We start from the raw sequence: 144179 nt of genomic DNA, 5'->3' as shown, positions 1-144179 counted from the left end.
GGCACGAGGTCACCCAGCTCTGCAGATCAACAACTCAGAGCCTCAGAGTTTTGATATAGCTCATGACTCAGTTCTGGGCCAGGATGCCCTGAACACCTGGCTTCCTAAGAAGCCTAATCAGATGACCAGGAAAGAGTGGAAAAAGGAAGGGCAGTAAACCTGAAATTATGAAGAAAAAGAATTAAGAAACACAGATTTCCTGTATCTGACCCAGTCCAGCTCTGCCCAACCCATGGCAGCTTCCTGCATGAAATACATATTCATATAATCATTCATTCTATCCTGCCTTGATTACTGTATCAGCCTCTTTGCTGACCTCCCTGCCTCCTGTCTTTCCCCACTAGAGTCCATATTTCACTCTGCTGTCCGGATCATTTTTCTACAAAAACATTCAGAACATGTTTCTCCACTCCTCAAGAACATCTGGTGGTTGCCCATCCACCTCCACATCAAACAGAAACTCCTCACAGTTGACTTTAAAGGACTCAATCACCTTGCTCCGTCCTACCTCACCTCGCTACTCTCCTACTACTACTAATAATAATGATGGCATGTATTAAGCGCTTACTATGTGCAAAGCACTGTTCTAAGCACTGGGGAGGTTACAAGGTGATCAGGTTGTCCCACAGGGGGCTCATAGTCTTCATCCCCATTTTACAGATGAGGTAACTGAGGCACAGAGAAGTTAAGTGACTTGCCCGAAGTCACACAGCTGACAATTGGTGGAGCTGGGATTTGAACCCATGACCTCTGACTCCAAAGCCCATGCTCTTTCCACTGAGCCATGCTGCTTCTCCACTATAATCCAGTCCACACACTTTGCTCCTCTATTGCCAACCGTCTCACTGTACTTCCATCTCCTGTATCTCGCTACCAAACCCTCGCCCACATCCTGCCTCTGGCCTGGGTTGCCCTCCCTCCTCAAACCCAACAGACAATTACTCTCCCCCACTTCAAGCCTTATTGAAGGCACATCTCCTCCAAGAGGCCCGCTCTGTCTAAGCCCTACTTTCCTCTTCTACCACTCCCTTCTGCATTGCCCTGACTTGTTCCCTTTATTCATCTCCCCTCCCAACCCCACAGAACTTATGTATATATCTGTAGTTTATTTATGTATATTAATGTCGGTCTCCCCCTCTAGAATAAAGCTCACTGTGGGCAGGGAGTATGTCTGTTTATTGTTATATTGGCTCTCCAAAGTGCTTAGTACAATGCTCTGCATACAGGAAAAGTGTTCAATTAATACAATTGAATAAATGAATGTAGAATGATTCAAACAGGGCTGGAGTGGTTTAGTTTTACATGAGTCCCATGGTGGTAAATAGATTCCCAATCAAACAGGAATGCTTTGAGTTAACAACCTCTTCCCCAAGTCCTAAATATCAACCCATTTCCTCAAAAATTCACAAGCATAAAACACCCATGAGCCTCTCTGTTTTGACCCTCTACTCTCTCTCTCTCCCGAACCTGGTGGTTACCATCTTGGTCATTTGCATTCCCTAGGCTCAGTTCCTTCATCCCAAGTAAGGCCCAAGAGTTCCAACATTCCCAGAATTTTCATTATGTAGAATAGATTTCCTCTTGCTTGGCCAATTCTGCTGCCATACTGCTTAGAGAAGCAGCGTGGCTCAGTGGAAAGAGCACAGGCTTTGGAGTCAGACGTCATGGGTTCAAATTCCAGCTCCACCAAATGTTAGCTGTGTGACTTTGGGCAAGTCACCGAACTTCTCTGTGCCTCAGTTACCTCATCTGTAAAATGGGGATGAAGACTATGAGCCCCCTGTGGGACAACCTGATCACCTTGTAACCTCCCCAGAGCTTAGAACAGTGCTTTGCACATAGTAAGTGCTTAATAAATGCCATTATTATTATTATTATTATTATTATTATTATTAATTACTGTTATTATTATGCCTTCAGGCACACTAGGCAGAAAGCAACCTCCTTCCCACCAGGCTGAAGCCCTGGGTAATCCATCCCAAAGCTTGTCTTCCTGTCCTCACATTTAATGCTAGAATGGAGTCTCACTCCTCTTTGATGGCTCACCTGACGTGGGCCCTATATCACAAATGCCCAGAGTACATACCTGTAGTGTACCAGAAACTTCCTTCAAGTAAGGGGCTCAACTCTGTGATGACTCACCAGGAAAATTATGATTCAATGAAATTAAGAGCTCTTCTCCAGGTTAGTTGACTGACTGACGGATTAGGTCAACCCTGCCGAGTGGGGCATCTGCTTTCTTCCCATCCTCTACCTCCTGTGCCTCACTGTACCAGGTGTTGGGTGCAGAGCAGCAGGCTTGACAGAATACTGCATCAGATGCAGGGGACACCTGATGCAATGCCCCCATTTCAGGGCCATGCAAGGGGGTTCCTTTTTTTGAAGCGAGTGGAGCCCTTCCTATTTTCCTCTTGTCTGAGCCATGTAGGTTCAAGCCAGCAGGATTTTGTTTTTGCTTTTGGTATTTGTTAAGCACTTACTATGTGCTAGACACTATACTAAGTGAGGTAGACACAAGAGATTCAGGTTGGACACAATGCTGTGTCCCATATGGGGCTAATAATCTGCATCCCTGATTTACAGATGAGGTAACTGAGGCACAGAGAAGTTAAGGGACTTGCCCAAGATCACACTGCAGAGAAGTGGTGGAGTTGGGATCAGAACCTAGGTCCTTCTGACTCCTAGCCCCATACTTTTTTTACTAGGCCTCACTGCTTATTAATTTGTTTCCAGGTTACCAAACAAAAGTGGGGTGAAATAACGAGACCTGGAGCTTGGTTCCAAATCAATCAATCAATCAATCGTATTTCCTGAGTGCTTACTGTGTTCAGGGCAGTGTACCAAGGCCTTGGAAGACTGCAATATAACAGAGTTGGTAGATACGTTCCCTGCCCATAACGAGCTCACAGTCCAGAGGGGGAAAGAAACATTAATATGAATAGATAAATCACAGATATGTACATAAGTGCTGTGGGGCTGAGGGAGAGGTGAATACGAGAAACAAATCAGAGTGACGTAGAAGGGAGTGGGAAAAGAGGAATTGAGGTATTAGTCAGGGAATGCTTCACATTAATGACTATCTCCCCCTCCGGACTGTTAGCTCTTTATGGGCTGGGAATGTGCCTGCTAATTCTGTGCTTGTACTCTCCCAAGCCCTCAGAACATAGTTAGTGCTCAAAAAATACCATTGATTGATTGCCTGATTGATTAATGAGGGCTTAGTCAGGGCAGACCCCTTGGAGATGTGCCTTCAACAAGGCTTTGAAGGTGGGGAGAGTACTTATCTGTGAGATATGAAGAGGGTGGATGTTCCAGGCCAGAGGCAGGTTGTGGAAGAGAGGTCAGTGGCAAGATAGACAAGATTGAGGCACAGCGAGTAGGTCGGCATTAGAAGAGAGAAATATGTGGACTTTGTTGTTTTTAGGAGAGTAGTGAGGTGAGGTAGGAGGGGGCAAGGTGATTGAGTGCTGCAAAGCCAATGGTAAGGAGCTTGGGTTTGATGCAGAAGTTGATGGGCAACCAAGCATTGGAGGTTCTTGAGGACTGGAAAAAAAATGGACTGAATGTTTACATAGAAAAATGATCTGGGCAGCAGAGTGAAGTATGGACTGGAGTAGGGAGAGACAGGAGGCAGGGAGGTCAGCAAGGAGGCTGATGCAATAATTTAAGAGGGATAGGATAAGTGCTTGGATTAATGTGGTAGCAGTTTGGATACAGAGGAAAGGGCAGATTTTAGTAATGCTGTGAAGGTGGAACCTACAGGATTTAGTGATGTGTTGAATATGTGGGTTGAATGAGAGTGATGAGTCAATAATAGCGCCAAAGTTACATGCTTGTGAGACAGGAAAAATGGTGGTACTGTTTTCCCAAACAAGGTTTGCGGAGCCTTTTCCTGGAACCCCCCAGGTTACTTGGGGCTGCTAGCCTTTCAAACAAGGACTTAGGGATAAAGGCAGTTAGCCCAGAGTCATTAGAGAAGCAGCGTGGCTCAGTGGAAAGCATGCGGGCTTGGGAGTCAGAGGTCATGGGTTCAAATCCCAGCTCCGCCAATTGTCATCTGTGTGACTTTGGGCAAGTTACTCAATTTCTTTGTGCCTCAGTTACCTCATCTGTAAAATGGGGATTAAGATTGTGAGCCCCACATGGGACAACCTGATCACCTTGTATCCTCCCCAGTGCTTAGAACAGTGCTTTGCACATAGTAAGTGCTTAACAAATACCAAAATTATTATTATTATTATTAAGTGCTCTGGCAGATAGATCTCTCATAAGGCTCTGGAGGGCATGTTGGAAGCAATGGGGGAGACATAGGAGAAGTCCTGATGGGCCTCAATCAATCAATTAATCATATTAATTATTATTATTATTATTATTATTTATTATTAATCTCCCAAGCGCTTAGTACAGTGCTCTGCACACAGTAAGCACTTGATAAATGTGATTGAATGAATGAATATTAATTGAGCACTTACTATGTGCAGAGCATTGGACTAAGCGCTTGGGAGAGCACAATATAACAGTTGGCAGACACGTTCCCTGCCCATTAACAAGGGCATCAACAATGTGTGGATTGTGGAACAATTGTGATCCCACACTATAGAAAGAATAAAATCTTTCCTCTGCATTGTGGGAGGAAATCTGTAAGGAAGAGGGAGTTTACTCTTTGTCCAGCACATGCCTTTTTTTCATTATTTTGTCCTGAACACAGAGTCAAGAGTTGGGAAGGTTAGGAGAACATGATATACTGGGAACTCTCTCTGAACTCCTGTATCTTGGCTTCCTGTCATCTGTCTGGGAATCAGTTAATCAATTGATAGATGAAGCAGCATGGCCTAGAGGAAAAGAGCTTGGGCCTGAGAGTCAGAGGACCTGGGTCCCAGCTCTACCACTTGTCTTTTGTGTGACCTTGGGCAAGTCACTTAACTTCTCTGGCCTCAGTTGCCTCATCTGTTAAATGGGGATTAAGACTGTGAGCTCATTGTGAAATATGGACTATGTTGAGCCTTATTAGCTTGTACCTACCTCAGTGATTAATACAGTGTCTGGCACTTAAAGTAAATGCTTAACAAATACCAAAAGACAGTATTTATTTAGTGCTTACTATGTGCACAGCACTGTACTAACTGTACTAAGTGCACTAACTAGAGTTGGTACACATGATCTCTTTCCAAAATGGAAATTCAAAGCTGAAAAATTGGGAGAAGGGTCATAGGCTCCCCTGGGAAATAAACGTTCATGGCAATGAATCCTTGGTCTCTAGAATGGAAGGCTCAAACTGAATCCAGAGAAATAGAGCCCCCTCACCAAAGGAAGCTAGCGCTGAACAAGATTCCTGGGCCCAGAGAATGCTGACGCAAACTGAATGAAAGGGCCCAAATCCCAACAGGCCTCAAAGAACAGTCTTAATGCTCTGCTCCCCATAATCATGGATCACCTCCTTCTCAACCCCTCCACAAGGGAAGTTCCGGCCTATCCAGTTCAAGCCAATTCTTGGAGGTTTGAACTAAAGTACCATGACCTAGTGGGAAATGTATGGGCCTAGGAGTCAGAGGATCTGGGTTTTAATCCCAGTCTTGACACTAGCCTGCTCTGTGACCTTGGGAAAGGTCACTTAACTTCTCTGTGCCTCAATTTTCTCATCTATAAAATGGGGATTCAATACCTAATCTCCCCCTTAGGCTGTGAGCTCCATTTGGGACAGGGACTGTGTCCAACCAGAGTATCATGTATCTACTCCAACACAGTTGGTTGTAACTTCATAATGTATCTAAAATCTCCCCTCTCCTCTAATAATAATAGTATTAGTTAAGTGCTTACTACATGCTAGGCATTGTACTAAGTGCTGGGGCGATTACAAGCAAATTGAGTTGGACACAGTCTCTGTCTCATTTGGGACTCACAGTCTCAATCCTCATTTTACAGATGAGGTAACTGAAGCACAGATAAGTTAAGTGACCAACCCAAGGTCACACAGCAGGCAAGTGGTGGAGCCAGTATTAGAATCCATGACCTTCTGACTTTCAGGTCCATGCTCTATCCATTAAAAATGCTGCTTCAAGGACTTACAACCTCCTGCCTTGACAACTGAAACAACCTTGTCACTAACCTCCCTGCCTCCTTGTCTCTCCCCATTCCAGTCCATAGTTCTCGCTGCTGCCCAAGTCGTTTTTCTAAACAATATTCAATTCATGTTTCTCCATTCCTCAAGAACCTCCAGTTGTTGTCCATCCACCTCTGCATCAAACAGAAACTCCTTACCATCATCATTAAGGCACTCAATCACCTTTCTCCCTCTTACTTTACCTTGCTGACTTCCTATAACCCAGAATGCTCACTTTGCTCCTGTAAAGATAACCTGCTCATTCTATCTCAATCTCATTTGTCTCATAATCAACCCTTGCCCAAATCCTTCCTGTGGCCTGGAACTCCCTCCCACTTCTGGACTGTGAGCCCATCGGTGGGTAGGGACCATCTCTATATGTTGCCAACTTATACTTCCCAAGCACTTAGTACAGTGCTCTGAACACAGTAAGCGCTCAATAAATACGATTGAATGAATGAATGAATGAATATGACAAACTAACTTTCTTCCCACCTCCAAAGCCTTAAATAAAATCATATCCCCTCCAAGAGGCCTTCCCCAATGAATCCTTCATTTCCTCTTCTCCTTTACTCCCTTCTGTGTCACCTTTGCACTTAGATTTGCACCCTTTATTCACCCCACTCTCAGCCCCACAGCACTTATGAACTGATCCATAATTTATTTATTTATATCAATGGCTACCTCCTGCTCTAGATTGCAAGCTCATTGTAGTCAGGGAACGTGTCTACCAACTCTGTTATATTGTACTCTCCCAAGTGCTTGATACAGTGGCCTGCATACAAAAAGACCTCAATAAACAGGATTGATTAATTGATTGAGCCTGTGAAAGAACCTGAGAAGTGATAGCAAGAGAGATAGCAAGAGAACCAGGAGAGGTCAGTGTCACTGAAGCTAAGGTTAGGTAATGTTTCCAGGAGAAGGGGTAGTCTGCAGTGTTGAAGGCAACTGAGAGGTCGAGGAGGATTAAGATAGAGGTCTTTGGATTTGGCAAGAAGGAGCACATTTGTGTTCTTAGAGAAAGCAGTTTCTGCTTCAAATATGTTTCTTTCCTGTCATGATGTCCCCAGTCTCATCTCTCCCTTCTGCCCTGTGTTAACAAAGCCTTAGTTATCTCACTAAGTGCAAGGCCCCACAAATACCAATTTAATCCTGATCCATGATTTAAACTTTGACTGGTGAGGCATGGATCTTTAAATCCTTATGAGAAAAAGGCACCCTAGAGGTTGGTTGAATCAGTCAGTCAATCGTATTTATTGAGTGCTTACTGTGTGCAGAGCACTGTATTAAGCACTAGGGAGAGTATAACAATAAGCAGTCACAGTCCTTTCCCACAAGGAGTTTACAGTCTAGAGAGGTTAAACTGTCAGAAGACTCCATGACTGGTCCCATATCCACCCCTTCCTTACTGGGATTTAGTATTCCCTTTGTGGATGTCAGTTTATGAGACTGGTTAAATAAAACCTGTAATGGGCTGTGACAATCATGAATGAAAGGAGCCCATGAGTCATAGTCTTCCAGTCCTTGGGGGTAAAATTCCAGTCGTTGGTGTTTTGGGTCAATTTATTCCACATGTTGCGACACACATGATTGCTCCCCCAAAGAAAACAGAACCATCCCCACGACCCCAGTGAATGTCCATTGGCCCAACCTTCTCCTCAATCACTACCAAACACGCAAAAGATCTCAAACCTCCCCGGAAACCAGCTGGACAGTCCCTGTCACTTGCTCAGTGAGACAGATGCTCAGAGGGTCAGCTGGAGGGAATGCTGGGCCCTGGGAGAAACTGGTCAATGCAGCTCTTTTTCTCACAGAGGGAGATTCCAGGTGACCCCGGTTAGTGTCCCTGCCAATCAAAGCCAGCAACAACCCGAGACAGGCCTCCTTCTCCCACCAGGCCAATCCAACCCTGCCTAATATTATTTGTCCTGCTCCCTGCCTCGGGGTCTCCTGGGCTTTTGGGGTCTCCTGGATCTTGAGATCTCCAACAAATCCAGTCTCTTGGTATGCCCAAGAGTCCAGCATCAAGAGTTAGATTCACTCGGAAAATCAGATTTCTGCATGCCAGAGTGGGAGATTTGTCAGGATGAAGTCCATTTTTCTGAGATTTCCTGAGACTGTTTAAGCTTCTTAGAGCAGATGATAACAAGTGGACCCTTTCTGTTGATTCCTGCTGTTTGTCCTCTCTTGATCCATTCCAATTTCTCAGCTCTTGCTTTGTGGGGACTGGCTCTTAGTTTATTTTTCCTCCCCTCCCCTTGTAACCTTACTAATTGTTAATCATGAATGCTCAATAGGTGAATGAATGAATGAATGAATGAATGAATGAATGAATGTGAGTGAACAGCAACTGGGAAGAGCCAAGCCAGGGGTTATGCATGTCTCCTTTTTCCTGGACACGGGAAAGGACAGGATGTTGAATCTGTTACAAAATCATGATAAAAGCTGGATTCTACCCATCTAGGAGAATGAAAGAAATAATTTCCTGGGACCCACCCCCACCCCCACCCCCTGGTGAGACTGGACTCTGAGACTTATTGGAAGCAGCAAGATATGCAGTCCTGTGGCTGAGGAGATGGAGCCTGAACCAGACTCTCCCCGTCCCCTCGGAGGCATAAGCAGAAAGCCAGAGGAGATTCTGAAGGAAGGTCAGCCAGGAAAGGGTTAGGAATGCTTGTTATTCCTGGTGGGACTGCATTTCTTTGGAAGCTTTGACAATGATGTTTCTGAACAGAGAGGATGCTGGGAGGGACACTGGCTCAGGGGATCATGTTCCACCACTTGAAGGAGAAGGGCTTCCGGCGGACGTTGGTGCCGCAGTGGACTTCCCCGTGCAGTACATGGTAGGAGGTGAAGTCGTCGATGAAGGTGCAGTTGAGTCCCAGTGGCTCCAGCAAGGTCCGGACCTTTTGTTCCAGACAGCAACGACCATTGATGATGGGTCCAAAGGGCTTGGGGATCCCCAGGTATTTTCCCAGGACAACCATGTTCACCTGAAACCAGAGGAGAGGAGGATTTAACTGAGAGAAGACAGGATAAAGGTGAAGAACACCTGACCGTTACAGCCAACCACTACCTGCTTGATTTTCCCTCACACCATCATCATCATCATCATCATCATCATCAGTTCTGTAAGCAGAACACTGTACTGGGGGTTTGAGAACCCACAACTGAAATAAAAGATGAGATACCTGCCTGAAATAAGTTTACAATTTAATGGGGAAGATAAACAAAGAAGTATGGCCTAGTGGAAAAAGTACAGGATTGGCAGTCAGGAGATCTGGTTCTAATCCCAACTCCATCAGGAACCTCAACATCATGATATCAGGAACCTCAACATCATCATCATGATCATCATCATAATTGTTATTTATTACGTGCTTACTGTGCAGAGCAGTGCTATGAGACCTAGAGCAAGTCACAAAATTTCTCTCTGCCTCCATTTCCTCATTTGTAAAATGGGGATGAAATACCTGTTTACCCTCCCAGTGTTGGGTAGAGGTTGCATCTGAGCTGGTTGTATTGTATCTACCCCAATGCTTAGTATTGCTTGGCATTGAGTAGTGATCAATAAATACCATAGTATTATCATCATAATTATTATTAATATAAGCTGCCAAATATGCAATAGGTAAAAGAGAAAGAGCATAGATACAAAAAGAGAGAACAATTAAATAAACAAAAGATATAAGTGAGTGGTAAAGTGACTGATGAGATGGCAAGACTAGGAAGGCAGGCTATTTGTCACCACTTAACTTCTGGGTTGTGAGAATCAAAGCCCTGGGACTGTGTCTCCTTGTTCTATGCAAATAGTACTCACTTTGTGGTGATTAAGGATTTAACCCATGTGAGTACCTTCTGCAGGGACAGTGGTCTAATAACATTTTTTTTTCAGGCTGGTACATTTTTATGCTTATTTGCAAGTTTGCTTTAAACTTGCAAATAAACTTGCTTTAAACTGAAACTCCTATTTCAACCCAGCACACTCATTTTGCTCCTCTAATACCTTCTCTAATAATACTTTCTCTTCTAATACCTTCTCTAGTACCTTCTCACTGTACCTCGATCTCGTCTATCTCACTGCTGACCTCTCACCCACATCCTGCCTCTGGCATGGAACAACTTCCCTCTTCATATCCAACAGACAATTACTCTCCCTACCTTCGAAGTCTTATTGAAGGCACATCTTCTCCAAGAGACCTTCCCTGACTAAGCCCTCATTTCCCCTTCTCCCACTCCCTCCTGCGGCACCATTGCACTTCCTCCCTTTTTGCACACCCCCCGTTCAGCCCCACAGTACCTTCGTACGTATCTGTACTTTTATTTATTTATATTAATGTCTGTCTCCACCTCTAGACTGTAAGCTCGTTGTGGGCAGAGAATGTGTCTATTAAATTGCTATACTGTTCTCTCCCAAGTGATTAGTACAGTAAGCGCTTAATAAATATGATTGACTGACATTGACTGACTAGTCACTCAAATGTGAAAAAGAGGCTTGGGGCTTTTGTGGGGGTGAAGTAACAAGTGAGAAACATTGTACAAGTAAAGAAGTCAAAAGGAAAATGGAAATAAAGTAAGGAAATGATGATACAAGGGTACAAAGAATAGAATTCCCTTATAACAGTCCATAAGTCATGCCTTCAGCCTCTTACTATTTGGGATAAATTAAGTTCTTCTTCAAAGTGGACAAATGGGAAGCTATATACAGAGCAGAAAGAGGGATGGAAGGGTGAATTAGGAGTTGTAAGTCCCGGATTCCAATCTATCAATTGTATTTATTGTGCGCTTACTGTCTGCAGAGCACTGTACAAAGCACTTGGGAGAGTACAATATAACAGAGTTGGTAGACACATTCCCTGCCCACAACAAGCTTACAGACTTACATTAATATAAATACATAAATTATGGATATGTACATAACTGCTGTGGGGCTGAGGGAGGGGTGAATAAAGGGAGTAGATCAGGGTGACAAAGAAGGGAATGAGAGATGAGAAAATGACTGCTTAGGTAAGGCCTTGGAGCAGACATGCCTTCATTGAGGCTTGAATGAGGTTCAGGACTCAGCTGGGTCACTAATTCATTGTATGGTCTTGGGCAAGACACTTCCCCTACTCTGTGCCTCAGTTTCCCCTTATGTAACCGTTAACTCTAACATTCTTCGCTCTTCTGCCCATAGTAGTAGTAGTAGTAGCAGCAGCAGCAGCAGCATTTTTTGAGCGGTGCACCCTACTAGGTACTTGGGAAGTACAAAACAAAGAAGTGACATGTTCCTTGCCCACAAGGAGTTTACGTTCTAAAGGGGGAGACAAACGTAAAAATATTGACAAATTGAGTGGTCAAAATGAATAACTGAATACACATATATCCATGAGTGCCAAGGAAGGAGGCAGAGCACTCCATAAACCAGCATGCATCCAGGCCCCAACGTAGGTTCATAGATAGACAGACTAGCTATGGAATTTTAAGATTTGACTTTCTGCAATTTTACATCATCATCATCACGATCATCATTATCATCACCATAATAATAATAATAATGGTATTTGTTAAGCGCTTACTATGTGCAGAGCACCGTTCCAAGCGCTGGGATAGATGCAAGGTTATCAGATTGTCCCACGTGGGGCTCACAGTCTTAATCCCTATTTTACAGATGAGGTGACTGAGGCACAGAGAAGTTAAGTGACTTGCCCAAAGTCACACAGCTGATAAGTGGCGGGACCAGGATTAGAACCCATGACCACTGACTCCCAAGCCCAGGCTCTTTCCACTAAGCCACTCCTGATCCTGCTCATCATCAACATTACCATCCTAATATAATGGTTTTCATTGAGCACTTGCTATGTGCCAAGCACTGTACTAGTGCCAAGCAGGTGGGAGTGTCTCCATTGGACTACGTAAAGTGTGATAGGGGTCTTAGAGAGAGAACCCTAAAGGGTTAGAAAGAGCTAAGCCCAGTTCCTTAAATGAGCTGTGTTCTCCCAAGGCCAGCCCCTCTACCTGCTCACCAGATCTGGGAAAAATGCCACAGCTTTCCTTTTTTCCGACTGGAAGAGCTGCGGGACGTCAATGATGTCTCGCTCTGCTAAACCCAGCTCCCGCTTCAGGACTTCTCGGTTCCAGTCGATGCAGCTCTGAGGATAGAGGAAAAAAGGCAGTTTGTCTGCATCAGAGGGTTCCTGGGAAATTTTTCTTCCCTTCTGCCTACTCAACTTCTCTGTGTCTCAGTTATCTCATCGGTAAAATGGGGATTAAAAGTGTGAGCCCCATGTAGGACAACCTGATTACCCTGTATCTACCCCAGCAGTTAGAACAGTGCTCTGTACATAGTAAGTGCTTAATAAATACCATTATTATTATTATTATTATTATTATCATTATTATTATTCCTGTAACCTTGGCATTATGCTCAATTCATCTCATTCAACCCACGTATTTAATCTGTCACCGACTCCTTCTTTCACAACAACGCCTCCTCCTCTCCAAAATGCTATCATACTGCTCCAAGTACTTATCATTTCCCACCTTGACTAACTCCTGTGTCAGTCTCCTTGTTGACCTCCCTGCCTCTTGTCTCTCCCCTCTCCAGGACATTCTTCACTCTGCTGATCAGATCACCGTTCTAAAACAAGTTCAGTCTACGTCACTCCATTCCTCAAAATCTCCAATGAGGCACAGAGAAGGTAACTGACTTGGCCAAGATCACACAGCTGACAAGTGGTGGGGTTGGGATTAGAACCCATGACCTCTGACACTCAAGCCCATGCTCTGTCCACTAAGCCACTTCAAGAGGCCTTCCCCAGCTAAGCCCTCATTTCTCCTATAGACCCTCCCTTCTGTGTCATCTCTGCACTTGGACCTGTCCCCATTAAGCACTTTGATTGCCATTGCTCTTAGCTGGCATATCCATCTATAATTTATTTTAATGTCCATTCCTCCTCTAGTCTGTAAGATACTTGTGGACAGGGATCATATATGCCTATTCTAGTGTCTCATACTCTCCTAAGCACTTAATACAGTGTTCTGTACACAGTAAGCACTCAATAATTATCAATGATTGATTTATTAATTGATTGATCTTTTAAAAAAGAAGAAGCTCCCTTCCCATCTTGCATGATTTAGTCATTAGTCATTCAATGGCCTGGAAGCATGGGGCTGGAGCCGGTGACCTCTATATTTCTTTCCCCACCCTATGATTAAATTTTTAGAATGATAAGAAGGTTACTCCCATGACTGCAGCTGGGGCTTCTAGATTGTGAGCTCCATGTGGGACAACCTGATTACCTTGTATTCCCCCCAGCGCTTAGAACAGTGCATGGCACATAGTAAGCGCTTAACAAATGCCATCATTATTATAATTATTATTATTCATCTGAGCCACTGAGCCTGCAATCCAGCTTCTCCTTTCAAGTTCATCACCTTCCTCGTGATTTATATTTTTGTTTGCCTTTCCATATTTGTCTGTCACCATCCCCCTCCTCTCTTTATTCCTATATTGTGAGTTCCAATGAGAGCCGGGAACCACTTTGTCATGTCCTTTTATCCCAGCATTTAGTGCAGTGCTTTAGCAAGCCCTTTGGTGGGGAATGAAAAGGTAAGTATGGGGTTGCCCCTCCACGGTAGGGAGATTGGCCTGAAGATAGCCGCAGTAAAGCGGATTGTGTGCACAGTACTGAAGATGCCTCCAGGCAGTGCAGAGATGGAAAAACTTGTGCCAGTTGGAAACTGCTGAGAAATGAAGTCGAGATACATTTGAACCTGACTAGCTAAAAGCTGACCTGTGAACTCACCTAATATTATTACTACTACTATTGAAGGTTTGCACAATACTCTGGTTGGCCATGAGAGCTGGGAAGGTGTCAGAGGTTCCAGGACAGAGGTTCCAGAGGTTAGGGCTGGAAGGGATCTTAGGACACCCTTATTCATTAATCTCGGGCTTTTCACTGATGCCCCACTGACTCTCCAAGATGTCTTTCTTGGGCCTCCCCATACCTGGACAAACTTGTTGAAACTGATCAGGTTTTCATTAGACAGAATTTGGTTGATGGATATAGTCTTCACATTTCTATTTCCTGGAAGGAAGAGAGAAGATTGGGTTAAGAAAGAATGGAAAAGGAAATTATCACATTCTATTGCAGAAATTTTGGTATAAGGAGGTGAAGAGGTCCTGAAATTTAAATCGGGGTCAGAAAGTGCAGAGGAGGAAAAGGATGACTCACCTGCTTCCTACTGAGAATTCACTTCACTTCTCGAACTTCAGAAGGCAATTCTGCATTATCTTCTTTTTATGGCATTTGTTAAGTCCTTTCTATGCGTCAGACATTGTACTAATCACTAGGGTAGATGCAAGCTAATCAGATTGGACACAGTCAATGTCCCACATGGAGCTCACAGTCTTAATCCCCATTTTACAGAAGAGGTAACTGAGGCACAGAGAAGTTTAGTGACGTGCCCAGTAGCAGGCAAATGAAGGAGTCAGAATTAGAATCCAGGTCCTTCTGACTCTCACTATCTTGGTGTCTGCAGAGTGAGTGGTTTAATATTGAGATGAATCCACACTCTGTGACCTTTTTTGTATTTTGGCAATTTGCAATTTTTGACCATTCATTCATTCGATTGTATTTATTGAGTGCTTACTGTGTGCAGAATACTGTGCTAAGCGCTTGGAAAGTACAAATCTTCAACAGAGATGGTCCCTTCCCAACAACGGGCTCACAGTCTACAAGGGGGAGACAGACAACAAAACAAACCAAGCAGGTGTAAATCGCTGGGTAAATAGAGAAAACAGGAGTCTGAGAGACTCTGGGGGAGACAGAAGACTTCGTGGCTCTGTGGGAAATGCCATGACTCAATATTCTGAGTGTTCTAACACCCACTCCTGTCCCTGCACTTGGGTCTTGTCTTATGCTGTCGAGTCATGTCCAATCCATAGCGACTCCATGGATACAACCCTTCCAGAATGCCCCACCTCGATCTGCAATCATTCTGGTGGTTTATCCGTAGAGATTTCTTGCTAAAAATACAGAAGTGGTTTGGCATTGCCTTCTTCAGAGCAGTACACTTGAGTCTCCATCTTCGACTCTCTCCCATGCTGCTGCTGCCCAGCCCAGGTGAGTTTGACTTGTAGCAGATTGCCTTCCAGTCTCTAGTCACTGCCCAAGTTAGGAAGGGAATAGGCCTCTGCCTGACCCTCCCTTCCATAGTCAAGACTGGTAGAGTACTGGAAACTCACCAGGCGTAATCCTAAGAGGTGAGCACTTGGGTACATAACTTTAAACCCCGTTGCTTCTCCCTTCCTATAATTTATTTTAAATATCTGTCTCCTGCTAGATTGTAAGATTCCTGAGGACAAAGATCAAGTCACTAACTCCATTGTAATCTCCCAAGCGCTTAGTAAAATGACCTGCCCAGAGAGAGCACTCAATAAATCCTATTGATTCATTCATGCTAATCTTGACTCTGGCACCATGGGAATTTGTTGCCTTAGTTTTTCTCACTTTTGAAATGGGCTAATTCCAGAGAGATCTAGTTCAGTAAATGGTGACCATTAGCATTCCCTGAACCCAGTACAGACAGGCCAGATCCTCTTTAGGGAAGGAGCCAAAAAACGAAGAGATTCCCAGACATGAGATTGGGTACAGCTGATGCCATCTCAATCCATCAATCAATCAGTGGTGTTTATGGAGTGCTTATTATGGATAGAACACTGTACCAAATGCTTGGGAAAGTGTAATACAATACAGTTGGTAGAAGCAATCCCTGCCCACAAGGCACTTACAGTCTGCCAAGCTGATTAACTTGTATCTACTATGTGCTTGGCACATAGTAATCATTCAACAAATACCATAAAAATAAAACAGGAGAAGCAACATGGCCAAATGGATACAGCACAGGGATGGGAGTCAGAAGGACCTGGGCTCTAATGCACTTGTCTCCTAGGTGACCTTGGGCAAGTCACTGCACTTTTCTGTGCCTCAGTTACCTCATCTGTAAAATGGGGATTAAGACTGTAAGCCCCATGTGGGCTAAGGATTGTGTCCAAACTAATTAGCTCATACCTACTCCAGAGCTTAGTACAGTGCCTGGCACACAGTAAACTCTTAGCAAATACCATTAAAAAATTAGCAAACAAATAAGCATAAGACCATAAGCAAGGGAGTTATTAGAACAGACCACCGATCCTCCTCACCTAGTAACCTACTACCTTCATCAGCAGCAGCAGCAACCCTGGAGGAACACTCAAGTGCTGAGTATAGGGCTCTGCCCAGAGGAAGCACTCAATAAATGTGGTAGATTGATTGATTACCCTCCTCGACATCCATCCCAATTGCCGATGGAGCATTACGGGGTATCAGATCATAATAATAAATGCATTTATTAAGTGCTTACTATGTGCAAAGCACTTTTCTAAGTGCTGGGGAGGTTACAAGGAGATCAGGTTGTCCCACGGGGGGCTCACAGTCTTAATCCCCATTTTACAGATGAGGGAACTGAGGCACAGAGAAGTTAAGTGACTTGCCCAAAGTCACACAGCTGACAATTGGCAGAGCTGGGATTCGAACCCATGACCCCTGACTCCAAAGCCCGTTCTCTTTCCATGCTGCTTCTCTAAGATAAGCCTCGGTCCCAAGACTTGATCAGCCAGTGGTTAGCATAGCACTACTCTCCCTCTCTCATCCCTGTCAGTCACGTTCCTACAGGGGCAGGAAGTGCAAGAAGACAGTAGGCAGGCAGGGGGACAGCACAATGTCTAGTGTGTGTGTGTATATTTCACCCACAATAGCCAGCTCCAGGCCAAACTGGGATGAGAATCCAGGTCTACTGATTTTCAGAGCAATGCCTAGCCCCTGGAGCACGGCAAAAAAATGGTTAGGACCAGCTAACATTTTTCCCTTTGCACTCCTGTCTTTTCTTCTGGTTATCTGTTGTCCATGAATGTATCCAAATCTCTTGGAAAATTACCAATGTTTCCAGCCTGCAGAACTTCTTTCCTCTTCATAGCCGACAAAAAATTACTCTACCTGGTTTCAAAGCCTTGCTGAAGACACATCTCCTCCAAGAGGTCTTCCCTAACTAAGCCCTCCTTTCCTTTTCTCCCAACCCCCTCTGCGTCACCTTGACTTGCTCCCTTTATTCATCCCCCCAGCCCCACAGCACTTATGTATATATCTTTAATTTATATTTATATTAATGTCTGTCTCCCCCTCAAGACCGTAAGTTTGTTATGGGCAGGGAATGTGTCTGTTTATTTTTATAGTGTACTCTTCTAAGTGCTTAGTTCAGTGGTCTGCACACATTAAGTGCTCAATAAATGCCACTGAATGAATGAATGGGATCAAGGTCCATTTCGCCATTTCCTGTGTGAAGAAGTTCTTCTTTTGGTTTGTTTTTACCTGAGCATGCCTAAACCCACAAGACCACTCTAGGGAGGAATTGTGTCTACCAACTCTGTTGTAGTGTACTCTACAAAGTGCTTGGTACAGTGTTCAGCACACAGTGAGCACTCAATAAATATCACTCATAGACTGAGGCCAGAGCAACAATTTCCTATGAAATGCCCTGGAGCCAGGCCCCAGGAACAAGTATTTCATGTGTCCCTGACCTTCCCAGCTGCCCCTGCCCAGATGTCCTGAAAGATCCAACAAACACAGAAACCAAATGGGAAGAGATGGATTTGGCACTGAACCTGTGGTTGGAGGCGAAGGGCAAAGACAGTGAGCAGCAATGAAATAATGAAGAAGGGAGAAGAAGAAAATTTGACCACCCACCTATCACACCTTCAAACATCAGCGCTCTCCCATGGCCCCATTTCTGTTTCTCTTGGAAGAGCTTGAAGCAGGCACTTGGACTGGCCAGAAGCAAACGGAAACCCTGCCCAGGAAAAGAGGAGGTTCACATCAGTCCGGGGGCACTCAAAGCCCTCCCTTCCTACCTTTCAGTTCCTCAATTTCCCCTTCCCTCACCACCAAGGAATCTGCATTTACCCCTTTTGCGTGTTAAGATCTTATTCATTCATTTTTTTACTGCAGGCTGAATTTCTTTACGTCCATGCCATGCTACCACAGGGTAAAGCTAACAGGGGCAGACTGGAAATGCCAGCCTCCCCAGGGTGGGCTGGAGGGTCCCGAGGGAGATGTACCTTTTTATCTGGGGCTGGGACGAAGCTGAGGAACTCATCCACATGGCCCACTGACAGCCAATCCACAAAGAGCTCGATCGGGGGCTGAACTTTCTGGGCATAGAGGAAGTCTCGGACTACCTGGGTGACCCTCCGGCCACTGGACCTGGAATCCAAAGGGTTGAAAGAAAAACCACTTAAAAATTACCCCAAAATGATATTATTGAACACATTAGAAGGCAGAGGCTTTACTGTTTGCTTTGACTGTGGACGCCCAAACGCCTGCCACAGTGCCCTGGACCCAGTAGGGACTCAGTAAATTCCATGATAAATGAGGACAATGATGATGATCAATCAATCAGTCAATCATATTTATTGAAAACTTATTGTAAACACTTGGGAAAGTACAATATACCAGAGTTGGTAAACACATTCCTTGCCCACAATGAGCTTACAGTCTAGAGGGGATGATGATGAATATTTAATACAATTAATTTAAGTCATCAGCTTTCTGGCCAGGCACCGTATTTAAATCTAAATCATTGCTGACTCTCAATTAATTTAGAGAGGTAGGAGGGACCTCCAGAGTAAGTGCTCAATAAATACGATTGAATCTAAGGCTCCCTCAATTATTATTATTATTATTATTGCTATTATTAATTATTACTACAGTATTGGTTCATAGTCTAGGTAGGAGGGAGAACAGATATTTAATCCCCATTTTACAGATGAGAAAACTGAAGCACAGAGAATGTACTGATTAATTCCCAACACCCCATGTCATATCAACTAAAAAACCCACTTCTAGAACATCAATCAATCAATGGTATTTACTGAGCGTTTACTGTATGCAGGGCACTGTACTAAGTGCTTGGGAGAGTACAAAATAACAAAGTTTGTAGACATGCTCCTTGCACTCAACAAGCACGCAAATATTTATGTCCATCCTCTGCACTATATGTATATTCAATTTCACACTCAAGTATTTATTCTGATTCAACGTTTTGTAAATATTTTGCCTGTCTGTCTCCCCCATTAGAGTATAAGCTCCTTGTGGGTGGGGGAACGTGTCTTTTGCTTTTCCTGTGCTTCCCAATAGCTTGGAACCGTGCACTGTACTGTGGGACGGGGTGGGGTTTTTTTCGTTTTGTTTTGCTTTTTATGGTATTTATTGAGTGCTTACTATATGCCAGTCACTGTTCTAAGCACAGGGGCTAGGTACAAAATAATCAGGTTGGACCCACTCCATGTCCCACACGGGGCTCACAGTCTTAAACCCCATTTTGTGGAAAGATCACGGGCTTGGGAGTCAGAGATCGTGGGTTATAATCCTGGCTCCACCACTTATTGGTTGTGTGACTTTAGGCAAGTCACTTAACTTCTCTGTGCCTCAGTTACCTCATCTGTAAAATGGGGCTTAAAACTGTGAGCCCCACGTGGGACAACATGATTATCCTATATCTACCCCAGCGCTTAGAACATTCCTTGGCACATTGTAAGCGCTTAACAAATGCCATCATTATTATTTTACAGAGAGGTAACTGAGGCAAAGAGAAGTTAAGTGACTTGCCTAAGGTCACACAGCAGACAAATGGCAGAGCCGGGATTAGAACCCAGGTCCTTCTGACTTCTAGGCCCTTGCTCTATCCACTAGGCAGTGCTGCCTCTCTAAGAAGATACTATGATAACTTTTATTCCTTAACCCAGATCTTGCCTCCAGAAAGGATTTACCTTGAACCATTTAAGACAATAGATGCCTGGTACATTCTTTAAGATATCCAAGGGCAGGGGCTCCACAGCTTTCTGGCAGCCCTCTGGACTGTAAACTCACTGTGGGCAGGGTATGTGTCTGTCAACTCTGCTATACTCTACTCTTTCAAGTGCTTAGTACAGCATTCTGCACATAGTAAGCATTCAATAAATTTGATTGATTCCAATATTTACACACCCTAAGACATTTTTTTCTTATTCTAACCAGATTCTCTCTGGTGGCAATTTAATCCTGTTTCCTTTTAGTCAAAATCTTCTCCCATAATGTACACACAAAAAGTTATTGCATTTGAAATTCACATATATGATGATCTACTAACTCTCCTGGCAGATTTCCCTTGTCTAAGCAACCACAGAGAGTTACTGTGGGGTAAATTCCCTTATATGTTCTCCCTCACCCCAGACTGAGTTCCACATGGGAAGGGATTGGGTCCAAAATGATTATCTTGTATCTACCCCAGTGCTTATTTCAGTACTTGGCACATAGCCCTTAACAAGTACCGCAGTTATTTTAATTATATTACTATTTAGTGCAGTGGCCCTCTAAAGAACTGATCACACAGCAGTTATTTTAATTATATTAGTATTTAGTGCAGTGGCCCTCTAAAAAACTGATGTTAATTACAACCAGGCAAGATGGTCACTGTAACTTGGCTGTAAGCAAGGAATGTGACTATCAGCTCAGTTGTACTGTACTCTCCCACGCACTTAGTACAGTGCTCTGCGCTCAGTAAGTGCTCAACAAATACCAATGCTTGATTTATTTGTTGTGAATTAAGAGGTGGGGTGCCCATTTGGTATGGAATCAAGCCTCCAGCCTAGACCAAGACACATCTTACAAAATATTCTTCCAGCAGCTGACCGGGAGGCTAAAAGTGAAGCCTAAAAGTGAGCCAAGTGATGAACCTCTCTTTAATTTTTAATCTCCTGAAAGAGATCACAGTACTTCAAAATGGCCATTTTACAAATAAAGAAAAGGACCTCTACTGGAATGAGAGCTCATTGTGGTTGGGGAATGCGTCTGCCAACTCTGTTGTATTGTACTCTCCCAAGTGCATAGCACAGAGCTCTGCACATAATAAGCACTAAATAAATACCATTGATTGATTGATTGATTGAATGAATGGTTGGTTTGGTGCTGGAGAGCAAAACTTTTCCAGACACCAGTGGGAGTATTTTAACTATTAACTCCATTTCAGAGCCATAGAATCAAGGATTTTTTAAATGGTATTTGTTAAGTACTTACCATGTACCAGGCACTGTCCTTTGCGCTGGGGTAAATGAAAGATAATAAGGTTGGACACAACCCATGTCCCACATGGGGCTCACAATCTTAATCATATTGCAGTGAGGCACAGAGAAGTTAAGTGACTTGCCCAAGATCCCACAGCAGAGAAATGGCAGGATTAGAAGCCAGGTCCTCTAACTCCCAGGACCATGCTCTTTCCACTAGTCTGTGCTGCTTCTCTGCTGCATTATGCTTGATTATGCTTCTTTCTAACGTTATCAATCACTCAGCAGGTGTTTACCAGAAATCAAGACGGACTTTCGATTATGAATATCTCAATATTTCTGTCCAGTTTATTTTTGAGATTTTATAAAACCATGCCCAGAGTTTCTCTGATTTCACCAAGTGCTGAAAATAATTCCATACTTTTTTTTATATAGACTATGTGCATTGCTCAAAGGAATACCCCTGAGGTGACCAAGATTTTTTTTTTGTTTTTCAATTTCTAAATTCTTCTAGTAATGCCCAAATCCCTTTAGAGGGGCCCATGATAGGCAGACTGGGTCAAGTACGGAGAGGAATGTGGCCTAGTGGAAAGAGCAAGGGGCTAGGAATCAGAGGACCTGGGTTCTAATACTGCTCCACCACAAGTCACTTCACTTCTCTGTGCTTGTTACCTCATTTCTAAAATGGGGATAGGGACTGTGCCCAACCTGATGGGCTGAAAACCTGATTGTCCATCTTAAAAACCAGATTAATGACCGCCCAGAGCTCTAGTAAATCAGTGGTTTCAGAATATTATTTTAGTGGGGTGCATTAATGTGGGGTATGAGGAAAAGTGCATGAATATGGGGGTTCAAAAATACTATTGATTGATTGGCTAGGGAAGGGTGAAGTTACAGAACGTCAGGGGCTACAGTGACAAGCTAAAATGGGTCTGGATGATTGTACTCTCCCAAGTGTTGAGTACAGTGCTCTGCACACAGTAAGCACTCAATAAATATCACTGATCGATTGGATGATGACTTATGTAATTTTGTGCGCTTCATTCATTCATTCATTCAGTTGTATTTACTGAGCAGTTACTGTGTGCAGAGCACTTTACTAAGCATTAGGGAGAGTACAATTCAACAATAAACAGACATACTGCCTGCCCACAATAAGCTTTCAGTATGGAGACAGAGAGGCCGACATTAATATAAATAAATAAATTACAGATATCTACATAAGTGTTGTGGGGCTGGGCTGGGGTATGAACACAGGGAGCAAGTCAGGGCAACACAGAAGGGAATGGGAGAAGAAGAAAGAGGGGCTTAGTCAGGGAAGGCCTCTTGGAGAAGATGTGTCCTCAATAAAAGTTTGAAGGGGTGGAGCGTAATTGTCTGTCTGATTTAAGGAGGAGAGGCATTCCAGGACAGAGGCAGGATGCGGGCGAGGTATCAGAGTTGAGGTAGATTAGATCAAGGTGCCGTGAGGAGGCAAGCATTACAAAAGTGAAGTGTGCACACTGCGTTGGAGTAGGAGAATAGTGAGGTGAGGTAGGAGTGGGCAAGGTTAGTGAGTGTTTTAAAGCTAATGATGAGAAGCATTTGTTGGTTGTGGAGGTGGATGGGCAACCACTAGAGTTTCTTGAGGAGCAGGAAAACATGGCTTGAGCATTTCTGTAGAAAAATGATCCAAGCAGCAGAGTGAAGTATGGACTGGAGAGGGGAGAGACTGGAGGCTGGGAGTTCAGCAAAGAGGCTGGTACAGTAATCAAGGCGGGAGAGGTTTAAGTGATAGAATTACTGTGGTAGCAGTTTGAATGGAGAGGAAAGGACAGATTTTAGCGAAGTTATGAAGGTGGGACCAACAGGATTTAGTGATGTACTGAATATGTGGGTTGGAGGCTTTCCCAGACTGAGCCCCCTCCTTCCTCTCCCCCTCGCCCCCCTCTCCATCCCCCCGTCTTGCCTCCTTCCCTTCCCCACAGCACCTGTGTGTGTGTATGTATGTTTGTACATATTTGTTACTCTATTTATTTATTTTACTTGTACATATCTGTTCTATTTGTTTTGTTTTGTTAATATGTTTGGTTTTGTTCTCTGTCTCTCCTTCTAGACTGTGCGCCCGCTGTTGGGTGGGGACTGTCTCTACGTGTTGCCAACTTGTACTTCCCAGGCACTTGGTACAGTGCTCTGCACACAGTAAGCACTCAATAAATACGATTGATTGATTGATTGATTCTCTGGGCCTCAGTTACCTCATCTGTAAAATGAAGATGAAGACTGTGAGCCCCCCATGGGACAACCTGATCACCTTGTAACCACCCTAGAGCTTAGAACAGTGCTTTGCACATAGTAAGTGCTTAATAAATGCATTATTATTATTATTATTGAATGAGAGAGAGGAATCAAGGATAATGCCACGGGCTATTGATTATTGATTATGAATGTCTCAGTACTTCTGTCCAGTTTATTTTTGAGATTTTAAAAAAGGGTAATGTCAAGGTTATGGGCTCCTGAGACAGGAAGGATGGTGGTGTCATCTTCAGTGATGGGAAGAGAGGGGAAGGGCAGGGTTTGGGTGGGAAGGTAAGGAGCTCTGTTTTGGACATGTGAAGCTTGAGTTGATGGGAGCACATCCAAGCAGAAATGTCCTGAAGTCAGGAGGAAATATGAGACTGCAGAGAGGGAGAGAGATCAGGGCTGGAGATGTAGATTTGGGTATCATCCGCAAAGAGGTGGTAGTTGAAGCCATGGGGGCATATGAGTTCTTAAAGAGGGTGAGTTTAGATGGAGAATAGAAGGGGACCCAGAACTGAACCTTGAGGGACACCCACAGTTTAGGGGTGGGAGGCAGAGGAGGAGTCCACAAAGGAAATTGAGAATGAGCGGCCAGAGAGATAAGACGAGAACCAGCAGAGGACAGTGTCAGTGAAGCTAAGTTTGGATAATGTTTCCAGGAGAGGGGGGTGGTCAACAGTGTCAAAGGAAGATGAGAGGTCGAGGAGGATTAGGATTGATTTGTCAAGGAGGAGATCATTGGTGACCTTTGAGAGGGCAGTTTCTGTGGAGTGAAGGGGAGGGAAACCAGATTGGAGGTGTTCAAGGAGAGAATTGGAGGGGAGGAATTTGAAACAGCGGGTGTAGACAACTCACTTAAGGAGTTTGGAGAGGAATGGTAGGAGGGAGATTGGGTGGTAACTGGAGGGAGCCGTGGGGTCAAGGGAGGGTTTCTTTAGGATGGGGGAGACATGGGCATGGGCACTATGCCAAAACTGTGGCCATTAAACACTCAAGCCCATTATTAACTTCTCATGGGCAGAGATCTGGTCTCCTTCATTTGTGTGTAATAATAATAATAATAATGGCATTTATTAAGTGCTTACTATGTGCAAAGCACTGTTCTGTCCTCTCTCCAGAGCTCAGTACAGTGCTCTACACACAGCAGGTGCTCAATAAATGGCACTGATTGACTGATGGATTAATAGGTTGGGAAGGAAGTGGGATGCTCTTCACCCCCCCCGACCCCATACACCACCCTCCCTCACTTTACCTGGGCTCCTCCAGGGGTAGTCCCGCCCACCCTCTTGTTTCCTCTCACCCGGGCAAGTTGCCGCCAATGAGGATTCTCCCCAGGGGATACTCCTTCCCCTTGGCCACCACAGGAGGGCTGACTTCCAGGTTCCCAAAGGAGTCCAGGCCACTGACCAACTTGTTTCTTGGTTCTCGGGTTACATAGCCAAAATCTGGGCCCTGCGGGGGGAAAAAGCCACATGGGCCAGCGGCCAGTGAGATGAGGCCACAAACTCACCTGGATCCTCTATACATCACCTGACCAGCCAGCGAAGGCAACGGTTCATTCATTTATTCATTCATTCATTCATTCATTCAATGATCTCTCAGGACAGTCAGCCCTTGACATACCTGATCTCCCTCACTGTGTCCCCTGTGAGGGGGAGAAGGGGACAGCAGTTCTTGTACCCATTTTACAGGTGGGAAAAAACTGAGACCCAATGAAAGAATGCATGCCAAGTGGCAAAAGTCAGGATTAAACCCCTCAAGTGCTCAACAAATACTATTATTATTATTATTATCTTCATGATGTAGAGCCAAGAGTTTCCAGAAGGGGACTTGGGGGTGGCATCCGGGTCAGTGGTGGAAGCAGTAGAGACTGAGCTGATGGGAAAGAGTGGACTGTAGACTGTAGCAGCAGGGGTATTATATAATTATATTAATGTCTGTCTCCCCCTCTAGATTGTAAACTTGTGGGCAGGGAACATGTCTACTAACTCTGTTGCAATGTACTCTCCCAAGTGCTTAGTACAGTGCTCCACAGTAAGTGCTCACTAAATACCATGGATGATGATGATAATGACCCAGGGTGGGGTGGTGGGGAGGGGGGATTGGTGAGATGCTGGTTCTTGCTCAGGGGGCAGGGAATCCAGCTGAGCTAGGCCCTGAGCAAGTGGGAAGGAGCCAGAAGGAGTCAGGTTAGTCCTGGCAGATAAGAGAGAGCAGGCAGCCCTATGCCCACCCTTCTCCATCCTGATCTTGGTGCAACAGGTTGGAGGGAGGCTGTGACCTACTTTGGTTCAGGGCTGGGGGTGTATATCAAATCCTTACGAACAAATACTTTTTTATGGTACTTGTTAAGTGCTTACTATGTTCCAGGCACCATACTAAGCAAGAGGATAGATACCAGCTAAACAGGTTGAACCAAGTACATGACCTCCAATGGGGTTCACAGTATTAATCCCTATTTTACAGATGAGGAAACTGAGGCCCAGCCCCCAACTCCATCCCCCCATCTTACCTCCTTCCCTTCCCCACAGCACCTGTATATATGTATATATGTTTGTACATATTTATTACTCTATTTATTTATTTATTTTACTTGTACATATCTATTCTATTTATTTTATTTTGTTAGTATGTTTGGTTTTGTTCTCTGTCTCCCCCTTTTAGACTGTGAGCCCACTGTTGGGTAGGGACTGTATATGTTGCCAACTTGTACTTCCCAAGCGCTTAGTACAGTGCTCTGCACGCAGTAAGCACTCAATAAATACGATTGATTGATTGATTGATGATTGATTGATTGATTGAGTGACTTGCCCAAGATCACACAGCAGTGAAGTGGCGGAGCCTGGATTCCTTCTGATTCCCAGGTCCATGCTCTATCCACTAGACCATGCTGCTTCTTAAGTATTTAAGTGCTTAAGTACTTAAGCCCCTTTTTATTACTTCATCATCTGCTCTTCTGAATGGTACAGATCATTAAAAATCATAATCCTCAACAACAGTGATGTTTATTGAGCGCCTCCTGGATGCTTGGAGAGGGCAGTAGAAACACAAGACATGATCCCTACCCTCCAGGAGCTTACAATCTGATAGGGAGAAAGGCAGACATAAATGATTTACAAGGAGTGGGAACAGGATCTGCAGAGAAGCAGCATGGCTTTGTGGAAAGAGCACAGGCTTGGGAGTCAGAGGACATGGGTTCTAATCCCTGCTGTGTGACCTTGGGCAAGTCACTTAACTTATCTCTACCTCAGCTACCTCATCTGTAAAATGGGGATTAAGACTGTGAGCCTCACATGGGACAACCTGATTACCTTGTATCAACTCCAGCGCTTTAGAACAGTGCTTGGCACATAGTAACCGTTTAATGAGTACCATAATTATTATTATTATTTTTTATGTTGTTGTTTCAGGAAGTTCTGGCTCCTCAAAGCTCCACTCCAAGACTACCCTGCCTTCCAATTGGAAATTAGTACCTATAGAGAAGCAGCTTGGATGAGTGGAAAGATTCTGGGCCTGGGGATCAGAGGATCTGGACTCTAATCCGGGCTCTCTCACTTGCCTGCTTGGTGATCTTGGACAAGTCACTTACCTTCTCCAGACCTCAGTTTCCTCATCTCTAAAATGGGAATTCAATAACCGTTCTCCCTCCTCCTTAGACTTTGAGGACCATGTGGGACAGGGATTGGGTCCAACCAAACTAGAACAATGTTTTGGGGTATTTTCAGTTTTCTATGGTATTGGTGCTTACTATATGCCAGGCACTCTACTAAGCACTGGGATAGGTACCAGCTAATCAGGTTGGACACAGTCTATGTCCCACATGGGGCTCACAGTCTTAATCACCATTTTACAGATGAGGTAACTGAGGTACAGACAAGTCAAGTGACTTGCCCAAGGGCACATGGCAGGCAAGTGGTGGAGTCAGAATTAGAACCCAGATCCTTCTGACTCCCATGCCTGTGTTCTCTCTACTAGGCAATACTGCTTCCCAGTGTTTGACCCCCTAGTAAGCACTTAAACTCCTGATGGGTAGGGAATGTGTCTGCTAAAGCTGTTGGATTGTACTCTCCCAAGTGCTTAGTTCAGGGCTCTGCACATAGTAAGCACCCAATAAATATGAAACAGAGAAGCAGTATGGCTTAGTGGAAAGATCACGGGCTTGGGAGTCCGAGGTCGTGGGTTCTAATCCCGTCTCTGCCACTTACCAGCTGTGTGATTTGGGGCAAGTCACTTCACTTCTCTATGCCTCAGTTACCTCATCTGTAAAATGGGGATTAAGACTGTGAGCCCCACGTGGGACAACCTGATTACCTTGTATCAACCCCAGCGCTTAGAACAGTGCTTCGCACACAGTAAGCACTTAACAAATACCATCATTATTATTATGATGATGATGGATTGATTGATAAAAACCACAAAAAATACCAAAACAAATTCCATAAAAAACCCCTCCAGTCTTTAGTACAATATTTGACACACAGTAAGCACGTAACAAATGACCCAGTTATTATTATGGCACCGGGTAGGGCACAGCTCTGAAAGAATCCAGGTTTCGGGGCCTGAGGCATGGCAGATGCTCACAGGAGGTGGGGATGACTCCCAACAGGCCCGACTTCAGGCAGTAATGCAATGGGACTGGTGCCTCGGTGCCCAACTTTGTGGGACTTAAACTATGGAAACCTCCTCCTGTTTGAACCGGGGACCTGAGAGGGGAAAAGTAATGGCTCCGCAGCAGGGAGAAGAGGGCCAGGTGTCCACCCAGGCACACGCATTACGTTTGGGAGTTTGACTGGGCTTCTGCCTGACGTCATTATGTAATGCCGCACACATGCCCAGCGTACTATCAGGACATCCTTCAGAAGGCCGCTTGTGTACATGGTGTGACACAATGACATTGTACAGATGGAGAGGGGTGACTAATTTCCCCTGCCTCAGTATGGCCAAACATCCAAAGCTGATCCTGCAGTGGGAGCCAGTCCCAGTGCATGCCAGGACCTGGCACCTCCCCGTGCCCCTGTCCTGAGGTAAAACTCTGCTCCAATTGGCACAGACAGATTGTCCTACAACTGGTCCCTTCCTGGGGTTTGATCCTGGGGGTCATCCAAATTGGAGTCTGTGGATCTGGCCAAAGTTGCGTCTAACCCTCTCTACCTGCCCTGACATCACCTCCCCTCCCCCAGCTTCCTCCTCTCTCTTCTCAATGCTCCAGACTTAATATCTGGGTCAGAGAGAAGTGGCTGTATGAGGAGGAGCAGAGGGGCAGAGGGAGGAAAAATCAAGAAATGGTCTGGGTCAAGGGGAGCAGTTACCTCCTGTTTATAGCCCGAGCAGATACACTCAGTATAATGAACTCCTCCACCAGGGCCCCAGCACCCTCTTATTGGAGACCACTGGTTTTACTGGATTGGACTCAAAGATTTGGTCAGGAATAAATGGGGAAAGAAGAGGGATAGGAGGAGTGTGGGGGGGTGGGTGGTAAGAGGAGGGAGAAAGGGAGACAAGGGAGGAGAAAGGGGGAAGAGGAGGAGAAAGAGGAAAGAAAAAGAGGAGGAAAAGGAGAGGAGGAGGAAGAAGGAGGGAAAGAGGAGGAGGGAAGAAAAGAGGAGGTGAAGGAGAGAAGGAGGATGGCAAGAGGAGAAGGAAAAGGAGGAGGAGAGGGAATGGAAGGAGGACGAGGGAGAAGGGAGGATGAAGAGGAGGAGGGGAGGGGAGAAAGGGAGGAGGTTGGGGTGATAGGGAATAAGAAGATGGAGAAGGGGAGATAAAGGAAGAGAAAGGGAGGAGGAGGAGGGAAAGAAAAGAGGAGGAAATGAGACAAAGGGGTAGAGGAAGGACAGAGGCAGAGGAGGAGGAGGGGGAGGAGAAGGAGGGGGGGAGGAGGAGGAGTAGGAGAAGGGAAGAAGGAATGGATGTGAGGAAGGAGGGGGAGAGGAAAGTGGATGAGGGGAAGAGGAGGAGCAGGGGAACAACTCACCAGAAGTCTTTTGTAAGGGAAGTCCTGTAGTTCTCCATTTCTTGGGGAGTCAAAGACAACAGGGAAGGTCTTGTGGGGAGCTTGGACGTAGCCCAACTCCATCTCATCCTGCCAGGACAGAAATTGCATTAGCATGGCAGGAGCTGGTTTGTTTCATGTAATGATTAGGCGGCTTGTGGAAACACAGTGATGTTTATGTGGAGGTTGGATTCAAATCTACTGATCTTCCTGATCCCTACGTGGTACATGTGAGAAGGTGGAGGGGTGGAGGGGAGGAGAGAAGGCACTGGGGAGTTCCCACCCTAATTCTTCACTTGCCCCAGGCTTGGGGGAGTAGCAGGGGTTGAGCAGATAGAAGGGTGGTGTTTTGTGCTGCTGTGTAAGAGGAAATTGATTTCAGAAGAGAAGTGGGGGCATATGCAGCTATGCCCCAGAGATCACAAGTTTGGAATGAGCACGGCCCTCATAATCAAAGTTCAAAAGACTTAGGAGAAACAACAGGTTTTGGTGGATAAAGCACAGGCCTGGAAGACAGAGGACCTGAGTTTTAATCCTGCCTCTACCACTTGTCTGCCGTGTGACTTTGGGCAACTCACTTTATTACTCTAAGCCCAGTTCCCTCAACTGTAAAATTGGGATTGAGACTGTGAGCCCCACATGGGACATAAGGGCTGTTTAGTTTGTATCTACCCCAGCTCACAATACAGTGGCTGGCACATAGTAAACAACGAATGCCATAAAGAAAGAGACCATACAGTGGGACTCAATCTTGCTTTTTAATCAGGTTTGGGCCCAATTTTCAAATCATGGTTATTGTCTGTCTACTGTACAATGAGCTATCACTCTACAATCAGATTTTGGTTGCCAATCGTAGAGCTCTGTCTTAGCTAACAAATCACCTTGGTAGAATTGACTTTGCTGGGCTGACTGGGCAAGTTGGGGTGGGGCTCCAGGGCCCGGAGTTTACCTGGATCCAGCGATCGTTGCGATTCTCTATCTGAGGACAGATGGTCAGCTTGCAGCCTGCTTTCCTGGCCAATGCCGCCACCGCGTCTACGAAGTAGGTGTTGTTCCTCACCCTGAGGAGAGTATGGAAAGAGAGAGACCTCAGGCAGTGGACCCCAAACGTCTGGACAAGCAGGAGGGTCCGGGCCCCCGGGCCGAGCTGGGATCAGTTGGTCGGCCCTCTGCCCCATCATGCCACCCCGTGCTCACCTGCACACGTACACCTCCAGAGGGGGGAGCGTGCTTGGGGTCATGATCCAGGGGGCCACCCGGAACACCACCGTGTCCGTGAAAATTGGAGATTCGGGGAAATCCTGGAAGACATGGTGTAAGAGAACAGATTTTGGACTCCAGCTCCAAACCAGAATCCACAGAAATCGGGAAGCTGCCCTTGCTCATTCTCTCTTCAGCCACCCTTGGGGAGCCAGATTCTCTCCTGGCTGATCCTCTGGCACCCCTTGGTCACCAGAGGCCTGCTTGCCTGCCAGACTTTGTCAGAGCCTTGCTCAATCAATCAATCATATTTATTGAGTACTTACTGTGTGCAGAGCACTGTACTAAGCACTTGGGAGAATATAACACAACAATAAAACAGATACATTCCCCGCCCACAAAAATCTTACAGCCTCCCTGGAGCAAAGAGGGGCTCAAGGAGGCCAGGAGCTATGGTGGGAAGAAGGGAGATGGATTTACTTAGTTTTAGATGGACTGGGATCATATCTAATCCCCAACTGTGCAGTCTTTCCCAGCCATTAGTACAGTGTTCTGCACAGGGTAACCACTTAATAAATATTATTACCTGTAGTAGTAGTGGTAGTAGTAATAATGATGGCATTTATTAAGCGCTTACTATGTGCAAAGCGCTGGGGAGGTTACAAGGCGATAAGGTTGTCCCATGGGGGGCTCACAGTCTTAATCCCCATTTTACAGATGAGGTAACTGAGGTACAGAGAAGTTAGGTGACTTGTCCAAAGTCACACAGCTGACAATTGGCGGAGCCTGGATTTGAACCCATGACCTTTGATTCCAAAGCCCGTGCTCTTTCCACTGAGTAGTAGTAGTAGTAGTAGTAGTAGTAGTAGTAATAAAGAGAATGAGAAGTCAGTTCCCTGGGCCCAACATAAATGTTCAACCTGCAATCTTTTCCAAGAGGTTGCTGGAAAACACCAACAGTAATTGTGGCTTTCATTATGTGTGTACTATGTGCCGAGCACTGAGCTAAGTGCTGGGGTAGATACAGGTTTACAGGGGAGTCACAGCCCCAGTCCCTCACGGGGTTCCCAGGATGGGGAACAGGTATTAAATCCCCATTTTACAGATAAGGAAACTGAGGCACTGAGAAGTGAAGTGACTTACCCAAGGTCACACAGCAGGCAGGTGGCGGAACCAGGATTAGAACCCAAGTCCTTAGACTGCAAGGCCCAGGCACTTTTCACCGGATCACTCTGGGACTTAATGTCCTACCATTTGTCATCAGGGTTCGTTTGGGCATGCGGTATTAATTGGATAGAAACATGTGGCCCTGAGCCTCGCCTATAGGGGAGAGAGCTCCTCTCTGCTATTTTATCAATCAGATCCCCAGCCCCACCCAGCTGGTCTACCCTCCCACATCTGATCCCCACCCAGGGAGCCGGCCACGACAGGGTTTGGCCGTGAGTCACCTGAGCCTGAAGAGCAGCATCTTTGCCCTGCTGGTGCCCAGGTCCCCAGCCACCTGTGTACCAGCCCTTTGGGCACCCACTCTGGATGGAGCCCCATGGTCCGAAGTCCGCAGCCCAGACCCCCTGGCCCTACCTGATTGGAATCATCCAGCAGAGTGACGTGAAAGGAGATCAGCCCTGAAAAGCCTGCATCCGGGAAACGCAGCCCTTCCACATAGAACGTCTCCTCATCTCCATGGAATCGCTCCACCACATAGGAGACTTTGTCCTGCCCTAACACGTGCTTATAGTTTGGGCAGGCATCTTCACAGGCTAAGGAGAGAGGGAAGGTGGAAGAATTTCAGTAGACAAGAAGACCTGACCTATTTATTTTACTTGTACATATCTATTCTATTTATATATTTATAGATATTTAGATATTTATAAATATCTACATATTTATTACTCTATTTATTTATTTTACTTGTACATATCTATCCTATTTATTTTATTTTGTTGGTATGTTTGGTTTTGTTCTCTGTCTCCCCCTTTTAGACTGTGAGCCCACTGTTGGGTAGGGACTGTCTCTATGTGTTGCCAATTTGTACTTCCCAAGCGCTTAGTACAGTGCTCTGCACATAGTAAGCACTCAATAAATACGATTGATGATGATGATGATGATGATGATTTTATTTTGTTAGTATGTTTGGTTATGTTCTCTGTCTCCCCGTTTTAGACTGTGAGCCCACTGTTGGGTAGGGACTGTCTCTATATGTTGCCATCTTGTACTTCCCAAGCGCTTAGTACAGTGCTCTGCACACAGTAAGAGCTCAATAAATGCGATTGATTGATTGATTGATTGATTGATTGGTGACCTGGCTGACCTTAAGCACCAAGAATCATCATGCACAAGCCAACACCCCTTCCAGAACATGGACATATGTTGACGGAATCAATATATATATATAACATATTAATGGTGTTTGTTAAGCGCTTATTGTGTGCCAGTCACTGGGGTAGATACAAGCTAATCAGGTTGAACAATCAATCAATATATCAACTGCATTTATTGAGCATTGACTGTGTGCTGAGCACTTTACCAAGTGCTTATGCCTTATTGTCTTGAACACATCTAACTGTGAGGCCTGCCTCTTGTCTGGATTTGTCCATCGTGATGGAATTAGAGTATAAGGCTCTGAGGAGGCAGGTGGGATGCCTTTCATTGTTCTGGGCCCCACCCCAGCCTGATGTTGACCGTGGCACCCATAAACCCTCCCATTGAGCTGGCTGCTTCTTCCTAGCAGTTTTAAAATATTCCATGTGTATATTTGAGTACTTAAACAAATATGTCAGACTAAATAGAATTATAGCTATATGCGCATCATTAACAAAATAGAATATAATAGAAGTAGAATACTAATAGTAATAATAATATGTACAAGTAAAGTAAATAGAGTAATAAATATGTACAAATATATACAAGTGCTGTGGGGAGGGAAAGGAGGTAGGGCAGAGTGGGGGGATGGGGAGGAGGAGAGGATAAAGGGGGGTCAGTCTGGGAAAGCCTCTTGGAGGGCGTGAGCTCTCAGTAGGGCTTTGAAGGGAGGAAGAGAGCTAGCTTGGTGGATGTATGGAGGAAGGGCATTCCAGGACAGGGGGAGGACGTGGCCAGGGGTCGACGGTGGGACGGACGAGAACGAGGTAAAGTGAGGAGGTTAGCAGCAGAGGAGTGGAGGGTGCGGGCTGAACTGTAGAAGGAGAGAAGGGAGGTGAGGTAGGAGGGGGCGAGGTGATGGACAGCCTTGAAGGCAAGAGTGAGGAGTTTTTGCTTGATTCGTAGGTTGACAGGCAGCCACTGGAGATTTTTGAGAAGAGGAGTAACATGCCCAGGGCGTTTCTGTACAAAGATAATCCAGGCATCAGAGTGAAGTATAGACTGAGCAGGGAGAGACAGGAGGATGGGAGATCAGAGAGGAGGGTGATGCAGTAATCCAGTCGGGATAGTATGAGAGATTGAACCAGCAAGGTAGCGGTTTGGATGGAGAGGAAAGGGTAGAAATACATGTACTGTATTTACTCAAAATTAAGACTCAGCAATTTCCCACATGTAGAAACAGAAACGTGATGGTCATTTGTGGCATGAAGCTTAGAAAAGACAGGAACAATTTTGTCTGGTGTTTTTCACTGCTTAGAAAATAATCTTCATATCCTAGACACCTCTTCAGGGAAAAAACAGAGTTCTTCAGTCTTCAGCTTGTACACAGCAACCTCTCTTATTCATTCATTCATTCATTCAAACATATTTATTGAGCACTTACTGTGTGCAGAGCACTGTACTAAGCGCTTGGGAAGTACAAGTTGGCAACATATAGAGACGGTCCCTACCCAACAGTGGGCTCACAGTCTAGAAGGGGGAGACAGAGAACAAAACAAAAAAAATTAATAAAATAAAATAAGTAGAATAAATATGTACAAGTAAAATACAGTCTTTTAGACTGTGAGCCCACTGTTGGGTAGGGACTGTCTCTATATGTTGCCAATTTGTACTTCCCAAGCGCTTAGTACAGTGCTCTGCACACAGTAAGCGCTCAATAAATACAATTGATGATGATGATGATGATAAACAAATAAATAGGGTAATAAATACATACAAACATATATACATATATACAGATGGCTCTTAGATGGCTAGGGTAGAGTGGGATTACTCACCACAGGCATGGAAAACTCTGGCTTTCTCCACATCTGAGCTGGATATGTGAAGAACTAATTTGTAGTCATCAAAGAGAGCAGAAGGACCATATGTCCTCAAGATCATGAGCGACATGTCCTTCAGGTCTGAAGAGTAGAAAGTGGAGAGGCTTTTAGCCCACCCTGAAAAGTAGAGACTGCAAACACAGGCCCCTGTCTACCCCCCCTCTCCCCCAGCAGATGTGGGAAGCAGTGAGGCCTAGTGGAAGAGTACAGGCCTCAGAGTACCTGCTGTGTGACCTTGAGCAAGTCACTTAACTTCTCAGTGCCTCAGATCCCTCATCTGCTAAATGGGGATTCAATACCTGCTCTCCCTCCTACTTAGACTGTCAGCCCGGTGTCAGACCTGATTATCTTCTATCCACCCCAGTGCTTAGGACAGTGCTTGGCACATAGTAAGTGCTTAAAAATACCACAATCATTATTATTATTATTACAACCCAGGTCAAAGAGACAAAGAGGTCAAGGATAAACTCCTCCAGGGCAAGAATCATGTCTACTTACTCTGAGTCCTCTCCCAAATGCTTAAGTATGCCTCTGCGCACAGTAAACTCTCAATTAAAGACAATTGATTGATTCATTTTTTATGGTATTTGTTAAGCACTTACTATATGATAGGCACTGTACTAAGCACTGGGGTTGATACAAGATAATCAGGTTGAACACAGTCCCTGCATCACATGGGGCTCACAGCTTTAATCCCCACTTTACAGATGAGGTAACTGAGGCACAGAGAAGTTAAGTGACTTGCCCAAGATCGTCCGGCAGACAAGTGGTGGAGCGAGGATTAGAACCCAGGTCCTCTGATTCCCAGACCCAAGGTCTATCCACTAGATCAGTCTGCTTCTTAACTGAGAATGAGATTTCTCCACCTGCATTGCCCTAGGCTCACTAATTGGGCTCTTTTCCCAGGATGTCTCAGCCTGTTTTCATTCCTCCGAACACCTCCACCACCAAACAAGAAGTGTCTCATAAAAAACCCTCACGGATTTATAGAATTTTTTTTCTCTTCAGATCTCAAAGCATCACCCTGGTGGTTGGGTTTTCACATCGCTTGGAGGCTCTCCAAGAGGAAGCTCCTCCCTGGGCATGTGTCAGCCTGGGTGTTCGTAGAGCCTGGGGCTGCACTCTGTAGCCAGTCCAGCCCCGTTTTTATTCTTAGAACAATCATAAAACCTTCACTGTTTGAAGAGAAGGTGAGATAAAAGTAGTAGTAATAGTATTTATTAAGCACTTAGTGTGCACAGAGCACTATACGAAGCGTCAGGAATGAATACAGAGGTGAGAGTTGGACACGGTCCCTGTCCCTCAGGGAGCTCAGTTTAGTTTCTGTTTCTCAGGAGTGTAGCAAATTTTCCAATAATCTAGCAATTAAGAAACACTAATTTATCAATCCCCCACAGATAACCCTCTCCCATAGAAATAGCACGGAAGAAAGTATTCTGTCTGTCCAGGACCAGCTACTGAGAAAGCAAGAGGTATTTTCCAAGGTTTTTGACAGATTGGACCAGCTGTTGATAAAGCAAGAGGTATTTTCCAAGGTTTTTGACAGATTTACTTTCTGAGTCTTCTCCACCTTTGATAGTGTAGTGAAATGGGTCATGGGGCTGATGTGATTACTCCCTTTTTGGTGAGAATGAAATCAGAGTCTCCCAGAGGCAATTAAAACTGAAGTTTCATGATGCTTCCAATTTCAAAGAACTCCTCTGAAGCTTCCTCTTCTCTGGACAGTTCAAGTGTAGACTTCCCAGGGAAGGGGACTGAGCTCAATGTCTGCTCTTAGATTCTAGAGCCTAGAAGCAGTACACCCTGTTGGAAAGAGCCCAATTCTGGGAGTCAGAGGACCTGGCTTTTTATTCTAGCTCCACCACTTGCCTGATGTGTGACCTGGGGCAAATTACTTAATTTCTTTGTGCCTCTCCCCCTTAGACTGTGACTCCCACATGGCACAGGAATTAATTCCCATCTAATTGCATTGACTCTACTCCAATCATTAGTATGGCACCTGAAACAAAGAGAGAACTTAAAAATTTATTGTTGTTGTTATTATGATGATGATGATGATTGCCTGCCCATGTACTGAACTGTTTCTGCACAAGGGCAGACAACTGGACTATTTTGTGCACCTAGTTCAGAGTTGGGCACTTTGTGGACACCCCAGTAAGCACCTGCTGAGCATAATGATGATGTTATGCCTGCTAAAAGTCATTAACCTTGGGATGAAAAAGATTGATTAACAGAGTCATAGCCCTTATTTCCCTTCAGAGACTTGAAGAACTTTATATGCCCAGACACATATATATATGAATATATATATATATATATTTCCATATAGATGTGTGTGTGTGTGTGTGTGTGTGTGTGTGTGTGTGTGTGTGTGTGTGTGTAAAGAGTGTTTCAGGTAGGTTCAAAGATGATGCTACTGATGGAGAATTATAAAAGAGACTGATGCTCCCTGGCATCCTCTTCTAACATGATCCCAGACAAAGATTGGCCTTTGATGGCCATGATGAAATCACACAAATTTCAAGTTTCTAAAGGCTAATGAGGAGTTAACAAGGTAAGTAGAGTTTTCTGCAAGCGGCTGCCCATGGGGCCTCCTTAGGGGTGTTATGGGTGGGGGGAGGAGGGGAGGAGGTTCCGCCAGTACCTTCTAGGCTGCCCACACGCTGGTCAGAGTTGTCTCTCTTGGTGCCATCCGGATCGTCCCGGTCACAGTTCACCAGCAGGACGGCCCCTTGCCCTTTGGGGCCCCAGATCCAATTATTCTGCAAGGGACCAAGACAAACCAAGTGATGGACAGGAAAAGCAGTAGTCCCCAGATCTCTTCCAGGGGTGAGGCACAGCCTTTTCCTCGTTTGCTGATCCACAATGGCAGCAAGAGGCTGGACTTCTGTCCATGTGCTGTAGAGGCCCTGAAGGAGGTAAGGGATTCCCCCTCCCCCGCACCGCTCCACCATCCCCTACTAGGGCAGTAGAGACTCCAGGAACCCCAGCAGCCCACATGCCCACTATAAGAGAGGATCCTGGAACATCCCCATGGAATTCCCTGACCCCAACAAACATGTAGCCCTGGCATTGATTTTTTTATGGTATTTGCTATGCACTTACTATGTGCCTTACCCTGTAATAATAATAATGATGGCATTTGTTAAGTGCTTACTATGTGCAAAGCACTGCTCTAAGTGCTGGGGAGGTTATAAGGTGATCAGGTTGTCCCACATGGGGCTCACAGTCTTAATCCCCATTTTACAGATGAGGTAACTGAGGCACAAAGAAGTTAAGTGACTTGCCCAAAGTCACCCAGCTGACAATTGGCAGAGCTGGGATTTGAACCCATGACCTCTGACTCCCAAGCACATGCTCTTTCCACTGAGCTATGCTGCTTCTCTTCTGTACTAAGCACTGGGGTAGATACAAGCTAATCATGTTGGAATCAGTCCCATGTGGGACATGGAACTCATAGACTTAATGACCATTTTACAGATAAGGTAACTGAGGCAAAGAGAAGTTAAGTGACTGCCAAAGGGCAACCAGCAGACAATTGACGGAGCAGGGATTAGAACCCAGGTAATAATAATAATAATAATGATAATTATGGTATTTGTTAAGTGCTTACTATGTGCCAAGCACTGTTCTAAGCGCTGGGTTAGTTATGAGGTAATCAGGTTGTCCCACGTGGGGTTCACAGTCTTAATCCCCATTTTACAGATGAGGTAACTGAGGCACCGAAAAGTAAAGTGAATTGCCCAAGGTCACATAACAGACAAGTGGTGGAGCCGGGATTAGAACCCACAACCTTGGGTCCTTCTGACTCCCGAGCTGGTGCTCTATGCACTAGACCATGCTACTTATCTAAGGTTGGGGACGACAGCCTGCTTGCAACTAGCAGAGAACATGTGGCTGGGAGAGCTTAGTACAGTGCACTCCACACAGTAAATGCTCAATAAATACCATGGACTGAAAGGATGCTCAGGACCACTATTTAGCCTTGAGGGAGGCCCCGTGGAATACTTTGCTCTGGACACAGCAGAGCCATTATTTGACCTCAGCCAAAGGAGTTGGGGGCTGGTGATGGTAAATGAATACCATGCAGAAAGTAGACAAGTGAAAACACCCATTACTAGAATCTCCCTTTATTGCCACACAGGAGAACTGGCTCCTTGAAGGTAGAGATCACGTATACTAACTTTATCTTATTGTCCTCTCCCAAGTGCTTAGTATAATGCTCTGCACAAAGTAAACACTTGATCAACACCAGTGACTGATTGACTCACTGAGGGAAGTTTAGAATCTGTCAATGGCAATTCAAACTGGCCACCCTGCCTGGTTGTCCTGTGGTTTAAAATAAGAGGCAATCCCAGTTAATTCTAGCTCCCTGGGCTCCATCAAACTCCCTGGGTCAACACTAACAAGGGAACTGGATGGGCAGTTCTGAATGGGCTCCTCTCTGACCCACCCCCAACTCCCTGGCCCTGAGGGGGTGGCACGTTACCTTGCTGGAATAGCTCCTCTCCACCTTCCCATCGCAGTCTGCATCCGTGTCCAGAGAGATGTCTGAAATAATGAAAGGCAAGAGGGATTGTCAGAATGGAGACCCATCAGAACACCAGAAGAATGGAGCCCAGAAGAGCTCAGTCACGTAGGTCTATGCCAATCTATTCTCACCTATAAGCGCCCGCTTCCCTGGAAACCTGTCACCATGTCGACCCAAATAACAGAGAAGATCTTGGGCTTTGTCCCTGGCTTCCCAAGTTCTCTGTCCCCCTGTCATCAGAAAGACCTTAGAACAGACCCTAGAGTCTAGAGGGCAGTGCCACTTTAGGCACCCTGCTAATTCCTAACCTGGGACGATCAGAAGATGGCATGAGGTAGCTCTACAGCTACCAGCCGTGCCTTATCTATTTGGTGCCCAACTCCTTCTTCTTGACCCCAACCATGTTTAGTCACACTGAAAAATACCAATTACCAATTCCCTTTCTTGGAGGTAGTAGAGGCCAGTAACCCCAAACAACAAGTGCATACACTCGGTTGGGTATTTTCCCAGTGAGAATGCAGTTTACTTGCTCCAGCCCCGCTAACCCAATAAGGCCTCCAGAGCTCCTGGACCTGAAATCACTCATCCGCATTGAAGTAACCATTAGCCGTGGGGCCAAGGAGACAGCGCCTGGAGGCTTGGTCAAGAAGGGAGAAGCTCAGCTCTTCCAGCTGCTCGCCTCAGCCAGAGACAGAAACACGCAGGTAGATGGGGAACAGTGGAAACTATGACTCCAAGCAGCATATGGATTTGGCTGGTGGCCCCCAGAGAAACAAACAGCTCTTGACCCCTAGCAACACTTACCAACACAGGTGAGGTACAGAACACCATAGGCCAAGGCAGCGTCTTTGCTCTCAGAGTGGTAGGAAATTCTAACCTGTGAAAGTACAACCACAGGGCCTCCACTGAGTTCGCAGTCACACTCACACAAATAATAATAATAATAATATTAATAGTAATTGTTTTATTTGTTAAGCAATTATTATGGGCCAAGAGCAGGGGACAGGTTCAATAAAATCACTTAGTACAGTGCCTGGCACATAGTAAATGTTTAACAAATACCATTAGAAAAAAATAGTCCTTGTCTCACATGGGGCTCACCGTCTCAGAGGGAAGGAGAACAGGTATTTTTTTCATGGCATTTGCTAAGTGCTTCCTATGTTCCAAGTACTGTGCAAGTTACTGGGGTATACACAAAATAATCAGATTGGATGCAGTCCCTGCCCCGCATAGGGCTCACAGTCTTAATCTCCATTTTGCAGATGAGGGAAATGGGACACAGAGAAAGTGAAGTGACTTGCTCAAGGTCACCCAGCAATTATGCAGTGTAGCTGGGATCCCCTAACTCATCATCAGCAATGGCATTTACTGAGCTCTTATTATTGGCAGCGCACCGTACTAAGCACTTGGGAAAGTATAATATGACAGAGTTGGCAGACAGGTTCCCTGACCACCACATGCTCCTGGTCCTTTGTTCTTTCCACTAGGCCACACTGCTTCTTGCTCAGTCTACTTGGGTAGGGAAGGCCCCACCACACCCCAGCAGTTATGGAGAGGTGGGTGGGCAGTTTACCAGGTGAAATCAGAGGAAATATCTCCTTGCAGACAGGGAAAGTGTCTACCAACTCTGTATACCCACCCAAGTACTTAGGACAGAGTAAGCACTAAATAATTATCATCGATTGATTAGCCACAGATTCAGAGGGAGATTCAGGGAGGCAGCATAGTCTAGTGGAAAGGGAGTGGAACTGAGAAATAGGAGACCCCCGATTCTTATCCCTCCTCTTCCTCTGGCCTGCTGTGTGGCCTTTTTTTTTAATAGTATTTGTTAAGCACTTACTATGTGCACAGCATTGTTCTAAGCACTGGGAGGTATACAAGGTAATCAAGTTGTCCCATGTGGGGCTCACAGTTTTAATCCCCATTTTACAGATGAGGTAAATGAGGCTCAGAGAAGTTAAGTGACTTGCCCAAGGTCACACAGTGTTGAGCAAGTCACTTAATCTCGGTGTGCCTCAATTTCCTGATCTGAAAATGGGGAAAACTGCTTTCTCCAGCTCTTAGGTTATGTGTCCTAGAGGGAATACCCTAGCACTTTAGCATGTGAAGTAAAGTGAACAATCGATAACTAAAATAATAACAGAATCTGAGAGTCGGATCCTAGCCCTGCTGATGAGGCAGCCAGGTGCCATTTCCTTTCTCTGTGCTTCATTTTTGTCTTTATCAACTAATACAGAGCTCACTACAAAGAGGAGCTACTCAAGTGATTACAAAACATCTTCATAATTAAAACTTGTTTCTTAGCCCTATGGTGGGTTAAAACTAGTTTTAGAAGACAACGGCTTTTCAAACTCTTCTGGCTGTTGGAGCAGATGGCTAGATCAATATGTCTACACTGACTCTTGTGTGATAAAAGGGAATATCAATAAGATCTATCCACTAGGCCTCAATGAGAAGCAGTGTGGCCCAGTGGATAGAAGTTAGAAGATAGTGGATGGAAGGTATATTGCCAACTTGTACTTCCCAAGTGCTTAGTACAGTGCTCTGCACACAGTAAGCGCTCAATAAATATGATTGAATGAATGAATGAATGATAGAACTCAGGCCTGGGAATCAGAAAGACCTTCGTTCTAGTCCTGGCTCTGCCACTTGTCTGCTGAGACTTGGCCAAGTCACTTCACTTCTGTGCCTCAGTAAACTCAGCAGCGTGGCTCAGAGAAGCAGCGTGGCTCGCTGGAAAGAGCCCGGGCTTTGGAGTCAGAGGTCATGGGTTCAAATCCCGGCTCTGTCACTTGCCGGCTATGTGACTTTGGGCAAGTCACTTAACTTCTCTGTGCCTCAGTTCCCTCATATGTAAAATGGGGATTAAGACTGTGAGCCCCTCAGTGGGACAACCTGATCACCTTGTAACCTCCCCAGAGCTTAGAACAGTGCTTCGCACATAGTAAGTGCTTAATAAATGCCATTATTATTATTACTATTATTATGAGGATTAAGATTATGAGCCCCATGTCTGACATGGACTCTGTCCAACCTGATTAGCTTGTATCTACCCCAGTGCTTAGTACAGTGCCTGCCATATATTAAGTCCTTATTATTATTGTTATTGTTATTATTATCAATAATAGCATTTGTCAAGTGCTTACTAAATTCCAAGCACTGTATTAAGCACTGGGGTGACTACAAAATAATCAAATCCCACATGGGGTTCACAGTAGCAGTATGAGGGAGAACAATCATTCAGTCATATACATTGAGCACTTGTGTGCAGAGCACTGTACTAAGCACTTGGGAGAGTACAATATAACAATATTATAGGCACGTTCCCTGCCAACATTGAGCTTAGAATCCCCATTGAATCCCCAACCGAAAACAGAGGAGTTAAGTGACCTGCCCAAAGTCACACAGTAGACAAATAGTAGAGCTTGGATTAGAACCCAGGTTCTCTGAATCCGAGGCCTATGGTCTTCCCACTAGGCCATGCTGCTTCTCTGTTAATTGTTAAGCACTGTACTAAACGCTGGAGTAAATACAGGATAATCAGGTCAATCAATCTTCTGTATTTTTTGAGCTGCTATTTTCTGGGACTTACTGTACTAAGTGCTTGGGAGAGTACAACAGAAGCAAGAGACACAATCCCTGCCTTCTTAGAGTTTTCAACCGCATGGTAGATTCCTGCTGTCTTCTACTACAAGCTAGGCACTGTAATTATGTGTTTCTGTGTATGGAGAAACACTGGCAATCAGCCAGTTCTAAACCCAGACTCCCTCTGCCCCTTGCCCTGGTGGTCCCCAATCAAAGATAAAGGAATTTTAAAATGCCTATTAAAATGTCCCAAATTTCCTTGCAATAGTTACCTTGATCAAGGCAGCAAATTACTCTATTCAGGCTGAGACCCACAAAACTGTGTTTTCCAGATGCCAAGAATGTGGCTGCCCGGTGGAAGGGCGAAGAAGGCAAAAGTTTAGGAAGAATTTCAACCTAGAACAGAGATCCTCCATGTCTAGCCAGGGCCAGATGGACAGGCATCAACATCAGCCCCCCGCCCCACCCTGCCTGCTGGAGGAAACGACCAGTTTGACTTTGCAGCCCCACACTTCACACTCTGAAACCTGGAGACCAACTCACCTGGCTGTCGTTGAGGTCTTTGCTGGGAGAGTTCATGACCACGATGATCTCCAGCCCCATATCAAAAAGCCACCTCTTTCTCCCAGCCCGCTGTCGAGCTGTGTCCATGTTGGGGGAGATGTAGACATCCACTCCCGGGCTGCTGCAGACCTCAAATGATGTGGTGCCATCTGGGACTGACCTGGGCAAGCAATGACAAGGACAACAACAGTGTCGTCTAATAGCTCCGGTTCCAAGCAGCACATCTCAGGGATTCATGGGCTACCACGAATCTGTCCCAGCGGAACTGATGGGGAAGGAATCTGGTCAGCAGAACAAATCGTCTCAAACTGAAGCTTAAACTGTTGTGCAGCAGCAAAGTCTCGTGGAAAAAGCCTGGGCCTGGGAGTTGGAGGACTGGATTCTAACACCGGCTCTGCCTCTTGTCTGCTATCTGACCCTGGGCAAATCACTTCACTTTTCTTTCCCTCAGTTCCCTCATCTGCAAAATGGGGATTCAAAGCCTGCCCTCCCTCCTATTTAGATCATAACCCTGTATGAGGACTGGTTATCATGTACCTATCCCAGTGCTTAGTACGGCACTTGGCATATAGTAAGTGCTAAATGAATATCACAATTATTATTTATTACTTCAAGAACCATGTTGTTCCCTTGGGGTGGCTGTCTTGGAATCAGCAAACTCTCTTGGAGTCACGTTTGGTTCTCTGGAGCCAAACTGGAAGTCTTCCAGGAGTCCAACTCCCTGGACAACCATCAGTCAGGGGTCCCCTTCAGGGTGCCTCCTCTCTGTCTATCACTGGGTTTCCTCTCTTAGTGAGCAGTCGGAAGACTTCCCGCAGCTGGAAAAAATCACAGCAAGATATCTGGGAGCCAAGGCCAATCTCCAACATCAACGTGGGCTATTCCATACAGGGGCCATCTGTCCACTCCAAGGAGCAACTTGGGAGTGACCATCACTGAAGCGTTTTTCTTCTAAGCTGAGAAATAAATCCTCCCTTCCTCTCCTCCCCATGGATGACTTTTCATGCCCTTCCCCTAGCCCACACAGAGTCTTCCACAGCTGAGATCATTCATTCATTCATTCATTCAGTCGTATTTATTGAGCGCTTATTGTGTGCAGAGCACTGTTCTAAGCACTTGGGAAGTACAAGTCGGCAACATATAGAGATGGTCCCTACCTAACAACGGGCTCACAGTCTAGAAGGGGGAACCGACAACAAAAAAAACCATGTAGACAGGTGTCAAAACCGCCAGAATAAATAGAATTATAGCTATATGCACATCATTAACAAAATAAAAAGAATAGTAAATATGTACAAGTAAATAGAGTAATAAATATGTACAAATATATACAAGTGCTGTGGGGAGTGGAAGGAGGTAGGGCAGAGGCGGGAGATGGGGAGGAGGAGAGGAAAAAGGGGGCTCAGTCTCGGAAGGCCTCCTGGAGGGGGTTAGCTCTCAGTAGGGCTATGAAGGGAGGAAGGGAGCTAGCTTGGGGGATGTGGAGGGAAGGCATTCCAGGCCAGGGGAAAAACGTGGGCCAGGGGTCGACGGCGGGACAGGCGAGAACGAGGCACAGTGAGGAGGTTAGCGGCAGAGGAGTGGAGGGCGTGGGCTGGGCTGTAGAAGGAGAGAAGGGAGGTGAGGTAGGAGGGGGTGAGGTGATGGAGAGCCTTGAAGCTGAGAGTGAGGAGTCTTTGCTTGATTCGTAGGTTGACAGGCAATTACTGGAGGCTTTCGAGGAGGGGAGTGACATGCCCAAAGCATTTCTGTACAGAGATAATCCAGGCAGCAGAGTGAAGTATTGACTGAAGCAGGGAGAGACAGGAGGATGGGAGATCAGAGAGGGGGCCGATGCAGTAATCCAGTCAGGATAGGATGAGAGATTGAACCACCAAAGTAGCAGTTTGAATGGAGAGGACAAGAGCCACCTGTCCACTGTGTGAGCTTGGGCAAGTCACTTAACTTCTCTGTATCTCAATTCCCTTTTCTGTAAAATGGGGATTAAGGCTGTGGGACAGGGACTGTAGCCAACCTGATTTGCTTCTGCTCACCCCAGTGCTTAGTACATTGCCTGGCACATAGTAAGCGCTTAACAAATACCCAAATACCACAATTATTATTATCAATACTAATAATAATAAATAAATTCAGATCCAACTACTTTGGTCCTAAAAAGAGAGGAGAGACCTCCTCTTTAAACCCTTTGAACCAGAGATACATCCTGCCCCCTTCACCCTTCAAATAGTCCTGTTTCCTTTGGGATGAGTCAGAAGGGTTCCCAAAGCAACTCATAAAAACTTGAAACTACCTTGTCATCACTCAGTCTCCCCTATAATTTTTAAGGGCAGGAGGTATTAAATCTGTTTAGAAACCCATGCTATAGGTCCAGGTTTCCCCGTTTGAGACAGAGGTGATTATTTCACATGGGCTATAATTTTCCATGTGGCTATGTGGGGTCAAATGCTGCTGCCTAAATTCCGGAAATAATTTTGTCCAACCCATTCAGGGTACATGCTGGCCTCTGGAAGATGGGAGGCAGACACTCGCTGGCACTAGAGAGGTAGAGTCACTCCAGAAGGGAACGATCCTGGAAGCTTCCCGTGCCCATGGGTATGCTTTTAGTACCTTACACACATTCCTCTCCACCCTTATTAACCAAATCGAGGTTACTTTCTACCTAATTAGTGCTTTCTTGGCTGTTTGGGTGGAAGCTTAAATCCTGTCTCTACCCAAAGGGTATATCAGGTGGAGATTTCACAGGACTCTTACCAGTGGGGCAAGGGTTGACTTTAATCGGCATAGACAGAAGAGGAAACACTACTGCTTTATTGCCTTCCCAGTAACACCCTTAGTTGTGCAGGAAGAGAAAATCACCTGTCGTAGCTGGAAAACATGAAGAAGAGTTGGGGCCAGTGCTACCGAGAGGGATTACTTTTCCAAGACTGTTTGCAATGCCATGGGGGGGTCGCAGGGGCAGGGGACAGGGTGAAGGGGCGTCGAGTGGAAACAAGAAACATTACAGCAAAACCCCTTCAGCAGAGAGTAAGGACTTAGCCTCAGCCTCTGTAAACTAGAGAGGAAAATCCCCCCAGCCCACAGGTCACTGCCACAGGGGACCAGGCAGCAGAGGTCTGATCCTGGGGAAATGTCAGAAATGGGAACGGCTGGTGGTTGCTCAGAGATCTTTTCAGCCACGCTTGCACACATGAATAGGATCTCATGGCTCTTGGAGTTACTCTCGAGTGTGATTTGTGCCTCTTGAAATGAAAAAAAAAGGGGGATTTAAAGCAGGCTCATTTTCCCCTGCCCAAAGCAGATTTACTCTCCCAGTGTAGTTTATTTAATCCTAGAGTTGTATAATCAATGTTCAGATATGTAACGACCAACCATTTAACCATTTCCTAATGAGAGAGATTTGTCCACGTTTTAAGGCACCAGGCACAGAGGTGAAAACAGGAGATTTCCTCCATATGACAGAGAGGGAAGCAGAATCCAGGAGGCTGACACTCACCCCTCAGTACAAACACACCTTCACCTCTTCCCTTATTGTAATTATGACACTTATCAAGTGCTTACTTTGTGCTATGGGGTAGACTCAGGATTATCAGATCCAACACAGTCCCTCCCCCACACAGGGCCCACAATCATCCCCATTTTACAGATGAGGAAACTGAGGCCCGAGGAGGGTAAGTGACTTGCCCAGAGTCATAAGACAGGCAAGTGGCAGAGCCAGGATTGGAAATTGGGCCTCCTGACTCTTTCCTCTATGCCAGGTTGCCTCCCCTCCATCCCTCCATCTCTTTTAAAAACAAACCTCCCCTCCCTTTGGCCTTCCCACACAAATATAAGTGACATTACCAAAGGAGATTTGCAATCAGCCTGAGAGTTGGACCAGGTCTCTCCCTGGACCTCAGTCTCCCCTACTAGAGGAAGATAATAATGGGTCTTCCCTAACTCCATTCTAAGAGATGGAGAACAGATTAACAAGATTGTATCTGTAAATGTCAGTGAGGCACCTGGGAAGGAAGGTGCTTTATAAATACAGGGAATCATTCCATCAAGCTACAGCTACACCCCCAGCCCTTGAGGGGAGCTGGAAAAGCCTTCCTGGAGTTCCCTGGCTTTCAGCCCAGCTCCGCCATTTGTCTGTTGTGTGACCTTGGGCAAACCACTTCACTTCTCTGTGCCTCAGTTACCTCATTTGTAAAATAGTACAGTGCCTAGCACATAGTAAGTACATAACAAATACCACAATTATTAATTATAGTCAATCACATTTATTGAGTGCTTACTCTGTGTGAAGCACTGTACTAAGCACTTGGGAAAGTATTGGAGTTAGTAAGCACAATTCCTGCCTTCAAGGAATTTAGAGTCTAGAGGAAGAAGGAGGCCCTAAAATAAATTACAGGTAGCAGAAGCAACTAAGTCTAAAGATGTTTAAATGTTTAAGGGGTGAGGGTTCAAGTGTGTAGGGGGCACAATAGCTGTGGAGATAGGGTGGGGAGGTGACAGATAATAATTGTGGTATTTGTTTAGCGCTTACTACGTGTCACGCACCGTTCTAAGCGCTGGTGTAGATACAAGCTAATCGGGTCCCACATGGGGCTCACAATCTAAGTTGGAGGGAGAGATGAGTCAGGGAAAGTGAAGAATATTAGGTGGAGATGGAACTTCTTCCATTAATTGCATTAAGTATGACACTAAGCAGGGTCCTAGATGGGATAAAGGATTCCAAGAAATTTAGAATTTCAGGGACATTCCGACTGTCCCTATGTGGGTCACTGTAGATCTCTGAGTCAGTGCCTTAAGCCTTGCTGGGCCTCATTGTCTCCACTAGTAACCTGAAATTCTACTGGCCACTCTCAAGGAACTATTTTGAGTACAAACAAGTTTGTATCCGAGATCCGTCTGAGCTTTCTGCTGGGGGAAGAGGAGGCAAGGGGGGCTCCAGGTATTAGCTTATTCCAAATTCATTCATTCATTCAATCATATTTATTGAGCGCCTTCTGTGTGCAGACCATTGTACTAAGCACTTGGGAGAGTACAATATAACAATAAATAGACACATTCCCTGCCCACAATAATCTTACAGTCTAGAGGGGGGCTTACAGTCGATAGAGTCATTTCCAGTCATGGGAGATACTGCGGAGACTTTCCACTGCCTGAGCACCGCATAGTTTGCTAGCTATTTGAGGGAGCGGATGCAGCCGTCTAAATTGTGAACTTTCCCACTCCAACCCACCCCACCCCTGGGCGGCGGAAGTGTCTATCCGTGGGAGAGAGCCAGAATGTTGTCATCTGCGCTCTAATTCATTTTAATCTGCCTCCTGGATAAGAGTTAGTTATGAAAAAAACGGTGGCCGGTCGTTGTTCTGAGCTGAGGGATGGAGGAACTGGTCATGCTGGAGGGCAGGCCCAGGCCTGTGCTGATAACAGGCCAGATTGGTGGAGATTTAAAAGTAGTTTGCCTTTTCCTGATGGGAAAAGAATCCTCCCACCCCACTGCCTCTGACTCCTACAGATACTGATTTCCAGCACCTTAGCTAACTTGAGCACTAGGCCAGTCAGGGGTCACGAGCCTCAGTTTTCATCCCAGATGCCATGGGACCTGGGGCAGATTGCTTCACCTCTCTACGCCGACTTTCTCATAGGTAAAACAGAGGCATTCATCTCTTCCCGTGACCTGATTCAGGGGTTGTTGGGAGGTTTAAGGAAGTCGGGCCCATAAAGGGCTTGTGTGCCCTACAGAGCGAGACTCAGAAGCCGTCGGGGTAGTTATTGATTACCGGGTCCTGTTTTGCCTAAGGCCGTGGGGGGTGGGGGGGCGGTGAGCACACACAGTCGCCTTAGAAGCCCTATGATGGCAAGGCAGGAGGGGGCAGGAGAAGGGGAGGGGAGGAGTGAGGTTCCCCAACATAGACCTGATTATTCCTGACTGGCATGATGCCCTCCTGGGATTCCTCAAGCAGTAAAAGAAGAACAAAGCCAGCTGGACCCCAAATTCACCCACCAAATCAATCAATAGTATGTACTGAGTGCTTACTCTGTTCTGAGCACCATACTCAATGCTTGGGAGAGTACAAAAGAGTTGGTAGATTCGATCCCTGCCCTCAAGGAGCTGACAGTCTGGCCTGCTGCTGGTGGAGTGGAGAATTGGATTAACAATTCCTGACAGCTTCAAGCCTGACAAGAAGGAAAGGGAATGTAGAAGGGAGGCTAGGGGAGAAGACAGGCTGTGATGATAGATTTCTCCTATCGTTATTATTTATTATTATTACTGCTACTCCTGGGTGAAACACTTGATTCTGTGTGGAGTCTTCATTCTAATCTAGCTCAGCACTGGAGTTTCCCTCCTTTTCATTCATTCAATTGTATTTATTGAGCGTTTACTGTGTGCAGAGCACTGTACTAAGCACTTAGCACTGTACTAAGCGCTTTCTTACCCAGACGTGCCTCCACCTGCCCTTTACCCCACTAGGATGTTATGGGATTTGATTCTAAAAAAAAGCAAATTTGTACAGCTCATTCCAGTAAGGTGGCAGAATCATTTTTCATGTGAATGTGCTTGTCTTCTCTATTCCAGGTTTCCTCTTTCCCCAGGGGATAGGATCAAATCTAATCCCCCAGGTATTGCTCTGAAACACTGTGAGGTCGTTGTGGGCAGAGAATATGTCTGTTTTTTGTTATATTATACTTCCCAAGCACTTAGTACAGTGCTTTGCATGCAGTAAGGGCTCAATAAGTAGGATTGAATGAAACAATGAAACACACTGTGGGCAGGGAGCATGCCTATCATCTCTGTTGTACTATACTCTCCCAAGTGCTTAGTGTGGTGCTCTGCACATAGTAAGTGCTAGATAAATAGCATTGATGATGATGATGATGATGATGATGATGATGATTAATGAAAGAGTCCTTTCATTAAGGACAAAAAAATTGGCCAAGCCACTTTCCCCATGCCCCTGCCCCAGGGAGCAGCTCTAGATTTAAAATTTATCACCTACTTATTCTTTTGCTCCTGGCCCTGGGAAATTGCTCCCCACCCTGGGAGAAAAGAAGCCTGGTTCTGGCCAAGGTGTCCTGGGAGAGTAGCTCAGAGTCCAAGCCCTGAGTAGGCCCTCATCCCTGGGATTTCTTGTCCTGGGAAGAAGAGGGGAAAGAATAATGGTAATAATAATAGTTATATTTAAGTACTTACTGAATATCAGGCACTGTACTAATTGCTGGATTAGATGTAGGCAAATATAGACACAGTCCCTGTCCCACATGGGGTTCAAAGTCTTTAATACCCATTTTACAGATCAAGTAACTGAGGCAAAGAGAAGTGAAGTGACTTGCCAAAGGTCACACAGCAGAAATGTGGTACAGCCAGGATTAGAAACCAGATCCTTCTGACTCCTCTATCCACTAGGCCCAGCACACAATTCACCCACCTAATGACTCAGACAGATCTGGACCCAGACTAGAAAGGAGACCACTGGACTCACCTCCGGTTTCCCCTCTTTGCCAGTGACCAGGCTGTGGGCGATTTCACGTACCGAATGACCAAGATGAGGGGTTTGGCCAACTTAGTTTCCCTTCACGTTCCCCAAGCCCTCACTGGTCTGGCCCCTAGAGCCTGCCTCCTGCCCCGGGGAAGCAGATCAGGGGAAATGCCTGTCCAGACCCTGTGCTGAAAGGGGCTGTCATTATTGGAGAACCATCCAGCTCTCCTTCTTCCTCCTCTGCTCCCACCTCACAGAGATGTCCTCTGGATGTACTCTGGCCTCTGGGAAGATCGGGGGGAAGGGGAGCACCATGACCATGTCCCAGGCCCCCCTGCGGAGAGACAGCTTGGACTGGATCAAGGTCATCAGAGAGGCCCATCCGTCTAATTGACACCGGGCAGCTGGGGTGGGCTGAGTCATCCCCATCCATAAGGAGCACCAAGGGAAGCAGCAGTGCCCGGTTCAGTTTCCTCTTCACCCCTGCCGTCCTGGGCAACCTCGGCACCTTCTGGGCATCTCTGACTGGCACTTCCTCAGCTGTTTTCCTCCCTCTTCTGCCTAATGTCCTGGCACCAGAACTTTGGGAAGAGCAGACCTGTCAGAGCACTGTTACCAATCCCAGAAGACTCCCTGCCAAGGAAATGGCAAGAGGTGATGCCCAGGATTGCAAGTCCAGGTGGTCAGAGGGCTTCCTCAGTGGGGCCGTGGGGGGTTGGTATCAGCTCTACCCACCCGCTCTGTGGTGCTGCTGTCCAATCTCCCATCTGAGGCCCGTTGCTACTGCTGCTAATGCTGCTGTGGCTGCTTTGGGTACCACACTCTCTCCCACCTTCCCCCGGGTCTTCTCTGTCCCTGGACATTCTTTAGGCAGGTAAAATTTCCTCTCCATTTACATCCTCGATGGGAGCAGTAAGAAAATCCCTCCACCAGGACCAGAGACTGAAAATCCATCTCCCCGGGGGAGCTGAATGACAGGGTCAGAAGAAAGGAAATTCGAGTTTGGCATCTCTTGCTAAGACTCAGATTCCTTTTCCTAAGAGTCTCCATGTTCTCTGCAGCTTCAGGGAGCCCCTGCAGCTCTGCCCTGCTGCCTCCGGGGCCCCACCCTAGTGTACATGAGGGCTAGAGAGCAGGATACCACACACTGCCTGAGCCTCTGTGCTGTGCTTTCCAATGCTGGCAGCATTAGCACCCTCTCCTACCAGACAACACTGCATTTCCAACTATCGACCTCCATTGCCACTTTTGGATGAAATTCCCACTTACAGGATGATGAACAAAAGCCACCACCATCTTCCCACACCAGACCTTGATTTCCACTTTGGCCATACAAACCCATCAAGCAAACACTCTGGTCATGTTACTCCCCTCCTCAAAAATCTCCAGTGCCTACCAATCAACCTGCGTGTCAGGCAAAAGCTCCTCACCCTGGGCTTCAAGGCTCTCCATCACCTCGCCCCCTCCTACCTCACCTCCCTTCTCTCCTTCTACAGCACAGCCCGCACCCTCCACTCCTCTGCCGCTAATCTCCTCACCGTGCCTCGTTCTCGCCCGTCCCACCGTCGAACCCCAGCCCAAGTCATCCCCCTGACCTGGAATGCCTTCCCTCTGCACATCCGCCGAGCTAGCTCTCTTCCTCCCTTCAAGACCCTAGTGAGAGCTCACCTCCTCCAGGAGGCCTTCCCAGACTGAGTTCCCACCTTCCTCTTCCCCTCCTCTCCCTCCCCATCTCCCCCGACTTACCTCCTTCCCCTCCCCACAGCACCTGTATATATGCATATATGTTTGTACGTATTTATTACTCTATTTTATTTGTACATGTTTATTCTATTTATTTTATTTTGTTAATATGTTTTGTTTTGTTCTCTGTCTCCCCCTTCTAGACTGTGAGCCCACTGTTGAGTAGGGACCTGTCTCAATATGTTGCCAACTTGTACTTCCCAAGCGAAAGTACAGTGCTCTGCACACAGTAAGCGCTCAATAAATACGATTGAATGAATGAATCAATCAATCAAGCACAAAGGCAACTCCTGCATCTTAACTGTTGACAGCTAAGAGAAGCTTTCCCACAGCTCAATCAGCCACGGACATGCCGGAGCCCCAGTGGACACCCAGGCTTGACGTCTTTGCTCCAGCGGTCTCCCCGTCAGAAGCCAAAGCCATTCTACGAGGGGTTCCTTGGTGGTGGGATCTAACACCCTGGAAGGGCAAAGGCAGAGGGCTCCAAGTCAGCCCTGTGATCCCCAGCCCCCAGTCCCGACCCCAACCTGAGTTACAGTTCCTTACCCGTAGATATCCACAATGGTTTCCACCCCAGCCACACACACGGCACTAGAAGAGTGCTCCAGGGTCACCCGGACGATCCTCTGCAGGGGCATGGCTCCTGTCTCCTGCCGAGATCCCGGCCACAATGCTTGCCCTAGTCCCGGACTGGCATAATTTGATTTAAGGGGGTGGGCCAGGGCTCCCAGACTCCGCCTCTTCCTTGACTGGTGTTGACTGCTCACCCTCTCCTGGACAGTTCACCCTCTGCAACTCAGGAGCTCGGTTTTGGGTTGGCTGGGCAGGGCCTGGTGAATTGCATCTGAACCGGTTGGGTGGACGGGGTAATTAGTCAATAAGGAGCAGGCAGGCACCTGCCCAGCCCAGCCAGGGGAATGGTGTTTCTGATCATAGTCCCAGCTTCAAGTTGCCCTTATCCACTCCCGCCTCCGCATCTCATTTTCCCCTCCGCCGACTCCTTCTGAAGGAGTGTTTTCCCTTGAACATCTCACCATCCCTGGGGCCAAGATTTGAGCATGGGCATTGAGCTCCGTAGAACCCATCCTCCTCGGATCCTCAAGACGTTTCCCTCATCTGCACCTCAAGAGCTGCTGCAGCACTGAAACCAGAAGTCAGGTCCGGAAAACTGGGATGTCTAAAAGCTACCACTGTGCTGGACATGGTCACTATGGGGCTGGGAGTTCTGGAACTCCAGTTCCATCTGGGAATGGCTCAGTCCAATCATTTTCCCCCAGTGCCCGATAGGCTGCCTCCAGGTTCTCATCTGTAAAATGGGCTGAACAACTCAGGGAGTGTGAGATCTCAAGACCCAGGGGTCCTTAAGGCCTGAGTCAATCAGTGGTGAGGCTGGGAATGGAATCCAGAAACCTGTCTCCCACCCCGGTCCCCTTCTCTTTAAATGCATCTCTTTAGCATCATCCTCTCATTCAGATCTTTTCTGCATCTTTATCCTTGGTGCCCCCCTCCTCTCTGACCTCTGGCATTTCCTCTCATCTGGAATAGTTTTTGGTCTTTTTTTAATGGCATGTACCAGACACTGTATTAAGTGCCGGGGTAGATACAAGTTTAGCATGTTGGACACAGTCCATGTCCCCCATGAGGCTCACAATCTTAATCCCCACTTTACAGGAGACATAACTGAGGCACAGAGAAGTTAAGTGACTTGCCCAAGGTCACACAGCAGACAAGTTGCAGAGCCGGTCACTTGTTCTTGAGGCAAGCAGAAGATACAGTTCCACTAAGGATCAGGCGAGTTAGATTTTACCTTGGGAGATGCAATAGATTTTGACCCTTAAACAACTGAGTCGTGGGACAATGGCACTTAATAAGAAGAAGATTATGGTATTTGTTAAGTGCTCACTACATGCCAGGCACTGTAATAATAGCTGGAATGGATACAAGCAAATTGGGTTGGACGCAGTCCCTGTCTCACACAGGGCTCACAGCATTTACAGACTCCTTACCCCTCGCAAACCCCCAGCCTCTCTCCCACCCTGAACCCCAATCCCAATCCAACCCTGGCAAGTATGCCATGCAACCTGGAGCACAAGGCCTGTGTTTCAGTTGTTTATTTGTCACCCAGGAGGTGATCTGGTGGCAGACCATCACAGCATTGGCAGAGAAGACTGTCCTGACCCGTGATGGTCCCAATCAGCAGCAATTACAGAGAGGTTGGTCATGTGACCCCCAGTCTATTCCCAGCGCTGGAGAACAAGAGGGAGTCACCGAGCCAGAGGGTAGGGCGGGGGAAGGCGGCTTTCCCGGAATACCCACACTGCACCCACAACTCCACACTCCTCCAGGTGCCAGCTGTAGGATCGGCCGGCCAACCCCACAACCAAAGAATCCCCCGTTCCCTTATCCCAGGTGGGATTCCATCAACAGCTGAGCCCTCTGGTCCAGAAGAAGTTGATTTCTCTCACCAGGTTCTATCAGAGTGGTTTCATGACCAGTAGCCAGGTCGATGGGTGTCAGGAGAATGTTGTTGTCGTTAGCTATGTCGTCAGTGTTGCCATGTCCACCATCATCATCCCTACCCATCGTCCCCCAAGGTCTGGAAATTCCAGGCCTGGGGCACCCCTACCGGACCATCCAAGAGGTCAGACCTCCATCAGGGGGAACAGCACTGGCCTTGGAGAGTAAGGGACGAGCTTCCCTTTGCAAGCCATGCTGGGCCTGCTGCAGCCTGATCTGCCTTGGAGCAGCTCGGGGCCCATGGATGATTTCACCACGAACAGAGACAATTAAAATCCAGGGCTCTCTCTACTCTCCGGGGGATGGGATACAGAGTCTGACACAAAGTTTTACTCATGGAGGGACTGAGACCCAAACTCCAACTACAGACAGGGTCCTCGTGGAACAGAAAGAAAGGCCACTCACCCTCCCACTGCCTGATAACCAAGGAGGATGATTAAGGAAAATTAGAGGAATTAGACCCCACCTTCTGAGATAACCTTTTTCTTTCTATGAGACCGGATTGGCTTGCCTGTACACCTGGACTATCCAATTCATCTTCAATCAGGAGTCTCAGTTCAGACACAAAACACTTGATCCTCACACAGGCTTCCAAAGACACAGGGTGGCCTGGGATGGCTGGAAATGGATAAATGACCATCTTCAATCATGTCCAAAATGCAGCTGGGAAATTACAGGGGAAATTAGTAGGGCAAAGGGGAAATGAAGGGAAACCAGGCTGGTTAGGACCAAACCAGGGTCCTGGCATTCATACATGGCTCCTTTCCGACATTTCGATCCTTTCAACTGTCATTTTCCCTTTTCTCTCGACTGCTCTTAGCTATGGCACAATCACCCTGGCGATTTCAGTGTGCACTTTTAATGAAGGCTTTCCAGCGGGATGCAGTCGCTGCCCTTAGTGCCCACAGAGTTAGGTATTAAGGAGGCTTTTTATCCGGACATTTAAATGCATGTGTGTTTCCCCATCCTTGTTTGTCTTGGAAAGACAAGAAGACAAAGGGATCAACCATGACTGTCCTCAGGGATTGAAATGAGGTGATGGAATCCAAGGAGTCGGCTGTGACCCTGATGCTGAGAGAAGCCGGTGGCAGGAGATGAGTGGTCCCTTTAAAGCCAAACCCTTATAAGGGACAACCTGAGTCCAAAGAGGCAAGCCCAGTGATAAGCACCCGGTTGCCTCCAGTACCTGGACAGCTTTAATGCATCCAGCAGGTCCAGTACGATTGCACGAACCAGAAAATCCCTCGCAGAAATCCACTGGGGATATTTATGCTAGTGCGAGGGAGGGACTAAGGTCATTCACATTGAGATTCATTAAAACACTATCTATTCCATTCTGGACTTCCTGGAGGTTGGATCTCTCAGGTTGGTCCTTTCTTTCAAAAGAAAAATAAATCTATGGTATTCTACAGTAAAAGAGTAGCCCTGCTGCATTGTCGGGCCCCCGGATGTAGAATACCGAGTCTTTTGTGCTGGTGAGGGGCTCCTCCAACATGGATGTTCTCAAGGAGAGGATGCTGGGAGGGGAGTCGGCTCAGGGGATCATGTTCCACCACTTGAAGGAGAAGGGTTTCCGGCGGACATTGGTGCCGCAGTGGACCTCGCCCAACAGCACGTGGTAGGATAAATAGTCATCGATGAAGGTGCAGTTGAGCCCCAGAGGCTCCAGGAGGGACTGGACCTTTTCTTCCAGGCAGCAGCGACCATTGATGATGGGCCCAAAGGGCTTGGGGATCCCCAGGTACTTTCCGAGGACCACCATGTTCACCTGCAAGGGAGGAGAAGAAGCGGATTGGAGGCATCTCCTTGGAGGCATCTAGCCTGGCTTGAGAGTAGCAGAAGGAGATGCCCAATTGAAAGGCTGGGAGGCTGGGAGGCTCAAGGGTGAGAAAAAGGCCAGGAGAAAAGGGCAGAAAACAGAGAAGGAAGAAGTGGTGTTCAGGAAGAAACAGAAAAGAACTAAACAGGAAATAGAGTGGCTAAGAGGAGAAACTGGACATCAAGCCTGCCCAGTTGGATTCCCAGCCTCACCACTGACTCACTGTGACCAAAGAAAGATTATAGTTAATCAATCGATGATATTTATTGAGCACTTACTGTGTGCAGAGCTTGGGAGAGTAAGACACAACAAAGTTAATAGGCACGTTCCCTGCCCACAATGAGTTTACAGTCTAGAGTGACGTAACTAGACTATAAGCCCCATTAGATTCTAAGCTCCTAGAGAGCAGGGGTTGAAACTACCAACTCTATTGTACTCCCCCAAGAGCTTAGTACTGTGCTCTGCAGACAGTAAACTCTCAAGAAATACCACTGATTGATTGATTGATTGATGGATTGATTAAAAGACAGGTCATTTAGTTCTCCATGCCTGTTTCCTCAATACTGATATAACTATCATTGGTTAAGTATTCAAAAAAATTCCCCCATTATTTCCCTCATCAATGATGTTACTTTAGATAAGATTCGGGAAACAGAAAGAAAGGTGGAGGTGATGCCGGGAGGGAGACAGTGGGAAAATGGGCTTCCTTATGTTGTGCATTTGTTAATCACTGAGTAAGTGCCAAACACTGTGCTAAGCACTGAGGAAGGTGCAAGATAACTAAGCAGAAGGGAGAACAGGTATAGGATCCCCATTTGACAGTTGAGGAAACTGAGCCATAGAGAAGTTAGAGATTTGCCCAAGGTCACAACTGCAGTCAAGTGGCTGGGCCAGAACTGGAACCCAGGCCTCCTGACACCCAGGCCTGTGCTCTTATCTCTAGGCCACGCTGCTGGGGAAGACACTGGGAAGGGTGGGGGTTGCTCTGGGATCTAACTGAGAACATTGGGAAAAGTGGAGGAGGTTAGGGTGAGAGAAGGCACTGTTTCCACGCTCTGACTGACTGCTCGCAGTGGGGCCTCATCACCCAAATGAGAATGGCTACCTGGGGCACCTGAGTTCCAATTCCCACCCCCTGCTACCACTGGATGCGGGTCTGGTGGCAGTGAAGAATGGCAGAGGAGGCAGCATATAGGACACATCAGCTCTTGGAGATGCAACTGATCCAATCTCCCAGTCCCCAGCCTTGCAGTCTGGTTCAGAACCCAGGTCCCCTGGGTCCTCCTCACCTTCAGACTCATCCCAGCCGGAATATATCTCTCCCCGACTCTAGGGCCTGGCAGGTCTGTTAAATGGGGAGGAGTGTTTGGGAAATAACTGGGGCTGGGAGCCGGAACCAGCTCATGGCCTGGGGCAGACAGGTCTCTTCCTCGTGACGACTGCCATAGAAGTCATCCTGCTGCCCAGGCCTCCTCCTCCTATCTCATGCACAGTGGACGCTGACTCAGGCCAAGCCGGCTCTTAGCCAGCCACTCACAGTCTCGCTGCACAGGGTCTGGACTGTCAAGCAGATCAAATCCCTCTAGACTGTAAGCTCCTTATGGGTAGGGAGTGTATCTGCTAATTCTGTTGTATTGTACTCTCCCAAGCTCTTAGTACAGTGCTCTGCATGTAGTAAGCACTCAATAAATACCATTGATTCACTATGAACTGGCCAGTGACAATGGCAGAAACGTCAGGGGTAGTGGTAGTGGCGGCTTCCTCCTTAGCACTGTGGTTGGCCGCCTATTTCTCCCACTCCCAGGCCAGCCCAACATCCAGTATGGAGTTCACCCTGAGCCCTGCTAGCAGCCCACTTCGGGCACTGGCCCTGTGCTTTCCGTCTTGCCCTTGCCAATCAAATAATCGATGGTGTTAGTTGAGGGCTTACTGTTTGCACTGTACTACAGGCTTGGGAGCTGGGGAACTTCAGATCTAATCTTGTTCCTGGGGCTGGCTCTAGACTCTTTGGGCTGGCTAGCCCTCACCCTAGGCCCTGCCCATCACCACCATTTCCCAGCAGAATAATGGGTGGTTTTGAAAGAGCTCCCACCCCTCTGACACCCCCGGCCAAAGGCTCCTGGACCAGCTGATAATATCAGATCTGACCCCACCCCGGGTGACACACTGGACTTCTGCTTTCCAACGCACCCAAGGAGATTAGATCACATCATCACATTTGGCTCGTCAGCTGCTCTGGGTTAATTAGGGTCCCAGTGAACACAGTTCAGACTTTCAGGTCCAACCTAAGCAACGGCTGAGGATCAGCGGGGATCTGAGGAGAAGGGCAGGTGCTCCCTGGAAGGGGGCAGGGAAATCGGAGATCCCAACCCCCAACATCCTTCGGCCCTAACACCCCCTCTCCTTGCCCAGGTTGGAGAGGAGGGAGGGGGGATGTCAGTGACCCTCACTCCCCTCCCACCCAGCCTGCTCCTCACCATGTCTGGGAAGTATGCCTCTGCACTGGAATTGCTGATCTTAAAGAGCTGCGGGATGTCGATGATGTCTCGCTCTATCAGGCCGAGTTCCCGTTTCAGAACCTCTCGGTTCCAGTCGATGCAGCTCTGGGGATGAAAGAATGACACAGACAGTGGGGAGGCAGAGATACTGGATAGGGGGAACCCATGGAAGATTTTCCCCCTTGACTTGGGGGTGGTTTGGACGTTTCTGGCCACCCAACTCATAATCAATTTGCAGTATTCATTGAGGGCTTAAGATGTGCAGAGTATTGTACTAAGCGCTTGGGAGAGAATAATGCAACAGGTTTGGAAGACATGTTCCCTGCCCACAATGAGCTTGCAGTCTAAAGGGGGAAATTGACATTACTATAAATGAATGAATAAATAAATTGAGAAGAAGGGATTCTTCCAGCCTGATGGCCCCAAAGAGCCATCATTTCCCAGAGGACTTCCCTGTCAAGATGATGCAGAATTCTGTTGTCCCCCTCCAATAAGACTTCATTCTCTCCTCAAATATTCCATAATCTGTCCACTATATTCCATCATTCTCCTCAGGGTTCCATGATTCTCCTCAGGATTCCTTTTCCCTCTCCTCCAGAACTCAGTTAGCCCATCTGCCTCTGTAAGCCACTTCTCTTGCGTACCCCCAAGGCCTATCCCCAAAGCCTGCCGCCAACGAGAGAAAATTGAGGCCTTCTCTTCCAGGAGACCTGGCCCCCGGCACACCCTTCTTCACTTCCAGAGAATGGGCTACTGTTTCCCCATTTAAATCCTTTCTGTATCCGCACTCCACCCCCAAACCCCTATCTTCTCCCTGGAGACCAAAGACACTTCTAGAACTCCCAGAAGACCCCAAATCAGCTCCCAAATCCCAAAGGGGAAGTCCATTGGCCAACACCCCATAAAGACATAGGATCAATTTGATTTTTTTGATGCGGTTTGATTGTTCCAGAGAAGCTGTCAAGGCAGGAATCTGGATGTATGCAGCTCTTCCAAAGTCCCCTCCTCCCCACCCCACTGCTGGCTCTGTGGCTCTCTCAGGGCTAATCAGTCCCAGATCTGATGATCAGGCAGGCAGGGAGGCAGGGAGGCAGGATGCCCCAGGACAAGCACCCAGAACCTTGGACAAATGGAGCTGGGAAGAGGCCTGGCTTCTCCCCAAATTCCAGCAGCAAGAGGCTCTCAGAGAGGTGCTGAGGCTACCACAGGGACCTGTAATGCCCCTCTGCCCAGGTGTTAGCCTGCTGGCCAGCATCACCCCCACCTCCAAGGTTCATCTGCAAACAGTTCAGGCAGAGAGCTGGGCCCTCCTTGCTCTTGGGCCCATAGGCCTGGCAGTTTTCTATGCCACAACCCTTTCCCAAAAGTCTGGAAGGGATATGGAGAGCCACAGGACCTAATTTCCTTTGCCTTGTCCCTGCAGGGGCACTGGCCTGGGGAGAGGGCATCTGATGCTTCTTTAAAGGGAAGAACCAAGGATTCCAACCCGGGTCCGGCTTCCACTTCCCAATGCCAACAAGCTCTGGCTTGGCTCTGCCTCTCCCCAACTCACCACACACACACACAAACACACACAGACACACACACACACACCATTCAGGTGGGCCTGCAGCCCAGCTCAGGGAGAGCTCTTCTCCATCAATCAATTAAGCAATCAAAAGTGTTTGTTGAGCCTTTACTCAGTGCCCAACACTGTACTAAAGTCCTGGAATGAATAGACCTGATCCCTGTCCTCAAGGAGCTTACTATCTAGGAGGAGCAGCAGTCACTAAAATAGTCTACATGCACTAGGAAGATGCAGAGAATAAAGATACATACGAAAGTGCCATGGTGGGTGAGGAGAGGTTCCTCCAGTGCTGAGGTAGCAGCAGTACTGCTTCAAGGTGCCCTTTCTTCTGGGAATGCCACAGTCCACAACTAGGTCTGAACTGATTCCCAATTCTGCCACCTCCTCCTCCATCTTCTCCTTCTCCTTCTCTTTCCTTCTCCTTCTCTACCTCACTCTCACTCCACCTCCTACTCCTACTCCTTTTTATGTCATCGTATTTGTTTGTTAAGTATTTACTGTGTGCCAAGCGTTGTACTAAGCACTGAAGTAGATACAAGGTAATCAGGTGGGACACAGTCCCTGTTCCTCCCTGGGCTCAGTCTAAGTGGAGGGGAAAATGGGCACTGAATCCCCCATTTTACAGATAAGGAAACTAAGGCCGGAGAGGTTAAGTGCCTTGTCCGAGGTCACACGGCGGGCAAGTGGCAGAGCTAGGATTAGAACCCAGGGCCTCTGACTCCCATGTCTGTGCTCTTTCTATTAAGCCACACTGCTTCCTCCTCACACCCATGGCTTGGTCTTCTGAAGGTGCATTAATTCCCCCCTGACTCTTCCCTTTGTCTGGAAGATCCTGGAGGCTTTTCTGGAAGCCCCCAAAGCACCTTGACAGTAATCTCCTTGTGGACAGTGAACATGTATACCAGCTCTATAATACCGTACTTTCCCAAGCACTTAGTACAGTGCTCTGGCACACGGTAAGCCCTCAATAAATAGGATTGATTGATTGATTGACCTAGCATAGGACCATACACAAGTGTGGATGCTCAATCCCAGGATGATGATGATGATAATGATGATGATGATAATGATGATGATGGCGTTGATGATGCTAGTTTCTTGTCTCTTTTCCAGCTCTCTGTCCCTGCTCTCCCAGCACACACATCCCGCCTCCCCAGCTCCCACGGCTTCCTTAGGATCAGGCAGCTCCAAGACCACCCTGCCTAATTGAAGCCCACACCAACCTAACCCCACACTGAGGGGGACCAGCTGTATGCTCCCCCTCCTCCCCCGGGGGCACCCATAGGCCCGACCTGTACCTGTACGTATTGGTTGTCGCTTCTTAATGACTCATCCTCCAGGATCTCATTGATGGTGACTTTCTTTACTATTTTCAATCCTAGGAGAGAAAAGCCCCATGAAGCAGCTTTCCCAGAGTCACTAATTCCAAACCAGGGTGGCCCTAAGGGTAGCCAGAAGGGAAAACCTTCTGCGCAAGAGCACTAAGGGAATTACCAGATCCCCAGGAAACCAACGAGGGTGGGCAGGAGAGGGGGAAACCCTCTGGGGCTGAGTGTTGAGGGAGTGGCCTGAACCCTCTAGACAGCAAACTCTCTGTGAACAGGGAACTTGTTTACCAACTCTGTTATAGTTAACTTTTCCAAACGCTTAAAACAGTGCTCTTCACACAGTAAGCGCTCAGTTAATACCACTGATTGATTGATTGCAGTGTGGAGAGCATGGTCAGCATACAAGGAAAGAGTAGAAGTGGATTCGTTGGCCCCAGTTGAAGAGAAGACAAGAATTGGCCAAGGCTGCAGCCCTATTATAGAATTCCCAAAGAGCAGGGAGGGCACCCCATTTCTCTCTCAGCACTCTCCATGGTACTCTCCCCACCTACAAAACCTTATTAAGGTCATCTCTCCTTCAGGAAGCCTTCCCCAATTAAGTCCGCTTTTCTCCGGCTCTCCCTCCCTTCTGTATCATCTATGCACTTGGATCTGTGACCTTTGGGCATTTGGTATCTCTCCCCACCCCATCCTCAGGCTCCCAGCACTCATGTGCACATCTATAAAGTATATATCATAAATTTTTTATATTAATGTCTGTCTCCCTCTCTAGGCTGTAAGTCCATTGTGGACAGGATACATGTCTACCAACTCTGTCATATTGTACTCTCCCAAGCACATAGTAAGTGTTCAATAAATACCATTGACTGACCGACTCCGTGGAGGAGGAGCTCACATCAGCTCTTCCCACTTTGGGAACACCACCATTCTCTCCCACCCCATTCAGGAACATTTTTGGAGAACCTCCTCCAAGAGGCCTTCCCAGACTGAGCCCCCTTTTTCCTCTCCTCCTCCCCATCCTCCCGCCCTACCTCCTTCCCCTCCTCACAGCACCTGTATATATGTTTGTACAGACTTATCACTCTATTTTACTTGTACATATTTACTATTCTATTTGTTAATAAAGTGCATCTAGCTTCATTTCTATTTGTTCTGATGACTTGACACCTGTCCACATGTTTTGTTTTGTTGTCTGTCTCCCCTTTCTAGACTGTGAGCCCATTGTTAGGTAGGGACCGTCTCTACATGTTGCCGACTTGTACGTCCCAAGCTCTTAGTACAGTGCTCTGCATACAGTAAGCGCTCAATAAATATGATTGAATGAATGAATGAACCCTCCTCCCCCCAGCCAGTTTTGAAGGGTGAGTCAAGAAGGGCACCTGGGTCCCCCCAGGAGCAAACTTGTAAGGCAGGAGAATAAAAGGAGAAAATTGCCCTGCGGTAAATGCTTTACAAGAGTCTGCCTGCATCCAGGTTGATTAGCCAGGCCCCAGATGCCCCTCCTCAGTCAGCTGTAAACCAGCCAGAGAGCAGCCACCCCAAGGCAGGACAGCTCTGAACAGAACACCTACAAATCACTGTACTCAGGCATCAATGGTTACTTCAATTTAGAGGCAGGGGGCTGGACCAGCTGATCCCTTGAGTGCTCATTAAACTTGGTGATTTTAAGTCCAAAGACTGAATCAAATTGAGGTGTGGAAAATTCAGAAAAGCCTCCCGTCAATGAGTATAGAGGGAAAGGGAGAGAGGAAGAGGGAGCGAGCAAGAGACAGAGAGAGAAGAGAATGAACTGGGGGATGGTAGTTAATAATTATGGTATTTGTTAATAATAACAATTAATAATAATAATGGCATTTATTAAGCACTTACTATGTGCAAAGCACTGTTCTAAGCTCTGGGGAGGTTACAAGGTGATCAGGTTGTCCCACATGAGGCTCACAGTCTTAACCCCCATTTTACAGATGAGGTAACTGAGGCACAGAGAAGTTAAGTGACTTGCCCAAAGTCACACAGCTGACAATTGGCGGAGCTGGGATTTGAACCCATGACCTCTGGCTCCAAAGCCCGTGCTCATTCCAGTGAGCCACGCTGCTTCTCCCAATAATTGTTATTGTTATTATTATTATGGCATTTGTTAAGTGCTTACCGTGTGCCAGGTACTGTATTAAGCTCTGAAATTCGTACTGTGTGTGTCTAGCACTGTTCTGAGTACTGGGATAGATACAAGTTAATCAGGTCAGACACAATAATAATAATAATAATTATGGTATTTGTTAAGCACTTACTATGTGCAAGGCACTGAACTAAGTGCTGGGGTAGATACAAGCAAGTCGGGTTGGACATAGTCCCTGTGGCACGTGGGGCTCACAGTCTCACTCCCCATTTTATAGGTGTAGTAACTGAGGCACAGAGAAGTAAAGTGACCTGCCCAAGGTCACACAATTGTTAAGTGGCAGAGTCAGGATTAGAACCCATGACCTCCTGACTCCGAGGCCCATGCTCTATCCACTCACTACACCATGCTGCTTGTCCCGCATGGGGCCTACAGTCTAAGGAGGAGGGAGAGCAGGTATTTCATCCCCATTTTACAGGTGAGGGAACTGAGGCCCAGAGAAATTAAGGGACAAGCTCACATCCAGCATTAGAACCCAGATCCTCTGAGTCCCAGGCCGGTAGTCTTTCCATTAGGCCACACTGCTTTTCAGTTCTCTCTGATTTGGGGAGGTCTTGAGCTTAGAGCAGAGAGGTCATTGGTCATATTACAGACAACCTCAAGGAGAAGATATGTTGGGGCAGAGGGAAGTCTCCAAGTGTTATACTGAATTCTCCCAAGCACTTAGTACAGTGCTCTGCACAGAGTGAGTGCTCAATAAAAGCCACTGAGTGGTGGAACACAAAGAAGAGCCAGCCACTCTCAGTGCTGGATTCTCCCAGATCCACGGCTATTATGTATCTGTAATTTATTTATTTATTTGTATTAATGTCTGGCTCCCCTTCTAGACCTTACAAGCTCATTGTGGGCAGGGAATATGTTGGTTTATTGCTATATTGTACTCTCCCAAGTGCTTAGTACAGTGCTCTACACACAGTAAGCGCTCAATAAATGATTGACTGACTAAGCAGCATGTGCTCTATTTTCTCGAGCTGCTGATATAACTGAGTGAACTCTGGTCTTGCTTCTGTTCTCTGAGGCCAGGAGATCTGGGGCCACCAGGGAGGGGTATGAGGGGGTCTTCCCCCATCTCTATACCCCTAACATGGAGGGAGCAGGGCACTCTGCAGGCTGAGGATCTCCCAGCGCTTAGAACAGCACTTTGCACATAGTAAGTGCTTAACAAATGCCTTCATTATTATTATTATCTGCTCCCTCCCCCCCATCCTTCCTTCAAACCCTCACTCCTACCTGTCAGATTACTGTAATAGTTACCCTTACCCAAACCACTGCCTCAAGGCCTCTCCCCTCTTCGGCCTAACTTACAAACAGGAGCATGTATCGCCTACAAACAACATTCAGGTTACATCATGCCCCTCCTCAAAAACCTCCAATGGCCACCCACTTCCCTCTGAATAAAGCAAAAATTCCAGTCCGGTGCCACCTGCATTGTCTGGCAGCAGTCTCTCCCGGCAGTGTGTTTGTTTTCTCCACTCCAAATCTTCAAATTGCACTTCTCTCATGATTCCCCTGCCACAACACATTGCCCACACCCTTCTTAGCAGGGCTGGGAAGGTCTGAAACCCGGGTAGTGTTACACCACGTCAAAGTACTAAGCAGCACTACCAGGATGCCTCCCACCCTTCCACCGATCCATGCTGCGGTTTCGTTCCTGAGCTACCCTGAGCCCGCAGGTGCAGGCAAGATCTCAGTGGCCTAGTGAATAGAGCATGGGCCTGGGAATCAGAAGGACCTGTGTTCTAATCCCAGCTCTGCCAATTGTCTGCTGTGTGACCTTGGGCAAGTCACTTCACTTCTCTGGGCCTCAGTCACCTCATCTGTAAAAAATGGGGATTAAGACTGTGAGCTCTATGTGGGACAAGTAACGTGCCTGGCACATAGTAAGCGCTTAGCAAATTCATTAAAATAAAAGCACGGCTTCCACAAATTCTAGAGAAGCAGCTTGGTCTAGTAGAAAGAATACGGGATTAGGAATCAGAGGGCATGGCTTCTCATCCTGGCTCTGCCACTTGTTTGCTGGGCAACCTTGAGCAAGAAGCAGTGTGGCTTAGTGGAACGAGCCCGGGCTCGGGAGTCAAAAGTTGTGGGTTCTAATCCCAGCTCTGCCACTTGTCAGCTGTGTGACTTTGGGCAAGTCACTTCACTTCTCTGTGCCTCAGTTACCTCATCTGGAAAATGGGGATTAAAACTGTGAGCCCCACTTGGGACAACCTGAATTCCTTGTATCTACTCCACTGTTTAGAACAGTGCTTGGCACATAGTAAGCACTTAACAAATACCATTATTGTTATTATTCTCTCGCAGTCTTCATCCCCATTTTGCAGATGAAGTCACCAAGGCCCAGAGAAGTTAAGTGATGTAGAAGCGGGCAAGCGGATATCTCTTTTTTGTCCCTGCCCGTCCCTCATAAGAGTAGCGGATGTGCAGTCATTCAGTCGTATATATTGAGCGTTTGCTGTGTGCAGAGCACTGTACTAAGCGCAGTCAGGTATACTGACTGCAGAAGCAGCATGAGAAGCCACGTGGCTCAGTGGAAAGAGTCCGGGCTTTGGAGTCAGAGGTCAGGGGTTCAAATCCCGGCTCCACCAGTTGTCAGCTGGGTGACTTTGGGTAAGTCACTTCACTTCTCTGGGCCTCAATTCCCTCATCTGGAAAATGGGGATGAAGACTGTGAGCCCCCCGTGGGACAACCTGATCACCTCGTAACCTCCCCAGTGCTTAGAACAGTGCTTTGCACATAGTAAGCGCTTAATAAATGCCATCATTATTATTATTATTAGTTACCTCATCTATAAAATGGGGATTAAGACTATGAGCCCCAAGAGGGACAGGTACTGTGTCCAACCTGATTATCTTGTATCTACCCCAGCACTTAGTACAGTGCCTGGCACATAGCTCTTGACAAATACCAATTTTTTTAAAAAACGTGCTGGACTAAGTCCCCTCCCCAGGGCAGAAGCCTGGCAGTTTGGGGCTTTGCTGTATGGTCTTGGTTACATCACTTAACTTCTCTGTTTCTTAGTTCTCTCCTATAAAATGAGAATTATCATTCCTACCTCATACGGGGGTGTTTAGAGAATTAATTAAGGTTTGTAGCATGCGCCAAGAGATCTTCAGATGAAGGCGGAATGAAAATGTCAGGTGCGATGCTTAAACAATGTTTATATAGCACCTGGAGCTCCAATGATGAAAGGCTTCAGAGAAGTGCCAGAGATTATTATATTTAATAGCAACTCACCGTCAAACTGGGCGGCATCTCCATGGCCCTCATCCTTCTTCTCTTGGAACAGTTTGAAGCAGGCGTTGGGGCTGGCCAGAAGTAACCGGAAACCCTGCGAGGGAAGAGAAAGACTGAGGGAGGGGGGGTTTCCTTGCTCGTTTCTCCAGTGACATTTTCACCCAGGTTCCCCAGAATCACCAAGGGTCTGGATAAAGATCTGTTCACTAAGTCCCTCAACTGCAGGACAAGGGAGAAACACTGACAGGAGCTTGTTGACCATATACTCAAAAGAAAGGAATGTCCTTTTTTCAAAAAAATGGTATTTGTTAAGTGCTTGTTTTATACCAGGCACTGTTCCAAGCACTGGGGTAGATACAAGGTAATCAGGTTGTCCCACATGGGGCTCACAGTCTTAATCCCCACTTTACAGATGAGGTAACTGAGGCACAGAGAAGTTAAATGATTCACCCAAGGTCACACAGCCCACTAGTGATGGAGCCAGGATTAGCACCCAGGTCCTTCTGACTCCCAGACTTGTGTTCTATCTACTAGGCTACACTGCATCTTACTCACTTTTTCACATAGTCTCTGTATGTTGCCAATTTGTACTTCCCAAGCGCTTAGTACAGTGCTCTGCACACAGTAAGCGCTCAATAAATACGATTGATGATGATGATGATGATAGCAGTGAAAAGCACAGGGGACTGGGAACTACCAGAAGCTGAGCAGGCAGAAACTGCCAATTATTTCTAGAGGGGTTTGGATCAGTTAATGATCAAGAGGGAAAAGTTAGATGGTCTATCCCTAGTTATGTGATTGGTTATCTAGAAGACCACCATCATCATCATCATCATCATAATTGTGGTATTTGTTAAGCACTTACTATGTGCCAAGCACTGTACTCAACGCAGAGGTAGATACAAGATAATCAGGTCCCACATGGAGCTCACAGTCTAAGTAGGAGGGAGAACAGGTAATCCCCATTTTGTAGATGGAGACACTGAGGCACAGATACATTAAGTGACTTCCCCAAGGTCACGCAGCAGGCAAGTGGTGGAGCCAGGATTAGAATCCAGGTCCTCTGAGTCCCAGGTCCATGATATTTCCCCTAGGCCACACTGCTGTACAAGGTTCTTTCAAGAATCTTGTCATCTCTGTGGGAGGCAGAAAACTGGACTGGAGAGACCATTGGTCCGGACCACTGGGGTTGCTGTGCTCATGGTCTTATTCTTATAACAGCAGAGAAGCAGCGTGGCTCAGTGAAAAGACCACGGGCTTTGGAGTCAGAGGTCATGGGTTCAAATCCCAGCTCTGCCAATTGTCAGCTGTGTGACTTTGGGTGAGTCACTTAACTTCTCTGTGCCTCAGTTACCTCATCTGTAAAATGGGGATTAAGACTGTGAGCCCCACGTGGGACAACCTGATCACCTTGTAACCTCCCCAGCACTTAGAACAATGCATCTTACCTCCTTCCCTTCCCCACAGCACCTGTATATATGTATATATGTTTGTACATATTTATTACTCTATTTATTTATTTATTTATTTTATTTGTACATATCTATTCTATTTATTTTATTTTGTTAGTATGTTTGGTTTTGTTCTCTGTCTCCCCCTTTTAGACTGTGAGCCCACTGTTGGGTAGGGACTGTCTCTATATGTTGCCAATTTGTACTCCCCAAGCTCTTAGTACAGTGCTCTGCACATAGTAAGCACTCAATAAATACGATTGATGATGATGATGATGATGCTTTAGCACTAAGTGCTTAATAAATGCCATTACTATTGTTATTATTATAACAATTACAGTACTTGCTAAGCACTGACTCTATGCCAAGCCTCTTACTAAGTGCTGGCGTAGGTACAAGATAATCAGGTTGGACACAAGTTCTGAACCACAGGGGCTCACACTCTAATCAATCACTCATATTTATTGAGTGCTTACTGTGTGCAGAGCACTATACTAACCCTTAGGAGAGTACAATATAACAGAGTTGTAGACAAGCTCCCTGACACAATGAGCTTATAGTCTAGGGAGAGTAATCAAAGAAGGATTTAATCCCCATTTTACAGATAAAGAAGCTGAGGCACAGAGACGCTAAAGTCACACAACAAAAAAGTGGCAGAGCCAGGATTAGAACCCGGGTCCTCTGACTCCCAGGATCTTTCCACTAGGCCATACTGTTTCCCAGCATGGCTTAGTGGAAGACAGCTTCCAGAGAGAGAAGAGAGTAGAGGGATTGGACTCAGATTCCAGTTGTCCCTCTGTCTTAAATAATCAACTATAATGAGAGCAGATGAGAGAGTAGTGGGTTTCCATTCAGTGCCTCATGAGAGGATCAATAGCAGGGTTTGTGGGAATGAGGCGTAGAGGAAGGAGTAAATGCTTCCTTCCCAGGAAAATGAGACTGTGGTTCAAAGCCAAAGCCAATCACAGAATTTGGTTTGGAGATGTCACCTAGTCTATCCATCTCCCTCAGGGCAAGGTAGCACCAAAACCCAAACTCACTGACTGTAAGTTCACTGTGGACAGGGAATGTGTCTGTTATATTGTTCTATTGTACTTTCCCAAGTACTTAGTACAGTGCTTTGCACACAGTAAGTGCTCAATAAATGACTGACTGACTGCTAGTAAACTGACCAGTGACTAGTAGTAAACCTGCCTCGTCCCAATTCAAATCCCGCCTCCACCACTTTGCTCTGGGACCTGGGACGAGGCACTTTGCTTCTCTGGGCCTCAGTTCCCTCATCTGTAAAATGGGGATGAAGATTATGAGCTCCAGGTGGGACAGGGACTGTGTCCAACCTCATTATCTTGTACCTACGCCAGTGCTTAATACAGTACCTGCCCCATAGTATGCACTTAACAACTATCACAATTATTATAATTATCTTTATTATTATTATCCATCTACCCCATCCCAGTCAGAAGGACCTAATCCCAGATTGAACCCCCTTTTTCCTCTCCTCCTCCCCATCCCCCCCCACCCTACCTCCTTCCCCTCCCCACAGCACTTGTATATATTTGTACAGAATTATTACTCTATTTATTTTACTTGTACATATTTACTACTCTATTCTGTTAATGATGACCATATAGCTTTATTTCTATTTGTTCTGATGATTTTGACACCTGTCTATATGTTTTGTCTTGTTGTCTGTCTCCCCTTTCTAGACTGTAAGCCCGTTGTTGGGTAGGGACTGTCTCTATGTGTTGCCGACTTGTACTTCCCAAGCACTTAGTACAGTGCTCTGCACACAGTAAGTGCTGAATAAATACGATTCAATGAATGAATGATGATTAGGCCCTGGAGGTCAGTCATATCCTCCCTCTTCCCACTACTCCCTCCTCCCGCTACTCTCCTACCACAATCCAACCCTCACACTTTGCTCTTGTAGGGTTAACCTTCTCACTGTGCCTCCACCTCGCCTGTCTCTCTGCTGACCTCTGCCCCCATCCTGCCTTTGGTCTGGAATGCCCTCCCTCCTCATATCAGACAGAAAATTGCTCTCCCCCACTTCAAAGCTGTATTGGAAGTCACATCTCCTCCAGGAGACCCTCCCTAAGCTCCTCCTTTCCTCTTCTCCCACTCCCTTTTATGTCACCCTGACTTGTTCCCTTTGTTCTTTCCCCCTCCCAATCCCACAGAACTTATGTACATAGTTATAATTCCTTTATTTATATGAATGTCTCCCCCACTCTAGACTATAAGCTCATTATGGGCAGGGAATGTGTCTGTTTGTCATCTTCCAAGCACTTAGTACAATTTTTGCACACAGTAAGTGCTCAATAAATACGATTGAATGAATGAACTAGTACCCCTTGCTTATTCATTCATTCATTCAATCGTACTTATTGAGCGCTTACTGTGTGCAGATCACCGTACTAAGTGCTTGGGAACTACAAATATATGTAATATGTAATAATACATACTCCATCATATGTATTCACTTGTGTTCTACCCTGCATGTTGCATTGTTCTACCTTGTGCGTGGGAAACCTGCCCTCCCATTCCGTGGAGTTGCTGGCATCAGATCCCACTAAAAGTACAGCAGGGGGAAGGGATGGCAATCCCTGTGGGCAGTCTCACCTTTTGGCCGGGGGCAGGGACAAAGGTCAGGAATTCATCCACATGACCCACAGAAAGCCAGTCAGAGTACAGCTCTATGGGCTCCTGGACCTTCTGCGCGTAGAGGAAGTTCCGGATGATTTTGGCCATCCGCCGGCCACCTGTCCTGGTCCCCAGAGGGAAAGGAGGAAGGAAGAGAGCAGCGTTAGAGGGTCAGGGCAGCGGGGGGAGGCTTTGCTCACCGGGGCAACTCCAAAGCCACAATCTGGACCTGGGCCTGCTTAAAAGAGGCTCTCCAGACCCAGGCCAGGCAGCAGGTACCATCTAGTGCACTGAGTGGACATTGTCCAGACTGCAGCCATTCCAGGCTGGGATCTTCTCCCTTCTCCTTGCTGGGCCCTCCTGAATAATTCCCAAGCTCTATTCTAGTGGGAAGAGCAACAGGGTCCCTCCCAAATCCAAATGATGTTCTGAATAGCAATCAATCAATGCTATTTAGTGAGTGTTTACTGGGTGCAGAGCACTGTACTAAGCACTTGGGGGAGAATATTTCCCCTCTCAGGTCCTTCCCTACTGGACCCTGAGCACCTCTAATAATAATAATAATAATGATGATGGCATTTATTAAGCACTTACTATGAGCCAAGCACTGTTCTAAGCACTGAGCACTGTTCTAAGCACTGATCCCCCAACCCCCAGTGGAAGACAGGGGAGAAGGAAAGGGGGGGACAGGAACACCCTGCTGTGGGACTTGGTGCGGGAAGTGGTTCACTAGCAGGGAAAGGAGTCTCAGAGTTTCTGCCGGAGTCTCTCAGGTTAGAAAATGCACTCAATCATATTTACTGAGCACTTACTGTGTGCAGAGCACTGTACTACTACTAATAATAATAATGGTATTTGTTAAATGCTTACTATGTGCCAGGCACTATGCACTTGGGAGAGTATAATGCAACAATAAACAGACACATTTCCTGCCCACATCGAGCTTACAGTCTAGAGATATGCCCAAGGAGAGCTGTTTAAAGGGGAAAAGGGGCTTACAGGGGATATCTCCTGGTAAAGAGGAATGGGGGATGGGCTGGTCTGCTGTGGGGAAAGGAGAGGGAAATGTGTCCACCAACTCTGCTGTACTTTCCCAAGCATTTAGCACAGTGCTCTGCACATAGTGCTCAATCAGTCCAACAATCAGTGGTATTTATTGAGAGCTGACTGTGCGCGGACCATCTACAGTGATGCGAAAAATGAGGAGGATAGGGTTTGGGTTGGGAGATGAGGAGTTTTGTTTTGGACATGTAAAGTTTGAGGTGTTGTTGGAACGTCCAGGTAGAGATGTCCTGAAAGCAAGAAACGCAAGACTGCAGGGAAGGAAAGAGTTCAGGGCTGCAGATGTAAATTTCGAAATCATCCGTATAAAGATGGTAGCTGAACCCATTAGCAAATACATACCAGTGATCAATGATTGATTTGAAGAGGACAATAGAGTTAGTAAATATGATCCCTGCCTTCAAGGAGCTTCCAAGAATTCTTTAGGTGTTAGAAAATCAACCCCGAGGTCAGACTACCCCAGAAGACACGCGACTTTATGAAGATATCTTGCGGGCCAAGTAACATTTTCTGCACTTTTGCAGAGAGGGCCTCTGGGATTTACTACTCTATTTTACTAATGATGTGCATATAGCTATAATTCTATTTATTCTGACAGTTTTGACACCTGTCTACGTGTTTTGTTTTGTTGTCTGTCCCCCCCTTCTAGACTGTGAGCCCGTTGTTGGGTAGGGACCGTCTCAGTGCTCTGCACACAGTAAGCGCTCAATAAATACAAATGAATGAATGAATGAATGAATTGTACTTCCCAAGCGCTTAGTACAGTGCTCTGCACACAGTAAGCGCTCAATAAATACGATTGAATGAATGAATGAGTCCTCAGCCACTACCCTAGTGCCATCTGTTGGTGGAATCACCAACAGCAGGTGGCCCTGCTGAGAGCTCACCTCCTCCAGGAGGCCTTCCCAGACTTAACCCCTTTCCTTCCTCCCCTCCTCGTCCCCCTCTCCATCCCCCCATCTTACCTCCTTCCCTTCCCCACAGCACCTGTATATATGTATATATGTTTGTACATATTTTTTACTCTATTTATTTATTTTATTTGTACATATCTATTCTATTTATTTTATTTTGTTAGTATGCTTGGTTTTGTTCTCTGTCTCCCCCTTTTAGACTGTGAGCCCACTGTTGGGTAGGGACTGTCTCTATATGTTGCCAATTTGTACTTCCCAAGAGCTTAGTACAGTGCTCTGCACATAGTAAGCACTCAATAAATACGATTGATGATGATGATGATGATCACCCAGACCATCCATCCCCGCTTCCAAGGCAGGCAGATCCATCCACTGGCCTGGAGTCCAGGGAATCTGCCCAGCCCCTAGTTTGAGGGCTTCTGACCCCAGCGCCCCTTTTTCCCAAAGAGGGGACAAGACCCACCCCCTTTCCCTGGAAATGGGCTGAACGATGCCAGCTTGGAAAAGCCCTTCCTGCAGGATTATGGCCTGGTGCCAAAGAAAGAGGAAAATATGTAGATATATATGGTATTCGTTAGGCATTTACTATGTTTCGGACACTATGCGAAGTACGGGGGTAGATAAAAGTTAATCAGGTTGGATGTGGTCTATATCCCACATGGGGCTCAAAAACCATTGAAAAAATGATAATAATGCCCTGGCAGGGAAAGGGCAAACATGAAATTTGATGTAAATGAGAAAATAGCTAGATTTACCTTGGAATAATAATGACAGTGATGGTAATTGTTCAGCACTTTCTGTGTGCCAAGAACTGTACTAACAGCAGGGGTAGATACAAGATAATCAGGTGGTACATAATTCCTGTCCTACATGGGGCTCACGGATTCTCCCCGTTACCCTACTGGCCTGTGACTCCTTCTCAAAGCTGCCTGTTCCCGACCCCCATTCAGATTTCTACGAGTCTCCCTATCTTCAGAGCCCTACTAAAATTACTTCTCCTCCAGGAAGCCCTCCCCGACTAATCCCTCATGTCCCCTCCCTACTTAGCCACCTCTGCACTTTAGTCCTTACCCTTTAAGCCCTTAAGTACTCACTCCCTTCTTATGTACATATTTTGCCCTCTGTTGCTTCCCCTACCTAGAAGTTTTTTAGGTGTAGGTCTCCCTGACTGTAAGCTTTATGACGGCAGGGCTCGTGCCTAGTAATTCTTCTACTGCACTCTCCCAAGTACTTAATAAAGTGCTCTCCACAGAGTAATCAATACATATACAAGCTTGTTGTGGGCAGGGTATGTGTATATTATATTGTTGCATTGTACTCTTTCCAGAGCTTAGTATAGTGCTCTGCACACAGTAAGCATGCAATAAATAGAATAGAATAGAATAGAATAGAATAGAATAGAATAGAATAGTAATATAAAATATAATATAAAATAATATAATATAATAATATAAAATAATATTATATGATATTATATGATATAATAATATAATATAATATAATGTGATGTAATATAATATAATATAACATAATACAATATAATACGATACAATATGATATAATATATTATGATACAATAGAATAGAATAGAATAGAATGTAATATAATATAATATAATATATAATATAATGTAATGTAATGTAATGTAATATAATAAATAACATAACGTGATATTATAATATAATATAATATAATATAATATAATATAATATAATATAATATAATATAATATAATATAATATAATATAATATAATATATAATGACATAATAAATATAATGCAATATCATATCATATAACATAAAATAATATATAATAATATATAATATAATATAATATAATATAATGTAATGTAATGACATTTAGTAAGCGCTTACTACGTGCAAAGCACTGTTCTAAGCACTGGGGAGGTTAGACGGTGATAAGGTTATCCCACGGGAGGCTCACAGTCTTAATCCCCTTTTACGGATGAGGTAACTGAGGCGCAGAGAAGTTAAGTGACTTGCCCAAAGTCACACAGCTGACAAGTGGCGGAGCCGGGATTTGAACCCATGACCTCTGACTCCAAAGCCCACGCTCTTTCCACTGAGCCACCCTGAAATACGATTGACCTACAGACTGGAGCGTGTTTCCGGCTCCTGAAGGGCACAGCTGGGAGGGGCTACAGCTGGCTCCCGCCCTTCCCGAGGCCTTCCAAGCCAGGTCGGGATGAAGCCGAGCACTGACACGGAGCAGCCGATTCCTGGACCAGCGTGTTTCCTGGAGCTGTAGGCTGACGCTTTGCTCTTTGTCCCCCAGCCAGGACCAGGTTGAAGTGCTTCAGTCCTCATGGACACCCCTTCCTGGAACCGCGTCAAAGACCAAAAACCAGAGTATCCCGGCTGGAGAGGCACACTCGGTTGCTTTCCGGGATTCTGGCCTGCGGATAGACAGCTTGACCCCTCTATGCCGGGGCAGGGATGGGGCTGTTCTAGGTCCTGTCACCTGCAGGCCCTGCGTGGCTCAATGGAAAGAGCCCGGGCTTTGGAGTCAGAGGTCATGGGTTCAAATCCCAGCTCCGTCAGCTGTGTGACCTTGGCCAAGTCACTTAACTTCCCGGCTCTGCCACTTGTCAGCTGTGTGACCTTGGGCAAGCCACTTAACTTCTCTGTGCCTCAGTTACCCCATCTGTAAATTGGGGATTAAGACTGTGAGCCCCAAGTGGGACAACCTAATCACCTTGTAACCCCCCAGTGCTTAGAACAGTGTTTTGCACTTAGTAAGCGCTTAACAAATACCACCAATATTATTGTTACTATTATTCTCTGTGCCTCAGTTCCCTCATCTGTAAAATGGGGATTAAGACTGTGAGCCCCACATGGGACAACCTGATCACCTTGTAACCTCCCCAGCACTTAGAACAGTGCTTTGCTGCGAGCCCACTGTTGGGTAGGGACCGTATCTATATGTTGCCAACTTGTACTTCCCAAGTGCTTAGTACAGTGCTCTGCACACAGTAAGCACTCAATAAATACGACAATGAATGAATTGCCACAACCTGGGCAGAAGTGGTGGTACTGACCACTTAGTACAGTGCTCCATACACAGTAAGCGCACAGTAAGTGCCATTGATTGATTTGATTGATTGATTGATGGAGAAGCAGCGTGACAGTTCATTCATTCATTCATTCATATTTATTGAGTACTTACTGTGTGCACAGCACTGTGCTAAGCACTTTGGAAGTACAAATCGGCAACATAGCTCAGTGGAAAAAGCATGGAGTAGGGAGTCAGAGGATGTGGGTTATAATTCTGCCTCTGCCACATGTCTGTTGTGTGACCTTGGGCAGGTCACTTGACTTCTCTGTGCCTCAGTTGCCTCATCTGTAAAATGGGGATTAAAAGCGTGACCACTCACATGGGACAATCTGATTACCCTGTGTCTACCCAGCGCTTAGAACAGTGCTTGGCACATAGTAAGTGCTTAACAAATACCATAATAATAATAATAATAATAATTTGCACATAGTAAGCACTTAAGAAATGCCATTATTATTATTATTATTATTGTTATTATTATTATTAGAAAGACAGTTGGCACCCCTTTCTTCACATCTTCCATTTCACACCCTGTGTCTACCGACTGGGGAGTTGAATGGTGACAGTCTCCCCAGCCCGCCTCCACAGAGAGGGTCTAGAACAGCCAGTCACTGCCAGGAATCGAGAAGCCGCATGGCCTAGTGGATAAGACACAGGCCTAAGAGTCAGAAGCACCTGGGTTCTAATCCCTGCTCTGCCGCCTGTCTGCTGTGTGACCTTGGGTAAGTCACTTAGAGAAGCAGCCTGGCTCAGTGGAAAGAGCACGGGCTTTGGACTCAGAGGTCATGGGTTCAAATCCCAGATCTGCCAATTGTCAGCTGTGTGACTTTAGGCAAATCTCCAGTGGTTACCAATCAATCTGCACATCAGGCAGAAACTCCTCACCCTGGGCTTCAAGGCTGTCCATCACCTCACCCCCTCCTACCTCTCCTCCCTTCTCTCCTTCTACAGCCCACCCCTCATCCTCCGCTCCTCTGCCACTAATCTCCTCACCGTACCTCGTTCTCGCCTGTCCCGCCATCGACTCCCAGCCCACGTCCTCCCCCTGGCCTGGAATGCCCTCCCTCTGCCCACCCGCCAAGGTAGCTCTCTTCCTCCCTTCAAGGACCTACTGAGAGCTCACCTCCTCCAGGAGGCCTTCCCAGACTGAGCCCCTTCCTTCCTCTTCCCCTCGTCCCCCTCTCCATCCCCCCATCTTACCTCCTTCCCTTCCCCACAGCACCTGTATATATGTATATATGTTTGTACATATTTACTACTCTATTTATTTGTTTATTTATTTTACTTGTACGTATCTATTCTATATATTTTATTTTGTTAGTATGTTTGGTTTTGTTCTCTGTCTCCCCCTTTTAGACTGTGAGCCCACTGTTGGGTAGGGACTGTCTCTATATGTTGCCAACTTGTACTTCCCAAGCGCTTAGTACAGTGCTCTGCACACAGTAAGCGCTCAATAAATACAATTGATTATGATGATGATGAAGTCACTTAACTTCTCTGGCCCTCAGTTACCTCATCTGTAAAATGGGGATTAAGACTGTGAGCCCTCTGTGGGACAACCCCATCACCTTGTAACCTCCCCAGCGCTTAGAACAGTGCTTTGCACCTAGTAAGCACTTAACAAATGCCATCATTATTATTATTATTATTTAACTTCTTTAGGCCTCAGTTAACTCATCTGTCAAAAGGGGATTAAAACTGTGAGCCCCATGACTGTGAGCCCCATGTAAGGCGGGAACTGTGTCCAACCCGATTAGCTGGTATCTACTCCAAAGCTTAGTACAGTGCCAGGCTCACAGTAAGCACTTAACAAATGCTATAAAAAAAAAATGCCTAAACATCTGCAGTTCAGGCAGTCACAGTCACCCACCCCCAAGCTCCTCCAGGGGACACCATGCTGAGACGTCCCATCCCCAGCTGTGAAGGTGCCCCCGGGGTCCCCCCACCCTTCCTCACTTGGGGAAGCTGCTGCCGATGAGGATCCGTCCCAGGGGGTACTCCTTCCCACGGACACTGACCGGGGGGCTCACATCCAGGTTGCCGAAGGAATCGAGGCTGGAGGCTTGCCCGGTCTCTGGCTCCCGAGTCACGTAACCGAAATCTGGACCCTGGAGAAGAGACATTCCCCCCACACCCATCCCACCCGCAGAGAAGGTCAAGAACAGCCGATCGTTGCTAAGAATCGAGAAGCCAATGGGCTCCAGACCAGAGTCCCAAAGCCCAGTGGAATTGTCGATTGATTTCCCCTCTCTCTACCTTCCCTGTCCTGCTCTGAGGGGGCCCAACCAGTCTACCTCTCTGGAAGCTCATGGGGTTTATGAAGCACTAAGCATTGGGGTCGATTCAAGATAATCTGATCGTGTGGACATTACAGTCCCTGTCAGGAGGCTCACAGTCTGAAAGAGAGGAAAAACAGGTATTGAATCTCCCATTTTACAGAAGGAGAAACTGAGGAACAGGGAAGTTAAGTGACTTACCCAAGGCCACAAAGCAGGCCAGTGGCACAGTCTGGACTAGAACCCAGGTCTCCTGACCACCAGTCCCAAGCTCTTTCCACTAGACCACACTTCCTTTCCTGACCTCTGTAGGCTCCTTATGGACACGGAACATGTCTGCTAATTTTGTTATATTGTACTCTCCCAAGCACTTAGTACAGTGCTCTGCACATAGTAGAGAAGCAGCGTGGCTTAGTAGAAAGAGCAGGGGCTTGAGAGTCAGAGGACATGGATTCTAATCCCGGCTCCGCCACTTGTCTGCTGTGTGATCTTGGTCAAGTCACTTAACTTCTCTGTGCCTCAGTTACCTCACCTGTAAAACGGGGATTAAAAGTGTGAGCCCCATGTGGGACAACCTGGTTACCTTCTATCTCCCTCATTGCTTAGAACAGTGTTTGGCACATAGTAAGCACTTAACAAATGCTATCATCTTCATATGGGACAACCTGATTACCCTGTATCTACCCCAGCGCTTAGAATAGTGCATGGCACATAGTAAGTGCTTAACAAATGCCATAATTATTATTAGTAGTAGTAAGCGCGCAATAAATACCACTGATTGATGGATAGATTGTCCAATCCTTCCAGACCAACTGTAAATTTCCCAGGCTAAAACAAAGCCTGAAAGCCAATATGTACCATCCCGGTTTGAATACATCAGCTCGGACTGTACTAGTCGTTGCTACTAACCCTTGGCTGCTGAAAGGACTCAAAGAGCCACCTGTGGAAGGGCAGGAAACTTAATCTAGAATTTGATGCCTTCCTGTCTGAGACACCCCTGATTTTCTCTAATACGGCATTCAATGAGTCCAGCCTTGAAAGAATGCAGTCCACATTCCTCTACATTCAGGGCTTGAGAATGATTCCTGGAAGTGAGTCATTCACAGGATTTCCAACATCTTTTACTCTCCAATATCCCCGATATCCAATAGGCTCACAGATTCCCCTGCTCCTGGGAAAATGGAGGTTATGGGGCAGGGCCAGCTTTGAGACTTATCTCATTTGGATTTGCTCAATTGGGGTGTGTATGGATGGGGGGTGGGAGGGGAGGTACTTCCCCAGGTTCCATTTTGGGGGGGCTCAGCTTGGCCTGGGAAGGAGCCAAGTGAAGCATAGTGGCCTAGTGGAAAGAGCCTGGGTCTGGGAATCAGAGGACCTGGGTCCTAGTCCTGGCTCTGCCATTTGTCTGCTGTGTGACCTCTGTCAAGTCACTGTGCTTCTCTGGGCCTCAGTCCCTCATCTGCCAAATGGGGAGTCAATACTTGTTCTCCCCCATAGTAAACACTTAACAAATTCCATTAATAATAATAATTATAATGGCATTTATTAAGCACTTACTATGTGCAAAGCACTGTTCTAAATGCTGGGGAGGGTACAAGGTGATCAGGTTGTCCCACAGGGGGATCACAGTCTTAATCCACATTTCCCTGATAAGGTAACTGAGGCCTAGAGAAGTGAAGTGAGTTGTCCAAAGTCACACAGCTGCCAATTGGCAGAGCCGGAATTTGAACCCATGACCTCTGACTCCAAAGCCCGTGCTCTTTCCACTGAGCTATGCGGCTCCTCATTATCATTGTTATTATTATTGAGTCCCCAGATCCTGAAAAATATGGTGAAAATCAGCCTGAAGCAGTGGGGCTATTAAGGGAGGGGTCACTCTAAGGGAGTTTTTAAACCTTTCTTCTAACCACAGCTGGGCCACAGCTCTGTGTCACCAGAAAGGAAAGAAGAGTCACTCTTGATGTCCCTCAGCCAGGTCTTCAGCTCCTCCCCTCCCCACTAATCTGCTGGAAGTCTCCAGAGGAAGTAAAAAAGCAGGAGCAGGCCCTGGACCCAAACGGAGCTGAGAAACTCATCTCAGGGTCACCAGGAGTCTTCTCTCCCAGGTGGTTTTGGTGGCATCTGAGTCAGGGGACTGGACCAGATGAACTCTTGAGGTACCATCCAATGCTAGGATTCTATGAGAAGCAGGATTCTGTGCTCGAGAAGCAGCATGGCTCAGTGGAAAGAGCTCCACCTTGGAGTCAGAGGTCATGGGTTCAAATACCGGCTCCGCCAATTGTCAGCTGTGTGACTTTGGGCTAGTCACTTCATTTCTCTGTGCCCCAGTTACCTCATCTGTAAAATGGGGATTAAGACTCTGAGCCCCACGTGGGACAAACTGATCACCTTGTAACTTTTCCAGTGTTTAGAACAGTGCTTTGCCATAGTAAGCGCTTAACAAATACCATCATTATTATTATTATTATTATTATTATTCTCCTCAATCAGCAGTCTCCACTAAGAGACTCCCGAAAAGGCTAATGATTACCTCCAGGTCATTTGCATATGATTTACACCTGCCTCCATGCACTGTGAAATCTACTTTCAGGCAGTCTGATCCAGCCAGCTCCTTGAAGGCAGCAATCCTGTCTATCAACTCCTTTGTATTGTATTATCCGAAGTACTTAGTACAGTGCTCTGCAGAGAGTAAGCACTCAATAAATACCATTGACTGATCGGTGTGTGTGTGTGTGTGTGTGTGTGTGTGTGTGTGTGCGCGCATGTGCGACTTTTCCTGGGAAAGAGCACCTTTTCTGGATTTCTGTCTCCTCTTTTCCTCCTCACATTCCCATTCTCCCTGACACAAATCCCCTTTGTCACACATGTTTGGGAGAGACGAAGGCACCCGTGTTCTGGAGAGACCCACCCAGAGAACTTGCTCACCCTGGGAAGCAACATGGCCTAGTGGAAATCAATCAATCAATCAATCGTATTTATTGAGCGCTTACTATGTGCAGAGCACTGTACTAAGCACTTGGGAAGTACAAATTGGCAACACATAGAGACAGTCTCTACCCAACAGTGGGCTCACAGTCTAAAAGGAAAGAGCACAGGCCTTGGGAGCCAGATGACCTGGATTCTAATTCCAGCTCTTTGTCTGCTGTGTGGCCTTAGGCAAGTCACTTCATTTCTCTGTGCCTCAGTTTCCTCAACTGTAAAATGTGGATTTATCACTGGTTCTCCCTCCTACTTGACTCTGCGCCACATGTGTGACAGGGACTTTATCTAGCCTAATTAATTTGTATCTGCCCCAGTGCTTAGAACAGTGCTTCACATGTTATGAGCTTTTAATAAGTACTATAGACAAGTGGGGAACAATCCCTGCTACATACCAGGACCCTTTTAAAGGGGAAGTCTTTCAATCCTCTGTTTCTGGGGGAGTCAAAGACGACAGGGAAGGATTTGTGAGGTGCTTCAACATAGCCAAACTCCATCTCATCCTGTGAGGGGCAGAGAGAGAACAGGGTGACATCATCAAGAACCACAGGAGAGACTTTACTGCAGAAGGGACTCAGGTTAGGCCCCAGGAAGACCTTCTTGATAGGGAGAGGTGATCATTGTTGGAGCAGATGCCTGGTGGGGGTTGGGGGGGAGAGATCCCCATGTCTGAAGGGAGTTCAGAAAGACATTCCCCTCAACTGTGGTGGTCCTGCTTCAATGACAGGGTGATGGACCAGACTACCTCTCTCCACTCTGATGGGTCTCTGATTCTGGCCTGTGCTGGGCTGTGCTTGGAGAATCAAGATAATCAAGACACTCCTCACCTCCCCATCTCCCAGCCTTGCTCCTCAGCCAATCGTTTTTCTCTGAGGCTGAAGAGTATAGACTGTGAGCCCACTGTTGGGTAGGGACCGTCTCTATATGTTGCCATCTTGTACTTCCCAAGCACTTAGTACAGTGCTCTGCGCACAGTAAGCGCTCAATAAATACGATTGAATTGAATTGAATTGAATTGAATTTTGAATTGAATTGAATTTTGAATTGAATTGAATTGAATTGAATTGAATCGAATTGAATTGAACTGAGAGGCAGAAAGAGGCTGGGATGGCACAATTGTCCTTTGCTGAAAACTGGAAAACAGCCCCAAGAATCCTGGCACCCAACTCACTCCTGCTTGGCAACTCCAGGAAGGTGAAGCTTACTTGGGATCCCAAAGTTCTGGCCCCTTTCCAAAGTCCCCTACTCAGGCATATCCCTAGCAGGCTTCTCCCAGGTTTGGGCCCCTTAAATTCCCTTACCTGGATCCAGCGGTCATTCCGATTTTCCACCAGGGGACAGATGGTCAATTGGCAATTGGCCTTCAGTGCCAAGTAGGCCACAGCCTCCAAAAACTCGACATTGGAGCTACCACTGTCATCGAGGCTGAGCAACAGGGTCAGGAGGAACGGTGGGAAGAAGAGGGGAGAATGGGAGTTGAGCAGTGTCATTTGGGAACCACGATTCTTGGATTCTAGTCCCCACTCTCTTTCCATGATTCATCCCTGGGGCCTTTCCTCACTCTATGACTCAGTTTCTACACCCATAAGACGGAGATAAAAATACCCAAGAATCTGACTACTCACTGGGGCGGACAGGGGCCAACGAGCTAAGAAGCGGAGGGTGTCTCCAGTTCACGGGGTGAAAGGTGACATCAACGGAGCCGGCTATTGAGTTCTGTGGTGATCATCCGCAATAACAATAAGCAAAGGGAATGTCAGAAAGGTTTTACTATCCCGCCTCTGTTGTTTATGCCCCTCAGACCACAGAAACCTTCTTGGGAGATTCCATATGAGGACTGGGTTAAGGTGGTGACTTTGGAACAATGGGCTCAATTGTATTCCCATGTCTCAAGCTGACTGGTGATTCTGAAGACCTAGAAGAGTCTCCTCATCCATTCTCCAGGCCTCAGAGGAGGCTGTTTCTCCCGTCAGTCTGGGGAGAATCTAAACTGTCTCTCATCCAGCAGACAATAGTTCTCTCCTGCTTTAAAGCCTTACTGAAGGCACACCTCCTCCAAGAGGCTTTCCCTGCTTAAGTCCTACTCTCCTCTTCTTCTATGTCCTTCTGCATCGCCCTGACTTACTCCTTCGATTCATCCCCCCTCCCAGCCCCACAGCACTTATGTACATATCTGTCATTTATTCATTTATATTAATGTCTGTTTCCCCCTCTAGCACCTCTCAGGGTCACACCTGGAGAGTTTCCAGTACTCTACCAGTCTCGACTACAGGAGGAAGAGTCAGGCAGAAGCATATCCATTCCATTCCTAGCTTGGGCAGTGGCTAGTGAGTGGAAGGCAACCTGCTACAAATCAAAGCTCACCTCTGCTGGGCAGCAGTGGCACGGGAGAGAGTCAAGGGCAGAGACTCATTTACTGCGTGGAAGGAGGCAATGGTAAACTACTTCCGTATTTTTACCAAGAAAACTCGAGGGACAAACTACCAGAACGATTGCAGATGGAACTGAGAGAGATGTGTCCATGGCGTCGCTATGGGTTGGTCACGATTCGACAGCATAAGACAACAACAACAACATCCTCTAGACTGTAAACTTGTTCTGGGCAGGGAATGTGCTTGTTTATTGTTATAGTGTATTCTCCCAAGAGCTTACTATAGTGCTCTACACACAGTAAGTGCTCAATAAATATGTCTGAATGATTGAACAAATAAATGAATTAATGAATGAAAAACCCGGAGAAGGAGATGCCCCCATCTCCCCTGGGCGCCTTGGGCCTTGGGAGGAAAAGGACATAAGACATAATTTTATTGCTGAATTGTACTTTCCAAGTGCTTAGTACAGTGCTCTGCACACAGTTAAGTGCTCAATAAATACGATTGAATGAATGAATGAATGAGAACCCAAAATTCTACTCCCCATACCACGATGCCCTACTGGTCTCTTTCTTTATATTTTTAATATTGACTTTGTCCTTGACTTTATCAATCAATCAATTAATGATATTTATTGAGTACTTACCGGGTGTTGAGCATTATTCTAAGCACCTGGGAGAATATAACAGAGCCTGTAGATAGGTTCCCTGCTCATAATGGCCTTTCAGTCCTTATATTCTTTTTTTAATGGTGTTTGTTAAGCACTTACTATGTGCCAAGCACTCTAGTAAATGCTGTGGTAAATACAAGATCATCAGGTCAGACATAGTCCTGTCCCACATGGAGCTCCTAATCTGTTATTTTTATATTCTATTGTTTCTACTTTCCTTCTCTGCCTGCCCTGCAAATCCCTGCTCTCCTCTCCTTCGGAGATTATGAGCCCCTTGGGGGCCAATAACTATGGCTCATTAATAATAATAATAATGATGGCATTTGTTAAGCACTTATTAAGTGCAAAGCACTGTTCTAAGCACTGGGGAGGATACAAGGTGATCAGGTTGTCCCACGTGGGGCTCACAGTCTTAATCCCATTTTACAGATGAGGTAACTGAGGCACAGAGAAGTTAAGTGACTTGCCCAAAGTCACACAGTTGATAAGTGGTGGAGCCGGGATTAGAACCCATGACCTCTGACTCCCAAGCCCAGGCTCTTTCCACTGAGCCACTGTGAATTTTTTCCCAAGGCCTAGTGCAATCCTCTAGACTGTGAGCTTGTTGTGGGCAGAAAATGTGTCTGTTTGTTCTTGTATTATACTTTCTAAAGAACTTAGTACAGTGCTTCGCACACAGGAAGCGCTCAATAAACACAATTGAATGAATGAATGCTAGGCACACAATAGGGGCTTAATAAACACTATTACTTTTTCTACTAATTACAGAATATAAACAGCTTCAGTATCTATAAATTCTTGCCAATAGTCCATCATACTGCAGCATAATCAGTCAATTGTATTTACTGAGAGCTTGCTGTGTGCACAGCCCTGTACTAAGCACTTGGGAGAGTAGAGTATAACAATATACCGGACACATTCCCTGCCCACTCTCCTCAAGTGAGCTGTTGGCCTGAAAATCATGAAAGGGTGAGTCAACTGGCCCTGGATCAGCATTTATGGGGCAAGCCACTGGGACAGGATTGGAAGAAATCCTGGCTCTTGTTAGAGTCCAGTGATGGTTTTCTGCATGCCCAGGAGTGGAGGAAAATCTAGGAGTGAGAAAGCTGGGAAGGCAACCAGAGCAGCCCAGAAGAAGGAGCCCAGATGATCCTCACCTGCACACGAATACCTCCAGCGGGGTGAGGGTGTTTGGGGTCATGATCCAAGGAGCCACCCGGAACACCACTGAGTCGGTGAAAATCGGAGACTTGAGGAAATCCTGCAGGACACAAGTGACCAGATAATAATGGCTCTGGTATCTGTTAAACGTTTACTATGTGCCAAGTGCTGGGGTTGATGCACACAATCAATCCATGATATTTACTGAACACTTAATGTGTGCTTTGCACAAAACTAGGCCCTTTTTTATGGTATTTGTTAAACACTTATTATGGGCCAGGCACTGTACTAACAGCTGGGGTCGATACAAGATAATCGGGTTGGACACAGTCCATGTTCCACTTGTGGTTCACAGTCTTAATCGTATCCTAGCGCACAGAGCACAGGCCTGGGAATCAGAAGGACCTCGGTTCTAATCCTGGCTTTGCTGCCTGCCTGCTGTGTGACCTTGGGCAAATCACTTAACTTCTCTGGGCCTCAGTTCTCTCATTCATTCATTCATTCATTCAATCATATTTATTGAGTGCTTACTGTGTGCAGAGCACTGCACTAAGCACTTGGGAACTACAAGTTGGCAACATATAGAAACGGTCCCTACCCAACAACGGGCATGGGGATTAAGACTGTGAGCCTTATGTGGGACAGTGACTTTGTCCAACCCAATTAGCTCGTATCTACCCCAGCATTTAGAACAGTGCCTGGCACATAGTAAGTGCTTAATAAATACCACATATTATTATTATTATTATTATTATTATTATTATTATTATTATTATTATTATTATTATTATCCCCATTTTACAGATGAGGTAACTGAGACAGAGAGAAGTTAAGTGACTTGCCCAAGGTCAAGTAAAGTGGCGGAGCTGGAATTAAAACCCAGGTCCTGTGACTCCCAGGGTTGTGCCCATTTCACTAGGTTACTTTGCTTCTCCTTGGGAGAGGATAATAGTGTAGGTTGACAGACACTTTCCCTTCCCACAAGGAGCTTACAGTCTAGAGAGCAGACCAGACACAATCTCACATGGGGCTCTCAGTCTAAGTAGGGAGGGAGAACAAGTGCCTAATTCCCATTTTACAAGTGAGGAAACTGAGGCACAAAGAGGCTGCACAGCCTATCCAAGGTCACACAGCAGGTAAGTGGCAGAGCTGGGATTAGAACCCAGACCATCTGACTCCCAGTCTTCTGCTCCTTCCTCTAGGCTGCTTCTCCTGGTGAGTCTCCTCAGGAGGGAGGGTGCCCTGGGCCTGAACCTAAGCTTCTCATTCCTTTCATGTTTTCACCTGGAGGAGCTGCCAGCCTCTCCCCGGGGGAGGGGGTCAGAGCACCAAACTCCATCTCCCTGAGGGCATTGGGATGGCACGGGACTCAGAGGGGCCCATTCCTCAGGGCACCCCAACACTATCCACAACTAGTTCAGCTCCAACAGACCTTCCTTGAGCCCACAGAAGCTAAATCCTAGCCAAAAGACATTTTGCTTCCGCTTCGGACTCACAGGACACAGCCCCCAGATAAAAACAGAGAACAAGAAGCTGTGTGGCCTAATGGATAAAATATGGGCCTGGGAGCCAGAGGACCTGAGTTCTAATCCTGGCTCCACCACTAGTCTGCTGTGTGACCTTAGGCAAGTCACTTAACTTCCCTGTGCCTCAATTTTTTCAACTGCAAAATGAGGATGCAATACCTTTCCTCCTTCCTTGTGGAACAGGAGGTTTGTATCTAGCCTGTGTGTGTTGCCAACTTGTACTTCCCAAGCCCTTAGTACAGTGCTCTGCACACAGTAAGCACTCAATAAATAAGATTGATTGATTGGGACAGGTACTGTATGTAGCCTGACTAACCTGTATCTATCACAGTGTTTAGAACAGTGCTTGACACATAGTACACACTTAACAAATACCATAAAAATAATAATAAAAAAGACCCCACTCAGAAAGGCCAATGATCCTACCTCCAGCTGCTCCCTTCTACCTTCCCACCCACAGGGTTCTCAGGACCAAGACACTCCCTGCACCAACTCTACCTGATCAGCAATGTCCAGCAGGGTGACACTGAAGGAGACCAGGCCAGAGAAGTTGGAGTCGGGGAAGGCCAACCCCTCCACGTAGAAAGTCGTCTCCTTCTCCCCCGGCTCCCGTTTCACGATATAAGACAACTTTCGAGGTCCCAGAACGTGCTTGTACTGGGAGAGAGAGTTTCCACCTAGGGACACAAAAGAGAAGTGTGGGGGGGCTTGAGGGAAGACCAAAGACCAGAACACGCCAGAGTCAGGCTGCCAGTTAGCCAACGAGAACTCATCACCATGGCTCAGACAGCCAAACTAGGAAACTAACGCCAACACCCTGCCAGGTGGTCCGGGAAGAGGAGGTTATCCGTGGAAGGCCCAGGCTCTGTCTGGTGGGACTGGGTTCAGGAAGAGACCCCAAGCTCTCCTCATCAGCCTTTCACGAGCTGAGGCTCCAGAGAAGGACTGGGGGAGAAGAATTTTACTTTCCCACCACATCTGGCTTTCAGCCTGTTGCTCAAAATGTGGCCATGCACTGGGGCTAAGCAGCCAAGTGGTAGAATTCATTCATTCATTCGATCGTATTTACTGAGGGTTCACTGTGTGTAGAGCACTATACTAAATACTTGGGAGAGTACCATAAAACAATGTACATATTCCCTGCCTGCAAAGAGCTTAGAATATTGATGGGGAGTCAGACATTAATATAAATAAATTAGTAATATATACATAAGTGCCATTGAGCTGGGAGGCGGGGATGAATAAAGGGAACAAGTCAAGGCAAAGCAGAATGGAGTAGGAGAAGTGAAAAGGAGGGCTTAGTCAAGGAAGGCTTCTGCCTTGACTAAATAGTAGCAGCAGTAGTAGCCGTTGTATTAACTGAGTGCTGACTGATTGTCAAACACTGTGCTAAGTGATAGGAAAGAATAGCTGAGTGAGAATTAGACACAGTCCCTGGCCCTCCGGTGTCAGGGTCTAAGTGCAGAGGAGGCCCAGATCATCTGAGAAGGAAAACAAAGAAAGGGAGTGGATGGCAAATCCGAAATATGGAGAATGTAAGTGGGAATCAAGGCAGGGAGTGGAAAGGAAAAGGAGGTGCAGAGACAGTGAAGTCTCAAGTAGCTCTGGAAATGCAGGTTCCAGCGAGTGACTGGTTCTAGAAGATAATGTACTCACCAGTGGCATGAAAAACACCCACTTTGTCAGCATCTGACATGGGGACGTGGAGAACCAGCTGGTGGTTATCAAAGAGGGCTTCCGGGCCTTCTGTCCTGAGGACCATTAGAGACATGTCCTGCAAGTCTGAAGACAAGGAGAATCAGAGAATCTCGCAGCCAGAAGAGACAGTTCTGGGTCATATCCTCCAGCCCTCTGCCTCCAGGCAGGAGAATGCTTAAACCATAGGTGGCCAAACTGTGGGAGTCTTCTTCAATGGCTGGGCAGCTCGCTGCTTATTCTTGATCATTTCGCCGGCGCAGGATAGGTGGCATTTTTTTTTTATGATTTTGTTAAGTGCTTACTATTTGCCAGGCACTGCATTAAGCAAGGGGGTAGGTACAAGCTAATAGGGTTGGACACAGTCCATGTCCCACACGAGGCTCACAGTCTTAATCCCCGTTTTACAGATGAGGTAACTGAGGCACAGAGAAGTGAAATGACTTGCTCAAGGTCACACGTTAGTCACGTGGCGGAGCCAGAATTAGGATGCAGGCCCTTCTGATTCCTAGGACAATACTCTATCCAGGGGTGCAGTGTTCTGCTGCTCCAGCTCCATCTTCTGTGATGGTGATGCCCCCCACCCACAAGGGCCCAGGTTAGGGAGGAGTATGGCAACCGACCCCAGCCCCCACCCCCAACCCATCTCCATCTCTTGATCACCATAATCCTCGCTCCTAAAATGTCTGCTCTTCACTCTAGCTAAAGGAATTCTTCTTTATCGGCCACATTATGCTTTGGGTTTGTGGCTCTTTAGTTCATGAGTCTTGGCCACCCCTGGCCTAAGCCATCCAGAATCCACTGGTGACAATTCTTTCCTTAAAGACCTCCAGGGGAAAAGCAATGGCCTAATAATCAACCTCAGTCACCTTTCCCGGTGTTTACCCCTGAATCCTAGCAGTCAAGAGGTTTCTCCTTCTAACTCTTAGTCTAAATCTTTCTTACTTCAATCTAAGACTATTTTCAAGATGGGACTTTCCTTTGAGTTTTTCTTCTTCCAAGTCCCACTCCCCTTCTCATCAGGAATTGCAAATAATATGTCCCTCTTGCTAAGTAAGTTTGCCATTTTTCAGAGTTATGTGGTCTGAGGAATGGCAGAGAATACTGGGTATCACCTAAAAATGGGCTCAGTTTTTCAGGCTCATTGGGCTCCTGGGAAAGAACCCAAAAAGAAAGGATAAAATGGAACTGGAGAGGGAACAGGTTGAGAGCCTGGGTAGAAGGCCTTGTCAAAGAATTGAATAGGGAGAGCTTTATAGCAGCTTAACTTGTCCTCCTTTATTCCCATGTTTACTTTGTCAGAGCTTTGGGGATTAAGCCTGCTAATTACAAGCCAACTCCTATATTCTAATGAACTTGGTGGTGAACAGAAAACCCTCACGAACAAGACTCCTGGTCACTCTCTCCACCCAAGACAATTAGCTGGCCTGGCCTCCTTCTCTTGCCTTCCAAGGAGGGAAGCCCCTCTGATTAGGTCATTTCCTGGGTGCTTCCTGCACAGCTCTGAGCCCACGAGCTCGTATAGGACATGTGCTTCTGTGCTCACACAGACCCTGGGCTTGGCCTGACTTGGGGTTATATTCACGGTAAGAAATGAGTCAGATTCTCCCTGTGGCATAAACTGTTCTCTGGGATTTGTGAGGCTCAGCTCTCGAAGGACTATTTAGTTAATTACAGATTCATCAACATCACCGTCATCATCGTGGTTATTACTTCTGACATTTTCCAAGTGCCTCTAGTGAGCTAGGAACTGCATGAGGTGCCGTGGTAACGATTAAGGATATTGATTCAAGCTTGGTCCTGGGCTCAGGGGGTACTCCCAATCTAAAATTCCTCAAAATCCCCCCTAAGGCTCTGCATCGACTCACCCGATTTTACACATGTGCTCTCTTCACCCGTAAGCATTCTGATACTCATTCCAGTGCCATATTACTTACAGAAATATCCTTATATTTTTTAATGGAATCTATTAAGCTCATACTTTATGCCAGGCACTGCACTAAGTGCTAGGGTAGGTACAAGATAATCAGGTTAGACGCGCCGTCCCTGTCCTACACAGGTCTCACCGTCATAATCCCCATTTTACAGATAAGGTAACTGAGGCCCAGGGAAGTTAAGTAACTTGCCCAAGGGCACACAGCAGACAAATGGCAGAACAGGGATTAGAACCCAGGCCCTCTTACTCCCAGGCCCATGCTCTTTCCACTAGGCCATGTTGTTTCTCTGCTTCTCTGCTCTTTTCTTTCCCCTATATATAATTTATTTTGTCTATCTCCCACTAAACTCCTTGTGGGCAGGCAATGTGAATATCAATTCAACTGTATTAATCTCTCCCATGCCCAAGTACAGTGCTCGGTACACAGTAAGCATTCAATAAATACCATTAACAATAATAATAATAATTGTGATCTTTGTAAAGCACTTAGTATCTGCCAAGCACTGTACAAAACACTGAGGTAGATACAAGATAATCAGGTCCCACATCGGGCTCACTATCTAAGTAAGAGGGAGGACATGTAATGAATCTCCATTTTGCAGATGAGGAAACTGAGGCCCAGAGAAGTTAAGTGACTTGTCCAAGTTCAGGCAGTAGCTACATAATAGAGGCAGGTTTGGAACTCAGGTCCTCTGACTCCCAACTCCGTGTTCTTTCCTTTAGGCCACACTGCTTTTCCCATTGATTGACTGATTGACCCACTAATCCCTAGCTTGCTGTCTTCATTCTTCCCAAGCCAACCTCCTAACTGTATATCGCTCTCTCCTGACTATATCTCCTCACTCACACTGTTCCACTCAAAATGGAACCCCCTCTCCACTCCCTAAATCCAACAACCACCAACATGGACCCTCATAAAGTCCTCCCTCTTCCAAAAGACTTCTCCAATTAACTCCCATCACTGACAGTCTTATCGACCTAATAGCCACCGCTGTTTGTTTCTACCCTTCCTCAGCGCTTACTGCAGTCTCCCCCATCTCTGGCTTAAATGCATGCTCGTTGTGGGAAGGGGAGGGCATGTGTCATGATATTAGTAGTAGAAGTTACTTATTATGCACCTACCTAATGCAATGCACTGTGGTAATCACCTGAGAAGTACAACAGCATTGCACCCAGTGGGTGCTCAATGAATACTATCACTGTCATTATCGTTACCTTTAGTGGAAATAGCAGTAGTAGTAGCAGTAATAATACCATACCATTATACCATAATAATAATATTTATTAAGCGCTTACTATGTGCCCAGCAATGCACTGTGGTAATCACCTGAGAAGTACAACAGCATTGCAACCAGTGAGTGCTCATTGAATACTACCACTGTCATTATCGTTACCCCTACTGGAAATAGTAGTAGTAGTAGTAGTAGTAGTAGTAATAATACCATACCATTATACCATAATAATAATATTTGTTAAGCACCTACTATGTGTCCAGCACTGGTCTAAGTGCTGGGGTAGATACAAGGTAATCCGGTTGTCCCACGTGGAGCTCACAGACTTAATCCCCATATTAAAGATGAGGTAACTGAGGCACAGAAGAGTGAAGTGATTTGCCCAAAGTCACCCAGCTGATAAGTGCCAGAGCTGGAATTAGAACCCACGACCTCTCACTCCCAAGCCCGTGTTCTTTCCACTAATCTATGCTGCTTCTCTAGTAGTAGTAGTAGTAGCAGTAGTAGTAGTAGTAGTAGTAGTAGTAGTAGTAGTAGTAGTAGTAGTAATAAAAGGTCAGGGGAAAACAGACACTGGGGAAAGGAATCAGCAGCAGCAGAAGCAGCACATAGTATTTATTAAGAGTTCTGCTGTTCAACCAAGAGGGGAGAGGTAAATATGTAAGGTGCCTGCTCCCTAGTATTGAAATTTATGGTTTAAAAAAAGAACTTATAGTCCTGGTTGCCAAGCTGAAAGGGAAAACTCAAAGAAAGGGAAAGAGATATGCCCAAGGCCACAAAGAGAAGCAGTGTGGCCTAGAAGATAGAGCCCAGGCTTGGAGTCAGAAGGACATGGGTCCTAATCCCAGCTCTATCATTCATCTGCTGTGTGACCTTGGGCAAGTCACTTAACTTCTCTCAGTTACCTCATCTGTAAAATAGGGATTAAGACTGTGAACCCCATCAGTCAATCAATCATTGGTATTTATTGAGCCATTGCTATGTACAGAGCATTGTTCTAAGCACTTTGGAAAGTACAATACAACAGAATTAGCAGAAATGTTCCCTGCCCTTAATGAGCTTACATTCTAGAGGAAACCTGGAAGTACAGTGTGAGACATGGACTATATCCAAACTGCTTACCTTGTATCTACCCCACCACTAGCACAGTGCCTGGCACATAGTAAGCACTTAAGAAATACCATTTAAAAAACTGATCCACCCCTCACCCCTTTAGGCTATGAATTTCTCCTTTATAACCCTCCAATTAGTCAGTGGTATTTATTGAGCACATACTGTGTACAGAGCACTGTACTAAGCACTTCACAGGGCTCTTTGCTCAGAGTAGGCATTCAATTAATACTATTGAGTGGTACAGATTTCAGAAGGATTCAACCAATCACCATGGAATAGAATAGGCTCTGGAAAACTTTGGTTTGTTCATAGAAATGTTCTTGGCAGAATGTGGAATTTTAAATAAAAATAAATGCCCTACTTGTTCCCACTTGTGGGGGAGCCTGGAATTCAAGGACTCAAGCATGGGAACCGGTGTTGGGGGAAAAGGGGGGACTTTGCCTGGCCAATCTATTTTGGACAGAGGGGCCTACCTGGTGGACGTTGCAATCCCGGAGCCAAGAAGCAAGCTCCCAAGGGTGGGGGCTGTGCTAACCTGCCATCTGTGATAGAGCAAGGAGTCCCTGGGCATCCTGAGGTGGACAGAAAATAATCCTTCTAGGCACTGGGGTAGGCAGTGGGGCAGGGCAGTCCCATGGACAGTGCATCAGTCCTGGAATCTGAAGATCTGAATTCTCATCCTAGATCCACCACTGGCTAGCTTCATGATTTGGGACAGTCATTTCATCTCTATCCCTTCAGTTTCCCCACCCATCCAATGGGAACCACCATTCCTGCCTCCACCCTAACAGGGATAATGAGAGGATCAACAGGAACACAAATGGACGAGTGGTTTCCGAGAGATGGTCTAGAAACCCGAGGCCTGGCTATATCATGCTTGCCCCCAGAGGACCCAGGCATGGACAACCAACTGAGGCGAATGCTGAATGGGGCTGGCTTCCCTGTGGAGTGGACCTTCTCTCCTCCCCACCCAGCTTACCTGCCATGGTGTGTATACTGGTCTTGTTGTAGTCGATGTCCTGGGAACTGGGATCATCCCGGTCGCAGTTCACCAGCAGGATGGCACCGTGACCGTTGGGGCCCCAGCTCCACGTTTTCTGCAGGGGAAATCAAGCAGGGGGGCCCTGCCTCTGACTACCCCACATTCACCCCAAATTCCACCCCACCTGCTTTCCCAAACTGGAGGGTTGTGACCCCAGGCCAAGCTCCTGATTGGATCTCTATGGGCAGCCAGCTCTGGTGACCTGCCCCTGCTCTAATTCAATCCAGGGTCGACATTCCTTCCCAGTGACTGATGCTCTCCATCAGCCATCTAGCTGATGCTCCCCACTGCTTGTCCGGTGCCCCTCCTGCCTCTTCTCTTACTTCCTTGCTGTAAGATCATTTTAATTCCTGGCTGAATATTCTCCAGGATTTGGTTCTGTGGGAACCAGCGGACAATAATAATAGTAATTATGGGATTTGTCAAACTCCTACTATGGGTCAAACACTTGGATAGATGCAAAAGAATCAAGCTGGATACAGTCTCTGTCCCACCCAAGAAGCAGCACAAGAAGCAGCATGGTCTAGTAGATAGAGCACAGGTCCAGGAGTCAGAGGGACCTGGGTTCTAATTTCAGCTCCACCGCTTGTCTACAGTGCGACCTTGGGCAAGTCACTTTGCTGTGCCTCAGTTACCTCATCTGTAAAATGGGGATTAAGACTGGGAACCCTATGTGGGACAAGGACTGATCAACTTGTATCTACCCCAGCATTTAGTTTGGTACTGTCACATTGTAAGTGCTTTACAAGTACCATTAAAAAAAAAACACCCAAGGCTCACAGTCTAAGAGAACAGGTATTTATCCCCATTTTAAAGATGATGAAACTGAGGCACAGAGAAGTTTAGGGACTTTTCCAAAGTCAAACATCTGGCAATTGATCAGGATTAAAACCCAGGTCTCCTGACTTCCAGTTCAGTGTTCATTCCACTAGGGCTTTTCACCTTGTTTTTCACCAAGTCAGAACTCAACTTACCCCTAAAAATTCTTCTCCAGAGGCCCAAAAAGATCTTAGTCTAACAGTTGATCAGCCAGTTTAACAAGGCCAATGAGGAGATAGTTTAAAGAGCACCAAGCTCGGGAGCAACTTGGCTGTGAGCAACTCACTTACCAGTTTTGTGCCTCAGTTTCTCCACCTCTGCAGGGCAGGTTTGAATTGTGAGCATGACAGAAATTGCTGGCATCCTCACCACCTCTGCTTCCTGGACCAGAGGTCCAGAACCCCAGGTCTCTGCCCCAGTGCCTTGGCTCCAAGGAAGTTCACCCTCTGCCTTCCCAACACCCAACCCAGGATCATCTCCTGGGAGAGCAGACAGCCAGTCTCCTTACCTTGTCCACTTTGCTCTTCTGCACCACGCCGGTACGGCCTGTGTCAACTTCCAGAGAGATGTCTGAAATGTCACAAAACAGCAGAGGACATCGCTCTGGAGGGTGGTCAGGAGCTAGCTGGACTCGGAGCCTATGCAGAAAGCTCTCTGGCCCCTGGTTCTCCACCTTGCCCAGGGCTTACATATCCAGTCACAATCCAGATTTCATTTCTTCTCAGGTACTTCTCCTCCTCCCCCTCCTCACAGCATTGGATTTGTGTGTCTGAGCTTGACTGGCTGCCTCACTGAACTATCAGCACTCTGGGTGCAGGAATCATGCTTCCTTCTGCTTTCTGCCTGGTCCCATGGCACAGAGAATGCAGATGAGTGCACAATAGAGGCAATATCATGACTGACGGGCTGTCTGACAGTCTGTCCGAATGACAGACTCACGGCCCGACTGACTGCCTGACTGATCATTCGACTAACTGTCTGACTGGCTAACTGTCTGTCTGAGTAAATGACTGACTGTCTGACTGACTGACTGTCCAACTGCCCGGCTGGCTGACAGCACAAATGCCCGACTGACTAGCTGACCAGCTGAGTGACTGACCATCTGACTGAGTGGCTGAGTGACTGAGCAATTGACCAACTGCTTGTCCAACTGACTGTCTGACTGACAGAGGGAGTGAATGTCCAACTAACTGGCTGGCTGACTGATTGATCGGTTGGCTGTCTGACCGGCTGAATATGAGTGAACAATTGACTAGCTGACTGACAGAGTGAATGACTGACTGACATTGACTAAGTGACTGATTTGGCTGTCTGATTGAGTGAACTGTTGACTGACAGAGTGAATGACTGACTGGCCGACTGCCATCTCAAAAGGAGTCAGAGATTTGTGGCTGTTAGTCATCTTTTCCTCAACCTTCATTTCACATTCAGCCTCATTCCTGTCCCTTTCCTTCAGGCAGCTCAAAGCACATTTCTAACTACTTTTCATTCATCTTCATCACTATTCAGAGAAAGGGAGAACTAGAACTTGCCAGGCTGTGGAACTGACCAAAGCAGAGATGGAAAATTGGAAGGGGCAGAGAGCAGGGGTCCAGGACACTTACCAACACTAGTGAGGATCAGTACAGCCTGGGCTAGGACAGAGTCTCCATTGGGTCCATAATATGATATTCGAACCTGAGAAAACATCACCAGGGCATGGCTGAACTCAGCCACGACTTCGGTTTGGTCCACAGGGTTACAAGCAGTCTGCCCCTGGAATAATTGTGGGAGGGTACAAGCACTTGGAGGTAGGGAATTATGGGAATATGAAGAGCCAGAGGGGAGCCGGACAAAATGACCTCTCTTGCTCCCTCCCTGCTCCAGAATTCCAAGATTCCCCAAGTATCCCACTAAAACACAAGGGACCGGCCAGGGATTGGAAAGGGGAAGATGGAAGAGGAGTCAGGAGTCTGGGTGGAGAGAAGCAGAGAAACTACACTCAAGAGATCAAATGGAGCCATCAGACACAGTCAGGTAGGATCTTGGGACAGTGTGTCATGTGTCCATATGATTTTGTGTGTGGGTGGGTGTGAGGGTGTGACTACTATACTCATGCATGTGTACATACATGTAAAAGTGCAGGTGAATGAGTGTGTAAGCATGTGCAAACGTGTGCGTATGTGCGTATGCATGTGTGATTTTGAACTGATTCTGGGACATTTGGCCTGTTCTCTCCTTCTCAGGAAGATCAATCAATAAATCAATCGTATTTATTGAGCGCTTACTGTGTGCAGAGCACTGTACTAAGCGCTTGGGAAGTACAAGTTGACAACATATAGAGACAGTCCCTATCCAACAGTGGGCTCACAGTCTAAAAGAAGATGGGTGGTGGCAGGGGTGGCAGGGGTGGGATGTACCGGGGCCAGGGGGAAGAGTTGGGGAAGAGGTGTCTTACCTTGGCATCATTGATCTGAGAGCTTGGGGCATCCATGGCCACCACCACTTCCACCTCTGAGTCCAGGGGCCATCGAGATGTGTCTGTGGGCTTCCTCATCACCTCAGGATTGTAGACCATGATGATCTCCACAGCAGAGCTCCCGCTAACAGCAAAGGAGGTAGCGCCCCTGGGCATGGACCTTGCACAGGGAGACAGAGAGAGCAATTGAGCCCAGTGGACTCCTCCATGGAGAGCAGGAGCTTCGTGGCTACAATAGTAAATATATAATAGTAATAATAATAATAGTGATAATGACAATGGTATTTTTAAGCATTAAGGAAGTATCAAGAACTGAGCTAAGTGTTAGGGTAGATACAAGATAATCAGAGAATCACATGGTCTAGTGTAAAGAGCACAAGCTTGGGAGTCAGAGGACTTGGGTTCTAATTCTGGCTCTGCCAATTGCTTGCTGTGTGACCTTGAGCAAATCACTTAATTTCTCTGTGCCTCAGTTTTCTTACTGTAAAATGAGGATTAATTACCCGTTCTCCCTCCTACATAGACTATGACTGGCATCCAGTGTGCAAGTCACGCGGGACGAGGTCTGTGTCCAACCTAATTAACTTGTACCTACCCCAGGGCTTAAAACAGTATTTAACAGATAGTAAATGCTTAACAAGTGCCATATAAAAAAGGTCCAAATGGGGCTCACAGTTAGAGTAGGAAGGAGATGAGGTATTGAATCTCCATTTAGCAGATGAGGGCACTGAGACACAGAAAAGTGAAGTGACTTGTCCAAGGTCACACAGCAGGTACACGGTGGAGCCGGGATCCCAAAGGTGATCCCAGTTTGGCCCTTACTTGGCCATGTGTGGATTTTTTTTCACAATGGACCTCAGTTTCCCTTTCTGAATCTCTGGATGCTGACAATAACCCAGACAGAGCTGGGAGGAGAGGTCTTCCTCATAACCAGAAAACACTCCAGATGGTTCCGGACACCAGACTTGGAAGCACTGATGTTTTAATTTAATTAATTATAGTATTTATTAAACACTTACTATGTGCCAGGCAGTGTTCTAAGCGCTGGGGTAGATTCAAGGAAATCGGGTTGGACACAGTCCCTGGGGCTCACAGTCTTAATCACCATTTTACAGATGAGAGGAACTAAGGCACAGAGGTGTTAAGCGACTTACCTAAGGTTATACAGCAGACAAGTGGCAGAGCCAGGATTAGAACCCATGACCTTATGACTCCCAGTTCTGTGCTCTACCCACTATGCCATGCTGCTTCTCATGCTGTTCTGTGGGCGGCCCCAAGGTGACACAGCCTGAGTGGGCTTGGCCTCGGAATACCCCCGGCCAGGTGATCATCTGATGTGTAGAAGTGCAATAGCCAGGCTGGGGCTGACCACTGGTTCCCAGACCGGTGATCGGCCGGGCACAGTTGCATTTCCTCCTCTCTAACACAAGCAAGGAAAGCTAGCAATCAATCAATCAATCAGTCAATGGCATTTACTAAGAGTTTGGGAGAGTGATAATAATAATAATTATTTTGACATTTGTTAAGTGCTTATTATGTGCCAGACACCATACTAAGCACAGGGTTGGAGACAAACAAATAATGTTAGACACAGTCCCTGTCCCACATGGGACTCAGTCTCAATCCCCATATTATGCATGAGGTGACTGAAGCAAAGAGAAGTGAAGTTATTATTATTAATCGTATTTATTGAACATTTACTGTGTGTGAAGCACTGTAGTGAGGACTTGCCCAAGAACAAACAGCAGACAAGTGGCAGAGTGAGGATTAGAACCCATGACCTCTGACGCCCATGCCCATGGTCTATCTACTATGCTGCTTCTCTAAGTATAATACAACAAAGTGGGTAGACACATTCCCTGCCTACAAGGAGTTTACAGACTAGAGAGGGACACAGACATCAATCAGTCAATCAATCAATCAATCATACCTATTGAGAATTTGCTGTGTGCTGAGCACTTTACTAAGCATAATTTACAGATACAGATATGTACATAATTAATTGTATTTATTGAGAACTTACTATGTGCAGAACATTGTACTAAGTACTTGGGAGAGTACTTGGGGCTGAGGGAGGGATGAATATCAACTGCTTAAAGGGTACAGATCTAAGTGCTTAGGCGACGCAGAAGGGAGAGAAAATAGGGGAAATGAGGGCTTAGTTGGGGAAGGCCTCTTGGAGGAGATGTGATTTGTCATAAGGTTTTGAAGGTGGGAAGAGTGGTGGTCTGTTGGAAATGAAGGGGGAGAGAGTTCCAGGCCGGAGGAAGGATGTAGGTGAGGGGTTGTCAGTGAAATAGACGAGATTGAGATACAGTGAATAGATTGGTGTCAGAGGAGAGGAGTGTGCAGGCTAGGTTGCAGTTGGAGACGGGTGAGGTAAGCTAGGAGGGGCAGTGTGAAAAAGGTAGGAGGGCCTTCAAGTGGTCATCTCACCAAGGCCTCATTTCAGCAGCTCCTTAGCTGAGCCAGTTTAGTCAAGTGGGAAGCTCTCTGATGTTTAGAAACCCCTAAAGAAGGGGATCCAGCCGCCATCAATCGTTGGCATTTACAGAAAGCCTCCTGAATGCTGGCACTGAGAAGCAGCGTGGCCTGGCCGTTAATCAATCAATTACATTTATTGAGCGCTTACTGTGTGCACAGTGCTGTATTAAGTGCTTGGGAGAGTACAATATTACGAATATAACAGATTGGTAGACAAGTTCCCTGCCCACAGTGAGCCTACTGGAAAAAGTGTGAGCTTGGGAATCAAAGTACATGGATTCTAATCCCAGCTCTCCCACGTGTCTGCTGTGTGACCTTGGGCAAATTGCCTAACTTCTCTGTGACTCAATTTTCTCAACTGTCAAATGGGAGTTAAATACCTGTTGTTCTTCCAGGGCCTGTGTCAGATCTGATTTCCTTGTATCTACCCCAACTTGTAAGTACAGTACTTGGCACAGAGTAAGCCCTTAATAAACGTCTTAATTAATTAATTAATTAGGCATCATACTAAGCAACTGGGAGAGTGACTGACTGCCTGACAACCCTTAAAGAGCTTACAATCTTTTTGGGAGACAGACACAGGTGTAATACAGGTAAGGGAATCAGCCTAAGATAAGGAGATGTCCTGAAGAGCTGTGGAGCTGGGGGGCGGAGTGAGTAACAATGTAGTAGGGCTCATGTCCCAAGTATGGCAGAAACATGAACATCTACGCAAAATCCCCCTTCTTAGAGCTCAGCACCCAACACGACTCCCACCCAGGACGAAGCGAAGCACATGGAGTGGCTTTGCACTGTTATTATAAAAGAGGCTCTTGAGAGCCTTATAAGACTGGGCCGAAGGCCAAGTGAGCGATTTGACGTTGCTACTTCATATTTGGTCGGCTGCCGTTGCTCCCCAAAGAGGACACGGCACGGGTCACCCCGCCCTTCCTATCTCCTCATCTGCTTCCCTAAAGAGGGGGCTTCCTAAATCAACCTCCCCACACGTTTTGCTAACCGAACTCTCTTAGAAATGATAATTGTAGTGTTTACTAATCAATCACAGTAATTGGGGCATTTCTTAAGTGCTTACTGTGTCTGGCATTAATAATAATAATAATAATAATAATAATAATAATGGCATTTATTAAGCACTTACAATGTGCAAAGCACTGTTCTAAGATCTGGGGAGGTTACAAGGTGATCAGGTTGTCCCACGGGGGGCTCACAATCTTCACCCTCATTTTCCAGATGAAGGAATTGAGGCCCAGAGAAGTTAAGTGACTTGCCCAAAGTCACACAGCTGACAATTGGCAGAGCTGGAATTTGAACCCATGACCTCTGACTCCAAAGCCCATGCTCTTTCCACTGAGCCACGCTGCTTCTCTGTACTAATGTACTAATGTACTCTGTTCATTGTACTAATTGTTATGGTAGATACAGCATAATCAGGATGGACCCAATCTCAGATCCCTTATGGGGCTCATGGTCTAAGCAGGAGGAAGGACAGGTATTGAACCCCCATTTGAAAGAGGAAGAAACTGAAGATCAGAGAAGTCAAATGATTTGCCCAGGGTTACACACCAGGCAAGTGGCAGATCCAGGATTAAATAATAAATAATAATGACATTTATTAAGAGCTTACTATGTGCAAAGCACTGTTCTAAGCACTGGGGAAGGTTACAAGGTGATCAAGTTGTCCCACATGGGGCTCACAGGCTCACAGTTTTAATCCCCATTTTACAGATGAGGTAACTGAGGCCCAAAGAAGTTAAGTGACTTGCCCAAAGTCACACAGCTGACAATTGGTAGAGCCGGGGTTTGAACCCATGACTTCTGACTCCAAAGCCTGGGCTCTTTCCACTGAGCCACACTGTACCCAGGGCCTCCACCTCCCAGGCACATTGCTTTCCACTGGGCTGTGCTTCTTCATAATAATAATAATAATAATGATAGTAACTGTGGTATTTGTTAGCACTTACTATTGTGCCAGGCACTGTTCTAAGCACTGGGGTGGTTACTAGCAAATCATTCATTCCTTCATTCAATCGTATTTATTGAGCACTTACTGCGTGCAGAGCACAGTACTAAGCACTTGGGAAGTACAAGTTGGCAACATATAGAGACAGTCCCTACCCAACAGCAGGCTCACAGTCTAGAAGGGGGAGACAGACAACAAAACAAAATGTATTAACAAAATAAAATAAATAGAATAGTAAATATGTACAAGTAAAATAGAGTAATAAATCTGTACAAACATATATGCAGGTGCTGTGGGGAAGCGAAGGAGGTAGGGCGGGGGGGATGGGGAGGAGGAGAAGGGGGAGAGGAAGGAGGGGGCTCAGTCTGGGAAGGCCTTCTGAAGAAGTGAGTTCTCAGTAGGGCTTTGAAGGGAGGAAGAGAGCTAGCTTGGCGGATGTGCGGAGGGAGGGCATTCCAGGCCAGGGGGAGGACATGGGCCAGAGGGCTTACAGCTTCAATCCCCATTTTTCAGATGAGGTAACTGAGGCCCAGAGAAGTAAAGTGACTTGCCCAAGGTCGCACAGCAGACAAGTGGTGGAGCCAGTGCTAGAACCCCGGTTCTTCTGCCTCCCAGGCTCTATTCACTAGACCACGCTGCTTCTTCCCTCTGGAATCTCTTCCAAAGCCTCCAGGCTGCCCAGCTCTGTAACCTGTGAGCTAAGGTGCCTTAGAGGTGTTCCACTCAGCAGCCAGAGCCTGTGCCGCCAGGAGGGAGATGTCGCACTCAGTAGGCTCCCTGTAAATGCCATCACCTTCACTTCAGGGGAGTGAATGAGTTGACCTATAAAAATTCCAATCATCCTGCAACATGGCCTAGTGGAAAGAGCACGGGCCTGGGACTCAGAGGACCTGAATTCTAATAATAATAATAATGATAATAATGGCATTTGTTAAGCACTTACTACGTGCCAAGCACTGTTCTAAGCACTGGGGAGGTTACAAGGTGATCAGGTTGTCCCACCGGGGGCTCACAATCTTCATCCCCATTTTACAGATGTGGGAACTGAGGCCCAGAGAAGTTAAGTGACTTGCCCAAAGTCACACAGCTGACGTGTGGCGGAGGCTGCATGACCCTGAGCAAATCTCTTAACTTCCCTTTGCCTCAGTTTCTTCATCTGTAAAATGAGGCTCCTATGCCATTTCTCCCTTCCACTTAGACTGTGAGTCCTGTGTGGGACAGGAAGGATGTGCAATCTAATTATCTTGTATGAACTTTAGTACTTAGTATAGTATTTGACACATAATACGTGCTTAACCTCTGCATCAAACAGAAACTCCTTACCATAAGCTTTAAAGCACTCAATCATCTAGCCACCGCCCACTCTACCTCCCTGATTTCCTACAACCCAACCCGCACAGTTCAATTCTCTAATGCCAACCTACTCGCTGAACCTCGATGTCGTCTATCTTGCCGCTGACCTCTCACCTATTTCCTGCCTCTGGCCTGGAACACCCTCCCTCTTCTTATCCCACAGAATATCACTCTCCCCACCTTCAAAGCCTTATTGAAGGCACAATTCTTCCAAGAGGCCTTTCCCAACTAGGTCCTCATTTCTTCTTCTCCCACTCCCACCTTGCATTTGGATTTGCACCCTTTATTCACCCCTTCTTCAGCCCCACAACACTTATGTACATATCCGTAAATTATTTATTTCTATTAATGACTGTCTCCCCTTCTAGACTGTAAGCTCATGGCGGACAAGGAGCATGTCTCTCAACCTTGTTATATTGTACTATCCCAAGCACTTAGTACAGTACTCTGAACATGGTAAGCGCTCAGTACTTCCCAAGTGCTTAGTACAGTGCTCTGCACGCAGTTAGCGCTCAATAAATACGATTGAATGAATGAATGAATAAATATGAATGATTGATTAATGAATTCCACCATTATTGTTATTAGAGGAAACTTGAGAGTCAGTTGTGAAGCAATAGACCCATATGTGCTGGACCTTTCTTAGGCAAGCAAATTTTACAGTGCACTGGAGAGTTCTCCAACAAGCCACTTGAGGGGTGCTCAAAGTGAACTAGCACTGGCTGGTTCATGATAACTGTTTCATGACATTTTGTGTCTCTACCCTTTAATCTGGCAAAATCCTTCAAGATAGTCCAATAAACAAGTGGTTTATAGTGGCTGCCGATCAGTTGTCTTCATAATTGAAATTCTGAGGTCACCCATCTTCCAACCAGGCACCGGGGAAGAGGGAGGTGGGGTTTTCCATGAACCTTGGGAGGAAGGGGCCCAGGGGAAGAGGGAGTCAGGACTTTCCATGAACCTAGGGAGAAAGGAAACCAAGCCAACTGTGAGTGCGTGGACTTTCCACTAGGAATGTGAGTGTCCCTTGTTGTGTTTTTGTACTTAACGTTTGAAGTGCCTGGCGCTGTTTTCTCTTTGGCTTCCTTGCCCCTCTTTCTGTGAGAAGTTATTGCTCAAAGAGGGTCACTCCCTTCTTCAGGGCAGTGAGCCTTGCAGGTCTGTTCCCAGCAACTGACTCCCAGTTTTCAGCTGGGATGCAATCTTTTCTGAGGTCTTGTTTTTACCGTGCCCTTAAAAAATTTCCTCTGGCCTCCTTGCTTTCAGTTTCCTGATTTCAGCTCGACACAGAGCAGCTCTTTGGGTCTTCCACTGTCATTAGTTCTTCTCATATGCACCACCCAGCGTAGCTGCTCTAAGATGAGCACAACTTCATTGCTAAGTAGCATTAGGATTTAGTGAGCTCTCACTTCATATGCTGCATTATATTAGCACAATACTAGGTGTTTGGGAAATACAGAATAAAAAAGTGAAACATACTCTGCCCACAAGGAGATTACACTAAGCTGGGGAGACAAATATAAAAATGTTTACACCTAGCAAATTATGTATTCATATTAATGTCCGTCTCCCCCTCTAGACTGTAAGCTTGTTGTAGGCAGTGAATGTATCTGCTAATTCTGTTGCACTGTGCTCTCCCGAGTGCCCAGCTACTCACTTGCTGAACTCTGTACCCCAGTGGGAAAACTATTCAATCATATTTATTGAGTGCTTACTGTGTGCCAAGCACTGTACTAAGTGCTTGGGAAGTACAAGTCGGCAACATATAGAGATGGTCCCTACCCAACAACAGGCTCACAGTCTAGAAGGGGGAGACAGACAACAAAACAAAACATGTAAACTGGTGTCAAAACTATCAGAATAAATAGAATTATACCTATATGCACATCATTAATAAAATTGAGTAGTAAATATGTACAAGTAAAATAAATAAAGTAATAAATATAAATAAATATATACAAGTGGGGAGGGGAAGGAGGTAGGGCTAGGGGGTGATGGGGAGGGGAGAGGGAGAGGAAAAAGGGGGCTCAGTCTGGGAAGGCCTCCTGGAGGAGGTGAGCTCTCTGTAGGGCTTTGAAGGGAGGAAGAGAGCTAGTTTGGTGGATGTGTGGAGGGAGGGCATTCCAGGCCAGGGGGAGGATGTGGGCTGGGGGTTGACGGCGGGACAGGCAAGAACGAGGCACAGTGAGGAGGTTAGCGGCAGAAGAGCGGAGGGTGTGGGCTCAACTGTAGAAGGAGAGGAGGGAGGTGAGGTAAGAGGGGGCGAGGTGATGGAGAGCCTTGAAGCCGAGTGTGAGGACTTTCTGCTTGATTCGTAGGTTGACAGGCAACCACTGGAGATTTTTGAGGAGGGGAGTGACATACCCAGAGCGTTTCTGTACAGAGATAATCCGGACAGCAGCGTGAAGTATAGACTGAAGCGGGGAGAGACAGGAGGATGGAAGATCAGAGAGGAGGCTGATCAGTAAGAAGAGGCTGATGCAGCACTACCAGCAGGGATGCTGTAAAAACAACTGTGACTCTAATCAATTAGAAGCAGTGTGGCCTAGTGTAAAGAGCCTGGGCCTGTGAGTCAGAAGACCTGAGTTTTAATCTCAGTTACACCATGTGCCTGCTGAGTGTCCTTGGGTAAGTCACCTAACTTCTCTATGGCTCTGTTTCCTCACCTGTAAAATCGAGATTCAGTAGCTGTTCTCCCTCCCACTTAGACTGTGAACCCCATGGGGGAAAGGGACAGGGTCCAACCTGATTATTTGTAACTTCCCCAGCACTTAATACAGTGCAGGGCACATAGTAAGTACTTAATACATACTGCTATCATTATGATTGCAGATTATCAGTCTTCAAGTCTTTGACTGAGGCCCATCCATAGCTAAAGATGGGGGACTCCAGAGTCATTGGGGCATCAATCAATCATATTTAATGAGGACTTACTCTGTGCAGAGCACTAAACTGAATACACTGGGAGAGTTCAGTTGAATTAATAGACATGATACCTGCCCTTAAGGAGCTTACAACCTAGCAAGGGAGATAGACACTAAAACCAATTAATCGATCAATCAATCAATGGTATTTAGTGAGCACTTGCTGTGTTCAGAGGACTATACTAAGCACGAGGGAGTAAGTGATCAAGAAATATGATTGGTTGATTGATGGATTGAGTGATTGATTGGAAGAGTACAATGTAACAGAGTTGGTAGACACACTCCCTGCTCATAAACATCCTACAGTCTAGAGAGACAGACAGACATTAATACAGTTAAATTACACACTTGTATGTGATTGCTGTAGGGCTGAGGGTGGGGTGAATTTTTTGAATGGTATTTTGTAAGTGCCATCTATTGTGCCAAGCACTGTACTAAACGCTGTAGTAGATCAGGTTGCACAAAGTCCCTGTCCCATGTGAGGCTCACAGTCTTAATCTCCATTTTACAGCTGAGGTAACTGAGGCACAGAGAAATGAAATGACAACTGACAAGTGGCAGAGCCAGGATTAGAACCCAGGTTCTCTGACTCTCAGACCCAAGTTCCATCCACTAGACCATGCTGATTCTCATTTGGAGAGGCAAAGATATGTATACAAGTACTGTTGTGGGAAGACATAATAATAATAATAATAATAATAATAATAATAATAATAATAGCATTTGTTAAGTGCTTACTATGTGCAAAGCACTGTTCTAAGTTCTGGGAAGGTTACAAGGTGATCAGGTTGTCCCACAGAGGGCTTACAGTCTTTATCCCCATTTTACTGATGAGGTAACTGAGGCACAGAGAAGTTAAGTGACTCGCACAAAGTCACACAGCTGATAGTTGATGGAGCCGCGATTTGAACCCGTGACCTCTGACTCCAAAGCCTGTGCTCTTTGCACTGAGCCACACTGCTCTGCACATAGTAATCGCTCAATAAATTCATTCATTCATTCATTCAATTGTATATATTGAACACTTACTGTGTGCAGAGCACTGTACTAAGTGCTTGGGAGAGTACAATACAATAAACAGACGCATTCCCTGCCCACAGTGAGCTTCAGTCTAGAAAGGGGGAGAGAGACGTCAATACCAATAAATTACAGATAATAATAATAATGGTAGCATTTGTTAAGCACTTACTATGTGCAAAGCACTGTACTAAGTGCTGAGGAGGATACAAGGTGATCAGGTTGTCCCACGTGGGGCTCACAGTCTTAATCCACATTTTACAGATGAGGTAACTGAGGCACAGAGAAGTTAATTGACTTGCCCAAAGTCACACAGCTGACAAGTGGTGAAGCCAGGATTAGAACCCATGACCTCTGGCTCCCAAGTCTGCATTCTTTCCACTTAGCCACGCTGTTTCTCTTATGTACAGATATGTACATAAGAGCTGTGGGGCTGGGTGGGGGAAGAAAAAAGGGAAGAAGTCGGGGTAATCCAGAAGGGAGTGGGAGAAGAGGAAAGGGGGCTTAGTCTGGGAAGGACTCTTGGAGCAGATGTGCTTTCAATAAGGCTTTGAAGTGGGGAAAAGTAATTGTCTGTTGGATTTGAGGAGGTATGGGGATTCCAGGCCAGAGGCAGGATGTGGGCTAGGGGTCATTGGCGAGATAGGCAAGAGAGAGGCACAGTAAGAAAATTAGTATTAGAGGAGCGAAGTACCACAGATTGATTGATCAATAGGGACCTCTCCCCCTCGTCCCCCTCTCCATCCCCCCCTTCTTACCTCCTTCCCTTCCCCACAGCACCTGTATATATGTATATATGTTTGTACATATTTATTACTCTATTTATTTATTTATTTATTTTACTTGTACATATCTATTCTATTTATTTTATTTTGTTAGTATGTTTGGTTTTGTTCTCTGTCTTCCCCTTTTAGACTGTGAGCCCACTGTTGGGTAGGGACTATCTCTATATGTTGTCAATTTGTACTTCCCAAGCGCTTAGTACAGTGCTCTGCACATAGTAAGTGCTCAATAAATACGACTGATGATGATAAGGACATACATGAAGATGTTCCTTACAAAACCTAAACGGTGATGGGGCATCGACAGATAAACATACCAGATGTAAAGGTGTCCAATGCTGTATCAGTGCCAGACAGAGGACAGATCAGCTGCAAACTAGACTGTCCAGGATAATACTGGTTAAATGGTCACCCCCTGGACCAGACCCTGCTGCACCTTTAGAAAGCCTCTGATGTTTCTACAAGTCTCCAGATACATTACAAACCAAAGCGGTTTAGATCTCCCTTGCAGTTTGGCATTATTTTTGGCTTTTCTTGTGGTTTTCTGGTTTATTCCTTCCTCTTATATCCACTTTCCTTGGTTTCTGGGAGCAGTTTTTGAAGTGGTGGTAGGCATTCAAGCTTCTTCCCAGGAGGCCTGTGGCTGCCATTCAAGCTTACCCGAGGAAGGAAGAGCCCTGGAACAGTGTTAGGGACCATGAAATTCATTCATTCATTCATTCAATCATATTTATTGAGTGCTTACTGTGTGCAAAGCACTGTATTAAATGCTCGGGAGAGTACAATCTAACAATATACAGACACATTCCCTGCCCACTATGAAATCTGATTGGCTGAGGCTGCAATGAAGAAAGGGATCAGCCCCTGGTGGGAACAGATATGGTTGTACTGGATTGGGAGGAGCAGGGGCAAGGGCGACAACAGAAACGCCTAAGGAAAGAGACAGACCCACTCTGGGCTCCTAGAGGTAAACAGGGCCCTGCAGTGAGGCAGATTTGGGAGAGTGCAGAAGACCCCAAATTGTCTCTGTTCATCAAGCTCGGTGGCTTTGGGGAGCAGCTAAGTTGTGGGATCTAAAGCTGCAGGCCTTATCAGGAGTCTCTATCGATTCCTGAATATGCTAAAAAGGTTTCATAAATGATCACACATATTTCACGTGCAGAACTCGTGGGTTCATGGAATGTGTCTTTTTCCTCCATGGACTAGAATTAAATGTTCTCTCCCCATCCCCGCTTCCTCCACCACCAACCAACACCCTAGATAGCAATCTTGTAAAGCAAGTGTCCTATAATCCTCTGGGAACCTGGGAGGAGTAGAACTAGAAGGAGACAAATCTACAGGCTGTCTGAATAATAATGTGTGGCATTTATTAAGCACTTACTCTATGCCAGGATTAAGCACTGGGGTAGATAAAAGATAATCAGGTCCAGCATGGAGCTCACAGTCTAAGTAGGAGGGAGAACAGGTATGGAATCCCCATTTTACAGATGAGGAAACTCAGGCCCAGAGAGGTTAAGTGGCTTGCCCATGGTCACACAGCAGGCAAGTAATGGAGTGGGGATCACAACCTTTGACTCCGAGGCCTGACTTTGACTCCTGAGTGTTAAGCCTGAAGTGTGAGTTCCCACCAAAGTGCTCCTCTGAGCCTTTTGTGATGTCACAGGCTCCTCCATTCCCTCAGGCCAAGCGTTCCTGATAAGGCAGAGTGGAAAACACCAGTGTTGAGCCTTTGTCTCTGTCACTATAATGAGCTTTCCTAACCAGTCTCTCTCTTCCTGCCCCCATCCTCCCCCTTCAGGGGTTAAAGATGCCTAGGTTACCAAAGTGATCAGCTGGGAAGCCCATTCTTCTTCCCTGGACACCCGACATTCAGTGGCTTTCAAGACTGCTCTTCCTCTGGGATAACAGTGCTCAAGAGCACAATCATAATAACTGGAATTTGTTAAGCATTGACTATGTGCCAAACACTGTACTAAGCGCTGGGGCAGATACAAAATAATCATGTTGCATACTATTCCTGCCCTACACACGGTTCACAATCTAAGTGATAAGGAGAATTGACATTGATTTCTCATTTTACAGATGGGGAAATGGGCACAGAGAAGTTAAATGATTTGCCCAAAGTCACATATCAGCAGTGGGCAGGGGGTGGGGGGAGTTGAGTGGGAGGAAGGGAATGTAGAAGAAGATAGTGAAAAAAGTAATCTGGAAAAGGAAACTTGGTATATGCAAATGTGTACAAATTATATATAAAGAGAAGGAAAGGGCAAGACCATGACTTGGCAGTATCCCCAGGCTATGCCTCCTGAGAGAGGATTTCAGGGTATCCCTAAGTTAATCAATGACTCGATGATATTTCCTGAGCACTTAAACTTATCCAATCGTGCCTTGATTACTGCATCAGTCTCCTTGCTGACCACCCTGCCTCCTGCCTCCACCCACTTCAGTCCATACTTCACTCTGCTGCCGGGATCATTTTTCTACAAAAACGTTCAGGACATGTTTCCCCACTCCTCAAAACACTCCAGTGGTAGCCCATCCACCTCCACATCAAACAAAAACTCCTCACCATTGGCTTTAAAGCACTCAACCACCTTGCCTCCTCCTATGTCACCTCATTACGCTCCTGTTACAACCCTGCCAGTACACTTCACTCCTCTAAAGCTAATCTTCTCACTGTACCTCAAACTCATCTATCTCACCACCGACCCAATCGCCCATGTCCAGCATCCAGCCTGGAATGCCCTCCCTATTCAAATCTTACAGACAATTATTCTCACCCCCTTCAAAGCATTATAAAAGGCACATCTCCAAGAGACCTACCCTTACTAAGCCTTCCTTTCTTCTTCTTTAACTCCCTTCTGTGTCACCTTGACTTACTCCCTTTATTCATCCCCTACTTCCAGCCCCACAGCACTTATTTACATGTCTGTAAATTATTTACTTATATTAATGTCTATATGCCCCCCCCGACTGTACACTTATTGTAGGCAGAGAATGTGTTTGTTTATTGTTATATTGTACTTTCCCAAGCACTTAGTACAGTGCTCTGCATTCAGTAAGCTTCCAATAAATACGATTGAATGAATGAATGAAAAATGTGCAGAGCACTGTACAAAGTGCTTAATAATAATAATGGTATTTGTTAAGCACTTACTACGTGCAAAGCACTGTTCTAAGTGCTGGGGGGATACAAGGTGATTAGGTTGTAGGAGAGTACAAGACAACTGAGTTGGAAGACACAATCCCAGACCACAAGAAGTATACTGTCTAGAGGAGGAGCAAAGATTTTATATTTCAAGATGAAGGTAGACCCCGAGTTGAAGGACCTCAGGATGAAAATGGAGAACAGAAGAGCTATTTCTAATATTGCCAAGTGGCATTTCCAAGACAATCCCACCCATACTTGGGAGCTGGAGAGCCATGTGACCTAGACCAGGTTGACGGCCTCTGCTGTCTTTTAGCCTAGTATCCCAGCAGCCTCGGGGCTAAATCCCCAAAAAGCTGGCTATAAGCCAGATTGTTCTATAGTTACTGCTGCTTTGCGTGATTAGGTTAAGCCCAAAATGCCCATCTTGGACTCTGGGGAGCCCCTGGCTGCCTTCCAATGGCTGCTCATCATTCATTCATTCATTCATTCAATTTACTGAGCGCTTACTGAGTGCAGAGCACTGTGCTAAGCTCTTGGGAGAGTACACTATAACAGTAAACAGACACATCCACCATCAGATGGAAACTCCCTACCATTGGCTTGAAAGCACTCAGTCATCTCTCCCCATCATGCCTCTCCTCACTGATCTCCCAGCCCGCAAGCTCCACTTCTCCAGGACAAACTTCTTCATTGTGCCCCATCTTGTCTAGCTCACTGCCATCCCTTTCCTCACATCCTACCCCTAGTCTGGAACTCCCTCCCTCTCCATATAGGCCAGACCACCACTCTCTGTACCTTCAAAACACTACCAAGGTCACATCTCCTCCCCATTTAAACCCTCTTTTCCTCCATTCGCTCTCCTTTCTGCATAGTCTATTCACTTGGATCTGTGACCTTTGGACATTTGATATTTGTCCCACTCCCAACCCCACAGCATTTATGTACATATTTTTAAATTATGTCATAAATTACTGATTTATTCCTATAAAAGTTTTTTCTCCCCTTCTAGACTATAAGCTCTGTATGGGCAGTGAATGTACTTGCTTACTCTGTTGTACTCTCTCAAACGCTTAGTACAATGCTCTGCACATGGTAAGCACTTAATAAATACCACTGATTGAGTGATTGATTGGTTCCCCAACAAGCCCTGAACTGAGGGGTGGGACTGGAGGGGGTATGAGGAAGGAAAAAGAGGTTCCTCAAATCCTATTGTCACAGGGATACAACCAGAAGCCCTTGGTCCATGGATTCATTCATTCATTCATCCATTCAATCATATTTATTGAGCGCTTACTATGCGCACAGCACTGTCCTAAACACTAGGGAGAGTACACTAGAACAATAAATGGACACGTTCCCTGGCCACAACAAGCTTACAGTCTAGAGGGGGAGACAGACAATAATATAAATAAATAAATTACAATTATGGGCTTCAGTGCTTCACTCGAGAGGCCTTAGTCCTGCCTCTTGCTCCCCAAAGCTGGTCTGCAAGCAGGGAGTCCCAGGGTGGAGCTGAAGCATTGCCTGTGCAGAAGCTTGTTGTGGGCAGCAATGTGTCTGTTTGCTGTTATATTGTACTCTCCCAACCGCTTAGTACAAAGCTTTGCACACGGTAAGCTCTCAATAAATACGATTGAATGAATGAATGAATGAATGCATGAAAAGAAACATTGCAACAGACAGTGGGGCCTCAGTGACTGCACCCTAGCCCCCTCCTGACTGTATCCCAGAGCCCCCTCCTGACTACACTCCAGATCCCCCTTCTGACTACATTCCATAGTCCCCTTCATTCATTCATTCATTCAATCGTATTTATTGAGCGCTTACTGTGTGCAGAGCACTGTACTAAGTGCTTGGGAAGTACAAATTGGCAACATATAGAGACGGTCCCTACCCAACAGTGGGCTCACAGTCTAGAAGGGGGAGAGAGTCCGCTTCTTACTACACTCCAGAGCTCCCTCCCGACTGCACCCCAGAGCTCCCTCCTCCCTAGTGTCTCCCACTAGGGAGACTTGAGAAGCAGTGTGGCCCAGTGAAACAGCACGGGCTTGGGAGTCAGAGGTCATGGGTTCTAATCCCAGCTCTGCCACTTGTCAGCTGTGTGACTTTGGGCAAGTAACTTAACTTCTCTGAGCCTCAGTTAACTCATCTGTAAAATGGGGATTAAGACTGTGAGCCCCACGTGGGACAACCTGATCACCTTGTATCCCCCCCAGTGCTTAAAACAGTGCTTCACACATAGTAAGCGCTTAACAAATGCCATCATTCATTCATTCATTCACCAGCAGCCACTCTTCCCTAATAACTATGGTATTTGTTAAGTGCTTCCTATGTGCCAAACACCATATTATGCTCTGGGGTAGATAGATCCCAGAGAAGTAACGTGACTCAGTGGAAAAAGCCAGGGCTTGGGAGTCAGAGGTCACAGGTTCTAATCCTGGTTCCACCACTTGTCAGCTGTGTGACTTTGGGCAAGCCACTTAACTTCTCTGTGCCTCAGTTCCCTCATCTGTAAAATGGGGATTAAGACTGTGAGCCCCCGGTGGGACAACCTGATCACCTTGTAACTTCCCCAGTGCTTAGAACAGTGCTTTGCACATAGTAAGCGCTTAATAAGTACCATCATTATTATTATTATTAAGTCACTTCACTTCTCTGGGCCTCAGTTACCCATCTGTAAAATGGGGATTAAGACTGTGAGCCCCACATGGGACAACCTGATCACCTTGTATCTACCCCAGCGCTTAGAACAGTACTTTGCACATAGTAAGTGCTTAACAAATACCATCATTATTATTATTGTTTAGATGATAATCAGGTCAGAGGAGAAGCAGTGTGGCCTCATGGAAAGAGCATGGGTCTGGAAGACAGAGGCCCTGGGCTCTAATCCTGGTTCTACCGTTTGCTTTCTGTATGACCTTGGGAAAGTCACTTCACTGTGCCTGAGTTTCCTCAACTGTATAATAATAATATTAATAATGGTATTTGTTAAGCCTTACCATGTGCAAAGCACTGTTCTAAGCACTGGGGAAGTTACAAGGTGATCAGGTTGTCCTATGTGGGGTTCACAGTTTTAATCCCCTGGGGATTAAATATCTGTTTTCCCTCCTACTTAGCCCACAAAACTCAAGTGGAACAGGGACCGTATCCAACTTGATTATCTTGTATCTCCCTTCAATGCTTAATACAGGGCTTGGCACTTAGAAACTGCTTAACAGGGACCATTATTATTATTTTGATCATTACATAGTCTCTGTCCGATATGGGGCTCACTGGAGGGAGAACAACCATTTCTTCACCATTTTACAGATGAGGAAATTGAGGCCCAGAGAAGTTGAGTGTCTTGCCCTAGGTCACACCGTCTGCAAGCGGTGGCATCAGGATTAGAACCCTGGTCTTCTGACTCCCAGTCTCCTGCTCTTTCCACTAGGTCTCACTGCTTCTACCGCTACCCTACGGTATTTAATATTCTGCTCACACCCTAAAGTCTCGATGCAGGGACCAGATGAGGTGGGGGTGACATGCCTAGAGGCCATGTCTGTTTCTGCTTTGTCCCCAGGTGGAAAGGCAGAGAGACCAAAAGGTTAGACCCCAGATAGCCCAAAATTGGATGCAAAAGGGAGTGGCCATAGAGCAGGGGGTGGGGGAGAAGAGGAAGCAAGAAGTAAGAAGCGGTATGGCCAATGGTTAGAGCACAAGCTTGGAAGTCAGAAGGATCTGGGTTCTAATCCCAGCTCAACCACTTGTCTGCAGTGTGACCTTGGTCGAGTCACTTCACTTCTCTGTGCCTCAGCTACCCCATGCATAAAATGAGAATTAAGACTGTGAACCCCATGTGGAACAGGGACTGTGCCCACCTTGATTAACCTGTATTTGTCCCAGCACTTAAAACAGTGGCTGGCACAGAGTAAGCACTTAAAAAAAAAAACAGGGGAGGCAGAGAAGGCTGGAGAGAAGGAAATCCAGGGAAGGACCAAGGAAGAAATGGGGTTGAGAGGCAAGGATTGGGGCTTCAAAAACCGAGGGCAGAGAACTAAGAGGGGAGAGCAGGATTGGTCAGAATTACAGGAAAGGGAAATAAGCTTGACAGCTGAAGAGGTAACAAGAGGGAGAGGGAACATCAGAAGGTGCAGATACAGATGGGAGAAGCCAGGACATGAACGAGTGTGTTCTGCAGGGAGAGAGTATGGGCCAGGGAGGGAGCTAATGATTTCTATTCCATCTTAATCATCCTTGATCTCTCTGCTGCCTTCAATACTGTGGCCCACCCCCTTCTGGAAATTTTATCTAACCTTGACTTCACTGACACTGTCCTCTCCTGATTCTCCTATGTCTCTGGCTGCTCTTTCTTGGTTTCTTTCACAGACATCTTTGCCTCTCATCCTCTAAATAATAATACTAATGATGGCATTTATTAAGCACTTACTATGTGCAAAGCACTATTCTAAGCGCTGGAGAGGTTACAAGGTGATCAGGTTGTCCCACGGGGGCTCACAGTCTCAAACCCCATTTTACAGATGAGGTAACTGAGGCACAGAGAAGTTAAGTGACTTGCCCAAAGACACATAGCTGACAAGTGGTGGAGCTGGGATTTGAACCCATGACAACTGATTCCAAAACCCGTGCTCTTTCCACTGAGCCACGCTGCTTCTAAATGCCCCTCAAGGCTCAGTTCTGGGTCTCCTATTCTCCATCTACACACACTCTTTTCGAAAACTCATTCCTTCCTCCTCCACACCCCACCCCAGAATTCCAACTATTACCTCTACAAGGGTGATTCTCAAATCTAACCTCTCCAGCCCTGACCTCTGTCCTTCTCTGCAGTCTCACATTCCATCTGGTCTTCAGAACTTCTTTACCTGAATGTCCTGCCGACACCTCAAACTTCATGTGTCCAAAACAGAACTCCTTATCTTCCTCCCTGAACTCTGTCCTCCCTAAGACTAACCAATTACATCACGGCTCAGTGGAAGGAGCACGGGCTTGGGAGTCAGAGGTCATGAGTTTGAAACCCGGCTCTGCCACTTGTCTGCTGTGTGACCTTGTGCAAGCCACTTAACTTCTCTGCGCTTCAGTTACCTCATCTATAAAATGGGGATTAAGACTGTGAGCCCCACGTGGGACAACCTGATCTCCTTGTATCCCCCCAGTGCTTAGACAGTGCTTTGCACATAATAAGCACTTAACAAATACCACCATTATCATTATTATTATAATTATAATATAATTAATATATAATATATATTATATTATTATGTAATATAATAATATAATTATTGTTTCCCTTCAAGGCCCTACTGAGAGCTCACCTCCTCCAGGAGGCCTTCCCAGACTGAGCCCCCTCCTTCCTCTCCCCCTCGCCCCCCTCTCCATTCCCCCCATCTTACCTCCTTCCCTTCCCCACAGCACCTGCATATATGTATATATGTTTGTACAGATTTATTACTCTATTTATTTATTTATTTTACTTGTACATATCTATTCTATTTATTTTATTTTGTTAATATGTTTTGTTTTGTTCTCTGTCTTCCCCTTCTAGACTGTGAGCCCACTGTTGGGTATGGACTGTCTCTATATGTTGCCAACTTGTACTTCCCAAGCGCTTAGTACAGTGTTCTGCACACAGTAAGTACTCAATAAATACGATTGATTGATTGATTGATGGATTGATTGATTATTATTACCGTAGGGAACACCACTGTCCTTCCAGTTTCACAATCCTGTGACCTTGGCATTATCCTTGACTCTTCTCATTCAACTGATATATTCCAGGTCACAAAATTCTGTCAGTTCTACCTTCATAACAGCTATAATAATAATAATAATAATGGCATTTATTAAGCACTTATTATGTGCAAAGCACTGTTCTAAGCGCTGGGGAGGTTACAAGGTGATCAGGTTGTCCCACGTGGGGCTCACAGTCTTAATCCCCATTTTACAGATGAGGTAACTGAGGCACAGAGAAGTTAAGTGACTTGCCCAAAGTCACACAGCTGACAAGCGGTGGAGCCGGGATTTGAACCCATGACCTCTGACTCCAAAGCTCGTGCTCTTTCCACTGAGCCACGCTGCTGCTGTAGAACCCACCCTTTCCTCTCCATCCAAACTGCTACCAAGCTGATCCTAGCACTTGTCCCTGGGATTCCCTCTCAAATCAAACAGACCACCACCCTCCCCACCTTCAAAACCCTCCTAAATCACATCTCCAAGAAGTCTTCCCTGATTAAGCCCTCATTTCCCCTATCTGCCCTTCTGTCTGCGTCAGTAATGCCCTTGGCTTTGTTCCCTTTAAGCGCTTTGCTTTTCACGCTAGCTCCAGAGCACGTATGTAAATATTCTAATACTCTTCTATTTCCTCTGTCTATTTCTTTCTAGACAGGGACTGTGACTACCAACTCTGTTGTATTGTACTCTACCAAGCACTTAGTACAGTACTCTGAACACAGTAAGAGTTCAGTAAATATGATTGATTGATTGATTATCTGTAATTTATCTTAGTGTCTGTCTCCCCCTAGTAACCTAGTAAACTCTCAGTGGGCAGGGATAGCATCTATCAACTCTATTGTACTGTACTTTCTCAAGCATTCTACACATAGTAAGCACTAAATAAATACCAATGATTGATTGAGTTCCAATAATAATAATAATAATGGTATTTGTTAAGCACTTACTATGTGCCAAGCACTGTTCTAAGTGCTGGGATAGATACAAGGTAATAGTGTTGTCTGTCCCACATGAGGCTCCCAGGCTTAATCTCCATTTACAGATGAAGTAACTGAGGCACAGAGAAGTTAAGTGACTCACCCAACAACACACAGCAAACAAGTGGTGGAGCTGGAATTAGAACCCAAGTCCTTTGGCTGCTAAGTCCATGCTCTTTCCACTAAGCCACGCTGCTTCTAAGATGAAGACAAGGTTGGGGAGGGAAAGCTGGCAAGCTGGGGTTTCAGGAGGGGAAGGGATGATGGGAATTGCTGGGAGCCCAAATCAGAGAGATAATGGAACAGGCTGAAAGGCCAAGCTGCTAAGCCTGTAAACTCTAGACCATGAGAAGCAGTGTGGCTCAGTGGAAAGAGCACAGGCTTTGGAGTCAGAGCTCATGGGTTCAAATCCTCGCTCTGCCAATTATCAGCTGTGTGACTTTGGGCAAGTCACTTAATGATGGCATTTATTAAGTGATTACTATGGGCCAAGCACTGTTCTAAGCGCTGGGGTAGATACGAGGTGATCAGATTGTCCCACGTGGGGCTCACAGTCTTAATCCCCATTTTACAGATGAGGTAACTGAGGCACAGAGAAGTTAAGTGACTTGCCCAAAGCCACATAGCTGACAACTGGTGGAGTAGGGATTTGAACCCATGACCTCTGACTCCAAAGCATGTGTTCTTTCCACTGAGCCACACTGTTTCACTTAACTTCTCTGGCCTCAGTGACCTGATCTGTAATATGGGGATTAAGAATGTGAGCCCACCATGGGACAACCTGATCACCTTGTAATCTCCCCAGCACTTAGTGCATTGCACATAGTAAGTGCTTAATAAATGTCATCATTATTATTATTATTATAAGCTCACTGTGGGAAGGGAATGTATCTTTTATATTGTTAAATTGTACTCTCTCAAGTGCGCACAGTAAGAGCTCAATAAACAAGATTAACTGACTAAGTCCCATCTCCTGCCAACCGCAGAAACTTGCAGCTTTCAACCGTGATCAAGGTCTCCACCTCCACCATTGCCTCCTCTGCTCTGTCTCCCCCCTCCAAAGTGAACAAACACTCATTACCCTCTGCCACCCTGGGCTCCAGCCTCCTGCCTCCAGTACATTAGGCCAATTAAGTCCAAGATTGGATCAGTGGGATTGTTTTGGGCTTTGTTCCACCTCCAGATCTTTATTGGTGTCACGGGGCTTCCATGGTTTTGCCAAAGTCAATACCCTCTGAAGTCACCAAGTTGGGCGAGAATAGGGAAAGAGGGAGGAGGGCTGTTTTCCCATGTTCAGGCCACATCAGGGCTAAATGTAAGGACCCCTGTTTTGTTTTTCTTTCAAGTCAGATTCCCAATCCCCTTTCTCCTGGCATACTCCGCTTCTCCCTGCCCCCACTCACCACTCATTCTCTCCAAGGCCCCAGAAGGGAGAGGTAAACTGCAGGATGAGGGAACTTTCTCAGGATCCCAGTACTCTCACCTGGGCAGAAACTGGAGCCTTCCCAGAGTCCCCCAGGGCAGAACGAGAAGCAGCGTGGCTCAGTGGAAAGAGCACGGGCTTTGGAGTCAGAGGTCATAGGTTCAAATCCCAGCTCCCCCACCTGTCTGCTGTGTGACCTTGGGCAAGCCACTTAACTTCTCTGAGCCTCAGCTACCTCATCTGTAAAATGAGGATTAAGATTGTGAGCCCCATGTGGGACAACCTGATCATCTTGTATCCCCCCAGCACTTAGAACAGTGCTTTGCACATAGTAAGCGCTTAACAAATGCCATTAAAAAAAAAAAAAACGAGGTCCCGGCTGATTTTGGGACTGGCTACATCAGCCACGATCATTCGGACTCCTGACTGACCTGTTGTCTCTGGCCCCCTGAGGTGAGCCGGTTCTTCCCAGTGGGAGCTCCAGGGCAAAAGACCTGTGTCGCACTTGACTCTGGAGCTGGCCTGCCCTGTCAGCACTCAGCCCATAATAGATGAAACAAAAATACTTCACCAAACTACCACTGCCACGAAACCTAATGCGGTCTGGGTTAATCACTTCCCATGATGTCACCAGGGCAGACTGTGATTGGCTCTTGGCAAGGGGCCTGAGGCTCCCAGGTGATTGCAAAACTGCCTGTCCCCCAAACCATGACCCTGGAGGCCACCCCTCCCCGCCTCCCCTCTGCCCTCACTGCTAGGAGCCAGGAGGCTTGTCCCTCAGTCCCCAGCTCATGGGATGAGTGCCCATTTAGAAGCCCCTTCCAGGACTTAGCCCAGCCAGACCCTGGCCTCCCTGACAACCGCACGCATTTCATCCTGGGTCTGGAAGATCACCTATCCCAGACCCCAGCCTCCTGACTCTTCTGCATCCCACCCACTCCAGGAAATTTTCCACGAGGTAGAGTCCACAATCGCCCTAGGGAGCCATGTCCAATATTCCATCTCCCACGCAGTCTGACTTAAATCCCTTCTGATGCACTGTAGGTCCATCTTCTAGACAGTGAGCCCACTGTTGGGTAGGGACCGTCTCTATATGTTGCCAGCTTGTACTTCCCAAGCGCTTACTACAGTGCTCTGCACACAGTAAGTGCTCAATAAAAACGACTGAATGAATCTAGTCCCCTGGGAAGATGGAGACAAGGTCCTTCCCAGACCAGCTGTAAAATGTCAGCTCAGGGCTTTGTAGGCCTCTGTCTCCAACCCCTGAATTGTTTGGCTCCAACCCAGCCCTCTCCAAACCAGGTCGCTGGGATGGACACCTTCTTGAGAAATCCAACAAGCTCTCCTACAGACCACACCCTAGAACTCCTGCTCCCCCTTTCCCCTTTTAGACTGTGAGCCCACTGTTGGGTAGGGACTGTCTCTGTATGTTGCCAACTTGTACGTCCCAAGTGCTTAGTACAGTGCTCTGCACACAGTAAGCACTCAATAAATATGATTGATTGATTGATTGATTGATTGACCTGCTGAGAACAGCTGAGCTTCTGGATGCAGATGTGCACCAGTCAATCAATCGTATGTATTGAGCACTTTGAGTGTACAGAACAGCACTTGAGTACAGTATGACAGAGTTCATAGTCATGTTCCCTGTCCATAAGGAAATTACAGTCCAGAGGGGGAGACTCCAAATTCTTCTTAGGAAACTCCATCCCTAACTTGGGGTTGGGGGTTGGGGGGCAAAAGATATTGGCAGCCCTGGAGTTCCCCACTGGGACTCTAGGATGCTTCTGGGAGGCTTTGGGGGGCTACTAATCCTGCTCCTCTCCCTACTTCCAACTTGGCTCTGCCTTGCCCCCTCGTCATGCCCGTCCCTGTCAGCCACCCAAAGCCAGCACAAGAGCCCAGCCTGAGAGTGGCATCATTCCAACTCCCTATTTGAGAGGTCCCAAAGGAAATCTGGGTTTCTCCTCCCTCCTTCCTGCTCTTTCCCTGAACCATTTTTAATTGGGCCTTGGAGGGGCCAAGACCGGACACTGAAGGGAAGCCAGCAGGTCCCCTCCAAAGAAGGGAGATTCCCCCAGACTTGGGTGGGCAAAGGTAAGTCCCCCTCTCACATACCCCACCCAAAGGCAGTAGGTTCAGATAGGTCCCATGAGAATCACCTCCCCTCAGCAGGAGGAAATAGCAAAATAAGAAACCACTCCAACATTTACAATCTGCAGTTCCAGGATCTCACACCCATAGCCCCTGTTGGACAAATTGCATCTCTGCCCCTCACTAGATCTGGGGGTCTTATGGTTTTGCAGATTCTCCCCTCTATCCACCACCAGGAGAACACCCACCCGCTAGAGGAGCAGCATTCATTCATTCATTCATTCATTCATTCATTCATTCATTCAATCATATTTATTGAGTGCTTACTGTGTGCAGAGCACTGTACTAAGCGCTTGGGAAGTACAAGTTGGCAACATATAGAGACAGTCCCTACCCAACAGTGGGGCCTAGTGGATAGAGCACAGGCCTGGGAATCGGGAGGTCATGGGTTCTAATCCTAGCTCCGCCACCTGTCTGCTGTGTGACCTTGGGCAAGTCACTTAACTTCTCTGTGCCTCAGTTCCCTCATCTGTAAAATGGGGATTAAGACTGTGAGCCCTATGTAGGACAGGGACTGTGTCCAAATACAAATATCTTGTAACTACCCCAGCGCTTAGAACAGTGCCTGGCACATAGCAAGTGCTTAACAAATACAATATTGTTATTATTATTATTATGGCATTTTGGTCTCTCACCAGCCTCTCCCTGTCTCCTCCCCACCACCAGGAAGCCCAGATCTCACTCTTCCAGAACAGGGAGGGAGAGGGGGAAGAGCAAAGTTGGTGTGCAACAATAAAATACTAATATTAATAACAGTAATGATAGTAATTAATAATAATAATTGTGGCATTGATGAAATACTTACTCTGCATTCAGCTCTGTACTAAGCACTGGGATAGACACAATACAATCAGGCCAGACACAGACCCTGGCCTGAGGAGGATTCACAGTCTAACTAGGAGGGAGAACAGGCATTTTATCCCCATTTTACAGTACAGGAAACAGAGGCCCAGGGGAGTTAAGCAATTTGCCTAAGGTCACCCAGCAGACAAGTGACAGAGATGGGATTAGAACCCCGGTCTCCTGACCCCCAGACCTCGCATCCTTTCCACTAAGCCGCACTTGTCCTGGACTGTCATTTGCAGGGACTGAAAGTTTTGGTTGTCCTGAAAGCCCCAGTGGAAGGAGAACTCTCTGTTGCACCCGAATAATCCACTGGTGGAGAGCCCACTCCCTGAACACCCGGGGAAGGGGCCCCTTTTTGCTCCATCCCAGCCCTCAGAGCTTAGTTCCTATGAACAGACAGGACTTGTTTTACCCACATCCCTCCTCCAGCCAGAGATCAGTCAGTCAATTAATTGTATTTACTGAGCACTTACTGCATGCACAGCACTGTACTAAGAGCTTGGAAAATAATAATAATAATGATGGTATTTGTTAAGCGCTTACTATGTGCAAAGCACTGTTCTAAGCGCTGGGGGGATACAAGGTGATCAGGTTGTCCCACATGGGGCTCACAGTCTTAATCCCCATTTTACAGATGAGGTAACTGTACTCTATTTATTTATTTATTTATTTTATTTGTACATATCTATTCTATTTATTTTATTTTGTTAGTATGTTTGGTTTTGTTCTCTGTCTCCCCCTTTTAGACTGTGAGCCCACTGTTGGGTAGGGACTGTCTCTATATGTTGCAAATTTGTACTTCCTAAGCGCTTAGTACAGTGCTCTGCAAATAGTAAACGCTCAATAAACACGATTGATGATGATGATGATGAAGTGACTTGCCCAAAGCCACACAGCTGGCAAGTGGAAAAGTACAACACAACAATATATCCCTGCCCACAGTGAGCTTACAGTCTAGAGGGAGATCCTGCTACCTTGGGCCTGGCCCACCATGCCAATACGGGGGGCAAGGCAGGGCTGAAACACCCACCCCCATGCCCCAGATTAGCACAGTCCCAGAAATTCCTCACCAAACAAGTGGGCAGACTCCATTGGACTTACTGGCTGTGACGGTGGGAGACTCCAGGTCTCTGGCCTGCCATCCCTCCCCCAACACCACTCAAAGCAGGACAAACATCTTGAGTAACTAGTCCTTTCTGACAATCGGTCAGAGTCGGGTGAGGAGGGGAGCTAGCTGGCTGAAAAAATGTTGTCTACTGGAAGGAGCATGAGCCCAGAAGTTAGAGGATGTGGTTCTAATACCAGCTCCACCATTTGCCTCCTGTGTTACCTCGGACAAATCACTTCACTTCTCTGGTCCTCGATTTCCTCATTTGTAAAATGGAGAAAAGATACCTGAGCCCGCTGTTGGGTAGGGACCATCTCTATATGTTGTCAACTTGTACTTCCCAAGCGCTTAGTACAGTGCTCTGCACACAGTAAGCGCTCAATAAATGCAACTGAACGAATGAATACCTGTTTTCCCTGTCATTTAGACTGTGAGCCCCATGTGAGATGGGCATTGAGTCCAACCTGATTCCCCCTGCATCTCCCTCAGCGCTTAGTACATAGTAGGCAGTGAACAGATACCACTATTCTTATTCTGTCTACATGTTTTGTTTTGTTGTCTGTCTCCCCCTTCTAGACTATGAGCCCGTTGTTGGTTAGGGACCGTCTCTATATGTTGCCAACTTGTACTTCTCAAGTGCTTAGTACAGTGCTCTGCACAGAGGAAGCACTCAATAAATATGGTTGAATGAATGAATAAATGGAGGTGGCCCAGCGAGTCACGGGAAAGTGGGGGAGCCCAAGTAACCATGCCCATAGATTCCAGACACCTGGACACCAGGTGCTGCCAAAATCCAACAGAATTCCATCCTCCCCCAAGAGCCCGGCTGCCTTCCTAGGAACAACTTGCCCAGCACAGGCACAAGTCAGTCAAGGTGAATTGCTCATCCCCCGGCTCGGCTGCCAACTCCATCTTCACCTGGCACGAGCAACACCCACTCTCCCCTCTGGCACCCTGGACAGGAACCAGTTCCGTGAAGTTTCTGAACGGGCAGCGAAGGCCATCCGAAGAAGGTGGGGAGATGGGGGTGAGGGGAACTGGCAGAGAGGAGCGCTCCAAGGTCTTACCCATAGATGTCAACCAAGGTTTCCGTGCCCACCACGCAGACGGCATAGGAGGGGGAGTCCAGGGACACCCGGACGGTCCTCTGCTGGGCCATGTTCCCCCTCCTCTTCCTCCTCTCCCCCTCGGGGGTCACACCCCGACCATAGAAGTGTGCTGCTGGGAACCTGCTCTCCCCTCTGCCGTCCTGGCCAAATGTACACAGAGCACCTAGGAGGTGGCCGGTCGAGATTAAGAAGCCCGGCTGGGCCGCCCCTTCCCTCCTCCCTTCTAATTTGCCCGTGTGACCTGATTAGCCGATGGAGCCTTCCTCCACCCCCTGGCTCCCTGCCTGGGTCTGATTTGATTGAGGAAGCTGTCACTCCACAAGACACTGTCACTCCAGATGGGGGAGGGGAAAGGGGCCCTGGTTGAGCAGGAACCCTTCGGCTGTATGGACTTCCATCTCTCCAGAGGTGGGTGAAGCCTGAGTCCTCCTGCACTCCCCCATCTGTAAACATCATTCATTTGTATTTATTGAGCACTTACTGTGTGCAGAGCGCTGTACTGAGTGCTTGGGAGAGTACAATATAGCAATAAACAGACACATTCCCTAACCACGATGAGCTTAAGGGGCCAAGCCAGCTATTCCCTAGTGCTCCTCCATCTCTGTGAGGTACTACCCTGCAGCATGATTGAATGGGCAGAGCACAGGCCTGGAAATCAGAAAGACATGAGTTCTAATTCCAGCTCTGCCACTTGCCTGCTATGTGACCTTGGGCCAGTCACTTCATTTCTCTGGGCCTCTGTTACTTCATCTGTAAAATGGGAATTAATACTGTGAGCCCCATGTGTGTCAGGGACTATGTCCAACCCAATTTGCTTGTACCCACCCCAGTGCTTAGTACAGTGCCTGGCACCTAGTAAGCAACTAACAAATAACACAATTATCATTATTATTCTAATCCCAGCTCAACCAAGTGTTTACTGTGTGACCTTGGGCAAGGCAGTTAACTTCTTTGTGCCTCAGTTGCCTCATCTGTAAAATGGGGATTAAGACTGCGCGCTCCATGAGGGACACGGACTGTGCCCAACCTGATCATCTTGTATCCACCCCAGGGCTTAGTACAGTGCCTGGAACATAGTAATTGCTTGACAAATACCATTAAAAAAAAATCTTGAACTCCCCTCCCAACTCTGCTCCCAGCATGCTGACTTTCTCCACTCCCACCCATCACAGGAGAAGGGAGATTGGGTTCTGAACTGGTCCCTGGTTGTGCCTGGATCCTTCTGGCAAATATGAAGGGGCTTTGTCTGTGACTTGGTTTCCCTGTTCATAAGAGTCAGCCAGTTAGTCAGTATTTATTGAGCACTTATTTTGTGCAGAAAAAGGCTTTCTTTTCACTCCAGTGAGTGGGGAGGATGTTACAGTCAAGGAACCTACTTTAATGAATGCTGAGATGTTATCAGAAGTTGGGAATCTCAGTAAAAGGTGGGGGAGAAGGAGGAGGAGTACAAGGAAAAGGAGGAAGAGGATACTGCTTGTCAAGGACTAATCAGACACAGTCCCTGCCCACTGCCTTTACTTGAAGGAGAACAGGTATTTAACCCCATTTTTTAAATGAGAAAACTGGGGCACGGAAATGTGAAGTGGCTGAACCAAAGTCACAAAATAGGCAACTAGCAGAGCTGGGATTAGAGCCCCGATCTCCTGACTCCCGGAATTATGCTCTTTCCATTAGATCATGCTGGAGTACCCCTGCTTTCTAGAAGTTTCCATTCTAATGGAGCAAACACACACAAACACAGCCCCCACAGCCTGTACACATGTTATATATGCAAGAAGAATACAGACATATCCTTGTATTTTTCAGGTTGAGTTTTAGCATTTTGTCTTTCTAAATCAATTTCCCATTTTCTTTATTGGGTATCCTAGCACAGGGAATTGGGGGAGTGTAAGGATTGTGAGCCCACTGTTGGGTAGGGACTGTCTCTATATGTTGCACACAGTAAGCGCTCAATAAATACGATTGACGATGATGATTGTGGCACCCCCACACACCCCCACACACCCCCAACACACTCTCACACACACGTTCACCTCCCAAACCTTCTCTCAGCACCCATCTCCTGGAGCACTTTCCTCTGGGTCGAACAGGATTGGAAGGGGGTTGGAAGAAGGGTGACACTGAGGGGTAGCAGCAATTGGATTGGCTGTCACTGCTTAGAAAGAGAAGATAATCCAAAATTTTCCTGTTTCCCGAGGGAAGTGAAGGGTTCCCTCTTCCAGCACTGCCACGGCAGGATTGCTCCCTGCGGCCATGGTCTCGGGCCCGGACTCCTGGAGGGGAAAGGAGGGCCTGGAATCAAAACGTGGGTGTCATCTTTGTGAGTTGAGCGAGTGGGACCAGAAGAGCTCTCCAGGCCTCCAGCACCCCTGATCAGGCTTCCCCTCCCCTCTGCCACCCAACCCTCTGTCCACACAGGTCTATTCCCCAGCTGATGCTGACTCACCACTGGAGCTGCTGGGGGGGCCCTCGTGCCCCACCAAAGAGGGGATTGGCAGGCTGGACTCTCCCCTGGCCATGGGGGGAATGGGCACCCGGACCAATGGGTAGCTCCCAAGTACATGTGACAACCCTCTCCACCTACCCTTGAGGCTCCATGGCCCTGGGCTGCCACCTCCAACCTGGGAGAGTAAGTGGATGTCTTGCCCAGCCAGGTCACCATCTGTGATTCAGCTAGCCACCCACCCCCCCCAACACCAGCCCACAGGAGGTCCCGCCAACCTGGACCTGCACCTATTAACGCCCACCCTACCCACCCCAGCACCCCACCACCAGGTCTGGGCACCGCAGTGGATGATTTGGGAGGCTGGGAAGGGAAATCGCAGTGTCCAGGGTCGGGGGAAAGGGTCTAACCAGGGGGCAAGCAGAGAGCCCCATGACTCACAAGAAAATGAGAAATAAACACACATTCCATTCCTATCAAACCTGCCCCAAAGCAACTGTGCTAATGACAGGAAGTCATGTCTGACTGTGATTCACCACTCTTATGGCGTTTCTGAGCAGACTTCCACCAAGTAGAACGTTTTGGTCATGGCCAAAGATGTTGACAAAAGTCAGTAGCCCTCAGAGAGGGGCTATCAATAAGTTCCTCCTTTCCTAAGCTAGTTTTTGTCTTGCGATTGCCTTTGGCTCTGAACAGGTTGGAGCCCGGGGATGGCAGGCACCTGGGCCTGCCAATCTGGGACCTCTATCATCATCATTATAAACATCAAAAGCATTTATTAACAGCTGCTATCTGCATGGAGCTGTGCTAGGCACTTTACCATCCCTGCCCTCTGGGAACTTACATTCTAAACCACTCAGCCAGTGCTGATGGGGTGAGACACACTGCTTTCTGGCTGGATGCCAAACCACCCAGGCTGAGTCGGGTTCTTCCAAGTTCTTCTGGCTTCAAGCAGGACCAGAAACCCATTCAAGCCTCCAAGACCAATCATTCATTCGTTTATTCATTCAATTCTATTTAATAAGCACTTACTGTACACAAAGCACTGTGTTAAGCGCTCACTGACCATCATTGCCATGCGGACTCTCGCCAGCAGTTTCCCCTACTACTTAGTCGTCTCCTTCAGACTGATTGAATCCCCATGATCTGGATGCCTACCACTGAGTGCTTACTGTGTGCAGAGCACTGTACTTAACACTTGGGAAAGTACAGTACAACCTTAATTTGTATCTAGCCCAGCGCTTGTAGTGATTTTATTTTCTGTATCTTTCACCATTTTCCTCTATTTTTCCCCAATCCCTAATCTACTTTAATGTCTGTCTCTCCCTTGTGGGCAGGGATCACATGTACCAATGCTGTAAGAATGATAATAGTAATAACAATAATAATAATCTTGCTAAGCACTATGCGCCAAGCACTATTCTAAACACTGGGGATCATGTTATATTGTACTTTCCCCATTTCTTAGTATAGTGCCCTGCAAACAGTAGGCACTCAGTAAATACCATTAAATATCATAATGTTTCTCTCATCCATTCTCCTGCCAGGGGAGATTCCGAAAATAAAATCACTGCACCCAACAATTTTTACCAACTCTGATATCAATCTATCATTGATTAAGGTATCAGAGGGTGTACAACACTGAAAAGCAGCATGGCCTAATGGAAAGATTCACAGGGCTGGGAGGACCTAGGTTCTGATTCTAGTTCTGCCACTTGCCTGTTGTGTGACATTGGACAAGTCACACATCTCTTTTAGACTGTGAGCCCACTCTTTTAGACTGTGAGCCCACTGTTGGGTAGGGACTGTCTCTATATGTTACCAACTTGTACTTCCCAAGCGCTTAGTACAGTGCTCTGCACACGGTAAGCGCTCAATAAATACGATTGATTGATTGATTGATTGATCTCTGGGCTTCACTTTCCTAATCTGTGGAATGGGGATTAAAAGCCTGTTCTCCCTTCTCTTTGGACCCTGAGCCCTGTGTAGGACAGGATCTGTGTCTGACCTGATTATCTTGTAACCACTTCAGTGCTTTAAATATAGTAAAGCACTTAAATACCATAGTTAGTAGTAATAGTACTGATCAAGCAGTGTGGGTCAGTGGAAAGAGCACGGGCTTGGGAGTCAGAGGTTGTGGGTTCGTATCCCGGCTCCGCCACTTGTCAGCTGGGTGACTTTGGGCAAGTCACTTAGCTTCTCTGTGCCTTAGTTACCTCATCTGTAAAATGGGGATTAAGACTGTGAGCCCCACGTGGGACAACCTGATCACCTCGTGTCTACCCCAGCACTTAGAAGAGTGCTTGGCACATAGTAAGTGCTTAACAAATACCGCCATTATTAGTAGTACTAGTAGTTGTACTAGTCTTAGTATTATTATTATTAGGTACTAGGGAAGTTGCGGTGAGAATATAAAAGCTCTTATCCCTCCCCTAAAGGAGTTTACAGTCTAAAGAGGAAAGGGGAAAAGGGGGACAACATACAGAAAATAAACATATTTCAAAGAAAAAGCTACCCAATGAATGAATAGCATAAAAACCAAATCACCCCAACAATTTAAGGATCAAGACAGGTCAAACTGGAATTCAAACTGGCTCAGTGCCAATGAGTTTTCCAAATTTTCTTTCAACATTCCTCAACAGGGAAGATATTAAATGGAGTGTCACTTTGCATGGCTGACCTCGTGCATTGAGCAGGCACTGTGGGCTGGGCACATACAGGACAGAGTGTATCACCTGAGTTCTGGGGTCACTTTCTAGACCTTTTCCTACTCTGTTTATTCTCAGATGATGACCTTTCTGGGAGAGCCTCCCATGGCCCCGTAGAAACCAGAACAATAGAGATTCCTTTTTCCTTTTTTAAACGGTATTTCTGAAGCACTTAACACATGCCAGGCACTGTACTAAGCACTGTGGAAGTTGCAAGCTTATTAGGTTAGACATAGTCCCTGTGCCAAATGGGGCTCACGGTCTTAATCCCCTTTTTACAGATGAGGTAATGAGGCACAGAGAAATAAAGTGACTTGCCCAAAGTCCCACAGCAGACAAGTGGTGGAGCTGGGTTTAAAACCCAGGTGCTCTATCCACTGGGCATGCTGTTTTTCTACCCAATTTTCATTCATTCATTCATTCAATCGTATTTATTGAGCGCTTACTGTGTGCAGAGCACTGTACTAAGCGCTTGGGAAGTACAAGTTGGCAACATATAGAGACGGTCCCTACCCAACAACGGGCTCACAGTCCAGCTCCAAAGATCCCTGTTTGAAATGCCTTCTCCCATGCCCAGCAAAAGTCTGGAATCTCGATTACCTGGTACTCCCCTGGATTTTAGCTTAACACTGAAGTGGAGAGGAGAGGGATATCTGTTAAAAATTGATAAGCCACGGATGAACTGCTTTAGGACTGGCTGTACGCAGTAGAACCATTCCTTCCACTCAATTAAAATACAGTGAGGGAGTGGGAAGGAGGAAGAGGGTGGATGTCTGCCCTACACCCTATCTTCTTGGAGTTTCCTCTTCTGCTCCAGTCTCCACTTGCCCAAATTCCTTACTCCACCTAGAACCCAACTCTGTATTTTGAGCTTGAAGAAATGTAGCGAGCAGGTTTAGTGAACAGAGCCCAGGCCTGGGAGACAGAAGGTCATTGGTTCTAATTCTGGCTCTGCCACTTGTCTGTTGTGAGACCTTGAGCAAGTCACTTCACTTCTCTGTACCTCAGTGACCTCATCTGTTAAATGGGGATTGAGACTGTGAGCCCCACGTGGGACAGGGACTGTGTCCAACCTGATTAGCTTGTATCCACCCCAGCACTTAGTTCAGTGTCTAGCACTTAGTAAGTACTTAACAAATATCACAGGTATTATTATTATCACAAAGGGGAAGGGAAGTAATTACCCATTCACCCCCAAACTCAAAATAGTATTACGGGTGGGGAATTCTAGCTTCACCTTCCCACTTTCTCCCCACTAACCAGCCACATATCCAGGAGCCAGTTAACATGGGGAGGGAGAGAGGAGGCCTGACAAGCCGCTGAGCCCATCCTTCCTTCCCTCTATCTTCTTCCCCATTCATTCATTCAGTCATATTTATTGAGCACTTACTGTGTGCAGAGCACTGTACTAAGCACTTGGGAAGTACAAAATGTTCCCCCCACCCCTTATCTTAGCACTCACCCGCTCCTCACCATTGCTTCTGCTGAACTGAGTGCAGGGGAGGGGAAGGAGAGATGAAAAGAAAAGTGGAAGGGAGGAAAAGAGTGCAGAAAGCTGCAGAAGAACCAAAAGGTCCAAACTGGTCATCTTTGGCTCTGAAGGGTGTCCAGAGGGTGTCTAGCCTTGAGCCCCCATGGAACTGCCAACTGTGTATCTCCATCACCCTGGTAGCTCTGGCCTCCCATGGTCTGTATTCATTCAGTCATATTTACTGAGCGCTTACTGTGTGCAGAGCACTGTACTAAGCACTTGGGAAGTACAAGGTGACAACATATAAAGACGGTCCCTACCCAACAATGGGCTCACAGTCTAGAAGGGGGAGACAGACAACAAAACAAAGCATGTAGACAGATGTCAAACTCCTCACCCTCGGCTTCAAGGCTGTCCATCACTTTCCCCCCTCCTACCTCACCTCCCTTCTCTCCTTCTCCAGCCCAGCCCGCACCCTCCGCTCCTCTGCCGCTAATCTCCTCACCGTGCCTCGTTCTTACCTATGCCGTCATCGACCCCCAGCCCACGTCCTCCCCCTGGCCTGGAATGCCCTCCCTCTGCACATCCGCCAAGCTAGCTCTCTTCCTCCCTTCAAAGCCCTACTGAGAGCTCACCTCCTCCAGGAGGCCTTCCCAGACTGAGCTCCCTCTTTCTTCTCCCCCTACTTCCCCTCCGCATCCCCCCCGCCTTACCTGCTTCTCCTCCCCACAGCACCTGTATATATGTACATATGTTTGTACATATTTATTACTCTATTTATTTATTTATTTTACTTGTACATATTTATTCCATTTATTTTATTTCGTTTATATGTTTTGTTTTGTTGTCTGTCTCCCCCTTCCAGTCTGTGAGCCCACTGTTGAGTAGGGACCGTCTCTAATGTTGCAAACTTGTACTTCCCAAGTGCTTAGTACAGTGCTCTGCACACAGTAAGCACTCAATAAATACAATTGAATGAATGAATGAATGAAAAAGTCATCAGAACAAATAGAATTACAGCTATATGCACATCATTAACAAAATAAATAGAATAGTAAATATGTACAAGTAAAATAGAGTAATAAATCTGTACAAATATATATACAAGTGCTGTAGGGAGGGGAAGGAGGTAGGTTGGGGGGGGTGGGGAGGAGGAGAGGGAAAAGGGGGCTCAGTCTGGGAAGGCCTCTTGGAGGAGGTGAGTGACCTGCTCATTCTCAAGTAGCCAGATTCCCACAGGTAGGGTGGCCTTTTGTCCCATTTTATATTGGACTGTCTAGTTTGGGGCTTGTCTGTCCCCTCATATTCCCTTATCTGCAATTCATTTTAATGTCTGTCTCCCCTTCTAGACTGTACACTCCTTGTGCTCAAGTATTGTACTCTTCCAATCGCTTAGTACAGATTTCAGCACACATTAGGCCCTTAATAAAAGCCATTGATCGATTGATTGGCCAGTACAGATACTCCACCTGCCACCTTTATATCCGCTATTGCCCTTTCCAGAACCCAGCCTTCCCCTCCATGACAACTCCTGCTGCCGATTCCCTGGCTTGGAAGTGGGGAACAGGCTCAGGCAGGGAATGTGTCTGTTACATTGTTATACTGTACTTTCCCAAGGATTTAGTACAGTGTTCTGCACACATTAAGCTCTGAACAAATATGATCGGGGAACACAATGGCTTTGGAGAAACGTCCTGGGTTCAAGTGGACTTCTTCAAAAGGCTCCTTCTAGAATGACTTCATTATGCTGCATGGCCAGAGTAACACACCTACCCTCTGATTGCCCAGGATCCACAAGTGAGTCCTTGACACCCTACCCACTGATGTCAATCTATGGCATTTATTGAACATTTATTGTGTGTACAGCGCTGTACTAATGCCTGAGAATGTACAATACATCAGAGTTAGTAAACATATTTCTTGTCCACAAGGGGTTTACAATCTAGAGGAAGCCATCCTTCCATTTGCTTTCTCCCTGTGGACTATAAGCTCCTTGGAGGTAGGGATCACTTCTATCAACTCTACACACAGTAAGCGCTCAGGTAATGTCAATGATTCTTCTCTCAATTACCAAGTCTTGAGTGCTTAGTACAGTGCTCTGCACACAGTAAGCACTCAATAAAGATGATTGATTGACTGCAGGTATTGAATCCCTCTTTTGCAGATGAGGGAACTGAGGCACAGAGAGGTTGAATGACTTCCCCAGGGTCACACAGCAGACAAGTGGTGATGCCGGAATTAGAACCCAGGTCCTCTGACTTGCAGGCCTGTCCTCTTTCCACCACGCTGCCTACTGTGGGGGCAAAGGTCAGCTTCTAGCTGGAACCTTTTGGTTTCTCTAGAATGAACATGAACTCCTGAAGTGGAACCCACTCCAGAGTCCCATGGCCGGGGGAGAGGGGAATCTTCTTGACCAGAATCGATCTCAGGGCTCGTGTGGCTGTTCATCTTTCCTCCCTCTCCCATCCAGCCAATAGCTTCCCCCCATCCAGCTGTCCTTGGTCCAGGCTCTCCAGGTCTAAAACAGATCAGGACTGTTAAGCTCGTTGTAGGCAGGGAACTCATCTGTCAACTCGGTTGTATTGAATTCTCCTTAGCACTCAATACAGAGGTCAATAAACACCACTGATTAACTGATTGGTTGATTCCTTCCCTATCCCTCATCCCTCTCAAGCTCCTTCTACTCCCTGGATGAATCAGTGCACTTCTCCAGTTACTCCACTTGATGTCACCTCACTGATGCAGCACAATTCCGTGTAGGTCGGAAGGTAGGACCCACCTGGCTGTGTAAGATAAACCATGTCTTCTCTGAAAGGCACAATCCCAGCTCCTACCCTTCTCTGGATACCTCGGCTTTTATGGCAGGAGGCATCAGAAGACTTCAGATCGAAAATCAAGCCATGCAAAAGAACTTTCCTCCATGGAATCTCCACCCATTTTAATCTTTCAGCTCATTGATTCCACAGCATCTCTGATACAGAGATCTCAGAGAAGTTAAGTGACTTTCCTCGAGTCCTGTTGACCACCTTCTTTTCCTGGAAACATTATCCAACCTCGGCTTCACTGACACTTTCCTCTCCTGGTTCTCTTCCTGTCTCTCTTTTTGCTCATTCTCAGTCTCTTTTGCGGGCTCCTCCTCTGCGTCCCATCCCTTAACTGTGTTGGTCCCTGAAGGTTCAGTTTTGGGTCCCCTTCTATTTTCTACCTACACTCACTCCCTTGGAGAACTCATTTGCTCCCATGGCTTCAACTACCACCTCTATGCCATTGATACCCAAATCTACATCTCCAGCCCTGATGTCTCTCCCTCTCTGCAGTCTCACATTTACTCCTGCCTTCGGAGTCAGAGGTCATGGGTTCTAATCACAGTTCTGCCACTGGTCAGCTGTGTGACTTTGGGCAAGTCACTTAACTTTTCTGGGCCTCAGTTCCCTCATCTGGAAAATGGGGATTAAGACTGTGAGCTCCACATGGGACAACCTTGATTACCTTGTACCCCCTCCCCCAGTGCTTAGAACAGTGCTTGGCATATAGAAGCGCTTAACAAATACCAACATTATTACTATTATTACTTGGATGTTCTCCTGTCACCTTAAACTTAACATGTCTAAAACAGAACTCCTTATCTCTTTCCATCCAAACCCTGTCCTCCCCATGACTTTCCATCACTGTAGATGGCACCACCATCCTTCGTGTCTCACAAGCCCGTAACTTTGGCATTATCTTTGGCTCCTCTCTCTCATTCAACCCACATATTCAGTCCATCACTAAATCCTGACAGTTCAACCTTCACGACATTGCTAAAATCCACCCTTTCCTCTCCATCCAAACTAATCTAATCACTTATCCTCTCCTTCCATGATGACGGTGTCAGCCTCCTTGTGGACCTCCCAGCTTGCTGTCTCTCCCCACTCCAGTCCACACTTCACACTGCTGGGCAGATCATTATTCTACAAAATCGTTCAGGTCATATTCCCCACTCCTTCAAGAAACTCCATTGGTTGCCCATCCAACTCCGCATCAAACAGAAACTCCTCACCATTGGTTTTAGAGCACTCAATCACCTTACCCCCACCTACCTCACCTCACTACTCTCCTGCTACAACCCAGCCACACACTTTGCTCCTCTAGTGCTAACCTTCTCTCTGTACCTCCATCTCGTCTATCTTGCCTCCGACCCCTCACCCACATCCTGCCTCTGGCCTGGAATGCTCTCCCTCCTCATATCTATCTGAAAGACAATTACTTTCATCCCCTTCAAAGCCTTAATGAAGGCACATCTCCAAGAGACCTTCCTTGACTAAGCCTTCCTTTCCTCTTCTCCCACTCCCTTCTGCATCACCCTGACTTGCTCCCTTTATTCATCCCTTCTCCCAGCCCTACAGCACTTATGTACATATCTGTAATTTATTTATTTATATTAATGTCCATCTCCCCACAGCACCTGTATATATGTATATATGTTTGTACATATTTATTGTTCTATTTATTTATTTTATTTGTACATATCTATTCTATTTATTTTATTTTGTTAGTATGTTTGGTTTTGTTCTCTGTCTCCCCCTTTTAGACTGTGAGCCCACTGTTGGGTAGGGACTGTCTCTATATGTTGCCAATTTGTACTTCCCAAGCGCTTAGTACAGTGCTCTGCACATAGTAAGCGCTCAATAAATACGATTGATGATGATGATGATCTCCCCCTCCAGACTGTAATTCATTCTGGGCAGGGAAGGTGTCTGCTTATTGTTTTAGTGTACTCTCCCAAGCACTTAGCACAGTGCTCTGCACACAATAAGTGTTCAAAAAGTACAAATGACTGACTGACTGACTGACTCACTGGGGTCACCCAGTAAGGTAGGGGTAGATCCACGATTAACACCCAGCTTTCCTGACTCCCTCTCTAGGAATTTCTCATGGATGATGCTGTCTGAGGTGGAAAACGTCAACATTTTGGGCGGGCCATTGTGGAGACTTGGAAAGTGAGTTGCTTCTCTCCAAATATCCTCTAGTCAACCTTCAGAGGTTTCAAGGATGATTGTCCGATTTGTGGATTTTTCAGGCTCTTCCCCTGAATGATCCACTGCAACTCTGCCAGAGGCGAGCAGGAGAAAGAAAAAAAGGGGGGCACTCCAAATCAGATTATTTGATTCGTGAGCGTCTCTGGCTAGAGAAGGAGGTGATTGAAACCGTGGTTAACTAAGTGTTACAGCATTTCAATTGTAATCCCACCATGAAAGAAATGTAATGGGACCATCATAATTAGACCAGCTTGTACATCCACCTACCTCCAGAAAATTAGGACTTTTGAGCATGAAAAATAAGTGTGGCCTAGTGGAAATAGCACAGGTCTGTGAGTCAGAGGACCTGGGTTCTCATCTGAGCTCCACCACTTGCTGTTGTGTGACCATGGGCAAGTCACTTCACTTCTCTGTGCCTCAGTTCCCTCATCTGTAAAATGGGGAGTAAACCCTCCTCCCCACTATTTAAACTGAGAGCCCTGTGTGGCACAGGGACTGTGTCCAACCTGATTATCTTGTTCCTTGTACAGTGCTCTGCACATAGTAAGCTCTCAATAAATATGACTGAATTGAATGAAATACGACTGAATTGAATGAATCTATCACAGTGCTTGGCACATCATAAGATCTGAAAAAATACCATAATTAATAACAGTTATCCCATCCCACCTTTATTACTGTATCAGCCTCATTCCTGACCTCCCAACCTCTTGTGTCTCACCACTCCAGGCCGTGGTTCACTCTGCCGACCGGATCATTTTTCTACAAAAAACGTTTAGACCATGCTTCCTCTCTCCTCAAGAACCTCCACCTCCTTCTCTAGCCAGAGATGCTCACGAGTCAAATAATCTGATTTGGAGTGCCCCCTTTTTTCTTTTTCCAGCTCACCTCTTCCAGAGTTGCAGTGGATCATTCAGGGGAAGAACCTGAAAAACCCACAAATTGGACAATCATCCTTGGAACCTCTGAAGGTTGACTAGAGGATATTTTGAGAGAAGCGACCCACTTTCAAACAGAAATTTCCTACCATTGGTTTTAAAGTACTCAATCACCTTTCCCCCTCCTACCTCACCTCGCTACTCTCCTACTACAACCTGCCTTTGCTCCTCTAATGCTAACCTTCTCGATGAACCTCAATCCCATCTATATCAACACCAACCTCTCACCAATAGCCTTGAAAGCTCACCCTCCTCAGAGCCGACAGACAATTACCCCCCTCCTCTTCAAAGCCTTACTGAAGGCACATCTCCTCCAAGAGGCCTTCCCTGACTAAGCCCTCCTTTCCTCTTCTCCCATTCCCTTCTATGCCACCCTGACTTAATTCATCCTCCCTCCCAACCTCATAGCACTTATGTACATATCAGTAATTTATCTATTAATATTAATAGATTGTAAACTCACTGTGGGTAGGGAATGTGTCTATTATTTATCTATTAATATTAATAGATTGTAAACTCACTGTGGGTAGGGAATGTGTCTGTTTATTATTATATTGTACTCTCCCAAGCACTTAGTAGAATGCTCTGCACACAGTAAGCACTCAGTAAATACAAATGACTGACTAAGAAGCAGAGTATTTTGACTCTTCCCTCCACCCATCGATCAATTTTCTATTTTGGATTCATTCGTACAGTTCAATGGCAGAGAGTTGTTGCAGAATAAGTGCTAATAGGTGTCTCTTCCCACTGTAGTTTAAGTGAGAAGTTCTAGTTTCCCCTGTAGCAGCAGTCAGAGAGAGGGCTGGGCATAAGGAGACAGCGCTGCGAGGGAAGGTGGTTTAGAGGCTACAAGACAGCTTGAGACTAGACTGCAAATTCTTTGAGGGCAGGGATTTTGTCTACCCACCCTACTGTATTGTCCTCACTTAAGCATTCAGTACAGTTCTCCACATAAAGTAAGCACTCAATAAATAGCATCGATTCATTCATTCATTCAGTCAGTCGTATTTATTGAGCACTTACTGTGTGCAGAGCACTGTACTAAGCACTTGGAAAGTACAATTTGGCAACAGATGCAGTCCCTACCCAACAACGGGCTCACAGTCTAGAAGGGGGAGACAGACAATAAAACAAAACAAGCAGACCGATGTCAATGCCATCAGAACAGATAAATAAAATTATAGATCTATACGCATCTTCTAGACTGTGAGCCCACTGTTGAGTAGGGACTGTCTCTATATGTTGCCAACTTGTACTTCCCAAGTGCTTAGTACGGTGCTCTGCACATAATAAGTGCTCAATAAATACGATTGATTGATTGATTGATTGATCATTATTAAAATAGAGTAATAAATATGTACAAATATACACAAGAGCTGTGGGGAGGGAAGAAAGTAGGGCAGAGGGAGGGAGTGGGGGTGATGGGGAGGGGAGGAGGAGCAGACGAAAAGTTGGGGGCTCAGTCTGGGAAGGCCTTCTGGAGGAGGTGAGCTCTCAGTAGGGCTTTGAAGGGAGGAAGGGAGCTAGTTTGGTGGATGTGTGGAGGGAGGGCATTCCAGGCCAGAGGTAGGATGTGGTCCAGGGGTTGATGAGAATGAAGCACAGTGAGGAGGTTAGCAGCACCAGAGGAGCAGAGTGTGCGGGCTGGGCTATAGAAGGAGAGAAGGAAGCTGAGGTAGGAGGGGGCGAGGTGATGGAGAGCTTTGAAGCCAATAGTGAGGAGTTTTTGCTTCATGTGAAGGTTGAAAGGCAACCACTGGAGATTTTTGAGGATTATCAATAGAACAAGGAATCACTACCACCACCTCACCACCCAGGAAACAGTTGCTTGAGCCCCTGCCTGCCTGCATTCTGGTTCCCAATCCTTCATTTTGGAGAGAGACCTCACCCCTTTCTGGGATGTCCCCCCCTACCTCCTTACACCCCCACCAAATTCCTCAGTCCCCGGAAATGTGTAGCTGTCTCATCCTGACAATTAAGCAATTAGCAATCCCTGGGGGACTGGGAAGGACCTTCATGAATTCCACTGACAGGAGGTGGATTAAGGAGAATTTTAATCCTGGGCTTCTATTAACACTGTTTATATGGCTGAGTCCTCTTGTCTGCGACTCCTGCACGCTCGCTATTTGGCCTTGCCCTCCATCAACTGGTCAATCAATGGCATTTATTGAGTGCTGATTGTGTGTAGAACACTATATTAAGCACCTCTGAGAGTATAATATAGCAGAATTGGTAGAAACATTCCCTGCCCATAATAACCATTCCCACCTCTGCTCTGACTTCAAACCTGGGATTCTCTCCTATTGGAGTTCGGAAGGCGCTCCCTATTTAGTAATGATGGCATTTGTTAAACGATTACTGTGTGCCAAGCACTGTTCTAAGTGCTGGGGGGATACAAGGTGATCACGTTGTCCCATGTGGGGCTCACAGTCTTCATCCCCATTTTACAGATGAGGTAACTGAGACCCAGAGAAGTGAAGTGACTTGCCCAAGGTCACACAGCAGACACATGGCGGAGCCGGAATTAGAACCCATGACCTCTGACTCCCAAGCCTGGGCTCTTTCCACCGCTTCACTATTTATGGTTCCCCCCACCCTGCCATATTCATTTCACCCTTCTGACAGTGATGGCTATGTCAGTCCATCTTCCTGACGTGCCACACCTGCTCCTCTTCACAAAACCAGCTCCACCCGGCCTTCAAAATTTTTAAAGCCCATCTCTTCCGTGAAGCATTCTCATATTAACCCTTCCTGTCATTGCAATCACCTCAGTAAATCCCAAAGAATTTAAAGTATATTGCTGTAATTTATTTGTGGAGCTTTCTGATGCCTGTTTTCTGAGTCTTTTATATGGTTTAAAATCCCAGTTGCTAAAGTTTTCTGTTCCTTTATTTATGTGTTTTTGTCTACCTGTCTCCTTCACGACATTAGGGGGTTATTGAAACTAGCCTGTAAATTCCTTGAGGGCAAGAATTGTGTCTACTTTCTCTACTGGACTTTCCCAAATTCATAAATCATTAATCTGCCAAGAGCAACTGCTTAATAAATACCACTTATTGATGAACTGATTGATGAATTAATTAAGCTCCAATATAGTGTTTAACTTCCTAGAGACTTAATGACTGACTGAATGACCAGGTGTATTGTTTGGTCCAATGAGTCTGAAAACACATTTTAGCTACGAAAATCCTGGTTACAAGACAGGAACATCATCAGTCGAAACTTTCATTCACCATTAACATTTTCCATCTGGTTACCTCAAGACTTTTTACTTTTCCCATTCTGGGACTCTTACTGAAATGTTAATTTCAAGAGGGGTTTGTGTTTTAGTCTATCAGTTAGTACCTACAGTAAGAGGGGACCTGAACAGAACACAAGAAAAACAAGAGGGAGCCATATCTTAAACTCTGGCCTGCTATCAGGTACTTAATGAAGACAAGAGAAAGGCTGCTCTTCAACCTAAATGGGAAAAATTCCTTAATAATTCACTACTGGAGTCAGAAGAAGTTTCTGCTTTTGCAGCCTCATGCTAAGATTCACAATCATACTACAACTCCTCATTAAATTAATGTTGGCATACTCTACTTTGAATTCCTTTAACAAAGAGTAAATAATAGCTCACGGATGGCTTAGTGTACCAGAATACAGCACGCAAAGGAAGGTCCTATTATTTACCCAGAGGCTTTGGAACCTATACCAATTTATAATATTTAAGTTTGGGGGAAAATGTACCCCATATTGCAGACATTGGCCATATAGCCACATTTTTTGAGTCATGTTGTGGCTATATCTTGGGGTGAGCCTATGTGTATGTATTTAAATATATATATGTATATGCTTTATGTGTATAAGCTGGAAGACCTCTGGGTAAGAGCTCTAGAGGTCTCCATGGGATCAGAGAAAAGAGAATAATAATAATAATTATGGTAGTTGTTAAGCACTTACTATGAGCCAGGCAGCTTTCTAAGAGCTGGATTAGGTACAAGTTAATCAGGTTGGACACAGTCCCTGACTCTCATGGGGCTCACACTCTTAATCCTCTTTTTACACATGAGGTAACTGAGACCCAGAGAAGTAAAGTGACTTGCCCAAGATCACGCAGCAGATGAGTGGCAGACCCGGGATTAGAACCCAAGTCTTTCTGACTCTCAGGACCATGCTCTATCCACTAAGCTACACTGACACCGGCCCAATCTTGTGGAGCTCACAATAGAAAACTAAAGCCCAAGTGGCAGTGGCCTAGAATATTAAAAAAGATTTGAAAGTATAAGCCAGAGAAATGATTGGCTTTTCAGGAGTATTTTGGAGTGGTGGGATGGGTTGGTTGGAGAGGAGTAGGGAGGGTATTCCAGCTGGGGAGAATGAATGGAATTCAGAATGATTCAAAACAGAAAAGACACATGTTGGTTACATGATGGAAGAGACAAGATCAACCCAAAAACATTCATTCATTCATTCAATTGTATTTATTGAGCGCTTACTGAGTGCAGAGCACTGTACTAACCATTTGAGAAATGTAAATCAGCAACATATAGAGACTGTCCCTACCCAACAATGGGCTCACAGTCTAGAAACATGAACATAAGGGGAAGCAGCGTGGCTCAGTGGAAAGAGCGTGGGCTTGGGAGTCAGCAGTCATGGGTTCGAATCCTAGCCCCACCACTTAACTGTGTGACCTTGGGCAAGCCACTTCACTTCCCTGTGCCTCAGTTACCTCCTCTGTAAAATGGGGATTAAGACGGTGAGCCCCAAGTGGGGCAACCTGATCACCTTGTATCCCCCCAGCGCTTAGAAGAGTGTTTTTTTAGACTGTGAGCCCACTGTTGGGTAGGGACTGTCTCTATATGTTGCCAACTTGTACTTCCCAAGCGCTTAGTACAGTGCTCTGCACACAGTAAGCGCTCAATAAATACGATTGATTGATAAGGTAATACAAACAACTAGCAGAGACTTATACACATGTAAAATGAGGCATAGGAACCCATCTGTCTTTGCATGTGATTTCTCTGCGATGACCTGTCTTCATTTGGAAGAAGAGAAGGGTTATGAGAGTGAAAATAAATTCAGATCTGTGGCCAGGGAAATTGCTTTCCCTCCAAGATCAGGAAATCTTATCAGATGTGGACAAGGATGTCCTCTAGGCTCTTCATTCAGATTCCTTCTCCTCCCTGATTGGCTCAGGGAACAATGCTTTGAATCAGCCTCTGATTGCTGATTCTCCCATTCATTCATTCATTCAATCATATTTATTGAGCGCTTACTGTGTGCAGAGCACTGTACTAAGCGCTTGGGAAGTACAAGTTGGCAACATATAGAGATGGTCCCTGCCCAACAGTGGGCTCACAGTCTAGAAGATGAGGAGGAGGAGGAGGAGGAGGAGGAGGAGAAGGAGGATAGATGATGATGAGGATCATGATGATGGCATTTATTAAGCGCTTACCATGTGCAAAACACTGTTCTAAGTGCCGGGGAGGTCACAAGGTGATCGGGTTGTCCCACGGGGGGCTCACAGTTTTCATCCCCATTTGACAGATGAGGGAACTGAGGCACAGAGAAGTTAAGTGACTTTTCATTCATTCATTCATTCAATCGTATTTATTGAGCGCTTACTGTGTGCAGAACACTGTACACTGCTGGCCCCACAGCTGCCACCTCAGAACCAAAAACCTATGGGACTGGGTGACCCCAGAGTGAAACATTATCAATCAATCAGTTAATCACATTGGTTGAGCCCTTACTGTGGGCAGAGCACTGTACTAAGTGCTTGGAATAGTGCACTACAACAGAGTTGGTAGACACATCCCCTGTCCGCAAGGAGTTCAGTCTAGAGTGGCAGGCAGACATTAAAATAAGTTATGGGTATGAACCTAAGTGCTGAGCACTGGGTGAATATCAAGTGCTTAAAGGGAACAGATCCAAGTGTATTAGTGTCGCAGAAGTGAGAGGGAATAGGGGAAAGATGGGGTAAACAGCAAATGTTTAAATGGAACCGATCCAAGTGATGCAGAAGGGAGAGGAAGGGGGGAAATAATAATAATAATAATAGCATTTATTAAGTGCTTACTATGTGCAAAGCATGGTTCTAAGTGCTGGAATGAGTGAGGGGGCTTAGTTGGGGCAGGCCTCTTGGAGGAGATGGGATTCTAATAAGATTTTGAAGGTGGAAAGAGTTGTCTGTCAGATAATAATAATAATAATAATAATAATTGTGGTATTTGTTAAGTACTTACTGTGTGCTAGGTACTGTATTAAATGCTGAG

The 144179-nt window shown here is 46.4% G+C and overlaps 2 protein-coding genes and 1 non-coding gene across 3 annotated transcripts; 1 reads left to right on the top strand and 2 right to left on the bottom strand.

Annotated features, from left to right (window-relative positions):
• Window positions 1–8859: 8859 nt before the first annotated feature.
• LOC119928510 (protein-arginine deiminase type-3-like) lies at window positions 8860–53401 on the bottom strand. Its single transcript, XM_038746860.1, has 16 exons — window positions 53310–53401; window positions 43534–43714; window positions 40210–40282; window positions 39364–39425; window positions 37519–37636; window positions 34830–34955; window positions 32272–32450; window positions 30688–30791; window positions 30440–30551; window positions 29473–29580; window positions 24799–24950; window positions 18237–18381; window positions 17866–17968; window positions 14090–14169; window positions 12106–12231; window positions 8860–9093 (listed from the first exon to the last, which is right to left on the bottom strand). The coding sequence occupies exons 1-16, from the start codon at window positions 53399–53401 to the stop codon at window positions 8860–8862; spliced, it is 1995 nt and encodes a 664-aa protein (XP_038602788.1).
• A 1457-nt stretch (window positions 53402–54858) lies between these two features.
• LOC119928816 (protein-arginine deiminase type-1-like) lies at window positions 54859–125391 on the bottom strand. Its single transcript, XM_038747334.1, has 16 exons — window positions 125300–125391; window positions 98309–98489; window positions 97476–97548; window positions 96380–96441; window positions 94990–95107; window positions 89691–89816; window positions 88533–88711; window positions 86505–86608; window positions 83607–83730; window positions 82701–82808; window positions 79007–79158; window positions 71977–72121; window positions 67904–67997; window positions 62463–62542; window positions 59577–59702; window positions 54859–57048 (listed from the first exon to the last, which is right to left on the bottom strand). Exons 1-16 carry the CDS (start codon window positions 125389–125391, stop codon window positions 56815–56817), a joined length of 1998 nt encoding a protein of 665 aa, XP_038603262.1. The 3' UTR covers window positions 54859–56814.
• Window positions 84522–84659, top strand: LOC119928994. Its single transcript, XR_005451138.1, has one exon. It is a non-coding gene; the product is annotated as a small nucleolar RNA SNORA7 (small nucleolar RNA).
• Window positions 125392–144179: the final 18788 nt, after the last annotated feature.

Source organism: Tachyglossus aculeatus, chromosome 5 (genome assembly GCF_015852505.1).
Source record: "Tachyglossus aculeatus isolate mTacAcu1 chromosome 5, mTacAcu1.pri, whole genome shotgun sequence".
Lineage (NCBI taxonomy): Eukaryota > Metazoa > Chordata > Mammalia > Monotremata > Tachyglossidae > Tachyglossus > Tachyglossus aculeatus.
Note: the sequence above shows the minus strand (reverse complement) of the source record. Positions and strands in the feature narration are given on the sequence as shown.

Coding starts and splice junctions, on each gene's coding strand:
- LOC119928510 (XM_038746860.1), bottom strand. CDS start 53,401: ATGCCCCTGCAGAGGATCGTCCGGGTGACCCTGGAGCACTCTTCTAGT. Junction 24,951..29,472: donor TCCCTTACAAAAGACTTCTG/GTGAGTTGTTCC, acceptor TTCCCCCCGCAG/GGCCCAGATTTTGGCTATGT. Junction 12,232..14,089: donor GTTTCAACAAGTTTGTCCAG/GTATGGGGAGGC, acceptor CTCTATCCTCAG/AGCTGCATCGACTGGAACCG.
- LOC119928816 (XM_038747334.1), bottom strand. CDS start 125,391: ATGGCCCAGCAGAGGACCGTCCGGGTGTCCCTGGACTCCCCCTCCTAT. Junction 82,809..83,606: donor GGAATGACCGCTGGATCCAG/GTAAGGGAATTT, acceptor TGCCCCTCACAG/GATGAGATGGAGTTTGGCTA. Junction 79,159..82,700: donor TCCCCTTTAAAAGGGTCCTG/GTATGTAGCAGG, acceptor TCTCTTCTCCAG/GGTCCAGATTTCGGTTACGT.